The sequence below is a fragment of the Diplotaxodon limnothrissa genome, linkage group LG6 (genome assembly GCF_057381915.1).
Source record: "Diplotaxodon limnothrissa isolate DT_005_m linkage group LG6, D_limnothrissa_male_GT1.1, whole genome shotgun sequence".
Classification (NCBI taxonomy): domain Eukaryota; kingdom Metazoa; phylum Chordata; class Actinopteri; order Cichliformes; family Cichlidae; genus Diplotaxodon; species Diplotaxodon limnothrissa.
Window position 1 is genome coordinate 27364879 of NC_140601.1, and position 121327 is coordinate 27486205.

The following is a 121327-nucleotide window of genomic DNA, read 5'->3' on the forward strand; positions in this document are numbered from 1 at the left end:
AGCTTGAAAGTATACTGTACATATTGACTAATTATCAGTTATCTTCCAAAAGATTTCCATGTAACTAAAAGGTGTTTTTAGAAATAAGCTTAAGATTACACACTATGTAAAGATTTTTTTCAATCACAAACAAAACGTCAAATATGGATTGTCTCCTTATTCTTAGCTTTCTCCACATTGCTTTTTAGAAAGCTAATTACCCTGAACAAATAAAACTATTGAAGCCATTCACAGATAACTGAAAAAGCACGACTATACTGACAGTGAAAAACAAACATCATCTACACAAGCTCATTTTTTAGTGTCTGCAATTTTGGTTTTAGTTGCTTTCTCTCATCGTCTAGCTTCAGCAACACTACTTGAATGAACTCAAAAAAGCCAGTACACTTCTCAGGATAGCTCAGATGCAGAGCATAGATTAGCCCAAACAAACACACCAGGGCATCAGTCCATGAGTGATGAGTCATAACAACCTGATCTTCAAGTACTATGAACACTTGGCGTGGTGAGAAAGGAACTCCTCCAGGCACCTCCTCTTCATCGACATCAGCAACCAGAGCAATTGTGGCTTCATAGAACTCAATTTCCTCCTATAATACACAGTGCACAATTATTCATCTGTAATACCTCTGTTAAAAGTATAAATACAAATGGTCAGGCACCTTTCTTCAGTTTTTCAAATTCTATATATCATAACATGTTTTAAATTGACAGTGAAGGTTCATTTTTCATTCATCCAGTCAAATCAAGGATGAAAGAAGTTTATAAGTCATTCAACTTCACGTCTTCAACTTTCAACCCAAGTCCAGATGACTTATAAACTCCTTTCAACCTTTTTTAAATTCAAATGTGCAAATTATTGTAATACCCAAGTACCTTGCATGTTTTGAAAATCTCTGAAGAATCCTCCTTGAGGTACATTGGTAGGCCGGCCAGAGCTGCTGTTCTAGTTGCATAGATGTCGTTTTTGTCCTAAAAAATAAATAAAATAAAGATATATATATATATATATATATATATATATATATATATATATATATATATATATATAAACATAGCAATGGCAACTGCCAAGCAAGCAGAATAATAATTAGTATTTTTAAATACCTGTTTTCCATATGCCAACAAAAGCTGCTCCATCCTTTCACCGACCCGTCCAGTTTTCCTCTTTTTGTAAAGTCCAATCAGCTGAGGAGCATAATCATCCAGTGCAGCATAAAACACATGTGGCAGATTCTGATTGGTGATCCGATGAAATTCAAAGTAGAGCTGAGGAGAATTCCAAAAATATTATAAGCAAAACACAGCATACTATATGAACAGCAAATGTTATATATGTAGTTGTACTTACCTGTGTCTCATGAAAGAGTGCTGGCCATCTGTCCTTGAGCTCTGATACAGGAGGAGAAGTGGTGACAATCTCTTCACGCCGGAGGGCAAAAGTGGGCATCATATGCTGATGAATGAGAGGGATGTCTCTTTCTGCTGAGGTCTTCTTGAACTCCTCTACCATCTCAAGTCTTCTGGTTTCCAGAGACTCCCTTGTTTCTCCAGAAGGATAAGAAGGAAGGAAGTTGACCTCACCTCTCCTAGGTCTTTTAATATTGGCCCTTGGTGAAGCTCCATCTGGGTTTGTTCTGCTGCGCTTTCCAGCATTCACAGCAACATCCATGATGCCAGCTTTAGCCAACTTCTTTCTTTGGTTTCCCATTTTATATCTCAGGCTATTCTTCCACCCTTCCCACCCAGTGTCAGAATTCCTCTCTTTCAGACAGGGATGTTTTCTAACTAAAGCTTCTGCAGCCTTGCCAATTTGTGTTGTACTAGGGTATGCTTTTAGTTTGTAGATTTCTTCCCCCATTGTCTCAAGTATGTTGTGTTTTTGATCTCGTGTCAGCGTAATTACTTTCCCATTTTTATCAAATGCTGCATTACCCTCTCTTAACACATGTTCCACTTCATAAGAAAATGGCGGAACAATAAAAACTTCTGGCCATCTATTAATACGCTCTGGTGAATCTATGGTATCAGTGCTATCAGTCTGAAGGATTGTGTCATCAGTGCTCGTTGAAATCCGGTCAAGCTCAACTAACCTGACAACTTTAACAGATGCTATAGCTGGCAGGTCTTCTATTTTAACCAAATTACACAAGGCATTATCAAAATCTGGGTCATGAAACTGAAGCCGAAAGTCAAAAGTAAAATTTAGCCTAGATTTGATCGCATCTATGAGGGCTTGCACACTGTTTGGACGAGATGGCAAAATAAGTTTTTCAGCGTTATCCTTATCAAGGATGACCCTTAGCTTCAATATTCCTGTTGCCTCCATCTGAATTTGTTATTTCTGTAACAGACAGGTTTCACATATTATAGTGGCATTTTAATACATGTTTGTGTTTACAGTTATTTGCAAAATATTAATTGTGCAAAAATATAAAAACATTTATGTGAATACAAAAAAACTGAATAGATGAATTACCTTTGCATTGGTTCAGAAATTGGTGGAATCAGTTGATGTCTCAGTTCTGTTTCTTTAGTCAGACACTGGAATGAAATGGTTTGTTGTTAGAATGAGTTCATTTGCTATCTTGTAAGCAACATGCGGCATGTGGTCAGACAGTTGGCACAGAGATTTTACACTGTGACGGAGACCCCTCTGTTGATTCTCTGCTACTTCATATGAACGCAAGTGCTCAACGTAATAAGTGTCATAGTCTTTCAAGAGAAAATAAATGTTGTTTCTGATGAGCAGTACATTAAGAATCTCTTTGAACTCTGGCAATGCAGCATAAGCACCTGTGCATACAAACATGCCAATTGCAAAGTTTGTGCCATTAATTGTAACCTTTTTTGTTGCATATATTGTGTCACTGTCAGCAATACCTGAAATAAATAATTGTGTATCTGCAGGTAATGATGAAATGTACAAAGACTCCATTTTGGATGTTTGCACAGGTGGTTTGAAAAACGTTGATGAGGACAAATAAAATGCCATCATGCTTTGATGTCTCTCTGCCAAAGTTTTTAGTACATTTTTGTAGTTGTGAGTGTCATGAACTATTTTTTTGAAAACCTTATGCTTTCCCTCAAATCTCATTGTCCAAAGATGAACTAAGGGACCAAAGCACTTTATTAAGTGTGGGTAATGCTCGATGTAATGATGCTTTGGCCTGAATCGAACATTAGGAAACACTTCCTGAAAGAGTTGTCTGTGATCTAATATTTTACAGGCCATGTACTGAATGGTCTCGTCACTAAAAGTATGAGACATGGCAAGCTGAACTACGTCCTTTAAATCCATTAGCACTTCCCAAAAAGTGTCTCTTTCTGGAACTTTGGAGCCAATGAGAAGAGGCAACAGTCTAAGAAGGGCATGATTTTCATGCCCGTTCCCACCAATGGTCCCTCGCCTGGCAAAATTTGAGGGTATTGGATGAGGGCGATCAACTTTGTCAGAATGTTGGTAGGGAAAGCGCAGAATTGCTCTGTTTAAGTCTTCTAAGGTAAAATATCTCTTAGAAATCAAACCTTTTAAACAATGTGCCAACTCCACTGGAACGACACCTTCAAACAGGTCGTGTAGGAGGTCAGGTGGGAAGCCTGTGACAGGATGGAAGAAAGAGAGAGAGATGGTCAGAAAGAACACAGGGGTTTTTAACACCATAGTTTTCCTCAATGTCATCATTCTGAAGCTCTTGCACAAGATTATCATGAGCATCTTTTGTTCTCATTACATAATTCCCTGTAACAGCATTTTCAGTTTGCATTTCTGTTTGGGTGGCATGACAAAACCTACAGAAATATGTAGACCTGAAACTCTCATTGAAACCAGCAAGTCCATGGGCAGCAAGGTTGTCTGCCACAACAGAGTAGACAGTGCCTTTAAGACATTCACCAAGAGTCTCAATGTAGACACCTACTTCTTCAAGAGTTTTCAGATCATTTAAGAGTGGTGACAACATTTCCTTATACCCAAACTGGCGTACATCATTGGAATTGCACAGCAGAGCAAGCTGAGTGCAGTGTAGAGCAGAACGAGATTTAACTGGAAAGTTTGCCAGTGTCCAATAAACTGCAAAAACTTTATGTATTTTCTTTGAGGTACCAAGTGGGTTTGCGATTTCAAAATCATCCACGTAAAGTATTATTGACAATTTCTGTCCCTCTTGTGACAGTAGAACATTTTCCTGGTAGTAGGATCCATCACAAAATGACATGAAATGTCCAGGAATCTGTGTGGGTGCTTGTTTAATTTCTTCAAGCACATCATTTTTTTTCAACAACAATTGCAAAGATGTGAGAATAGGCACATACATATAAGTGTGCTTTGACGATTCAATTAAATACTCCACAGGTTTGACATATGGAAAATTTGCTTCGTAATATGATTTCCTCCTCTTTGCTGTAGATAGTGGTCCTTCAGATGTGACACATTTATGTAAAACATTACTATCAGAAACTGCCTGACAAATCTCATCCACCAGTTTGTCCGTATATGTACAGTTGTGCTTTTTCAGTATATCTACAACTGATTTTCTAACCAGAGGTACTGATAACAAAAACAACTGATCAATATGCTCAATAATCTCCTGTGTTGCTCTCTGGGACACATGGAGAATGGTCTGCATTTTCAAGAAAAATCCAGCCAGATTGTATTGCAACTGCTCTTCTAAACCCTCAATTCCACTGATTTCACTGGTGGATGCCACTTGATTGTCATCTGATGACTCTATTGAATCAAGTTGCATGTCATCTTTTTGTTCTACATTTATAACACTTTGCACAATGCCTTCATTGTAACTTGTTGAATTTTGGTGGTCTCTGCATTTGTGGGCATTGAAGGTTGAGTATACATTGGTTTTAAAATTGCAGTTCTTGAAAGGACATGGAACAGTTTCTTTTCGTTTTAAATGCCCCCTCAGATGGATAAACATTTGGCTTTCAATAAATGGCTGCTTAAAATTACACACAGGGCAACAAAATCCATATTTATTCAAATCTAGATAAGAACCGTCTTTTCTTTGTGTGGGAGTGTGCATTCTTGACATGTGTATCTTTAATGAATTAAATGTACTAAATGTACACATGCATGTGTTGTAGAGACAGGGTAAGGGTGAAATTGTGGAGTACTGACCATGGTTGAGCCGATAATGCTTCAACAACATGACTTTTATGGCAGTAGAAAAACTACACAACTTGCAATTCCACATTTTGATGCCAAATCGTTTTAAAATCACCTTTACTGGCTGTCTTTAGTGCAGTGCTGGATGATCTCTCGGCATGCTACTGCTCCTTCAATCGTCAGACTGTAATAACACATAGCCATGAGGACAGAAAGCTAGCAGAACAGTTTTTACTTTTAGACTTTTACTTCACTTAAAAACAGTCAACCTGGATAACACAAGCTTTGAAAACAGTAACTACAGTTCATTTTCAATTCAGGTTGGTCAACTACTCTAAATGTTATGAAATAATAAAGCAATTTTACATAAGTGAAGTACACAATAGGCTAACCCTTGGAAAGTACAGAGTCAGAAACGTTTAGGTTTGGTGCAGTGCAGCTTTGAAAAGGTAAATTATTTCACGACTAAAATGCCACTAAGCATCATATTTTAAATTTGTGAAGGTGAACTTGTCCAGTAAACTCTTAAAATGAACACTAAATAAATCTTCTACCATTTTCACTGTGTCAAAAGTAGGCTACATTTGAACTTGATAAAGTTCAGAGTCAGAAAAGCCTAAACACTGATTTTACCAAAGGTTTTGTGGCATGCAGTTTGCAAAAATTAGACTACTTACCAACTATTTGATTGAAACAAGCCACCAACCGTTAATTTTTTAAATTGTGAAGGCAGACTCCATACAGCGCTAGGCGGGAATTGTGTGCTGGCAAGCTAAGTTACGAGCTACTACAACAAAGTAGTCTGATAAATTACAACAAAGTACAACTAAAACAAAGCAGTCTGATAAATGTACGCTAGAAGTAAGCATTAACAAAAAAACATAAAAATAACGTTTATCTTGTACTTTCCACTCTTGCAAAATTTCTCTTGACGAGACTCGTGTCTCATGGCCGACAAGTCCAGGCAAAACGCTGGGGGCGGGGCCGTGGATGATGACTAATACAAATGAATTAACACTACTTAAACAGTTTAAAGCAACAGTACTTAAAACGTTACAAAAACATCATGTGTACTTATTACAATAAAGTTATTATAACATATGTATACTTTTGGGTCTACCTAACACACTTCATGAAAGTTACTTTAACTATTTTTCAGAACTGAGTAAGAACAACTTACTTCTTTTAGTAAGATGCACTGTTGGGTTTTACAGTGTACACAATAAGATCTTTCTTGGTGATCAGTCCAATCAAAGAAACCATGGTGATCAAATCAATGCAGGTCATGGTCAAAGTAAAAGGTTCACTATTAAAACACAGTAGGAAGTCCAGTGTGATGTCATTGAACAATTAAAACTGTCATGATAAACGATAACTGGTTTACTCGTGGAACATTTTTACGATAATATTTATGACTTTATTGATTTGTCGTGCTATTGATTAGTGAATGATTTCAACACTGCATGGAAACTTCTGGGAATGTTTTATTATTAACTTCATGGATCATTAGGAAGTACTTAATCTGATTCAGCACTGGTTCCTTCCCGGCTCCCTCAAAATGACATTTCTTTTGTATAATAGCTTTAAAATATCAGTGCGCAAAATTTACCCTTCATGCATTAAAAGCTACCTTTGAAGCACATACGCTATATTGCCAAAAGTATTTGATCATCTGCATATGAACTTGAGTGACATCCAATTCTTAATCCATAGGGCTTAATATAATTCCGTAAGGGTTAGTTAGTGTATCTATGGGAATTTTTGACCATTCTTCCAGAAGTGAACCCTGAGAAGGTCCGGCCCGGAGTCTGTGCTATGATTCAGCCCAAAGGTGTTCTGTCAGGTAGAGGTGTTTGTTCTAATACCATCCATCCATTCGCGCTCACATTCACACCTATGGGCAATTTGTTCTAATACCACCTAAGCAAAACTACACCAATTAAATGTCTATAACACAGTAACACAAAAGTGTGCCGGCCACTCACAGTGTTTTATCTCCTTTCTGATAATTCACTGGAGAAAACTGTCTTTCCAAGCAATGACTCATCCATTTAAAAACAAATTACAAAACTATACATGAAATGTTTTCATACAAATGAGGCCAACAGACATAACATACATATTCCTTTCTTTTAATTTCAACTTTATTTTAACTTTGGACTAACATTAATAATTAAATGTATAAAAAGAAAAAACAAATACATTACTTAAACACAACAGATGATTATATTCCTATAAAACATCCAACAAAAAATGTGGTTTATTAACTGGAACTCACGCAGGGCTATCAGGCGTGTGTGATCTCAGCTTTCAAATATGTTAGACTTTGTACTGTACCTTCTTGCTCATTTGGTTTACAACAGGCAATTTCAACAGAAGTCACAGTGATGCAGTTTTGTGCGACGCCCACTAGGGGGTAGCATGACACAAGTCAATCGGGGTGATTCCCCATGCAATTTCAGTCTGGCACATGGCTTTCTTTCACATCCTGACCTGCAACAGGTGCTGTTCACTGCACTGTGTGAACAGGAAACGATAAAGAGAAAAGGCTGCTCAGTGGAGCTCTTTGGCATCTTAGTGTAACAGTTACATTGGGATTACAAAGACGATCCTTGAATCACCACCGAGTCAAGAAAACCAGGAACAAAAAGAAATATAAAAAAAAAAGAAAGAAAGAAACTGAACGCCAGGCATCCATGATTGCACTGCAGTAACATTTGGTAAAGTACAATCACAATGAAAGATTTAGGGGCAATTCTGGTCATCTGTGTAAGTGTGGGCACCTATATTTAATTATTAAACCTGTTTTATCAGGTTTTACAATCAGTAATCAGCATGCACAGCCACCCCGACTGCTGTTGGGTGTGTCCTTCAGGCCATCTCCCTTGTGATTGGTTGCCGGATTGGCATCACCGTTGACGCTCTCGTTCATCTTCTCGCAGATGACGTCCACCAGCTTATCAAAGACCTGCTTCACGTTGATGTTATCTTTGGCACTGGCCTCGAAGAAATGGAAGCCTGGCGAGAGAGCAGAGAGAGATAAAGAGCTTATGAGTGATTATTAAATAATGTTTTGTTCACGTGTTTTCATGCTGATAAACACCAGCGCGTACTGACCGAGCTCTTTGGCCAGTCTTTTGCCATCTTCAGTCGGCACCTGCCTGTCATCTTCCAAATCCAGCTTATTGGCCACCAGCACCACCTGAGCGTTGTCCCACGAGTAAGTCTTGATTTGTGTTGCCCTGAGAAAAACCAAAAAATCCAAACCATGTTCACAACTCTACTGTATCACCTACAGAGACCCTCAGTCCATCACAACAATGAACCAAAGTTGAGTCTCTTCTGATTTCTAGCATTCAAGTTCACTTTAATGGCAATGAAAAGGTTATTAATCACTGAAGGAGATCACTGAAGATGCATGGCACAAAATGATAGCACACTGTATAGACAAATAAATAAGGAAGTTAAGACACCAAGTAGTGCAAGATGGCAATGATAACAATATCAACACACTGACAAATGAGACTAAACCTGTTTGAATGTCACATGATCTCGTCTTCTCATTGGTGTTGCTGTGAACACAATAGACTCTGCTGACAAAGGGAAGTGGCATTAAGAGATTTTTGCTAAAAGGATTTGATCATCAAATGAGAGCTTTCACTTGAGTCCAAAATTCAAACGTTTCCGGATGTGTATGTTATTAGGAGGACTGTTTATTGCGCCTATCGATTGGTTTCCTTTTCATTTCTACAGGTTATGCAGTGGAACATTGCATTTCTTTAATATAACACAGCAGAATGATAATGCTCCTTTGACATTATTTGTAGTATTATTGTCAACCTGTTGCTATATGTGTTGATTTTTTTGATCGTTTCCAGGTCAAAGACGGAACCCCCCCGCCCCCCCCCAAAAACAGTCTTTTAGAGAAAAGCCATAAGATGAACGTATCCATGGCGACACTGAGAAATTCCCTTTCTGAAGCGCACTGAATGTTTTCAACATCATAGCCTTTGTAAACTAAACATCATGGTCAAAAGACAGATCTAATTGCAAAACCTATGGACACACCTGCACATCTACACAGTGGATGCCCAAAGCATACTGTGCCTTTTTTGTCCTCGTGGACCTTAATGAGGGCCGTCATTAATATAATGAAATTCACTGAATTTATAAGGACTTGAAACCATACACTCCTAAGGGCAGAGGTTACTGAAGTTACAAAGCAAACCAAAGGGAACCAAGAGCCATTTTCGCACAGATTTTTCTGAGGATTCATTGGTCAAGAGTTGTCTGCAACCACTGGTTGCTAGGGAAAAATGTGTATTCCTTAACTGCTCGGCAGTGATTCATGGAAGCTACTGGCTGTTGCTGGATGAAATGAGATGCAAAGAAGGTGCAAAGAAGGTTCAGTAAGTTCACTTTAATTAGAATGAAAAGGTTATTAATCACTGAATAAAATCCCTAAGGATGCAAGTGGAAACATCACAAATGATGAAAGCAGTATTCAAAATGAAAGACTGAATAAACTGAAACTGTATGGCACAAAATGTCAGTGCAATATATAAATGAATAAATAAACAGAAATATCCATTAAAAACAGTGCACTGCTGTCATGTCAAGTCAGCTAAGAGCCCAAGTAGTGCAAGCTGGCAACCCGGATTAAGATAAATGAGACTTAACCTGTTTGAATGTCACATGATCTCATCCCCTGATTGGTGATGCTGCGAACACAATTAGCTTTGCTGACAAAGTGAAGCAGCATTTACAGATTTTTGCAAAAGAAGACCGTTGGAAGAAGCTCAGAGTGGGATTTAGAGAAGTCTGAAGCAAAAGCATCTGATTATTGAAAACAGACTGAGAGCTTTCACCTGATATCATTTTCTCACTTTTGATGAAAGTCGTGTTTCAAGTCTTCTGTATCTGAAGTCTTTGACTAGAGCACTGGTAATGATAACATAAAGTAACAGTAATTATAACACACACACACACACACACACACACACACACACACACACACACACACACACACACACACACACCTTCAGTTACCCCAGAATTCTAGAGGCAAATGTTGACTTTTTACTCCACCATATTAATTTAAAGGGCGTTGATTTTCAAATTGTACTTAGAAAACATACACTGATCAGTAACTGACGGATTAAATTAATATTTTAATGTTTCCCGTGGTGTCCATTTTCAGGAGGACTGTTGGTTGTGTCAATTGATATACTGTCCTTTTGTTTCTACAGGTTATACAGTGGAACATTATGTGTATTTTCTTTAATTAAACACATTGTTATATCCAATTTTTTAATGCAGCATCTATTCTTGTGAACAAGAGTGCTGCTTTTTTTAATTTTCTCCAAGTGATCCAAAAAAAACAACAAACAGTTGAAGAAAATGATAAGATGAATGTATCCATGGCGACATTGAAAAGTTCCCTTTCTGATGTTTTCACCATCACAGCCTTTTAAACTAAATGTCACGATCAAAAGACAGATCTAACTGCAGAGCCTATGGACACACCTGCACATCTACACAGTGGATGCCCTAAAGCATATTGTGTTTTTTTGTCCTTGTGGACCTTAATGAGGGCCGTCATTAATATAATGAAATTCACTAAATTCAAAAGGACTTAAAAGTAGTGACTGAGACCATACACTCCTCAGGAAAGAGCTTACTGAAGTCACAAAGTAAGGAAACCATGGGCCATTTGCCCACAAATTTCTATTGAGGTTTCTTTCGTGTCGTCATGCACACATTGCTCAAGAGTTGTCTGCAACCACTTGTTAGGGAAAAATGTGTATTCCTTAACTGCTTGGCAATGATTCATGGAATTTGCTGGCTGGAAGGAATCAGATACAAAGAAAGTGCTGCACCAAAAACCTCCTAGTTATCGCTGTTTTTTTTTTTTTCCTGTAGTTTTTCGTGTTTGTCTACCAGCCCAACGTCAAAGTAGAGGTTGTGTCTCTGCTCTGCAGCCAGCATGTTTCTAGAAGAACAAATCTTTTACTTTGAAGGCAAACGGGTCTTCAATTCTGGTTCATGTTGCACTTTTCAGTTTCCCTAGAGGATAGCTGGACAGGCTTTGTAGACAAATCTGCCACTTGCATTAAAACTAAGACTGCAGCAAAATTTCAGCAACCAAAGCAAGGAGATTTTACTAATTGAGGAATAAACATTTTCCCTAGCAACAGCTAGTTGCCATGGGGGTTACTGACCAGTCTGTAGCGCAGCATGAGTGGGATGAATTAACATTTTCCCTGTCACTGCCATCACATTCAGCAACCACTCACAACCAGGGAATATCCCATTTTTCTTCACCATTGCTGGTTGCCAGATGGTCGTGAACTGGTCCCTAGGCCTGTGTGACTGAGGCCTAGACGTGGCTGGTGTTCACGGGTCTGTAAAACCTCAACACAACCACAGCGTTTTTTTGCAACCAAAGTGTCACCTCTGCTAGCCATTAGAAAGAAAGCAAGTTTAAGGCACTTCTGTGCAGGTATCACTTTTTAGACCAGTGAAAACCCCCCCCCAAAAAACACATGCCTTGGAAAAATGCCTTCAGCCACTGGAAAACACACATGCCTATTCTGCATTAATTATATGCTTCATCTACCCACCAGTCCTGAACAGCACAGAACGACTCCTGGCTCGTGATATCGTACATGAGCAGAAATCCCATGGCTCCTCTGTAGTAAGCTGTGGTGATAGTCCGGTAGCGCTCCTGCCCAGCTGTGTCCTGTAAACACACATTGAATGGTGGATGAATTATTTTTACTGGCCCAACTCCAGAAATCACACAAAAAAATGAAGAAACAACAACCCTACTGAAATTCAATTTCACCACATGCAACAAATTTCTCAAAAGCAACATGAAAGCTTAAAAAAAAAAACACTTAAAACACTGAAAGTTGTTTGCAAAATGAAAACATGACAGGGGAGCAAAAGTAAACGAATGGTTAACTCTGCAGAAAATGTAGCTTGCCATCACCAGTGTGTGAATGGCTGGATGACTGAATGTAGTGTAAAGCACTTTGGGGGTCCATAGGGACTAAGTAAAGCGCTATACAACTACAGGCCATTTACCATTTACCAAAAGCAAAGGTCAATCATGAACTTTCTTAGAATAGAATAACCCCTCCCTTTTAAAATGTTGATGCTGCCACACCCTGGAAGCACACTAGGACACACTCTCAGGTCTTGCCTACATCTCCAGATGGTATTTTTCCTCTTCATGTTGCCTTGGGAAAAACCTTAAAGTAACAAATGTAACACTCCTGTGGATTCTTTGAAACTGCAGTAAGAAAACTAAGACTTTGAAACTAACTTCTTTAAACTTTCTCCCATGTAATGTGATGCCAGTAGCTGCTATGGACCTCATTAACACCACTGACTCTAATTGTACACATTCCTGGGCTTGTCAGCAACCTACAATTTATGTCACATGTAGCTGCGCTTATTTGAATGGTCCTAAGAAATCCCATTAAGTCCCTCAGCAGCCAATAACCCCGATTCTAAAGTGAAGGGCTCATAACAAAACATTTTCACAACCAATATACTGCGTGTCTTTCCTGAATATAAAACCTCAAGTCAACCAGCTGGGACGTTAAAAATCTGCTTGCTTGTTAATGCATCGGTAATAAAACTTTTACTGTTATTTATCTGAATTTTAATATGGTTATCTTTTATACTACTGGTTCATCATTTCACTTGGCACCTTCCTTGTGTGAAAGTGTGCAGCTGGATCATTGTAAAGCGCAGCCGAGAAGGCACGGCCCGCTGAATACATTAACTTCAAAAAAGATGCATTACTTTCATCTAACAGGAGTACTGTGGGTGAGTCCTCGCCTTCCGCTAACATTCAGTAATAGATCTGTCCTGGGTGTCAGTCTGCGCGGTAAGCACATTCGGCTCCTGCAGCTCAAACCCATGCATCTTTCATGAACCCCGCCGTCTGGGGACAATGTTAAACATCAACTGTTATTAACTCCAGAGAGTGAGAAATTAGTTCACATCCATGACAGGCTGCAGCATGTAAGAGGGCAAATCAGGGAATGGGAAGAGGATAAACACTCCATGTTGTGTAACAAGACTTTGAAAAGCTCTATTCATTTGGCCCCTCCTTTGGTTGAAGATGTATTTTAAAACCTCTTTGCCACAGGTAACGACCCCACATAAATTACCACTCCGACTTTAAAGAGACTGGAGCATTTTATAGTCAATTTTGTTGATATATTGTGTGTCAAAGCTGTTCTCTGTACAGTAGATTTTTACTCCGGTGTGGGGAGACCGGAGTAAAAATCTTCCTGAGCATTCAAGTGGAAATTATTAGGGACTTTTAAGATCTCAGTTATGTTCAAATGGAGCTACCTCTACATTAAGTGCCTCTAGGAGCATCCCAGACATCTATCACAGTCAGAGTAGTTAAAACAAGAACAACAAAAAACGGATAGGTTTTGTGTGACAGCTTGATTGAGATTACATTTGGTCAAACTGCAACACTGCCAGTGAGCTTTTAGTTCTTGGCTGCTGCAATGAATAAACATCTTTCAGTGAGTCAACAAACCTTGTTCTTGCCCTAATCATTATAACTATGTGCATGTGGTGACAAACAGTTTGAAAGCAGGAAGAAAAAACAGGTGTTTTTCTTTGGTTGGAAACCCCCCCGAAGTAAAATTAGTGTCTATTATTCCACGTCTTCAGATTAAAAAAAAAAACATCTTGGTTAGTACTTCAGCAAAACGCCACAAACTATTATTTTAATCATGAGGACTGAAGACATAATTACACTAGTGTATAAGCTGCTATTGTGCTCCCAGTGGCCTAAACCGCCTCTCCTCTTGCCCTGTTAATGGAGGTCAAATACCAGGTAAAGAAGTACAAAAGAAAGAAATAAAGAAAAAAAAAACCAGCGGATGAGAGAAAATAAATCCTTTGCTTAGAGGGTTTAGGGGGTTTTCGATCCTAAGGACTTCTTAAAAATACTACCTCGCAGTGCAGAGGCTCTATCTCATGCCCAATCTCACCCAGATCTGTAGCTTGACCCGCTTGTTGTTCCTGTAGATGGTCTTGACTTTGAAGTCGATGCCCACCGTGCTGACAAACGCTGAAGTGAATGAGTCATCTGCATATCGGAAGAGGAATGAGGTCTTTCCCACGCTGCTGTTGCCGATGATCAGCAGCTTGAACATGTAGTCAAAGTTTTGGTCGGCTGGATCTCTCTGCTCGTGAGCCGCTCCTGGATCTCTGGCTAAAGCCATCTATCAAATGACGACAGACAAAAAGGAGAGGCACATGTGTGATCACTGAGATGGGCTATAAAGCATCTTTCTTTTTTGTTGTTGTTGATAAATGTTGTCTTTTGTGCTTCTTGTATTAAATATTGTTTGCAGCAATTTGTAGTGGTTGTGTGTGTACATTTTGGTTTTCTGTAGTGTCTGTTGTTGATTGCTGTCCCTTAAAATGCCTAAAAAGGGACAAGTTCTGCCAGTTACCTGTGGCTGGTAATCCTACATATACTCACTGACCACTTTATTAGGTATGCCATGCCAACAATGGGTTGGACCAATTTTTGCCTTTAGAATTCCCTTAATTCTTTTTTGCACAGATTCAACAAGGTGCTGGAAATATTTCATCAGAAGATGGGTACACGATGGTCATAAAGGGATAGACGTGGTCGACAACAATACTGAGATGGGCTGTGGTCTTTAAACAATGCTCAGTTGTGACTAAGAGCTCAAAGTGTGCCAAGAAAATATCCCCCACACCATCACAGCACCACCAGCCTGAACTGCTATAAGGTAAGATGGATCCATGCTGATCTTGCAATCGATTTCTGCTGTGACTCATCAGGCCAGGCAACTTTTTTTTTTTTTTCCAATCTTCTACTTTCCAATTTTGGCAAACCCGGGTGAACTATACCCTCATTTTTCCTGTTCTTGGCTGACAGGAGTGGCCAATCTAAGTAAACCCTAGACATGGCTGTGCAGTCCCAGTAGATCAGCAGTTTCTGAGATGCTCAGACCAGCTCATCTGGCACCAGCAGTAATGCAACATTTAAAGTCACCTTTCTTCCCAATTGCAATGCATGCCATGCACCGCAGCAGCTCATCTTGATCACGTCTATATGCCTAAACGTACTGAGTTGCCATGCGATTGGTTGATTAGATATTTGCATTAATGAGCAATTGAACAGGTGTACCTTACACCTGTTCAACTGCCACACAAAAATAACACAAGTACATGAACAACACAGAATAGGTGTGACTGTAAGGCAGTTAAGGACAATTACATAATTGCAGGCTCAGGGTGCTGCACTGGGTCAACTGCTGGTAAATGCATACATGTACAGGAAGAAACAGGATAGTATCTACTAGTTCCTGTTTTTAATCAGTCACATAACTGCTTGGCTTTAATGCATACAAAAATAATCTAACAGAGTCTGACTTGCCAGTAATCTCAATATATTGCGCAATGATGTCTTATAGCAAAGACAGGAACATGTGACCATGGTAGGGAACGTCGATGCCGATGTCAGACACGTCATCTACACAATCAAATGCCCATTGCAAATAAATTTTAAATAAGGAATTTTTAGACAAAGGCAATGCAGATACATTCCTATAATTGAACATAGTCAAATGTACTGGTTAATCCTTTCAATGTTAGATGATTAGCTAATGTATGAGCTCATGTTAGTTTCTCTTAAATGTTAATATTGGAGGTTTAATGTTTGTTTGAATTAAAAAACAAAAGATGGCAACTGAAAACAAAAAAGGAGGGGGAATACTAAAGTTAAGAATAGCACTGGCTTTCGCAAAATCCAGGATTACCAGTATATCAGCTGTGGTGTCACAGTGATAAATATCAGCTATTTGAGAATTCAGGTTAACACTCAGACGTCTGAAATCCATCCACACTAAGAGCTGAGCAGATGCTGATGTTGGTAAATGGAAGTGTTATTTTAAAAATGGTCCGTCTTCCTCCCTGATTCCTCTTAGCGCTTATCACTGTGCTATGAATCACAGCCAGGGCGTGCTCCTTACTCTTTTTCTTCCCTGGACCGGTCACCTCCTGCTCTCTCCATCCATTTGTCACAAGAACACATGTTAAAAACGTATAGGATCGGTAGAGACTGAGCGGTGGGAAGGGGGCAATAGATTCTCCCCCGCTTGTGTATTTTATCTATCACCCATCTGGTCATTCATTCACCCAGTGACACTACTACTTACATGCACACACAAACACACTCCTTACTCTCATTTATCTTCCTTCTCTCCTCACATATTCATCCATCTATGCATCCCTCCTGTCATCATCCGGCCAGCCAGCTTCCCTCCCACTCTTAACTCTCTCCTTCCTCCATCACTCGGCATCAATCCATCTACATTCATCTATCTACCCCCCCTTCTCCCTCTCTTTCTCCTCCACCCCCACCCCCTCCTCTTCTCTCAGGGGTTGAGTCCTGCTCCTCCTTGGCTGCTGAGAAGTCTCTGGAGACCAGCTCAGCATTACAGCTTCCAAGATCATAAAAGAGGGGCTGAGCGGCATGCTGCTGTACACACTCAGCAGAACATCAATATCCGCGCATGCGCCTACATCAGCATGAAAGTACCTGGCACACACTGAAGTATGTGTGTGTGTGTGTGTAGGGTCGTGTATTTACTTTAGCTTGGGAAAACATGTCAACTCTCATTAATGCACATTCAATATTTGACTTCAGAGCATCTGACGCCTGGTTTGTAACTGCTTTAGTCAGTCAATGCAGTGCACGAGAGCAGCTGTTTCACGGGACACTTCATTGCCCCACTTGTTGACACCGAATCCAAATATCTGTGTACAAATTAGCCCGATTAACCACGAACAAAGTTCATATTCTGAAGCCACCGATGACACTTGTAGCCTTTAACTAACTAAGAGTCTAAGTTGCCTACACCGCCTTACCATACGGCAGCTCAGCTACAAACCTGATGACATTTAACAGCCCCCGTCTGCCTTTGCATACAACTGTGAGTGAATGCAAATTACCTCGGGTGTTGTTTATGGGTCTGTCTCCTCTCTCCCTCCCGAAGTGTTCACACGTCTACCTGAAAGTCGATGAGTGTGTGCTGGCTGCTGCAGCTGTTGCTGTCTGTCGGGCTCTCCTGCTCAGGTGTTCCTGTCCCGGATCTCCACACTATGCATGTGCATATCTATCACTGGGACGTCCAACACGCAACTTGTCAAGTCATGCCCAATATGAATCACGCACTTCCGGTATAAACTTTCAAAATAAACATTACAAAAGAAAGCTGACGTTTTAGGGTAACATACATCTGAGTGCAAATTTCTGGCAGTTGGGTGTATTTGTTTCCAGGAGTTTTCAGACAAAGTTGGCTCACCCTCTGCATTTCTATGTAAATTAATAAAGGATAACAATTTGTTCATCGCGGGGTTTTATATAGTAGGCAATCTGCACCCACTGATGGCAACCGAAGGAAACTAATAAATAAGTTGAGGGAGAGCTGAAGGTGTTGAGAAAATCTTCGAACTCCATTTCATAATGAGCTGAGCAGTGTAGCTAAGCAACAAGCCGTGCTCCTTGATACCGGTACTGTTTTCTCATTACTTGGCCATCTTGTGCAAAGAAAAAAAAGACGAAGAGATTTTTCAAACTCGGTAAACACGAAGGAATCATTTTGAGTCAAATGCAACTGAAACATTCAAAATCAAGCGAACATTTATTCAAATAATTAAAGAAATTAAGGAAATCATGAAGGAAAATGGGCTTGGTATACCATTCAAGTAAATTTCATTTAATCAGGTTCCATTAAACCTAAACTTTTACATTGCACTTATATAACGCATTACACGAAAAATTTACATGTAATTAAAATAGTTAAAAGCAGAATTTGGGGCACAATTATTTTACTTTTTCTTTTGAGTGTACGATCAGTTCTCGATGGTCAAAAAACGAGTTTATACTGGTTTATTTTGAAGGTTATTGCTAAATTTCCGGTATTCTGTTGCCTCACCTGCTGGTGGACGCACTTTCAATACTAAGCCTTCCGATAAAACAAACAGAAAGTAAAAAATAAAAAAACTAGAAAAACAAATAAACAAAATTCCCAGGGCAGCTAAATAATGTGTTGACTTGTGCAACAGTTAGGCATCCAAATCTCATGAGCTCCCAGGTTTACTGGACACCGACACGGTAAATAAAATTGTCTGATTTTGTGGAGCTACCAGCTGTGGCGAACCCTTGTGTGAATAAAGGAAAAGTAGCTTTTTCTCTTACCATTTACAAAACTGCACTTCAAAATATAACCTTCTAAAACACTTCAAGTGTTAGGTCACACAAACCAGCTGTGGTCTTTATTTACATGCATCAGCCTGACTATGAGCAAGTAGTCATGCACACCAGGGCACATTAATCATGTCCCGACCCGATTATCTTCACTCGTTGGGAAATCTCAAGTGATATTACTGCTACAAAACGCTTCAGGTGAAATGAAATGAAGTGAATCATGTCAGAAAGGAAGAACCCTACACCTACAGGATCATTTTTACAACAAACAAAGACTTTTATTCAGGTTTTATTGGCGTTTGCCTGCAATAACAAACTATAATAAACAACTCTTATTTACGCTATAAACAAAGAACTGTATGTAGATTTGACAAAGGACATTAAACACAATCTATATTATAGATTTTCTCTTTACTTCCATGGAATGAACCACCTATTAATATTATTGTTTAAATGAGAAACGACGTCAGCTTGATAATCTAAGATCCTAAAAAAGCTAATTTTATTAATAACTTTTGTCAACCTGTGACAAAACCTATAAAAACAACACTGAATATATAAAGTAGAATAACAAACGAAAAACAAGTATTCAGATCCTAAAACAGAGGAATACACACAAAGAAAAAACATTGTAGAACCTAAATGCGTTAATGTTGCAGGGTTGTGGAAAGCAGTGGAACAACAGCAGGCCAGTCAAGCAGTTAGCACCTCAAAGGCTTTGTTTTCATCTAAAACCACAAAACCTTTAACTTCACACTTAGCCAGCTAAATCACATAACAGTGTTATGAGTCATAAGCATAAAAAAATCTAACTTTTAATACTTCTGTTATCTACACACAGTAATGCTGTTACATTAACATGAATGAAGTCTCTCGAAACCTAAACATAGCCTCTGGAAAAAAAAGAAAAGGCCACTTTTTTTTTGAATCCTCACTCAGTATTCATCATAGCTAATCAGTCAATGAACTGAGGTACTGGGCCGAATCATTGAGCCCCCATAGCCTGCAGAACTCCTTGACGAAAGGCTGAACCAGGTCGGGCTCCTCGGTGATGATGATGTTCTCCATGTTGCTCTGCACTGCTGTCAGCGTCCAGTTGAGGGAGCCGGTGATGAGCGTGCGGCCATCCACCACTGCAAACTTGTGATGCATGTGGACGGCGCTCACATCGCACCGCACGCAGATCCCTAGGGAGCAGAGGGTGGATAGGCAGGAGGAAGGAAGGGAAACTCTTTAATGCCTTACAGTATACAGCGCTTGTTTCCCTTCATCTACTTACTGTGAAATTCTGCACAAAAATTCAATGCGCCTCAAAAGGGAAAATGGTGGTTTTTAAAAGTACAGTATGTATGTAACGATCTCTTTAGTGCTACACCTTTAAAGATTGAAAGACTGTTACATATGTGTTTCTAAATGGATGGTGTGGAAAACTGAGGACCCAGAGGACCTGTAAAATACAAAGGTATTGTAAGCAGACGAAATGTAACCGCATTAAAACCTGCGCGCTTTGACCACATATAGGATTACCTAACACCACATCAGCCTCTCATGAAATATTTAGGACACTCACTACTTATTTCCATTATGGTTACCTTTTCTTGGAATATAAAAAAATATATATATAACATGCAAAGACTGTATATCTGTATATTTTTTGTAAATGTGACTGTTATGTGCATCTGAAAGTCTAACATTAACTCATATGCACTGCAACACAGTGAACTTGTGGGTTTTAAACAGGCAATATAAAGTAAAAAATGTAAAACATTCTGATCTAAACTACAGCACTGAGACCGAGTTTTTTTAATGCATTAAGTGTTTCTCTGTTCTTCAGTTGTTTTGTACGGAAATGATCATAAGGAGGATGTTGGATCTCAGTATGCATTACCCGGCAGACTGCTAATTTTTAGATTGGCCTGCAGATTACTCTCACAGATTAGTCATGCAAATCTTCTCTTGAATTTGGCAAGTGCATGCCTCTTAAAAAAAACCACATTACCAGAAATGGCTTTTTAGCAAACCGAAGAAAGACAAGATCTTTTTCAGAATCTGTTTTATCATCCTTGTTAAAATGTTTAACAAATGAACTCTTGACTATCTTAAGTGATGATAACCTTTACCCCTGTGCTTTATTTATGTACAGCGGTTCAAGAAGCTCCACAAGATAATGATGAAATATAATAAGAAGAAAAGAGACGTTGACTGTTCTTTGTGCCAAAGTGGTTTTCGTGTGATTTGCAGTCAATACACACATGCACACAAAAACACACACACTTTCTCTCTGAAGAGACACACTTTGCTGTCTGGCTGCCAGTTTTGCACTTACTTAATTCTTACTTAAAGCTTCTGTCTTGCAAAAAAAATAAAATAAAATAAAAAGGGTTACATTGTATTAAAGTTGAGTGTCTCATTAAAGAACCACAAAGATCTCCAGTGCCCTGCAGTTGGAAAATAAAATACACTGGTGAAGATGGTGTCATTTTCACCGGTGGATGTACAGCTAATATAATAGTTCAAAGAGTATGAGCGAGAGTGCATAAGGGACAGAAACAGAAGAAAAGGGACAGACTCAATCAAATATAGGTGTGATATATAGTTAGTTAGCTAAGTGCAAAAAGCTGCAAAGACGGCTCAGACTTATTAGGGCAGACAAATCAAAAATGGAAAGGTTTTGCTGATTGGTTTTTGGAAATAATTGTGTGTGTGGGTGTGTGTGTGTGTGTGTGTGGGGGGGGGTTCTAGCTTACTGACGACAGGACCCAAAGTTCAGCAGTAAAAGGGATATTGTTGATATATGTTTCCAGAGGCTGATATATGGTTGGAGTAATCTATTAAATGCAGAGAGGGCTGCAGAGAAAGTGAGACAGCATGAGTCAGACACGTGACACAAAATCTTTCAGAGAATGATTAGTCTGACTCATAGGAGGGCTTGTAGCGGCAACCTCCATTCACACAGACAGCTCCTTTTATCTCTCTCTAATCACAACTAAGGAACCCAGTGATAGTAACAATGACACTTAAAGTCAAAGAACATAAACTGAGCAGCATTTCTTGAGCAGGACCTGAGTCATCCTTCTCGTATCTATAATAATGATCTCAGAGGTTAGTGTGACTGTTTTTTTTAACCAATAACACCACCCAAAGGACTACATACAGTATGTCTCAGTGGCCTGTGTGAGATTTATGAGACACTTTGCAACAATAGCACCCTGAGTCACACACTGACTCAAGTTACAATATATATGTATGCTTCCAAAACATTTCATATATATATATATATATAAAAAAAAAAATCTCCTCCCTTACCGGCTTTGCGGAGGACGCCGATCTGGGAGCCACTGATGGCCGAGTAGACCTTGTCAGTGAGGACTCGGATGGTTACGCCCCTGCTATGCAGCAGTAGTACAGCCCTACTCAGATCCATGTTGGAAAAAGAAAAAAGACACAAGTCCAGAGAAGAGCAAGCAGACAGGATGTAGCGGAGAAGACGAGAGAAAGAGGTGTCTACACCATGAGGCAATGAGCAGACATGGGAGCTGGAAGAGCAGAAAACAAAAGATCACCTGTCATAATTCATGACCACTTAAGTAAAGTTTAGCTTTCAGGGTTCATTTCATGTGAAAAAAATACTTAAGTAGATGAAAAATGATTTTAAAAAGAGGTGAAGTTAATAGACATTGTAACATCTTTGGCAGCGATATAGGAAAACAATAATTACTTCAAGTTTCACTGATGTTCCACTTACTGAGGTAACGTGGGAGAGAAGATGTGCTCCACACAAGCCACCTCTGAGGGGAAGAAGAGGACCTTATTGGTGATTCTTTCAGATCGGCGACGACTGAAGAGCCAAAAGAGCAGCTCCAGACTGAGGGAGAGGGCCACCACTCCCAGGCTGACCACCTTTACTGTCCACATTGCTACCATGTAAAGAAAATAACTTTAAGAATCAAATGTGTAGCATAATGAAAACATCCTTGTCCTCATGCATGATCATAACGTGTTTTAATGTAGATTCTTTAACAGATAGAAAACAGAAAACAAGCTGAATTGTGGAGGACTCCAGCTTATCAGTTCTGAGGATTCACGCCCTTATAAACAACCTTTTCTTATTTTCTCGTCTCACCCTTCATTAGATCAGTAGTGCAATGTTTGTAGCTCCACAATGTTTTTTTTTTGTTTTTTTTAAATACAGAACATCTTCAACTCTGTAGGAAACCTCTATGAACGCTGTTAAAATAACGCACCACAAATCATACATTTAACACATGTAGCTTGAACACAAAGGCTTGTTCATATTTGCCAAAGAGATCTTGATTATCTCAAAGACTTTTGGGAAAATGTTCTGTATGAGACAACAGTTTGGGTCCTGTTACATCTGATGTAAATATAACACAGCAGTTCATTAAAAATAACATCATACCTACAGTCAAACATGGTGGTGGTAGAGTGGTGGTTTGAGTTGCTTTGGTGCTTCAGGATTTAGATGACTTGCAGTAATTGATTGAACCATTAATTCTCCTCTTTACCAGAAAATCCTGAAGAAGAATGAACTGGCCATCAGTTCATGCCCTGAAGTTCAATTGCAATTAGGTTATGCAGGAAGACAATGATCTGAAACATATCAGCAAGTCAACCCCCAAAGTCCAGATTTAAAGGAAATCGAGAGGCTTTGACATGACCTTAGACTGTTTATGCTTTAAAACCCTTCAGTTTGGCTGAATTTAGAGCTGGCCAAAATTCCTCTACAGTAAAGTTAAAGTCTCACTGCCAGTTATCTCAAACGCCTCATTGCATTTCTTTGCCTTGTACTTGTGACATGTGCAATGACAATAAAGTTGAATTCGAATTCTAATTCTGATGCCAAGGGTGAAAAAAACAGTTATTAGACTTTGGGGCAATTGCTCTTTTCACACAGGGCCAGGTGGGGTTTAGATAACTACCCACTTTAATAAATTAAATTATAATTTAAAAATGTTATTTTACTATATGCTCTATTGGTTTTATTTGAAAATAAATGATGTACAATATTAACATAAATGTTGCCATTATGATACTTTATATCAGAGTTAGCATAAAGCTAATTTCCACCTCCAGTCACGTGCTAGGTTACATTACAAATAATTATAACAACAATAAAACAAACAATATCTCATACAGGGTCATTCACAAAACACACACCCACATGCCCATGAGCGCCAAATAAGAAACAACAGGAATTATCTCAGCCTGATTAGAGTACTGCAGTTCTTTTATACCCTTACTCTGGTTATCTTTGTCTAAGAAGTTTAAAAATGATCTGAAACATGTAAGTGTGACAAATATGCCAAACAAACTGTTGTTCACTGCACTTTGTTTTCGGCTTTAACCAGTAGAACGCAAATTAGCTCCCTGAATCGGTTAACCAAGCTGAACTGAGCGAATCAAACCAGCATCTTAACAGTGTTGAGCTACTGTTGCTGACTAGAAATCGAAGCACATTTGACCAATGTTAGCCTTGCGAGATGTGGAGCATGTCAAAACAGCAAAACTGAGGTTTTTATTTTATTTTATATTATTTTATTTCTTTAGAAAACAAAGGCAAACCTGAACAAGCTTCTGTCGCCACCACGTGGGAATAGGCAGCGCCAAGATCTTTGTCGTCACTATCAGGCAGTTAACAGACACGTCAGCTAGCCAATAGCAGGCCACGACGCTCACACTCTTCTCCAATTACGTAACGCGAAGAGTTACGGGTGCTGGAGCCAACGGAAGCCGTTTCCGCAAAACGGTAGCGTGTGTTTTCAACAAGAAAAGGTAAACTATCAATACATAACGTTTACCGGTCATTGTGTGTTTAATATGTGGGGATAGTTGAGGTATAATGAAATAGAATATAGCATTAAGTATTTTTTTCTATCGCGAGACGATTTGTATTGCACGAGAGAGCAACAACAAACATGCTAACGTTAGCCTGTTAACAACAGTGTGGGGCACCAGCAGCAACTAGCAGCTGGTGTTGTTCTTTTAGCAAGTATTCTCACATATATATGGTGCTGTTGGTCCAGTGTACGTGCCGTCTTTGTTGAAGCAGTGTGATTTTTGTTTCTTTCACTCAGACTCGATTCCCTTTGTGTAAAATGGGTCGTCGCAAATCCAAAAGAAAGCCTCCTCCAAAGAAGAAGATGACGGGGGATCTGGAAACTCAGTTCACATGTCCTTTCTGCAACCACGAGAAGTCATGTGATGTCAAAATGTATAGTGCCCACCTAAACACACCTGGTCTATGGTTCGTAGGTAGATTTCTTAGGTGATTGGTGGTCTCTGACGCTTCTTCTCGCTTTGTCTTTCAACAGGGAGAGAAGCAGAAACACTGGGATAATATCATGTACAGTCTGCTTGGAGGAGTTCCAGACCCCCATTACCTGTATCCTTATTTAGGTGGCAGCTCTCTTTCTCATATAGCAGCAAAGCAAATATAAGGCAGAGCAGTTTCTTGTTATTTTATTATCTTTGCACATTTAAATTAATTTTTTATATGAGGAAAAGTAGTTTGACAAAATAAAATATTAGCTCATACATTATTCAGGGGTTAAAGAAGTTCATAGGGATGTACTATAAAACCAGTTTAATGGCTTGTTGAGCTATGTTGCGCTTAAAGTCAGCGTTTTCTTTGTCACAAAAGTGATCTCGTTTTACCTTGATAAAAACCTATGCTGAACACACAACCTGGTTGAGAGTAGGTTATCTTTAGAGTTTTGGTGTAAAATTCAATTATTCTTAAAATTGATTTATTCTTCTGCAGGAAATCTACGTCCTAGCTTACGTTGTAACCAGAAACTCATTTTATCCCTGCACTGCAACCATGCACCCCGTCAAAGTAATCGTGGTATGCGTTGATCCGACATTTAGTTGCATTTCTCTGGAGGTGCACATCAAGTTACCTAGAAGGTTGTGGCTTAGTGTTAAAAAGGCACTGAGGCTCAAGCGGTTATTATGTAATTAACTTAATTTAAAGTGTTTGTTTTACCGCTCTGTGCGATTAATCCCAAGATTTGCCGCAGGAATAATCTCCTGACCTTTTCTTTTGTACCGGTCTTGTTCTTTACTATTATATGTTTTATGTTCTTGGTGGATTTTTAGACAGCATTGTATTGTCATTATCTGATAACATCTGTGAAGTGTAGGTGGCACTCACAGGTATCATTTCACGTGGAAGAAAATCCACATGATTTTATGTGAGCGCCCACAGAGCCTGAAGCAGAACACTCTTAATGGAGAAAGTTTATAACGTGCATCACAACAGTGGTTATCTAGGGTTATAGGTAGGGCTGAACGATTATGGAAAATAATCTAATTGCGATTTTTTGCCCCAATATTGCGATTGCGATGCGATATGCGATTATTTTTTAAGGTCTTTGTCTTCTGTATTATTAAACAAAGACAAGCAATACATCATATAGTATGGCCAATACTATATTACATTAATTTTAAACTGTTCTTTCCTGGAAGACAGACCTCTGTTATGATGACATGAGGTGATGCATGAATTGATGACTGACATTTTTATTTAACTTCTTCAATCACAACAGTATATTTGAACATACACAATAGTTTATTTTTAGCTTACAAACATCTGAGCATAAAGTGCTGACAAGGAACCCTGGTGTAAACATTAAAATGAAAGTCAGTACAATGTGCAGATTGCAGAAATATACATAAAAAAAAATCAGTGGCTTTACCACACTCAGTTTTTCGACATCTGTGAACTACTAGACAGTCATTCAATTAAAAAATAATATTAAATAAATAAAACTAATAAATAAAAAATACACACATCTTACTGATCTCTGCAGTCAGTAACATTACACATAAAGTGCAAACATAATAGCAATTGTATAAACACACACACAAACACGCCTTTAAAATTTAAAGGCGTGAAATTGGACGGTCTAGCCTTCTGATTAGCGTCACCGCTGTCTCGGTGGAGTTTAATAAACTCGGCCGTCTGCTTCTTGCTATCTAAAATATAACCAGACACTGGTGTAAATTCTCGACTGTCTCATACTTCTATTTAATAAGTTTTCTGTTTGACGTTTAGTCAGCTGTGTGAAAACCAAGGAGGAACCCACCCGGGGGATTAATAAAGTTTTATTTTATCTAATCTAATAACTTTAATCTCAGCCAAACCGATTTACTCACGAACAAACAAAACACTGAAAAAAGCCCAACAATAACATTTTTAGGTTGTCTAAGTGACTTATATATTACGTTTAACCCAAGCAGCGAAACTCCGCGGTGATCTGAAAATGATGTGCCGGGAGTTGTGCCGTTCTCGGCCGCATCAGTAACCCTCGAGCTCCCGGCTAGCTGTCGAGCTGGTGGGTAGCAGACGCCTCTGAAAACGTCGAAGCACTTTTGCAAATATGGGATATCTTGATAAACCGAGCAGATATTTGATGTTTACACAACTACTTTCTCGCCTGAAAATATGTTAAAAGTTTATTTTGTGACCCAGAAAGATTAGTATGAGTAATTTTAAAACTTAGTAGCGGCCGCCATTGCTGGAAACTGGAGTTTGGCTGGGCCGCGCTATGAATTCTGGGATATGGTAGTAATTTGGACAGCCTTCGGCGCGTCGCTGTGACGTAATCGGTCTACAAATGCAGCCTCAGGAGGATGCAGCCCATGAATTTGGACATGTCCAGAGTATAATCGCAGCCTTTGCGGTTAGAAAATTGCACTTGATCATGTCGCGATATTATCGCAAATGCGATATATCGTTCAGCCCTAGTTATAGGCTTTGACAAGCACATTAAAGCAAAGAAACTCTGGCTGTATTGAGCTTAATTCGTTGTATACTGCCTCTTTGAATAATATAGAGTGGCATTAGGCTAAAACCTTGGTCATACATATGCAGGTGGTCAGGTTGTTGGTCATTTCTTTCTTTCTTTCTTTGTGAGGCCCTATATGTTTTACTAATAGCTCGTCTTAGGAAACCTGCCTTAAATGTCAACATCAGCATTTGCCTTCATTGCCTCACCACATCACTGAAATGAGACAGTGTCTCTTTCATATACCGTGCATATGACCATAGCTTCTAACTTATCTCAGGTTGACTATGTAGTAAGTCCACCTAAAAACTAACTGGTGCATAACTAAATCAGTATTTGTTTTGGGAAAAAATAATACCGTTATCTTGTTTTCACTTGGCCACAGTAACCACATAGATTAAATCAGATATCTTGAGAGCTTAATTGTAGGTCATATGAGCAATTTAATGATATCAAATGACTGAAATACTTGGTTGTTGACAGCTGGGAGACAAGGTTAAATTATCAGGAAAAAAGAGGTGGTAGGCTGACTTTAAATAAAGGTTATATAATCAAACTATATTGTTATACTTTAAACGACAGCAGCTCACGTCATTTTTCCATCTCCGTGTAGTCTGAGACCAATATGAGGAACTGTTTAATTTTATCAGAGTAATAAAAATGTTGTGGTACAAGCTTAGAAAGGCAGGAGACCTTTGGAAAATGTTAATTCGTTTATTTTACTTCCAATAAATAACCTGGCTTCAGAATGCGATTTGCTCAAACACATTGTAATAACTGGAACTTTGTATTGATTTTTAAAGTTCACCTCATTCTCTGTCTGTGGATGTTTTTATTTTTAAGCAACAGCATCGTTTTTTTATCCTTAATCCATTCTTCCTCAGATCTGTCAGAGCCAGTTGATGTGTATAGTGATTGGATAGACGCCTGTGAAGCAGCCAATCAATAGAACTCATGAAAATGGTTAGAAACAGAGCGCAGTTAAGTTCTACCCACACTGAAGAGGAAAACCTTTTTTTTTCTTTTTCTTTTTGCATTGCTTGATGCATGCTTGTCATATGTTCCTGTTCACAAAAAGCTGTCAATTGCCCAATGGCCGCTTTGCAGGTTCTTGAACTCTTTATAAGCTGCCAAACAAAAAACTGAGCTTGAATCAGCAGCAGAAATGGGAGAAAATGTGCAACTACTGATAAATAAAATATCCAAATGTCAAATTTGTGGGTACTCTGTTGCCGACACATACCTAGCATTAACTTTCTAACAGCTAACTAGACATGGATGCTACAATAATTAAACTGATAGTAAAATCTAATCTATTTTAGCTAGCTACAGACATTTTGTTGCACATTGTGAGGCCGGCTGTTTTCCTTCTAGCAGGCCTGATTTCAGAGTATGACATGTTGCGCTTTGTCTCTACACCTGTCAGAAAGGTGGTGAAGAGTTCTCCCCTTTCTGTTTAAGGTTTCAGCTCACAACTCTAGTTTTGACTCTTGAGATTTATTACATAATTTGTTCTGTGCAGTGTACCCTGATTTATCTTTACACATTTAGCAGAGCTGTCTGTTTTAAAAATACAGCTTCTTTTTTGGGTGGGTGGTTGGTTGGGGGACCTTATTGGTGATCATCTAGGTCCATTCTTTTAAAATAAAGTATTTTGCATTGAAAAAATGCTTCCAGGTATTTAGTTTCTAACTGCTAGAGATATCTAAGAGATACAAAGATTATGCAAGCGAACATATTCACATCTTAGCATTTGAATATTTTAATATGAATATTTGTATCATGAAAGAAACTATGAATATGGTGAGTAGGTTGATTTTAAAATGGACAACTCTTGAGTATTATTCCTACAGTTTTTCAAAGTCTGACACAAGCAACTCGATCTAGTTGAAGAGTAAAAATTGTCTTGTTTTTTTAATGATTTATACAGTCTTGGTACAAGGAATCCTGAGCCGGATGTTTGTTCAGTCCAACTGCAGTGCTGGAAAATGTCACTGAAATAGCTAATCATGAGCTTTGTGTGTATGTGTGTGTGTGTGTAATCTATAATGATTACTCAGATTTAAGTATGATGTTACAGATTCTGGTCATAATGCAGTCACTCAGACATCTGTGTCACAGCATTAGGTCATTCCACTCTAGAGAGGAACAAGATGTTCAAGATTCATGCTGAGCTGCTGAGTTCATGAGTTTTGAAATGTTTTTAATCCATTCAGTTTCTGTTTCTGATGTCTTTAGGTTATATGTTCATGAAATAAAATAATTTTAAGATGCACAAATGTTCTTTTAATGGGCATGTATATGCAGTAATGTGCAGTATTTCGATGCCTTGAAGTCAGTAGTTTATGCTCTATGACACTCCTACTCAGCCATCTGTTTTGGGTATCATGAATCAGAGCTGTTTTGTTTAATGTTTACTTAATGGATATGTTTGATTTTGATCCTGTGGTAGAGACTTAAGGGTAACCCCATCATTATTACATTTTTTATTACGCTCCACAAATCTGATGAAAATTCCAAATCCAAGCAGTATGTTATGTTTTCTGACTTACCTGTCCTGTTGATCTCACGTCTGCCGTTTAATGGGAAGAAGCAGTTTCGTTTTGCAGAAATACTCTGTAAATTATAGAAACAGCATGCTACTGTAGCTTAGTAAATATTACAAAAACAAATTCTTGGATTTTCACCCACATGTTCATAAACACTTGGGGTGCTAATAAGTATTTATGGAAGCAAGAATGTGTGTGTGTGTGGGCTTGCCTCCAAATACACCACATTGTCCAGATCTTAATGAGAAAAAACACACAACCCTGTTAAAGTCTGGCTTATTAATGTGATTATTTTTTTGTAACATTTTTACGGCAATCGGTGGCTCTACAAAGAGACAGATGACTTAATTAGTTTTTTACTAAGAATTGTTAAAGTAATTAGGCTTGCCACCTTATATATTTTATGTGATATTAAAATATTCCAACAGAATAACAGAAATGTAAAATGATAACCGACATGACTGTGTGTGTGTGTGTGTACAAGCACAATTAGAAGAGATTTGCTTCCTTGAAAGGTTGAATGATTGAAAGATGTTTCCCCACATTGTTAAAAAACATTAAACTTATTTACAAGGCCATCTTATAATTTCAAATTATTATCTTTGAAATAATTTGAAAGGCAGTATTAATTAAAAATGGTACAAAGACAACAGAATGATGAAAATTAAAAATTTTATTTTTTTTGAATTGGACAGCAGCAACATGTTTTGTGTTTTGCACAGTTTCACAGTGGTCGTATACTCGCGTGTTTAATCCACACCGTACATACGGCAAACACTTGTATAAAGATGTAAATGCTGGAAAGGGCGTCGGCAACTTGCATATGCTACACCGTAGGCTTTACATAGAATCACTGCATAAATATTAATAACGCGCCAGTGCTCATGAGGTTAATTAGTAACATGAATGGTTACAATTAGCATCTCAGAAGCAAACATAGGGAGTTCACCACTGTCGCAGACTGCACAGGAGAAATCATTTTAGGATTTTTATAATTTATGGTACATGATATCATTAAGAGCATCCACAGAAAAGTGTATACACAATGGGCACCGCTAATTTTAGGAAACCATTATTAGAAAATATAGTTAATCACTCCACCCACAAATCGGGGTTAAAACTACCATGTGAAAAAAAAGGAGAAAAAAACATTTAAAAAATCATCTTGGATAAGAGGAGAGGGATGTGATCTGATTTGTGATTAGCATGCAATCCAAAGGGAAGGCGTTTCTGCGAATGACATCTGTTAAGGTGCCATTAATAGTGAGCAACATATGCTTCAATCCAGACAACATCTTTTCAGGGAAAGCCTTGTTTTATTTCAGCAAGACAATGCCAGACCACATTCAATATGTATTATAACTGCAATGCTGTGTGATAACGGAGTCCTGGTGCTAAAACTGCCGGCAGTCCAGAGCTGTCACCTACTATAAACATTTGGCACACTATGAAACAAAGAAAAATAAAAAGAAGCCTGTAACTGCTAAAATCTTAATGTAAGCAAGTAATGTAAAACACCCTGCTTTCAAAAATGGTCTCCTCGGTCCCAAATGTTTACAGAGAGGTGTTTAAAAAAATGCAACAGCAGCAAACAGCACCTTGTTGCAGCTTTTTTGAAAAGTGTTGGAACCATTATGATCGTCAAATAATTGCATTTCATTTTTAATTGGCCCTTTACACAACTTTACAGAGCCTTCATCAAACTGGGTTTGTATTGTACAGTATGCTTCGCGCTAAAAGCAAAACAGTTTGTTTTTTTTGGCGTTTGTGCAGTTTTGATCCTTTGATATCTTTAAACACAGAGTCAAAAATACGATTTCTGATATATAGGAAATTCCGCACAGCACAATGAAACCCTCCCTCAGCTAACAAAAGGGTAGATGGAGAAAACCAAAACGCTGATTTAATCAATTACAGTAATTTAAATGTTCCAAAGACAACGATGGCACCTATTTGGAATTAAACGTCTCTGTGTGCAGCTCCTTATCTACTGTCTTGTGGCATTTGTGACCGTGACGCATTTTAGGAGTCCAGTATCCATTCATCCCCACGGAGTGGAGGATGTAGCAGATCACAAATGAAAGAAGACACAGTGTAGCAAGGTTGTGCACCAGGCAGGGCTGAGTGATAATAGATGAGATGTGGAGTGCCTGCCTGGGCTCTCCACCCAGGAAGAGTGTGTCCATGCATGCGAGCACTGTACTGTGTATTGTGTTTGATGATGGACCCCAGCTGGAGAGGTATTGACGACGCCTTATGAAACATGCTGGAGGATGATTACAATGGAGAATGATTATCACTTAGTCTCTTCTCTGTCTCTGCACGTCCCCTCCCACTGCCTCCCCCTCTCTTCTATTTCTCGCTTCTTCTTTCTCCTCTCCCATTCAGCACGCGAGGTCAAGTGTCACTCCGTCTCCGTTGTCAAGGCTGCCAATCACCCACACAGTGAGTGCAAGGCAACTGTTGCCAAGGAAACAGCGATTTGGTTGCTAGGCACCTGGAGCTGTGCTCACAATAGTCATTTTGTTGCTTAGAAGCGCACACACAAATACACGCCAAACCGCAGAAATGGCTTTGCCCAATCAACAAGTTTATGCAACCACGGAGTGAAATTTGTATAAATTATAATTACACACTCTTAAGAGATTTGCTTACACAGTAGTAAGAAATCGTGTGAATGATAAGGGTGTAATTTATCACGGACATAACCAGATGCTAATGTATTGCTGAATTCGCAATGAAATGCTGATTTTCTAATTTATAATACTTAGCAAAATGCGCCCAAAATGTAAAATGTTTTATTCGAACACAGCTGCTACCTGATTAATCAGCACGCCCAAACGTCCGGGAATTTTTCAAACCCACACCTCAGCTTGATCAATAAAGAACATAAACATCCATCATTCTGACTAAAAATAGTTAACCATAAAATCAGTCAATCCCTTATTTCCTCACTGGCACGCGGACCCAGTGAACCTACTAGCTGCACCGTGAGTCATATATGTGAGATCTATCTATATGCCTATTTTTGTGAGATCCCTCAATCCCCGATTTTCCTACCAGCATCTAGATTATGTGAACATTCAGGCACTTGAGCGTATGTGCGAATGTGGGTCTGGATCTCCATCGTGACAGCCAGTCAGCTGAGCTGAACGCTGAAATGTCAGCCATGGGTGCAAGCCTTGACATGTCCTCATGTGGTACTGTCTACTGTTGCTGCTACGGGCATCAAACACACATTTTTAGCAAGATTCGAAAATAGGAATGCAACAGTGGTTGCAAGTGCAGCGGTACGATGCTTATGCACAGTTATAATATAATATATTATCCCCTTGCCTGGGGGATGTGAAGTCCAGGAACACACGGCTAGTTTTTTTCTTTTAACTTGAAATTTCTGCTCAGCTTCAGGAAAATGTTCAGTGCAGAGTGTGAAGGTCTGTGAAAGACACCCATCAACTGATAAGATTATAGGATCACTTGTGTGCACGACTGAATGACAAGGATATGCAATCAAGAATTTGGAATTAACGTCTAAGTCTGAAGACTTTTGTGTTAAGCTCCCTGAACTAATGCCTGGGGGTTTAGCTTAGTGGCATGGTACAAGTCTTTCCCACCAGCACCTCTGCAGGGGAGGCTGAATCTAGCCAATGACACAAACTCATTTCCTCCACAGGTGTAAAGGGTTGACATGGTTGATAAAACTGCGATGATAAAACCCTTTCATTGGCTGGATTGGATTTGGGCTCCTGCTAGCCTCGATTGGATTCTATTTAAAAATAAAAACCCTTTCTGATTAAACAAAATAAGCCTTTGCCATAAAAAGTCACCTCTGGGCGCTTAATTAAAAATCACCAAATGCCTCAGTTTGACTATACATTTAAATGTGTCTGCCTGGGCTCTGAGCAATGTTCTGTTTATGGTCCAGTGCTGATGATAAAGCTTCCGCTCGACTACGCGTATTCTCAAGCAATAACATCCACATCTGTATTATCAACCCAAGAATACCCGTGGTCGAGACAGGAGCAGAAATGCCCACCTCCTCCCCTCTATTACTTTCTTTCTCCTCTCGACTGTGGAGCTCACTTTCCTTTTCTGTGTGCTTCCCTTCAGCTTCTGCACTCTGAATAAGATTGCAGTGTTGAAGTAGGTCTGTGTGGAGGCACATCTTTAAGGACAGCACCTGGGATAAAAGAGACAAAAGAGATCATTTTTCTTTTTCATTTTTTATCCTTGAATGACAAGGGAGCGGCATTGCTCTGAGGTTATAATACGCATTTAACACACGCAGTCACATCTCGAGCACACTGTTAGACTGATAGCCCGACTGTAAGCAACAGCAACGCATACATCCACACACAGACACGCAGGCAGCCTGCTATGCGTCTGTACCTGAGCTGCACCAAGTAAACAGATTACACTGCCAACAGCTAGTCCCTGTGCTCTCCCCAGTATCAAGCAACCATTTAGCCAAGCGCTGAGGGAGAGGGCAGGCTCACCAATTATCAAAAAGGTGTCAGTATGTGTTACACTGCACTGAGGGGAGAGAGTGATTACCAAACAGATGTTTAGTCCTCACCTCCATCCTCCCCTCCTCACCCGCTGTCTTCCTTCATACTGTTTACGACTCCGTTTGACCATCTATTCCCTTCTTCCTTTGCTTTGTCTCCTCTCCCCTCAACTATTGTTGGACCACTTCCCTGGATACGTCCCCCATCTCCTCCCCACCTCAACACACACTCTCTTTCTCTCTTGCTTGGTCCGTCCCATGGAGAATAAGCTCTACTCTCCCCTATCCACACTTGCCAATTAGAGCCACAGTAGCTGTCAGTCAATAGCTGAGGAGGAGAGAATGAGGGAGAAGGAGATTTTATTGGGAAAAGAGGGGGTGGGAGTTGTCGGGGTTACATCAGCACCACAGACAGTTCCCCCCGGAAACAAACTAGTTTACAAACCTGACTTGATGCACTCTCTTTTCTTTTTCTCCTCTCATCTCTCACTTTTCCACTTAACCTTTCCTCTCTAATCATTGTGATCCCTCTGCTGCCTTTCCCTCTCTTTGCCACGCATTTACCCTTTTATCCCTTTGTTATCCTCGGATCAGCTTGTTTATCCATTTTCACACACACACACGAACCAATCACCTATCAGAGGTGCACTTCAGGGAACCTGACACCCCTCAAAAGTTCCCATTTGCCACTGACAAAACCCCTCACCTCTCAGACTCTGGTGATAGTCTACTTCCTATCCTGCTGTCATTCTGCGAGAAGTGCCAAAACTAGCTAGGGCCATCACATCGACAAGATCTTGACGCCTCCCTCATTACCTATACTTCTCTAGTCTTCTCGCCTCATCTCTCCCCTTCGCATCTTGCCTCTTCCTCCATCCCAACTGTCCATGTCTGGGCTGCTGATGATGACAACTCAAGTGGACGTGTCTTCTGTTCTCACCAAGAGCTGTGAAGAGATGTACGTAGGTGTCAGAGATCTGGTGTAAAAATACACCCTGCTGCTGCCCTCTTCACTACTCAGGACCGGTCTGTGTCTGCTCGGTGTCACTGGAATGTCTTCATGTAATTTGAAGACATGCTTCAGTGTGGTTTTAGCCATGTATGCGGGGGTTAAGCTATGATAGCAAGACACTCACATATGGGTGTGCCTGTGGCAGCAGTTTTGAGTGTACAGACAGGCAGGCCTTTTTTTCTCGCCTCCTTTTTACGTTCACAATCATATGAACTTGCCCTGCATGCACATTTTATAATTCTAATAATTTCTGCATAGACTTGGTAAGAACTTCATTTCGCAGCGAACGACATCTGGCTCGCATTTATAAGAAAATCCATTTCCTGAATTGACTTGATTGAAATTGAACTGGCTCCAGCTGGAGGGCCTAATGAAAGAAAATCGGTCTGTGTTTCATATTTATGTCTGATGCAATAGACTTAGCAATCATTTAATGTACCTGGTATTTCAGATAGGATGCAGAATCACAAGTGGCTGTGCCAGGGGCAAAGACAAGACAGTCTTGAGATGGAGACAGACTAAGCGGATGCTGAGCTGCTGCTTGCACATTACTGCTTAATTGCTTGGAACTAAAGGCACTGTTATGAGGATGTTTATGCTTATGCCTGCAACAGCAAATCTTTCCAGTCATTTTTTTTCTTTTTTGCTACACTGTGGGGTCTTATAGTCACCACACAGACAAAAACTAAACGACCCAGCGATGGCAGTTGCAAAAAATTCAGCCTATAGTGCAGAATAAGAATCCAACCCATCAGCCTTGGGCCAAACTTTTAGTGACAAACTTAAAAGAGACACTTTGGTTTCTTTAATCTTAATGCATAGGCTCCAGTTGGCCTACTAGCCCAGATAACCAGACAACCACACACACCACTGTAAAAATTGCAGATAGCCAGCACCTGTCCCCTACGTGACAGGCTTGGATATTAAGCTTTCTTTGTTTGTAAATACATCCGCTTCTACTGACAAGGAGAACCCAGTTCAGAGTGGCAGGCGTGGATTGAATCCTTAACCCTTTGCAGGGAGCGTGAAAGAGATTTTTAAGCATCTTTTCTTTTTTCTTTTTTTCGTTCTTCTTCCCCCCCAACCGGATACAAAGGAGGAAGACACGTTGGCATGCTGTTGTGGTTAAATATTAGCCTAAGCTGCATGCAGGTACAATTCGCATCAAGTAATCTGATAGGCATTTGGGAGTGAGGCTGCTGGGACCAACCTGTTTAGTTATCAAATCCTAAAGCGTGCCAGCGACAAATTGATAGGGCGTAATCTCATGCCATGCTGTGCTGCAAAGCGGCTAATGAAGCAGAAATCTACAAGTCTTGTTTTCTTCACTTCAGGGATTATCAACAAAATATCTTTAATAAACAGGACAGTGTAAAGTGACGGGACCCTGAGCAACAACGCCGTGCTGCGAACTATGCCCAAATCGCTTTTCGTGGTTAATGAAAGCGAAAAAAACAAAGACATTTAACTTACCGCCACGTCCACCTTTATGTCAGCTGAAAAAGCCGCTCCATATGCTGTACAACGTATCCATGCTCAAGTGTGGTGATAATAGACTGTGCTGTGCAGGGAAACGCCCCCCTCCCCGCTATTCCTTTTCTCCACTGTGCGCTCCTCACCCTGCATGTGGGGAATCACATAACCACTCCTTGTTTTTTCCATTCTCTCCGAGGGAGGGATGGAGCGATGGAGCCTATGCAGCAGCATCACTATCCCATGCCATGCAACTCATCTGCAACCTCTCACCTCTCTTTTCCCCCACCTCTGATTCTTATCCCCTCCTCCTCTTCTCTTTCTTTCTTTCTTTCTTGTCCATGCCTCCATAAAACCACGCCGACAAGGACCAATGCCCCCCGCCCATAGTGCAGCGGTCCCCAAGTCCAGGGCCATAATGGACCACTGGCAGGCCCTAGAGAAAGAAAATAGAAATATTGGCTTTACACATCGAATGCAACACTGGTTGATTAATTCGCCCGCTGGCTGTAGCACACGGTGCCTTTTTGTTGTTGTTGTTGTTGTTGTTTTTAATTTTCCTATGCAAAAAATATTATATGTGGGCGGCTTTCACACGAAATCTGTATTTATCACAGGTGTCACGTTTTGTAGTTCATTGTTCGTGGATTCGTGATGCTTTGAGCCCGCAGCAGTCTGACTAATATTCTAAATAATGTGAGTGAACAAACCTGGAAAACACAATGCAATCTGGAGCAACAGCCAGGTTTTAATCTTTCACGATATTGCTTCAACCCCATGGTCATTTTAGATTTTAGTTTGTGCTGTTATTGACTTAAAGGTCTGGGCTGTTGCAGTGCGTTACATTTGGCATTACATATACTTACCGTTGGCTCAGTTTGTTTTAAAATCTCATTTAGCTGCGTCTCTTTGGAGGGGAAACCGAATGTAGTACTTATTTGCCCACTTAAAAGAGGGTTCTGTTGTTTGTCATTGTTGTTGATGTTGATTTAATGGGACCATTTTAAAATTTACAGCCAGCAACACATTTTATGTTCACTCTGTGTTTCATTATTCTTCATCAAATAACACTCCTTTTGGGGGAGAACTGAGGATATCTGTAGTTGTGGAAGTGATATCTTTCCTCAGTCTTGCTCAACAGTTCAAGGCTTTTAGAATGCTGTATTTTTATTGCACAATGGGCCAGATGTTTTATATAGGTGACAGATATGATATGCAGCCAGCCCAGTTTTGCACCTGGACGCTCGTACTGTGTGCACAAGGTTTCTTGGCTTTACCTTGCTTAAATAAGAAAGGCCTACACTGGAAAAGATTTTGTCGTGATTGCAGCATATGTTAGTCCAAAACACACGTATCCTGTGCAGCATTGGCGCTGCCTTCACAGAAGTTTGAGTCATCCATGCCGTGCTAGGTGGTCCCCTTGGTCTTTGGGCTGCAGGGTGTGGCATCCACCGTTTCTCAAAAAGAATTTTAGCTTTTGATTGGTTACCTGATAGTACAACTTTTCTGCCCATCTAAAGTGAGCTTGGGAGTGGCATTTCTGGCTCTTGTTCATATTTGTTTTATCTTTGCGTGACAGAGATTTAACTTTCATTCATGGATGCAGAGACCAACTGTGTTCACTGACAGCGATTTTCGGATGTGTCGCTGAGCCCACTTTTCAGCGGTTTTCAGTAGAATCCTCACTGCAACCCAAACGGATAAAAGATTTCGACCACTTAGTGTAGATTTACAGATTTCTCACTACAGAGAATGAATCTGGATTCTCAGAGTGTTTTAATGACAATGTATACCACAGACTACATATTCTTCCAATTATCGTGTGTGTATTTATAGTTGCACTTGATTAAGGGCGTTTGCTGCAGAGTCTCAAAAAGATTTCTACTGTATATTCCCCCGGTGGAGTGTCTGTGTTCCTTTTAACAATCTTTCTCTTATATATTCAGCGGATGGTCTTCCTTATTAGACATGCTGGATAGGATTGGTGGTAAAGACATTTTTGCTCATCTCCTCATTTGGTGGTGTGTAAAAGGGCTGACCGCTCAAAACCATTAGAGTGTGTGCATGTGTATGATTGCCAAGTGCTCAGTAATGGCTGACACACGAGATAGTCTGTATACACCCTTTTCTAGTAACTTTTGTGTATGATTTGTTTTTTAATCCATTTCTTTCTTTGTGCCTTACTGTCTCTGATTTGGTCAGAGGCATCAGTAACAATAGCAGAAAGGCAGCAAACATGTAAATTTAATGTTTGAGAGCCCAGAAGGCTGATGCTGTAAGGCACTGGAGCCTCCAGGGCCATAAAATAAATGAAAGCATATTTCTTCAAATCAGCAGCCATAGCGTCTCTGTATCTCTCTCCTTTCTCTTTTGGACACACACACATATATATATACACACACACACACAAACGTGTATATATGTGCACTCACACTCGCAGTGTTAATGGCTTCATAATTGTCAGAGGCAGACCACTGAGGATAATCAGGAGACTGCAGCAAGGCAACAACCACTATTTGGAATTTACTATGACAGATAGTGCCTTTTTATTACTCAGAGGCCTCTGGTTTGTTTTGGGATGCGATAAACCACACTCATTTGACTACCCCCCCCCCCCCCCCCCCCCCCCCTTGATACTTCTCTTTCTCTTTCTCTCTCTCATCCTCAGTCTCTGCTTCTTTTTCTCTGTCTCTCTCTCAAACACACATGCATAGCGGTTCAGTCCCAGACAGCGTGTGACTCAGGGATCAAGGCCATTACTACCAAACACTTAGTCAGGGAGTAAAGTTCAGCTTATCACAGGAAGTCACAGACACGCACACACACAAAGGCGCACACAGACAAGCATGAACGTACTCAAGGAAACGCACACATAGAAGCGCAGTCAGTCATACATGACCCTTTAATACATAAATTGAATGCCTATGAGCAGTTTGGTCTCGGGTGAGAGCCAGATATGTTTTACATTTTTCATTTTTTTTCCTCAGAAGGTTTAATGGTGTAATTACATTTGCACTTCTTTAAAACTGTCTCACTCACGATGAACAGGTAAAAAAAAAAAAATCCAGATCAAAATCCATGCATCAGGTCCAGATATTTAGCTGAAGCCTCAGCACAATACAACGCAATAGCTCTGCACCAAATTCTACTTTTACAACCCTTCCTCATTTTCATTTTTTTTTATAGTTGATTGCTCTGCTATATAACTGAGTGGATGGTCATGGCATTCTGATAAATTGCATCACTACATTTATAAAAATGCTAATTTTCTTTTGTCCTTTTGTGTGTGTATGTGCTGAAAGTAGTAGGCTATATGTAGAAGAGCTGCTGTACTAGCCAGTATTAGATTTCACACATGTATTTTGATGTTAATGTAACATCAGTCTGCTCTCCCAGCCTGGCTAGCTCATTCTTTCTAACTCCACCTCAGATTTGTTCCATTTTCAAGCTTGTTGTCTTCAGATCCAAGTGCTTTGAGGCAATTTATAAAACTTCACACGGCTCCCTCTGGAACCACAAAAGGCTTTATACTACTTTTTTTTAAGTTTTTTACACTTGTAGTACTCCTCCCCAAGACATTTAATAACATTTTGATGTTTAAAATCAGTGGAATCCTTTCTCTTTCACACAGGTATCTTAACAGATATGTGTGCTTCTCGTGTTCGCGTGTTTACGTCTTGCGCATTATGTTCTGTCATAACCGCTGATCTATCTCTGACTGCACTTAAAGTGATATTAACACATTCTAATCACCCAAATCAAGTTCATCATTCATCTCAGATGGCCTATATCAGCTCTAGTGGCTTGACATGTTACAAAATATCCATCCTGTTTTCTCAGTGTCTAGCTTTGAGAGAGAATTACTCATGTCCAAAACACTAATTTAACGGTCACAAGTCATTAGAATAGCACACGTAAATTATTAAATTGAGTGGTTTTGCACTCTGAGGCAGAACTTCAAGATGTAAGTGATTCATACTCTAATTGGAGTGGATGTGTGCTTTTGCTCAGTAGCCAGTTCGTACGATTGGGAATGGGGATGCTGGCAATCAGGATGTAGAAAATGTGTGTGTGTCTGTTAGTGTGTGTATGCGTGTGTCAGTGTTAACAAGAGAGACAAATAGGAACAGAGAGAGAAGCAGGTGCATCACTAATGGCTTTTTAAAAAGGTTACAGCGTAGCGCTCTTCTTTTCTAATGGGGCTCTGGCTGTGCTTGAGAAGCAATTTCCGGAAAAGATAATGTTGTCGAGAGAGTGCAGAGAGTTCTCTGTTTGCGTGTGTGTGCGTGCGTGCGTGCGTGCGTGCGTGTGTGCATGTGTGTATTTGTGTTGCTATTAACAAGACTGACAAACACAAACTCAAAGGAACACAAAGAGGGGCGGGAAGAGATTGGGGCAATTGAGAGAGAAAAGAGAGGGAGAGAAATTGCCTTTGTCTTTATTGCAAAGTAATTGTGCCATATTGCATTGCATTTATTAGTTGACGAATAATGCCTGCTCCCGGGCCAGCAGAGGTCTCAAGCCACAATAAATAAATAAATAAAATTTTCTCTTTTAGCATATTTTTACATTCATAATGTGGGGTTTGATTTCATAAACATTAAAGCTGGTGAGTCCTGAAAGCTCCTCTCTTGCGCTTCCCTTTCCCAGTAACCATGGTAAACAGTGCCACCCTGTGTCCACAGTTATCTGCTTCAACGTTTTGAGCCACGTTTCTGCAGATTCACAAGGAATAAAGCTGCAATCCCGAAATGCTGCAGATTTTAATAGTATATTGATAAAGACAGATTTAGACAAATGTACTTCCAAGTGCGCGTTAGATAATTAAATGCAAGTGCATATGTAAATACATTTCATGTGTTGATTGGTACATCTTAAACAAGAAGTTCAATTAAGACCACTAAGGGGCAGTACTTTCCCATTACTGCCTGCATGCTTTACAACAAACCCTGTAGTGTTTACACTGTGAAATTGACAAAATTAGTAAGAGTCGGCTTTTCAGAATATGATGTTGATGAGAATTTTATTATTTTATATTTATTTATTATTTTCCTAAAAAGGAAATGAGTGAAGCAATCACAGATGCAGACTAATTGTGGTTGTTGTGGTATCTCCAGGAACACTTCACATAAGAGAAACCCTTTTTGTGAAGTGTAGTGAGAATCTAAGATCACAGTTTGAGTCAAGCCCTAATTTCTAATATAAAGTCTTTTTGTGTAGAAATAGCAAAACGGTGTGCTGTACAATACACTGAGTACTTGTAGTATGTATTGTGCAGATGTGTGAAACTGGATCATGACTCCAGAACCTGAGCACAGACAGATCTTTCCCACAGATCATCGCATGTCATGACATACAGCAGCAGGAAAAATGGAAATTGAATTCCATCTAGTGGCGTGCTGGGTCACAGTCACACTGTCCCGGCTAGAATTCTTGTAATCAGTCACGCCGGTGTTTCATTTAAAATGTCTAACACCAATCAGCTGCAATGTTAAAATCACCAGCCTTATATTCTGTCCGTCTAGTTCTGACTCTAGACACCTCTAGCAGTGCCCTGTGGTTGGATAACCACTGTGGATCTGGTTCATTTCAGTCAGAGACATTATAATAGAGAGACATGGCACTCATATTCAAATCTATGGCACAATTACACAATGGCAAAAATGGTGATATTAGTATAATTTCCAGGGGGAAAAAAGGAGTTTTTAGAAATTCTTTTAGGGGCAAAGTCAGCACACCACTGCAGCTGTTTTTATTGAATTTGTCCCATGATGGGTTGAGATGATTTGGACATGTAAAGAGGAGGGATAGTAGATTCATTTATTTCAGCCTGTACTACTTGATTATTCCAGCATCGCCCATCATAACATACACTGGCATCAAAAGACTTTCCTTGTAGACCTTCACTGGCTTAAAATAGTTTAAAAAATATTATTGCTGGTTTTTAAATCGCTGCATAGTCGGTTTGTGGATGCGCTCTGCATCCATAAACTGCTGACTCCATATAATATTGCCTGAGATCTTCCAACATGACCTTTATAAGTAATGCCAAAGACTTGTCAGGACACTAAAGATGATCAAGCCCGTGCACTCTCAGCAGCACGACTGTGTAATTCCCTGCACGAAGAACTCTGTGAGATAAGTGTGATTTATTTGTATTGTTTTGCTTCTTTAAACCATGTGTACTTGTTTTCAATTGTTTCCACTGAATTTGAAATTGCTTTAAGTTCCAGTGAAGTTATTTTTGCATTTTTCAAATTTGTACATTCTTATTCTTTAGCACTTTGTATGTTTACTTTGTTCTCTAAAAATCCAAAAAAGTAAAAGCAAAATAAAGGGTGCTGTCAGGGAAGAGGAAAAGAGGAAGACCACAGAGACGCTTCATGGATGTAGTGAAGGAGGAGATTGATTTTTCTGGTCACTGTTGTCAAGATTAACAGAAACCATTTGTCCATTTTCTTCAGCTATCTAATTCAGGGTCACAGGGAGGCTAAAATAGGGCAAGTAAAGGGTACACCTGGGACAGGTGATTCAGCGCTAACACAGAGAGAGACCTATGGCTGGTTTAGTATTGCTAATAAACCTAACCCTGTGTATGTCATTAGACTGTGGGTGGAATTACACAGAAAAGCCTCAGCCGCCTGTGGATTTGAACCCAGGACTCAGGGGTGGCTGTAGCTGGGGGTAGTTGGGTTTGGCTAGAATGGGTCATCTACTAATTGGTGGTTGGTTGGTGGTTTGATCCAGACTGCATGCAGAATTCTTGTAATGGGGCAAGATACTAACCCCAAGTTGCTCTTTGACACAGAGTATGAATGTATGTTAAAGTTATATAAAAAGCACCAAAGCATAGTGAATATTTGTGTGAATGGCAAGTTATATAAAGTGCTTTGAGTGCTCAGCCAGAGTAGTAAAGTGCTATATAAGAACCGGTCCATTTACCATTCTTGCTAGCTGCCCAACTGAAACAAATTGTCCAAAAACCGTCACTTGCATGTGCAGCATGCACCACTACTGAATGTCCGGTATTTCAAATAAGACCATGCAACAAAAAAAGAGTAACACATAAAATCCATATCCTCATTAACGGTAGCAAACAAAGTGAAAATTAGAAAATGTAATTCACCAAGCGGTGTGTTATAATTGTGATTTATTTTGGTAAATAAATACAAAACAGTGACATTTCAACATGAAAATAACATTATTTAGACAGTTATGGTATTCTCTATCTCTTCAGTTATTTACAAAGTTTCACCGTAGGTAATCACAGAGCTATAATGAGCACCTGCTATAACAGGCATTGTTAAGAAGCCTTGGCAGGGGTCCTTCGAAGGCCTGCAGTTACACACATGTACAAGTGTGTAATTATAGCAGCTACTTTTGACAGTTTAACTTAAGAAAACAGATTGCCAAATTAACAGTTATGCTGCCATACAATGTGCTCATTATAAACATACACACAAATATGCACACGCACGCACACACACGCTTAATAAAACCTTAACAACGTCTTCTTTATATAACCCAGTGTGTAGAGTAGTATACCCTCCCTGGAGTGTCCTTTTGAACTGAGCAGAAGCAAGCAAGTTGTGAGCCAAACACCCCAATTTTATGCTTTTAGATTTCACACACTTCTCCGCTGTGCTACATTCCTGCTTTAGATCAGGCTACTACTCATGTTCATACAAGACAGCTTCAGGTAGCTTCACATTTTTCACACAATAAAACATAATGTGGTATATACTGTGTAAAAAAAAACCTATATTCTGTACAAAAGTATACACAGCTCAGAGGGCTTACCTCTGTCTTACACACTGGTCTGTGCCATCACTGTTAGAGAATCGGTGAGAGGAAACACTGATGGAGCTAGGAACAACTAGACAGGACAGATGCATGAACTGCAGCAAACTGATGTCATAACCACTCTTATTACAGACTAGTTTTGGAAACACCAGCTGATATAAATGTAGGAAACATCATACAGGTGTCCAGTATTTAGATGAATGTACTCTGGAATAAAAGACGATGCATGGAAGTGTTAAAAAAGGGGACGAGGGAAACAGACAAAAGGGATTTTGTTTTTACAGACTTTCACATTGGAACAGGCAGTATGTCAAATCACAGAGCTCTCCATAATGTTTCACAGGATGGAGATTAATCCTACAGTACATTTAGAACACACACCTGAATAGAAAGGAATAAGGATATTTGGAAAGTTGGTGAAAATCAAATGCTGTTCACTTCGAGGATGAATTAAATGATGCCACAAAACACGTGGCATCACGAGCACAGCTGTGGTGTGTATAAATCTCTCTTCTATCACGTCACACAATATAAAATAAAAGAAAATAGGATACAACACAGTTTCGTGAACACTGAGTCGGTTCATCTGTGCTATAATTTACAAAAGTGCTTTCTCTTTGACAGCATCTCTTATTGACTTTGAGGACAAAAGAAAATGTTAATACTCTCGATGGTACGTGTATTCTTATTATAAAGGTCTTTGTTCTTATTCCTGTCCTCTGCTTGTTTCTATTTAATCATCCTGAGTGTTACAAAATGGTCTTGAGGGCAATTCACTTGTGCCCGGGATTTTCTTCGATCCCCAAACCCTCAGCGCTGCTGAGTTGTTTTTTTAATTGTTTTTGTTGTTGTTGTTGTTGTTTTTAAAATATCAAGTCATCACCAGCCAACAGTCTTTATAGTCTTTGTGGAAAAACTGGACAAGAAAGCAGGAAACAGTATTGCTTTAACAGCTCTGGCTTTGGCGAGTCATGAAATGGGTCTTTTTCACCCAAAGGAGAAGGTAGGCCACCGTGGATGACAAACAGGACAGTGCAAGGTAAGGAGGGCAGGTCTCTGTCTCCGTCTGGTCCTTAGCAGATGGCGAATTTTGGCCAGGCTCGCCGTGTGTGATTTTTGCTGGTGGACCTTCAGACCTGGGTGGATTTGACTCGTCTGAGAGGCTTTCGTCCTTCAGGGTGGGCGTGGCAGGGCGGGGGGCACTCAGTGGGCAGGTCTAGACTGCGCTGGTGAGGCAACGTCGTGAGGGGAGGAGCACATCGGGAGGGGCGGGGGACGGGATTGGCTGATGGTCATGTGATCTCAGAATACGGTAGCCCTGGAGCCTAATGGGAGGACACAGGAAAGGGAGGGGAAGACGAGAGAGAAAATTCATATCAGAACACATTGTAAAATATTTGGGAAGTTCAATTTGAGCGAAAAGGGCAAATGAACTTGACTAGACTGAGATAATAACAGTAAAAAAAAAATGCCCAGTGATGATGTCTAGACAAGAGAATGGACACACAAAGCTGGGATATCAGACAGAGATCAGAGCATCTGGTACACATTAAGACATAATGAGTCAAACAAGACAGGAAGATCATTCCATAAAAGATCCATAAAATCTGACCCCTCAAATCAGCTGACTTTTTTTTAGTATATAAAAACAAAGCCTTACAAAGTTGCTCCTTCATACTGATGTATGAAAATTTTCTCTAATAGGTTGTCTTGTTGCACATATGCTTTATGAAAATATCAATTCCACAGGTCTCTGGGTGCGTGTTGTTTTGTCACTATGGTTTTTGTATATTCACGTCAAATTGCAATCCAACCTTTGCACATACAATCACTGGCAGTCACTGGTACATCTGTTCAATTGTTTAATAATGCAAATATTTAATCACATAGCAATAATTGGGTCCATTTAGATCCATGTACACATGGTCACGCTGACATCCTGAAGTATAGTCAGACTGCTTCGAGGTAATAGAAAGTAAAGAGTAACTTTAATAACCATTAATCACATCCAAGCTATGCAGGAGAGCATATCTGAACACATGTTAAACCTCAAAGCAGATCAGCCACAGCAGCAGAAGATCACCTGGTGTGTGCAACTCCTATAAATTGCACAGGAAACAGAAGATTGGAAAAATGCTGCCCAGTCTTATCAGTCTTGATTCCTGCTGCGACATTCAGACGGAATCAGAATAAAATATCAACAACATGAAAGCACTGATCCATCCTGCCTTTGATCAACAGTTCAGACTGCTGGTGTAATGGTTTGGGGAGTATTTTCTTGGCAGTCTTTGGCTCCCTTAGAACCAATTGAGCATTGTTTCACTACCACAGCCTGCCTGAGTATTGTTGCTGACCACGTCTATTCCTTTGTGAGCCGAGCAGCTATGTTCTGATGGGTTGAACATGACAATGACATCACCGTACTCCAATGGTCTCCATAGTTACCAGATCTCAATCCAATAAAGCACCTTAGGGATGTGGGGAATGGGAGATTCAGGATGTGGATGTGCAGCCAAGTAAAAATCTGCAGCAACTGTGTTTCCAGCACTTTGTTGAATCTATGCGATGAAGCATTAAGGCTATTCTGAAGGAAATGGATGTTCAATTTAAAAAAAATGGTTAGTTGTTAGTAATGATTAGTAAAGGATTTCAACACAAAGGAATCAGAGCTGGAAAATGAACCTGGCATCAAAACAAAAGACCTTTTATATTCTACTTGTTGTGACCAGCCACCTCGATCACTTGTGGATATGACCCTTAAAAGTAAATGCTTTTTTTTCTGTTCTTCTACATTACAGACTACATCCCATGATATTGACGCTCAAAGCTGGTTATAGAAATAAGAGAAAACATGCATAGCAATAGATAAGATCTGGGTTTAGACTGTAGCACTCAAAGTGGGTGTAAAATTGATCTGAAGCTCAAAAAAAGATCACAAACACTGGAAAATATGTAATATGATGGCCTGTAATATGTCAAGTTTTTTTTTCTATAATGTTAAAAATTTATATAGTTTTTCTAAAGACACTACAGCTGATTCTGAGGAGGTCAGGTTGGATGTACTCACTGATTTGTCATGGAATGAAAATGCCCAAACATTTCGATAAAAAAACAAGTACATGCACATTTAAAACATTGTTTTGATTGCTTTGGTACATTTCGTTTCCCCCACCCCTTACCTGGAGGCCACTTAACTTTTCAAGTGGACTCTCCACGCGGGGCAGGCTGAGAAGAGGCAGCCCAACGGGGGGCTCTGAGCGCTGAGGAGGTGGAGGAGTCGACGCTGCTATCTGGGTTGGCCTGAAATTGTTGATCACACATGACACCTGGTAGAGAGCAGACAAAAAAGGTGTAAAGGGAAAAGGAAGGGAGAAATTCTCTCTACTCCACTATAGAGATGGATGATTTTCTGCTGCATGAAATGCTGAAGTGTGCATGGAAACAGATAGTGAAGTGGGAGAGACTGAGATAAAAGAAAGAGGGATAGGCAATGAATTTTGCGGGGAGGCATGGAAAGAAATTTATATTCTTAGGGACACACACCAGAAATGACTTTGATCTTTGAAGTTAATACTGATACTTTGGGTCAAGAGGTCCAACACTAAATGACATTATTTGAATTATCAATATAAAAGACTCTGTTTAGTCCACGCTTTTTTTTCTTTTACAGTCATGTATGGAAGTGCATCCTTTTTGTAGCCTTAATCATCAGTAAATCCTCCCACCATCATTCCTGTAACCGTATTTTACCACATTTCTCCCTTCAACATGTCCCACACACAGAAAATGGAGTGGAACAGATCACAGTTTGAGTTTTTATGATGGTGAAGGCTCAGAAAGTACGACATCCACAAAAACAGCATGTAAACTCGAGAATGACAAGAAAATGAAACTAAAATGCAAACAGACAAAGGACAGTGACATACGAAAAGCACGCTGGTTATGTTATTCATTTATTTTTGCAACGGTTGTTCTCTGTAACTGTAAAATGGAAATACAATAAATGTGAATTAAAATTCTACCTTTAAATCACACATTTAAATACAAGAATACAAATATTAACAGAACATTCAGTCAGTTTAGTCAGAGAAGATTGTGATGTCCATTGACAGTAATTTATATTTGACAGCAAGGCCTGATGGCTACAGAACAGAGCAGGCACGATGGCAGCAGACGTGGCATTGATTAAGTCAGGCACAGAATGAAAATAAGGAGGGTGGAGGATGTAGGCGGGTTGCTGAGCAGCTTGCAGAGATAGAAGCAGCTGTAGGCAGCTTATAGCAACTGACAGCATATAAGGTGACTGTGTTCCTATCTGGAGGTGTATAAATAGGCTATGATCTATCGCCTCTTTCACCCTACTTTCTTTTACTACCCCTCTCAGTGTTTCCTCCCTCCCTTTCTCCTTCTTACCAGAAAGGCAGCAATGGCACCACCCGTTACGAATCCAGCCAGAACATCGTTCCAGTGGTTCCTGTGTTCAGTCACCCTCACCACCCCAACCAGCACAGCCAGAGACAGCAGCACCAAGCATAATGTGGGCTTCATCAGGCGGGTCCCTTTTGTCCTGAACACCAGAGTCACATACATCTGGAAAGCAGTAATATACTGAATTAGGTACATTTTTAAAATGCTATGTTATCTTAACAAAGCAAAGAGTTGAACAATGTGTTGAAAGCTCAAGCAGCAAGCTGAGATAATGCAAAATATTCTAGACACTGACTAGCTTAATAGTTCAAACAGCTTGAGTAAACCACAAGAGGCCGCACTCTGCAGGGATTTTTGAACAGCTGAGTGGTTTATCCGCAGGGAAAGCAGCATAATAAAACCACCGCAGCTGGTTTAAAGGTTCTAAAATGACAGGAGCAAGTTAATGTAATTCCAGAGAAAAGAGGCAGAAGGGTGTGCGTTCTTTTTGTCCAACTTAGTTAAGTGAACGTTTTTTACTTTATAATCTCTTACATGAACATATTTTAATTCTGAATATTCAAAACTTTGAAAGTCAGGTATAAAACTTGCCAGTTTGCAGAGGGATTGTTTTAAGAAAAGATGATTTTCGGTTTGCTATGCTCTATAAAATATATAATATTAATATAAAGACTGTGTTCAAGCTGTTTATTTCAGTATGTTCATAAAATGTAGATTTCTCTAGGGATAATCGGGAATTTTACTTCTGTTTTTTATTTGTGCACATACCTTAAAATGTGGTTGAAAGAACTACCAGGCTTAACCTTATATTTGTCATAACTGATGTAAAGTGGTAGCATTGGCTAGTGTTTGAATCCCGACACATATGATTCTGTACCCCAGGATCTCCAACGTGGAGATGGAAATGGACGGCTGCCTCGTGTTTGAGGAGCAAGTGACTCTGGGATGGTGTATAGAGCCACATGGCCATGACGAAAAGGAAGATGCACACAAATGCCAATTTAAATACAGTTTATTTTAAAGAAGAAAAGAACTTTAACTAACTATAATGGATGTAGTCAGTACAATCAGCGGTGTAAGTTAGAGCATGGGTAAAGAAATGGTTCATGCAGTGTTGTTTAGTGTAAAAATCCAAACCACAGAGCCACCCAGCAACTGAGCTCAGAGGCATTTCATAGAACGCTGGTGTGCTCAAAACATCACTTCTAGATGCAATAAATCAGAAAACTGGAGTTCTGCAGCATGTGAACCTTTCATTCTTTTCAGTGTCACTGATGGGAAACAAGCCACACCAGCCCTCCAGTGCCTGTGGTTAAGACCAGCCACACAAACAGGTTGAAAGGAAGGAAGGGTGGAGGTGGTTGTCACGGGATGAAGATCAGTTCATAGAGGTACATAGGGCCAAGACTGTGGAGGGACTTGTAGAAGATCTCATATTTATATCAGTGCACTCTATTGGGAGCCAGTGTAGGCGGAGAGTAGGGTTGATGTGCTGCCAGGATTTAGTGTGTGTCAGATCCAAGCAGCTGAAAAATACTTAACAGTGGAAAAAATAACCATGTTTTCAACCTGGTACAAAAACCTGTTTGGACATCTATACATATACAAATATATGGGGGTAGTCTATTCTATTATTAGTTTTTTAAATTACAGACTGTTGAATTACAGGTGGCTGAGGGCTCCAGCTGCGTGCTAGTGTTTACGTCAGCTATCTGAAACCAGCCATGTTTTCATTTCACTTCCTTTTGAAGCATTTTTACTGTAATTATTTGACAGATATGTATGATTAATTGCACAGCCAGTCCAAGTAACCTATACTCCAAATTTGATGAGTAAAATTATAGTATTTCATTTATATTTCTTCTGGCACAAATTGGGAGGTGTATGTGTCTGTGCAATTCACCTGTACAGTCTGTGGATGCACCTTGCTTGCCAAGCTCAGCAGCTGATAACTCAGCTCTCAGCATTAGCTAGACTTGAATAATAGTAAAAATGTTAAACAATATAAACAATATTAGTCTACTTTAAGCCACTTATCAGAAACTTTTCTGGTGCTTTGTTGTGTGTTACAGCTCTTCTAAAGACTCTTCATAAAGTAAAACCAGATCATCAGTCATCTCATCCGGTGCATCTCCCTTCACCCAGACTCAAAAAAGAAAGTCTCCTACCACCGTGTAGATGGCTGAGTAGAAGCTGAGCGCTGCATCTTTGGAGGGGAAGGATTTGCGGGCGGACACCACCAGATACGGGTTTCCTGTGCAGGCTCGGTGCTCTGCGATGTACTGCAGTGGAGACTGGCAGCCCAGAGCTGTGTAGTTTGGCTTACAGGCAGATAGGAAATGAGGCGTCTGGTTTCCTGTCACCACCTGACCGGCATTGGCAAAGATGGTGGTGGTAAAGAGGCCGAAAGAGTACACACCTGAGCGAAAGACAGACAGAGTGAAAGTGAGGGAGTGTGTACAAGAAAACAAGCACTCTCCTGGGATTTCAGCTGTTATTGTTGATTTTATGTGTTTCGCACCAAATGTGTAAGGACAAGAAAGACATTGTGGACAAAACAAGACACCCCCCATAATCTTTAGTGACAATATTGTAGTTAGTTAAATGGTCTGATTGTTCAAATCTGTATTTTCTTTGATTGTGGTAAAATAATGTGTGCCCCAGTCTCCAAAAATGACATAGTGCAGGAAGCGTAGTTATTCCTCCGTTACACCACAAGAGGGAGTATCCCCTAAAATGAGCAGCTCTAGCGGGAGTAAAGAAGCCAGCCACTACCCATAAGGCAGTGCGCCTATAAGCGTTATGTGAGACTGCAAAAGTGTGGAACGCTGTGCTATGTCCATGTATATATTTGCAGGTAAGCAGATACAAGATGGTAAATAACTTAAAATGTATCTACAGATGAGTCCACGGGGTTGCAGAGAATGTGGGAAAGTTGGCCGTTAATCCCCACTATGTGTCATTAGTATATAAGTTATTGGTAGCGATGTGAATTAGCCGTGATGCTAACGATTAGCAGCTAGATCTAATTCATTAGTTTGTGCGGAAACCTCGTGGCACTTTTGTGGATTTATACCTGTACCGGGCTGTAATCACAGCAGATATAGACTGGTGGATCACACTATCTTTTGTTTATGTTTATTTCATTGTTCCACTGTAAGAAATATTAGTGGTTTGAGTTTAAACACTACCCATAAGGCAGTGCGCCTATAAGCGTTATGTGAGACTGCAAAAGTGTGGAACGCTGTGCTATGTCCATGTATATATTTGCAGATGCAGTAAAGGCGAACTCACAAAGCCACACTGGTTTCAATTCATTTTAATTCAAGTGTGCAACAAATGACTAGACAGAAGCAGTCTTTGCTTTTATGCTTCAGAACCTCAGTCTGTCATACAGATGTGGTGAAAAAGATCACAGAGCATCAACAGAATGGGACATAAAAATAAGGCTAACGAAAATGCGTCCACAGGAGACTCATGTTAAGGACAAGGGCTTTTTGTGTTTAGTCTACATACTGTAAGATAGAGATGTAGTGGTGTGAGCCTTAATGAGGCTGCACCCCAGAGAAGAGAGGATTTATTAGTTAAAGCAGAAGAAGCTCTGATCTTTAAGACTGTGACTGACCCAGAAAACGTACGATCCTACGGAGGAGAGGGTTGAAGTAACAGCAGTCAGCCGTCACTATGGTCTTCTCCTGAGCGCCTTCTGTCTTCACAAAAAAACTGGTCACCTCCCCGATAAGAATCTGGGACACACACACACACACACACACACACACACACACACACACACACACACACACACACACACACACACACCAAGAGAGAGAGACCACAAACATTTTCATGGTGCAAAGCCAAAATTATTCATGACTGTTTCTCCCACAGCCTTGATTAAAATTTCCCCTCATCATTTGGCTGATTTTATGCTGCTAGTAAATCCCGACACCAACACCTCCCATTCCTTGTCATCAGCGAAAGTTTGTTTGCCAGCGTCTATCCGGTTTTTCCGCTCAGATTTTACTGCAACTCCATAAAATCATGGATGGACTGGTTATGTCACACAAGTTAACAAGCTCGGTCTGAAAGATAAGATCAATCAAACCCATTTTATATGACTTTCTTGAAATGCTTAAAATCTATGAGCAAACGCTTTAGCTCACACTGATCGCACCCTATCACCCATCACTGTATATATCAGTATTTTTACATTCCAAAACTCATTTGAAGAGCGCACACCCAGAGCATCTGGCAGCTGTTTGAAAAGCACTTTTAAGTCAAAGCAGCAGGACCTTGATCTCTTTTGACAGGAGAATAAATTGACTAAACACTATAATACACACTCCAGGACACCATTAAACTCTGCACACTGAACCTGTCTTATCAGGGGACCTCCGCTGACAGAAGCATGGGTATATGTAGGTTGCCTGCTCATACAATATGCGTGGCCCAGGGCCAAAATGGCATCCCCGGGCGTGTTCTCAGAGCGTGTTCTGGGGAGCTTGCAGGAGTGCTCACAGACATATTCAATCTGTCCTTGGCCCACGCTGTGGTACCGGCCTGCTTCAAATCCACCTCCATCGTCCCGATACCCAAAAACTCCAACCCATCTTGCCTCAATGATTACCGCCCAGTAGCACTCACCCCCATCATCACTAAGTGCTTAGAGCGACTGGTCCTAGCACACTTCAAATCCTGTCTCCCCCCCACCCTGGACCCCCACCAAATCGCATACCGCCGGAACAGGAGCACAGAGGATGCAGTCTCCATCGCACTGCACTCTGTCCTCTCACACCTGGACAACAACAACAACACCTACGCCAGAATGCTGTTTATAGACTTCAGTTCAGCATTCAATACAATCCACCCCTCACAACTCATCAGGAAACTGACAGACCTGGGTATCAGTTCCCTCATCTGCAAATGGTTACTGGACTTCCTGACCAACCGCCCCCAACATGTCCGGCTGGATAACCGCTGCTCATCTACCATCACAATGAACACCGGTGTACCACAAGGCTGTGTGATGAGCCCTTTCCTCTACTCCCTCTTCACCCACGACTGCAGACCTGCTGATGGTTCCAACACCATCATTAAGTTTGCAGATGACACCACGGTGATTGGCCTCATCAGTGACAACGATGAGGCCGCCTACAGGGAGGAGGTGGATCGTCTGGCTGAGTGGTGCGACAGAAACAACCTGCTGCTTAACACCGAGAAGACCAAGGAGCTCATCGTGGACTACAGGAGGAATGCTGACCCACATCCACCCATCCACATTAAGGGGACGGCTGTGGAGCGTGTGAGCAGCTTCAAGTTCCTGGGAGTCCACATCTCCGAGGATCTCACCTGGACGACCAACTGCTCCAAGCTGGTCAAGAAGGCTCACCAGCGCCTCTTCTTCTTGAGGACTCTGAGGAAGAACCACCTGTCCTCAGACATCCTGGTGAACTTCTATCACTGCACCATCGAGAGCATCCTGACCAACTGTATAACAGTCTGGTACGGGAACTGCTCTGCCTCGGACCGGAAGGCGTTGCAGAGGGTCGTGAAAACTGCCCAGCGCATCGCCGGAGCACCACTTCCTGCCATAAAAGACATCTACAGGAAGCGGTGTCTGAAAAGGGCTGGGAAAATCATCAAAGACCCCAGTCACCCATCACATGGACTCTTCACCCTCCTGCCCTCTGGGAGGCGCCACAGGAGCCTCCGGACTAAGACCACCAGGTACCGGAACAGCTTCTTCCCCACAGCTGTCAGACTCCTGAACTCTGCCTCCTGACATCTGACCCACGTTAAACTCATGGACTGAACATACACACACCCACAATGGACAACTGTACCCTCAAACACAATAATAACATGGACTGAACCACCACTCACAACCACTAGCACTTTATATAGCCTCTGTAGGAATTATATCTCACTTATCTTAACTGCACTACTGTATAGCTCTGTGTAAATAATCATTCTGTACATTCGATAATCTTTAATCCTACAACTGTTTACAACTTGCATAGTTCACATTTCTGTATAGCTGTATATCCCAGATTCTGTAAAGTTATTTATTTCATATTCTGTATAGTTTTTCATATTTATATCCTGTTCATATCCTGTACATAGCTTGTACTCACTACAGCCTGTACATACTTATAGTTATAGAATATTCACAACATACTTCATACCGTGTACATTATAACATACCATAATAGACCCATTTCTGTAATATACTCACATATCTATATTATTGCTAATATATATTGTAATATATCTATATCACTAAAGCACTTCTGGATGGATGCAAACTGCATTTCGTTGCCCTGTACCTGTGCATGTGCAATGACAATAAAGTTGAATTCTATTCTATTCTATTCTAAAAGCGTGGGACGATGCTAATGCACTAAAGCTCATTGCCCTTAGTGTGGCAGATGAAGGCTGGGGTTTGTGTTACGGAGTAAGAATTACCAATAGAGGACTCGGTGTGACATGTAGTAGCGTGTGTGCCACCATAAATTATCTGTTTGCAGCATAATGTCACCTGAGTGCCGCAAAGCTATGCAGCAGGGGTGTGCAGGTTGAGAGTGTTGCTCCTGCATCCCTGCGATCACCTTCAAAGTTTAGCATGAAAATGAAGACGATCTACTACAGAGTTCTAACTATTTATCGAGATTAATTCAGCAAAAAGTGTAAATTCATTTTGCCTGAAGAGAGTTCTAGTCCCAGGAATTTTTCTTCTTAGTGGAAATTTTTCCCTTTCAAAGCAGTCCTAATGTTTGCCATCCCGTCCCTCTGAGCTATCGAGGAAATCCATTTAATGATAGTATATTGTATAGTGCTAAGTGCAAGTGATCCTGGATCTACATCAGAAGAGCTGGCGTGTGACTGAATAATAGATGAATAATAGATAAGGAATTAAAAAAATCTTTTAAAACAAGTATCGTAAGATAAATCTGTCTCAGGATGGACGATAAAGTTTTGATTTTTCAGAACTGAGTACTGGTACTGATGCTAGAGTGAGTGACAGGTGTGGGTAGGTAGAGCTATGTGTCAGAATGGAGCTGCTGTCAGTTACTGACCTTATGTGCACATCATTTCTGTGGACGTGATGGCTGTATGACACATTTATTCAGTATTTATTTATTTATAAAGTTTTGTTATGTATGTAAGTGTGTTACGGTCATTCTTTGGGTCCGGATTTTCTCTAGCTGCTCTTGTGCACTGACTTGACATGTATGCGTGCACATGGCAGATTTCACCCTGTTGTGTTGCTTTCAGGCAGAGACTTGTACTCATTCATCCTATCCTGCGATGTCTCCTGCAGAGATTTAGGTGACACCCACCTGTCTCATAGTGCAAGCTTCTTGTCATTTTACTGAGGCAGAGATGTTGACTTGATATATAAAACTCTTTTTTTCCACATGAAGAAATACAATATAACAGGTAAAGCAGTTACATGTAAATTTCAGCCTGATGCCCAAACTTAAAAAGCTCTATCAAGCCTCTGTTGGTGGTCGTAAAACTTGGATCACAGTGAGTTTCACTGAGAAAGCAACACTACAAAGGAAAGGCTTTCTTGTATTTGGTTTAAAACATATGGTCAGAATCCACAGAGGCCGTGGCAGAGCTTTAGAGAGGAGGAAATGAAAGCAGTCTTTCTTTGATTCTCTGAACTGAACTTGGGCGTTGCTATAAAACTGAAAGAGAGCATCTGTCTGACAGGAACATGTGTAGTGAGGTAATTATTTAGGTTGCAAGGCAATACAAAGATTTAAGCCATCACAAGGAACTACCTTTGTAGTGTTTCTACAGTAGGATCATGATAAAACTCTTCTAATGTATTCCTGTGACTTGGCTGTGTGAAGTGAGTGTGGGGAGAATATGTAGAAGACCGGAGGAGACAGCACCACTGATGATAGATACAGTAGCTAGCAGCCAACAAGGCAGGAGGCAAAGAGACTTGCAAATGGTGCTGGCAAATAATCATTGTGAAGCTGAGATTACAGATTAAAGAGGTCTATAACAACATAATTAAAACTATCAAGAGGCTCAATCTACAATTCTCAAATTAGTTTTAGCAGCTTTCTTTCTAGTGTGGAGTGCAAAAAAGATTTTCTTTTGTTTGCTTTTGTTTTTATAACAAATCAAGGAAGCATGCCACGTGTGTGGTTTACGAGTGCTCTGGCTGCCACTAGCACGACCACAAAAAGGAAGACATCTCTGCAGGGCAGCAGGATGTGTAAGCAGCGTCACACAGACCTTATAAAGAACAGCATGCGCTAATTGGGTGCAGCGCGTTATTTGGCTATTTTTAAACTTCAGCAAAACCCACAGAAGACAGCTGCATCCCTATTTGTACATATTACACACACACTGTGTCTCGAATCTCATAATTCCATACTTATGCTCACACCATTAAGTGCCTACGCGCATTTGCGCTGACAATTATATGGCTACATTAAGTTCTCTATGAGAACGCAAATGGTGGAGTGGTGCAGTATACATTTCTAATCTTTAATGGTTGCCATCTTGACAATGTTGCAAAAACTTTCAGCGTGTAGAAGCAGGACACAGCAGCTGTTACGGCCATCAACTTATCTCCATGACCAAAAAACTTCTTTTATTTAAATGGAGAGAGAAAGAGCGTAAAAAAGAAAAAAAAAAACAAGGTGAAATGGGTTTGGGCCAGAGAAACAATGGGGTCTTGGACCCAGAAACTCCTGCCCTGAAGAAAGAAAACGAAACTAACAAGTACAGCTGCAGAAAAACAGACTTCCAGGACCGCCATCCCAGCCATCAATCATGCCATGAGAAAGAAAGAAGAGATAAGTAAGGGAGAGGAACAGAAAAGAGGAAAAGTGGATAGAGGAAACAAATACAAAGGAAAGAGCATGTAACACTGAGCTAACTGTAAAAAACAACAGTGAAGGTGGTTGTGCTGGCTCACAGAACATCACATGTGTTGTGCACATTCAGACCTCCAGAAACCTGTTCTAAAAGGTGTGTTTGTGACATTCAGTAATAAGCTGGTAAACCTAAGGGATGGATGTTTTTTTTTTAATATATAAATAAGGACAAGTAGTTACAATTAAAGATCAAATCAAATCACGGTGCTATCAAGTCACTGAAAGGATTAAATAAATTAGAATACCATCATCTTAATCACTAATACATCCACAATTATAGCATCTTCGTTGTCTTTAAAGGTCACCAAGCTGGAATCTAGTGTAACACAATAAATATCCATCCACGCCTCCAGCTGGCATTTTCTGTTTAGCCACTGATGTTACGCATGTTTTTTTTCTTATTCATTAATGTTAAATTGTCATCTTCATTTCAGAAGAATCCAGTTCTAACTTCACAAATGCTCACAAACTGCAGAAACTAGCACAACCATCATTTCTGGTAAGAGGACAACTAAATCTGTTCAAGACAATCCACCTCACAACTGAATACTTAGTGAAGATGCACAAACAAATATCCTAATTAAGACTATACAAATTTCCACTCAAACAACCACCTGGTTTAATTCTTTCTTATTTCTAACAGCAAATGACATTTTGTGTAATTACTGAGGGAATATTAATCGTGCACAGCTTCCTCAGACAGCATACCGAGGTTACACAAACAGTGTTACTTAATGAATACTGATTTGTCAGTATATGCCTCAGAAAATCTTTGTTACAGACCCACCTCTATATTTTTTTTAAAACATTACATAGCTTTTCAGATTGCACAGGAACAAAAACAATTCAGGAATTTATGTGTCTGCTATCTTATTTATATTCCACAGCATTGAACTCAAGTTTCTTGATGATCCCTTGAAGGCAACATCAAACTGAAGGAAAATAAAATACAGTTAGGCTGAAGGGCATGTGGGAAGACAGAGTGGAGGACACTTGTTGAAGCATGTATTTGAACGTTTACGTTTAAATAAAATATTCATTTCTGATGTGATAGCAGTGCAATGTTCAGTGCTTTAGGAAGTGTGGTGTTTCATACAAAGCTGCAGCTACAGCTAACAACTGAATGGGCTTGTTACCCCTTCCTCTGCCATGTTTTTCCTCCCCCTAATTCTCACTGTGAGAAAATCAAGACTGCACACCAATTAGGGAAGTGGTTGCCATATCCACTCCATTATCATTATTTTTTCCCGCTACTCCAAAGCTGTGTTCACACTGACATTCACAGGAAGGGTTCCAACTGAATTGTTATCCCCTACATGTCTCCTGCTGTCATCAGAATTATGTGGTTTCAATCCTTTTCCCCCACACCGACCTCACTAAAAGTAACTTCCTGCTGCTCCACAAAACCCCGACTTTAATCACAGTGAAACTTCTGAACGGAAATTTTAAAAAGTAGTCTTGGTTTTCCCCAGCTTTTAACAAAGAAGTCTCTTCATAGTAATCAGTAGGTAGTCCAGCTCCACCAGGACTGTACATCAATATGTGGCATTGCAAGAAGGTTTGCTACTGTTGCAGCACAGTCTCAAGAGTGTGGCAGTTTTATCAGGACACATGCTGTAACACAAGGACAGAGCACCACAGCAGACTTACCAGTGTTGGGATTTTCTGGCGAATGCTGATTGAGCTGCGAAGTGTGAGCACAGGACCCACTAAGGATGTTAGCACTTGTTAGCCACCCTCATAAAGACTATTTCTCAGAGTCTGATTAGGAACATGCACATTAGTAACCTGCTGGAAGCAATTTTGTGCCTCCTCTTCTTCCTCGCACAAAGGAGCAGAAACTGGTCCTACTACCACTCTGTCACCCCAGCTCTACTCATGTAATGGCACATCTCCTGCTAAACCACTTCCTTTTTGGTTGTCTTGTTGCTTGTCCAGTCACTTTCATTTGCACTGGGAGGAAATAAAATGGATTCACAATGGTTTCTGCTTCCTAACTGAACAGACTGACATCCATGAAGTTTTGTGTAACACTGTGATGATCAAGTATTAACTTAATTTTGTTGAACAAGGTATGTTTGAAACATAGTAATATACAGTACCTTATTATCACAGCACATATATCAAAGCTACACTTATAAATACTTTATAATAAAAAGACATGGGGATTGTTTGCAGTTTGAGAGGGCTCCCCTCAGTGATACAGAGTTAATTTGTATTTGTCTCATTGTCATAGCTTTCCAACATTTCCAACGATACAAAATAAAATTCCCCATATTCAGCCTGTTCAGCTACAAACAGCAGGCACACAGTTAGCAGCTATGGGCTCAGGAGAGACAGCAAGGTGTTGACTAATCAGTAAATCTGTGGTTTGATCCCCAGCTCATCCAGTATGTATTCTGTAGAGTCCCCAGGCAAGATACTGCACACGAAACTGCCTCAGATACATCCATGAGTTTGATGTTCGTGCATGTGTGCGTGATAGATAAAGTGCTTAAAGTCTGCAGAATAAAGTGCTGTGTGACTTTTTTTTTTTTTTTTTGGATTGCAAAAGCGTTAAAAAGGTCACTCAGTTTACATAGTCCAGCATTTAACAGAGTCACATATTTCTCTTAGTAGTTAATGGATGCTTTCAGATTAAACAGTTATAAAAGAGAATGAATAATGGAATTAATATTGCCAAGTATATTACCTCAAATGAATGCTAATGTTGTTTTTTTAATGGTAGTTGCTAGCTGTGTAAATAGGCACCTGTTGTTGGTTGTTGATAATATACTAGTACTGTGCTTTTACTGAATGAAGAGAGACCTGGCATCATGGCAGCAAAAATTCAAAAACACATGCACCACATAACAATTAAAACAAATACAATATTCTGTACCAGTATGTGAGAAATATACAATAACAGATCATTAAGAGCGACGTTAAAAACAATCACTGAAAGAGTGATGCCAGGTCTCTCTTGGAAATGAGATTTTTAAATAATAAATAAAGGATTAATAATATTATCACAGGTTTAAATGTGTGGTGTGCAACACATGTGCATGTTTTTGCTTATCCTTGCAGTCGATCACTTTCTCTCTTAGACTGTAATTCTCACTCACAAATATCTTTTTTTTACTTGTTGTATCAGTAAAAAGTCCTATTTTTTTTTTCCACAATAGGCTCTAAAAATCTGGTAGTGCCGTACCCTAATCCTTCTCCACCAATAGGATTCCTTTCCTCTTCAGCTCAGGTAAACCAGTCTTTGCTTGCTAACAAAAGATGCACTGGGTGGGTCATTGCACTGTGTTCTGAGGATGGTTTTGCCCAGGTGTGACCGGTCACCTTGCCCAGCTTTCACATTGCAAACAGGAGTTCAGAGCTCTTTCAGAACCCACACATTGCACACGACTATGTCAGCACGAATCTCTTGCTGCATAGTCAATTGAGAGAGTGAGCAAACACTAAAGATGGACATGGATGGACAAACCAACTGTCTGCCTGCTTCTCTTCCGCAGGAACACTGAAGCATTAATTCAGCAATATGCCTCCATCCCAGGCTGCTCATGCAAACGAGCAGACCGCTTATTTTGCAGCACTACTTGTTGATGTAAAGGGTGCCAGACTATGAATGTGGCCATGAAATGGACAGTCGGGCCACTTACAAATATCCTGATGGGCTCTTGCATTTGTTCTATATCAGCAATGAAAAAAAGAAAAGGCTCTTAAACCAGACAAAGCTAAACGCTGCAAGGTAGGAACATTTAGGGCGAAAAAATACACGCTACCGTAAAGCATACACACACAGACACGGATGAACATATCACTGATATTTATAACTAGTCTGTCACTTATTACATCAACCAGTGGAGCTAAGCTACAGAATGAGCGGTCTGGTGCTTTGTATGAACAGGATGGCCCATCATGGAGAAAAATCCTTGGTTGAATTGTTGCTCAGTATTCGGCAGGTGCGCCACATCGGAAATGCAACTGCAGACACAAAATTTAAAACTGCACACTATTAAAAAAATAAATAAATACAGAGAGATTTATCTGATGCTGATAGACTTACTCAACATTGTGTGCAAGGATTGGCACATACCCAATGCTTATTTACATACATACAATACCACACTCTAGATTTAACTTTTGTCACACAGAAGTATTTCCAGGCTTCCAGTGTATCAGTGATAGCAGCCAGTACTGAGTGTGTAAAATGCAATTGAACAGTTGCAATGTAAAAAAAACAGCTGAAACAAAGTTAATGTATGGAAAAGTATACTGAAAACACACAGTTTGCTGTCAGTATAAATGACATTAATACATAGAGAAAGCTTGAAAATGCTTTATAATCAAGCAGCAAGATCTTCTGTCAGCATGATTTGATTCTGACAACAACTTCATGTCAGCAGAATTTCTGTGAAACTTCAAAACTCTGCTAAAGCAGCAACAGTATATTCCTCTCGCATTTACAGCAATGCAAATTAAACCCATAGAAGATATCGCAATCGTAATCTCTGCTTTTTAGCAATAGCAAATACTCAACCACAACCACACACATATGGTCAACCAAGCCAAAAGAGAGAGAGAGAAAAAGAAGGTTGGTGCAAATATGAAAAGGGTGAAATATTAGGCTACGTTCACACTGCAGGCGAAAGCGCATCAAATCCGATTTTTTTGACCCTATGCGACCCATATCCGATCATGCTATGACAGTGTGAACGGCGCAAATCCGATATTTTCAAATCCGATCTGGGTCACTTTCGTATGTGGTACTGAATCCGATACATATCCGATGTTTTAGAAAGCGACTGCTGTTTGAACGGTCAAGTCGCATTAAATCCACCTTTTACGTCACCGACACAAGACTGAAGCCAATTATCAGCGCCAGAGAAGCGCCCGAGAAGACATCGCGAACGCTTCCTGGCCATCCAGTGTAGATGTTAGTGAAACTGTTGGGAAGACAATGTGAACATTTTATTTGTACTGTAATCTGCAGATTCTGACAGAAATCTGCAGCTATCATTTGAAGCACCGCTCCTCTCTTAAACAGCAATAAGGATAATTATTAGGTTATTTACATTATTATGTAAATAACAAAAGAACTTAAAGCAAAAATTGGGAAACGAAGTCCGAAGTCTGCATATTAAGGGCCATCAGTCAAACAATACTGTTGCTCTGGGTCTAAACAGAGCTCGTTGTGTGTGACAGCTTCTTTTGCGCATGCGGGCCGCTTTGAGCGTTCACACTAGAGCGCGTTTGCTGTCGCATTTTATTTGTAGTGTGAACGAGCAGACAAAAAAATCGGATTTGATCAAAAAATCGGAATTGAGCATTAAGACCTGCAGTGTGAACGTAGCCTTATTATCCGACAAACAGATAGTAAAGCAGGTGACAAGCTTTGTGAGGAGGTTCCAGTTTAGAGGAAGGTAATGAGGTGAAACAGCATTCAGAAATACAAAGCAACTGATTCCAAGCTAATAATCTGACTCTAATGGTGCTAAGCATCGTTGGGTAATTTGAAAGTATTTGTGAGGTTCAATGAATTTGTTAAGATCAGAACAATGTGGATGGGAGCTGCCAGACTGCCAGCATGCAGCCCAAAGCAAAATATAACCTGCTTTCCATGCTTTAGGTGTCTGGTGCCATTATGTTGATTGAAAATCAATCTGATTGTTTATGGGTTGCTTTCAAAGCCATCATGAGGTCTATCTGAAAGGTATTTTTGAGGCAACACATACCATATGTATTCATGCAAAAGTGGGATATAGTATAACAAATTCCGACATGCACTGATTTGATTTGATTTAGGAGACTCCAAATGAGCAAGGCTAGGCTGTAACAGTATGAAAACACAAGTACACGAGACAGGTGTCTGAGTCCTGCCAACATTAACTTTAATTCGCACAGTCTTGGTGGACTGAAAATCCACTGAAGCAATGTGAAAATCTGACTTGGCAGTCAGTTAGTTTTGAGCAGATGTTGGCTGTTTTCTGGAGGCAGTTGCTGTGTTTTTTAGGCCATATTTATTTTTTTGTAGGACTATTCAGGGAGGGATAAAAGAGTTCTCAGGTAGTGAGAGGAGATGGCAGGATACAGGCAGGCATTTGTGTGAAAAATACCTGAAGAGAGATAACGCAACAGGGTGTGGGAATGAGACGACACGGAGATAGTGGAGGGCAGAACATGGGGTAGCAGAGAGGGGCACTAAAAAGAGAAATGATGAATGAGTGTCACAAATTGCCCTCTCCTGTCACAGAGACCAAACAACCTTCTTTGTTGAGAAAATAGGCACATTTATTCATGTGTTGTGCACAAATGTGTAGGTGTCTGTGTACAGCAAAACCCGTTAGTGTGACTTTGCGAGTCAGGGAGTAGCTGTGGAGTCTTTGATGTGCAGCCCTGACAACTAGAGGTTGAAAAAGTTATAAGGACATCCAGGGAAACAGAGGTGGCACAGGAATGAGAACATGAATGTGTTCGCTCAAAGTGAGGGAACAAAATCAAGAGGCTGAGTTGATCTTAATTGGCGTTTTGGGCTCTCTGTGACCAGTTTTGGGTGTAACGTAAATGGTAAATGGTCTGTATTTGTATAGCGCTTTACTTGGTCCTAAGGACCCCAAAGCGCTTTACACTATACACAATCATCCACCCATTCACACACACATTCACACACTGGTGATGGTAAGCTACAGTGTAGCCACAGCCGCCCTGGGGCGCACTGACAGAGGCGAGGCTGCCGGACACTGGCGCCACCAGGCCCTCTGACCACCACCAGTGGGCAACTGGTGAAGTGCCTTGCCCAAGGACACAACGACCGAGACTGTCTGAGAAAATGCGGTCCGTTACTGTTTTTCAACAAACAGAAGGTTGAAGCTGTGTTCAGCTTACCGCATCTTATATACATACAATCACATGAGTGCTGCTGTTTGAGTGAGGAAGAGTAAAGTAGTTGTGGTAAGCCAGTCACATGACCACTTAAAGACAAAGCAACAAGGTGATATATACCAGCTTTCAAATTGTGTAGATAGAGTCAAAACCAGAGTCATGATACAAATGACTCTGGTTTTTCCCTCAAAGCTTAGTCGCGTTTACTGTCTAAGGACAGCGCTAGCAAGCACTCTGTGCTTATGAGAGAGAAAAAAACACAACAGGGGACGTTTTAGGAGTGACGGAGAGAGAGAGAGAGAGAGAGAGGGAGAGACAGCAGAAAAAGAGAGAGAGCGAGTTTTGAGATGTGAGAGATTTGTGTTTAGCGTGTTTGGAGTGTGTAGTTAATGCGTTGTCTTGTGTAGTTAGTGTGTAGTGTTGTGGATAGTTTTGTGTTGTGTGTCAGAACAATGAGGCAACTGCTGTCTCCAGGTAGAAACAGGAGTGATACGCCTGCTGCTGTCAGACCTGCAGATATCAGGCTGTGATGTTCTCCTTCATAGTGGACAGAAATGATTTTTTTGGAGTGGCACAAATAATTTGTGTGGCATCTTATTTAATGCAGAACAGCTGATTTGTTCTGTAAATAGTTTGAAATGGTTATTTAAAAAATTGAGGTAAAAGGTAAATGGATGCAAATAACTTTGTTTGCAAAACTTGTGCATAGGATTTTAAAATTGAAGATTTACATTTGCATTTAAAGTTATGAAATATGATTCACTAAACATGTTTGTGGTTGTTACAGTAAAAAAAAGAAAACTTTTTCTACTCTGATTTTACGATTTTTGTCTGATTTTATTGTGGTAATACAGTATATCAAAATGAAAACACAACTGTAAATTCAGACATGTGAGGTTGTGCTGAAAAGAATGATACCAAACAAGGCAAAGTAAATTCCTTTTTAAAGGTAAAATGTGGAGGGAAAATCAAAAGTAGTTAAAAATGGCCAATTATACCCTGGACCCCAGAGGGTTAAACGTTTTTTTAAAGTAACGCAATAGTTACTTTTCAAGTAATTAATTACTTTTAGAATATTGTAACTCAGTTACTAACTCAGTTACTTTTTTGAAGAAGTAACTAGTAACTATAATTAATTACTTTTTCAAAGTAACTTGCCCAGCTAGAGCCTGAACTTCAACAGGTAACTAAAGCAGTGACGAGCAGTCAGGCTTGAAGCCTCCATTTCTGCTTGTTCATGCTTCTAAAGAATCACTGTGGAATTTGCTTTGTAGGAAGTGTCTTTGTGCTGGTGTTCATATGTAAAAACTGAAGAAAAGATGGTACGTGTATCCTCATTAGGATAGGAATTTGTGTTGGTGTGTGAGCCTGTAGCCTGAGATTTCTATTGTTAGCTGGTTATTATGTACGTGTTTCAGGTCATTTTAAAGAGAAACAAAAACGTAACGAGTACTCGTGGCTTTCTCTGCTTTTAATTATGCTACGTACTTCATTACTTTTCTTGAGTAACAACCAAAACACTGCCTGGGTCTGAGTGACAGCTGATTGTGGGATGTGCTTTTGCCTGCTTTTGTAAGCATGACTCTGCACACTCATTCTTGCTTCACAAGCGAGCGAACATCAAAAAGGATGAAAGGGTGATCGTTATTATTTTAACATCAGAGAAAAACAGCCTGTTGAAAACCTAATTTTTCAGAAATGTATTGTAAGACAACGGAGCCGTTAACAGGCATCTAATCGTCAGCTTTGTCTGTAAAGGCAGGACCTGCAAACTCATGTTTTTCTGTAACATCAGATGTATCCAGGGTGTTCAGTCAAGCGTCACTTTCAATTTCTCAGCCCCTCCGCAAAGAAATATACGAGAGCTCCTTCAAAAACAGACATCATATCACACACAGACACACAATATACGTAGAAAACAGACACACACACTCGTTCGCAGGATGCACTGTGAGTAACAACAATCAGGAATCAGTGATGCAGCATTAAATGTTGGTTTGACGTCACGACGTATAAAAAGCATGTAAAGCTTGAGGCAGAGTGTGAAAATGTAAACCGATGCATCCATTCCTTCCCTTTTTTTTGTTCCAGATTTGCGAGGACTTTTCTTCGCTAACACCTCGGGCACATTGTGAGAAAACAGTAAATTTAGCTATCCATTTACACCGTGAAATGCTCAGAGTGACTCACATTTGATGCAGTGCTACATTCCTGCTCTATGTATTTACGGTTTGTGTCTATAACGCGTGTCTTGATAGATGTCCTTTACAATTATCCACAGTTTAAAAATGATATAATGCTGAAAACGGCTCTTCGTTGGTTAATGTGGAAAGAAGCAAATTGAAAGAAAAAAGCCTTCATAAGGATTACACTCAATCTACATAAGCCTTCTGCAAATATCACATGACATCTGTTGACACTGCAAGCCCAGTGCTCTACTTTAAACACACACGCACGCAGATACACGGCCAGCCTTCGCACAGACTAGCAATGGTAACCATGACAATTTAGCTTCATCATCACCCACACTCTCTCCATCCTTCTCTGTATCTCTAGCTCTGTTTTTACTGTTTTTATTTTTATAGGCCGGCTTTCTCAGGTCTTTGTGGAGGAGAAAGTAGGCTACCAGAAGCATCTCTCTTTTTCACTGTTTTTCTTTGATATAAATAAAAAAAAAAGTCCTTTCTTGCCTTCTCTCAATCCTCTAAGATTTTAACTATGACCCCAATATTCTTCCTTTCCCATTTTCTCTATTGTTTCTTTTGCATTTTCATCTCTCTCGTTCTTTGAGTCTCCCCCTCCCTGTCCTCTTCCTGCTTTGTCTCTGTTTTTTCTATTTATTTCTCTTTCCATATACTCATAATCTTCTCCCCATATAAGTTTCCTTCCATCTGTGTCCTCTTAAGAAGAAACTGAGGGATCCTGGCTCAGTGTGGGAAGAGACCTTGCAGCTAATCTACCAGAGTGCGAGTATATTGGGGGATTAGGGTTCTCATCTGCGGGTTAGACCATGTCTTACAGGCTATCACAATGGGAGCAGATAGCTGGTCAGGCGTATCAGCATGGGCCCTTCTGTCTTCATTTTTCAGACCTCAACCAAGTATGACTGGCAGTGACAGGATAAAGCTGTGATTATCCCTTATTATCCCTGCCCTTTTTTCCACTGCTCCACCTCATACACATGATGACGCAATGATCTCGCCAATGATCTCGAGACACTGTGATTTGATGGTCACTGGTCAAACAGCTTACAACTTTTTTTTTTTACCAGTGCAAACCCCTTTAGATTATGAAAAGTAGCTTATAATTCTAATAATTCATCAGTGACAGTCAGATAACTGATGCACAGGAAGTAGAATGGATTATCTATAAATTGGAAGACTTCTCTATCATTTCAATCCACACGTATAAGTGTCCTTGAGACCCTACTGCAGTTTAAAGGTTTTAAGGATCAGGACACAATACAAAACATCAGGTCCATTGCATGTCTTAAAATTAGGTAAATACATCCTCAGGTGAACAACATCACATCACATATTAAATTGTTATTATCTGTTAAACAAAAAAACTAAACCAAACGCAGAAACAGTGTTTGCCCAACTGATACAGGATTTTAAAGACATATAAAATTTGATTTATGGGCAGATATTTTTTTCCCAGACAAATAAAACATAAACTGATTTCCCCAATATTTGTGTAGTTATGTGTAGTTTTATGAGTGCCTACTAAGATAAACAGTAATGCCATTTAATTATGTTTGCAGATTTGAAAAATGAAGGTATGTGTTAATACAATAGTAAAGGAGGAAAGACATCTGAGACAGGGCCATTTCAAAATAATTGTATACCTATCATTTAGAGTGAAAAAGATTATTTGCAAGTGGAAAAAGTTCACCCCCAATGTCTGACCATGCAATGCTCAAAGAAACTGCAAAGATATAAACAAAAACAAAACAAGAGCTGCTTCTCAGACGAGCCTCAGTTAGTTAGATGTTAAAATTCTTGACAACTGGAGAAAAATGTGAAAAAAAAAAATCTGTTGTTTGGAAGTGCTGGCAGGAGACGCTGTTCTCTCGAAAAAGAACATGGCAGCAGCTGCAGAGCTGCATCTGAGAAAACCACAAGACTTCAGAAACAATGTCCTTTGGACAGACGAGACCAAAGTGGAGATGCTTGGCCATAATGCACCGCACCATGTTTGGCAAAAGTCCAATTACACAATATCAGCACAAACACCTCACACCAACTGTTAACTACAGTGATGGAGGGAGGATGATCTGAGATTGTTTCACAGCCACAGGACCTGAGAACTTTGCAGTCGACGGGTCAACCATGATGTCAAAGGGTTCTAAAGTAAAATGTGGGTCCGCTGTCCGACAGCTAAAGCTTGGCCAAAACTGTGTCATGGAACAGGATGATCCCGAGCACAGCAGTAAATCTACATCAAGGTTTTGCAATGGCCGACTTAAACCTCAATGAAATGCTATGTTGGGGCTTTGAGAGCGCTGTGCATAAATAAATGTCCCTGAAAGTGATTACTTTAGTTTAGGTTGTACTGCTAAAGCTGCTTCTGCAAGCTACAGGCTCTGTAGTTTTTTCCTCATTGCTTCTGCATTTTTTGTTAAATAAATAATGACATCGTGATTTGTTGCTGTTCATCTGAGGCTGTACTTACCCAATTTTAAGATCTGGTGAGAACCAGGTGAATTTTTTATGTGCTGATATGTAGAAGGTTGTGTTTCCTTTTTCACAATTGTTAATGCCAGTCTAATTATAGTCACCTTTTGACAGTTTAATACCTTCTCTAATGCTGATCTATGACAAGGAGAAAGTACTAGGCTAATATTTTGTGATTTTACTTACTTCTTGTCCTTCTGGTAGTTCCAGACCATGCCATTTCCTCACCCTCAAGCAGCTGTCCTGAGTTTTTCCCAATGTTCCCCAGCCCCCTCATCTACTCATGCCAACAGTACACATTTGCCCATCATTTCCCTAATCAGTGTACAGTCACTTTCACTCTGTTCCCTGCAAGAATGTCTTCTGTGATTTTGCCTTCACATTCTCTGCTTATCTCTGTGGAGTAATTTTAACCAGAAAAATATTTATACTGGACTGCGTGCAGGAAAGTTTGTTTCACTTTAACCTGGTTCTAGCATTGATAAGCACACAGACACTGCTATGTGTGCTTTGTGTGACTATTAAGTCACACCAGAAACACTGCTGCCTCTCAGGGCCCCCAGAAATATTTAAGGTCCCGCTCACAAATGAAGCTACTAAGGCATACATTACACTGATCAAAGCATTTTGTTAACCTCTGGGGCTGAAAAATGAAGCCAAGACAGAAATGCCAAAAACTACATTATTTGAATGGCCACTTGAGGCTGACTCTAAACGCAATCCCCATAGATTCCCACGTTAAAATAAATAAACAGGTTTATAGCCTGTTTTAGGAAAAAATGGTTTGGTGGAACCTTAATTTAAATGCATCTGTTTAAACTAAGGCTTAAAGTTATGGATTATCTGGGTCTGACTGCTTTGACTGACAGGTGGATGCTGACACAGGCCCCTGATAGTTGTCAGCTAGGCTTCACCTCCAGTAATTCAAGTCTGGGCCTCTCTGCAGTGTTTGTAGTGTTGGTTCATTTTGGAGCATGTTTATTACACTCATCTGACACACTCTTCCAGTCTGCGGATGGAAAGCACTAACCAAGTTTGCTGAAAACTTCACATGCACTCTGTCAGCAAAACGTGGTGACTTCTAGCTCTGAAAAATCAACAACCACAGGCTTCAAAAGTTAACAAACAAAATATAGGTGACATCATAGTGTCCACATCTATGTGTTATATACAGTTTAAAGCTCTCATGCACTGCAATTCAGCAAACCATGGCAACAGACACAGAAGGTAGCACTGAAACACACAGGATTAATCAAACATAATCAAGTAAACTAGAGAGTGCAAACAATAAGCACTGAAAATACAGTGACGGCAGCATTACAAGCACCTTTTCACAGCAACTACAACATCCATGGTTTTGGAACGAAAATACTGGAAGAGTTTCAGTGTCACACTCAAATCTGTCCTCTCACCCAGTGGCTCTGCTCAGTCTTCTTCTGTCTTTCATATGTGACTCCATTATTCATGAGGGATTGTGCCCAGGCTTAGCAGTATGCAAACTTCTGGTCAATTTGTATATGATTATTTTGTTATGTTAGGCTTATGTGTGCACGAGTGTCCAAAAAATACAGAAGGTAACTGCAATCAATCCGAAATGTCTGTACAAAAGTATGAGTTCAGAGCCGTCGTGATCCACGAAAGACGCTCGTTTCAGCTTTCCTTTACAGTTTATGAGTATGTAGTTGTATGTTTCTGTGCATTGTTGTGCATGTGTGCGAGCAGATTCCTTTTGGGCTGCTTGTCAAAGATGACAAGTCTGATTAGAATAACAATAGGAGGTAAATATAGAATAGAGAAAGGCAATAAATGGGAACAGGAAAAGCCCGGATTTTCTGAACATCATAATTTTCGAAACATTAGCATAACAAAGGCTCTGTCAAGGAGTATGATGGGGACCATTTTCATACATGAGAACTCCACTGTTGCTGGGCTCACCCACACCCTTCCACCAATTTAATCTGCAAGTCTACACCTGAGCTGGGAGTAAAGAGGGAAACCAATTTCCCTATCCACAAGTGTTTACGATGGAGAAACAGAGGACTAGTTGTTGCCGGCTGCAGTTACAGCTGACATTTCCATCTCTTTTCTGACATCTAATTGAGCAGATTGGCTGTTGTGAAGTAGCCGCATGTTACCACAGGAGGAAGTGTAACTGCTCCTGAAGGTTTTTCATGTTCGAAGTAGAATAAAGGGCCATGCTCCAACTGATGTTCAGCCAGTATTTTAATCTTCTTTTCACCAGCAAACACCGTGAAAAACTATGGTGAAATGATCAATGAAAAACACGGATATTACATCAGCAGAACAAAAATTACAACTCAAATAAAACATACACACAAAGTAAATGCACCAACATACCGTGTGCGCCTTTCTACTGAACATTCATGAGCAATTGTAGTCCATATCTTCTATATTTCCACCCTTTACACATGCCAGCATTCTCTTTCTAGTTCGAGCCTTCAGTCTCTGGTGACACGTGCGCTTAATTGAGCATCACCCCAAAGCATGTGCACTACAAAGCGCCACACTCAGGCCCACCAGTAGGTGGCGACAACACAACATGAATCCAGATTAAACACCAAATTTTGAACATTGCAATCACATAATAATTACATTTCAATGCGACGGCTACACTGCCACCAAAATTACAAAGGATTTCTATTTACATGTGTTAAACAAAATTAAATCCTGTAATTTTTAATAAATTGACAATCAAACATCAACTTATGTTACAAAAATGTTATGTTTGTGTTCTTAACCCTTGTACTACTTCACTGTAGTTTAGACCCTTTAACTAGTACCACTAGTTTCTGAACTGGTCTCTCAAGAAAAGAGACTTGTTTCAAACGTTCACCTTTCTTTCCCAGATCCTTTTGCCCTATTTGGATCTTAACCTTCCGCACTAAACCATCATCATCTTCATTGGCTTCAACCACCCTTGCCAATTTCCACTCATTTCTTGGAATATTGTCCTCTTTTAAAATCACTACATCTCCAACCTGTACATTTTGTTTAGGAGTATGCCATCGTTGTCTTAAACTAATGCTGGTTAGGTATTCCTTGCGCCACCTGCTCCAGAACAACTCTGTTAAATATTGCACCCTCCGCCACCTCTTCCTGGCGTACAAATCTTCTCTTACAAATCTACCAGGAGGCGGAAGTGGCACAGACTCTTTCATTGTGAGCAAATGATTAGACGTCAAAGGCTCAGCACTGTTGGTGTCGTTGATTGTATCAGTAGTGAGTGGACGATGGTTCAAAATTGACATGGCCTCGTAGAAGAAAGTTCTCAATGAGGTGTCATCTAACCTCCCTGTGGCTTGGGCTAGGACAGAACTCATGACATTCCTAACAGTGCGGATCTGTCGTTCCCAAATGCCTCCTCTGTGACTAGCTTCAGGAACATTCATTTGAAAGTCACACTGGTTTTTAGCTAGATAAGTAGAAATCATCTCCTTGTCTAATTCCAACAGACCCTTCTTGAACTCGTTCTTAGCTCCGACAAAATTTGTCCCTTGGTCAGATTGAATCTGTCTGACTGTGCCTCTGATTGCTATGAAGCATCTTAAAGCGTTTATAAATGCGTCAGTGGAGAGATCCTCCAACATCTCAATGTGTGCGGCTCTCGAGCTCAAACACGTAAACAATAGGCCATACCTCTTCCATTCCTTTCGACCTTGTTTCGTATAGAAGAGGCCAAAAACATCAACTCCAGTGTAGGTGAATGGGGGCAAAGGATCCACTCTGTCAAATGGCAAGTCAGCCATGCGTTGTTCTTCAGCTGGCCCACACACTTTTCTACAATTGACACACCCTTCAATGTATTTGGCCACTACCTTACTGCCACCTATGATCCAATAGCCACTTTCCCTGAGTTTGTTCAGAGTTTGGCCTCGGCCTTGGTGTTGCGTTTTGTTGTGACAGTGGTCAAGAACGAGTTGTGTGACAATGCCTTCCTTTGGAAGGATTACTGGATGCTTCAATGCAAATGATGCTGAGGATTTTCTCAACCTTCCTCCAACCCTAAGCAAGTTGTCTACCAAAATAGGATCAAGTTGATACATTTTATGAGTTTTTGGTAGTCCAGCTGAGTTTTGACTGAACCATTTGAGCTCTTCTTTAAAGGCTTCCCTCTGTGCTGCCTGGAGGAGTACAAAAGCAGCCATTTGTCTTTCTTTTACACTAATGGGTCCTGAGTTATCTCTCCTTGCAAGTCTTTTAATTCTTGCCACAACGTTAAGAGCTGTATCCCAATTGGAAAATCTTGAGAACCTCTCAAGAAAGCTGTTTTCTTCAAGGGCATTTGTCTTCAGGACCTTTACTTCTGGGTCCCCAACAAGAAGATCAGGGGAATGTTGGTTTGTGACAATTTCCCTTTCCCATAGGAATTTAGGTCCAGTGAGCCAATTCGAGCTTAGCAGATCTGCCACCTTGAGGCCCCTAGACGCGTGATCAGCTGGATTTTGATCAGATTCAATGTAAAACCATTGCTTCGGATCAGTAGAGTCTCTTATTTTCTGAACTCGATTTGCCACAAAGACATGAAAGCCACGAGCATCATTTTTTATGTATCCAAGCGTCACTTTAGAATCGTTCCAGAAAAACTCCTCGTCAATTTTCCGCTTGAGCTCTGACCTGAGGAAGTTACTTACAGCTGCAGAAACTGCAGCTGCAGTGAGCTCAAGGCGTGGGATAGTGATTATTCTTGTGGGTGCCACTCTGGCTTTACCCATGACCAGTGCGCAATGCACGTTCTTATCAGCAACAATCCTGATGTATGAACATTGTCCATAGCCACTTCTGCTGGCATCCGAAAAATGATGCAGCTCAATTTTTTTGACCTTGCCGAAGTTCTCAGGAACAAGGCATCTTGGTATTTCAATCCTTTTTAGATTCTCCAAGTCACCGAACCATGCTTTCCATTTGGTCTCTAGTACCGGGGGAATAGGATCATCCCATCCCACTCCGCGTTTGCACATTTCCTGGCCTTTCTTTGAGGGCTACACTGAATGAGAACACGTCAGCGTCTATGTTCCACTTTACTCCCAGCACACTTTGCATTTGAATTACAGAGTAGTTCAGGTTTACATCTTTGGTCTTGCTGGCTCGTTCTGTTTCTGGGATAATGCTCATGACCTCCTTGTTGTTGCATGCAAATTTGTGCAAGCGCAGTTTCCCTTTTGCACAGACCTCTTGTGCTTCACAGACCAGCTGCTTGGCTTCCCTTACTGAATCAATGCTGATTAGCCCGTCATCCACATAAAAGTTTTTGTGAATGAATCTGGCTGCCAGTGGGTAGTCCTTTTTTTGTTCCCTGGCGAGATACTTCATGCCATAGTTAGCACATCCCGGTGATGATGCCGCTCCAAAAATGTGGACTCGCATGCGATACTCCTTAGGCTCAGTATCTGTATTCCCGTCCTTCCACCACAGAAACCTTAAGAGGTCTCGATCCTCTGGGCTGACATGGAAGCGATGAAACATTTTTTCCACATCACACATAATTGCTATTTGATGCTCTCGAAATCTGCACAAAACCCCTGCCTGAGCATTAATCAAGTCTGGGCCTGTGAGTAGGTGGTCATTTAAAGAGATGCCTTCGTGTTTAGCAGAGCAGTCGAAAACAACTCGAATTTTCTCTGGCTTCCTGGGATGATACACGCCATGGTGCGGAATGTACCATGTGTTACTACCTGATGTGCCATCTGCTTCCTCTGCATCACCATCTTTAAAGACACTATTCATGAACTTGATGTAGTCTTCCTTGTACTTTGGGTTCTTATCCATTTTTCCTTTTAAACGTTTCAAGAAAAACATTGCAAGCTGCTTGTTATTTGGAAGCTGTGGGCGTTCTCTAAAAGGCAGAGGCATTTCTAAATGGCCTTCCTCATTGTAGTGAATGCTCTCATTCAGCATCTCTAGAAACTGAATGTCCTCTTGAGATACACTCCCTTCTTTATGGTTTGTGTCCAGAAAGTCATTTTCAAGTGCTTTAATCACAGAAGCAGGTGTGACAGATGGCAGCACCTTTACTGTGACACGATGACAGATCCCTGCTGCTTCCATCGAACTTTTCCATGGCTTAATGGCTCCCACGATACTCCACCCTAAGTCTGTTTTTATTGCATAGGGATCATAATCATTTCCTGGTATGACTTCCCTTGGCTTTAGCGCTCTTGCACAGTCGTAACCGATGAGAAGAGCTATAGGACAGTCCAAGAGATCTGGCATTTCATTTGCAATGCTAAGTAGATGGGGCCACTTTTTTGCTGTCTCTCGAGTTGGAATAGTGTGTTTCTCCAATGGAATGTACTCTTGAGTGTAAGTTGGTGGCAAGTCAATGAACTTTTCTGAGTTGTACCCTCTTACCCTCAGTCCATCCACTCTTTGACTAGGTACAATCGAACACCTGTCAGTCATTGTTGTCAGCTTTAGCTTCACTGGTTCCCTGCTTGCCTGTATCTTTTCACAAATATCTTGGTCAATAAATGTGTTGCTGCTTTGGGTGTCTAGCAGAGTATAAACCAATGTCTCTTGATTCTTCACTGATGAAGAAAGCCACACTGGAACAATCATTGAAGTGCAATCATTGTTGCCCACTCTCACACTGCACGATACGGTGGCTGCATTCTCCTCTTCTGATGGTGGTTCAGGTTCATCTCCCAGTGGAGGATCTTCATGGAGAGGAGAAGGGTGGCTTCGTCTGCAGACATTACATGTTGCTCTCTGTCGACAGTTTTTGGAAATGTGGCCGACTCGCAGACAAGCAAAGCACATATTGTTGTCCCTAATAAACTGTTTCTTTTCTTCAAGCGGCATTGCTGTAAACTTTGCACATTTATAGATAAAATGATTTTGCTTGCAGCAGATACATTCAAGTTGCCGTTTGTTCTGAGTTGAGGAAGGGTTGGGTTTTGATTTTCTGTTGCTCTTAACTGTAGTTGTGTTCTTCACATCTTTAGAGCCATTTGCTGATGTCACCAGGACACTGGCCTTCAGACGTTTTTGTTCTTTCTCAGGTTTTTCAAATGTGTTTTTTAAGGCAAACAGAGAAGAAACTGGATTACATGCTATACGCGCCTCTTCAGCCACAAAGTCTGCAAATTCTGCAAACCCTGGATATGCCTTTTCTTCATCCAGTAATTTTGTGACATAACGATTCCAGCAGGTTGTGGCCCAGTCAGGAAGTTTCAGCAATATTTTTTGATTTTCTTCACAATCATCTAAAACCTTGAGGCCTTGGATGTGAGGCATAGCATTCTTAAAAGAAATGAGGAAATCACTAAACTCTCTCAATTTAAGTGACTCCTCTGGACCAATCTTTGGCCAACTGCTTAGTTTTCCCCTAAAGTCTCTTTGAACTACAAATGGGTATCCATAGCGTTTGTTCAGAGCACCCCAAGCTTGTTTGTAAGCTTCCTCGTCACTTCGATAAAATGTCCCTTCTAAAACACAGAGAGCTTCTCCACCAATGGACTTCTTCAAGTAGAACAGCTTATGGGCTGAATCTGTGCAGCTAGTCTCGATAAGCGCCTTAAAGCAAGTGCTCCACTCAACAAATTTAAGTGGGTCTCCTGTAAATGTAAACGGCTCTGGCACTGGGAGTCTAGACATTACTAAGGACTCTTTTAATGCCTGCACCAGAGACGGCTCACTTTCTTTTGGCACCACTTGAGTATCATAGTGAGGGGCGTGAACACTTTGTGAGGTCAGGATGAATTTACCTTCAGAGTGAGGAGGTGCAGTGCTCTGAGGAACTTGGGTGCATGGGGGACTGCTAAGTGGTTTAGGAAGCTGACTGAAAGACAAAGTACTCCTTACTTCACAATTTCTTATTTCAGCATTCATTTTTGATTCCTCTTCAGCATATACATTGTATTCTGCCGGAATGACCTCAAGATCTCTTTGATTTTCCAACATTTTCAGTTGCTCTTGTTGAGCTAATATCTCCTTTCTCCGGGCAGATATTTCCATTTCTCTGTTTATTTCAGCTTGCTTCGATGCCAGTCGTGCTGCTGCCTCTGCTTTCCTTGCAGATACATGACTTCCTTGCTGACTATGGCTGTGCTGGCTATTTCTTCCAGCTCTAGACACAGTTGAGCCATAAATTGATTCTGCACCTTCTCTTTGGAGTAACTGAAGTAGTGATTCTTTTACAGCTCCTGCATCAAACTCTTTGTCAGCATCTGCGTAACGTAGGGCTGCTCAATTAATCGAATTTTAATCACGATTACGATCTGGGTTTTCAACGATCATTAAAAATGACTGAGCCGATTATTAGCCCCTCCCTCATGCTTTACTCTCGCGCTGCTCCGTGTGGCAAATTGAGTGCACCGCTCTGCATTTCGAACACGCGTCACAACAATTAAGAGGACCCGAGGGAAGCTCGGAAAGCTAAGCAGAAGTTATTTGGAGAGAAGAGTGACTGCCGTTGGTTGAAAAGAGGTAAAAAAAAAAAACTTCAGTGGTGTGGAAACATTATGGGTTCGCGGAGTCAGACGTGGATCAAGTAGACATAGTATGTAAACTTTGCTAAACACTAAACATAGATGTTTAAATTTTTCATTTATTTCTTATATTGCAAACATTTGCACTGTTATCAGTATTTGCACACTATTTTATATTATTTTTTAAAGTCATTATTCAACACATTGTTATTGTTAACCCTTTAACCCCTACCATAGAACCAAGTCCGCCAGAGCTTATATCATATTTTTACATGCTGTGGAGCCATTTTTGGGAGCATTTCAAGTTGCTATACATCAATACAACCATTATAGCCCAGATTTTAATAATATGTATTCATTAAGTGCATAGTAATTACATAAATTGCAAAAAAGTGCAATAAACTACAAAAAAATTGAAAATCGTTTTTGATTTTTTGACATATATTTGTAGTTAGAGAAATTTAAGAGTCTTATCCCTCAAAACTGTAAATACAAAAAAGTTGCACAAAATAGTTTCCCACCACAGGAAAATTATTTTGAGTGTCTTCATAGTTTTATTTTTGAAATACATCAATTTTTATACACTGCAGGAAAAACGAAAATAAATATTATACTGCAAATTTGCAAAAAAGCAGCATATGCATCAAAATAAACTATTTCCAGCAGTGCAATATGAGTCCTAAGCATCCCAGAAACGACACAGAAAGTCATAAAGTCAAAGATAACTTTTAAAAAGAGCAGTATAGGCCCTGAGGCCCTGATCGCAAAAAAGACTACATTTCCGCGAAAATGACGTCACTTCCGGTTTCGGGCAGGTAATGGCGGAAATGCAAAAGTTCGCGCTGACGTCTATTCCAACGTAGGAAGTGTTTTGAACAGCTGATCAGATCGGTAAAGCGTGTTTCTGGAATATTATGTTTTTGTTCCTGCAAGCGCTTTTTATGCAGTTTTTGCAAAGCTTTATGTGGAAGGAAACCGTGACCTAGGACAAGCTGATGGCATCAGATGTAAGTACAACTCCTCCGGTTTCATATGCAAAAAAATTTTTTGCGCTAGCTTACGTGGTTGCAGTGCTACTGGGATTTAAAAATAGTTACGCATAACAGAGCGTTCCCGCTCCGATCGGCTCTAAAGGGTTAAAGCCGGTCAGAGCAGCAAGCTCCATTTTGTGTAACTATTTTTAAATCCCGCTAAGCTAGCGCAATAAATTTTTTTCCATATGAAACCAGAGGAGTTGTACTTACATCTTATGCCATCAGCTTGTCCTAGGTCACGGTTTCCTTCCACATAAAGCTTTGCAAAAATTGCATAAAAAGCGCTTGCAGGAACAAAAACATAATATTCCAGAAACACGCTTTGCCGATCCGATCAGCTGTTCGTAACACTACCCACATTGAAAAAGACGTCAACGCGAACTATCGCATGTCCGCCATTTCCTGCCCGAAACCGGAAGTGACGTCATTTTCGCGGAAAATGTAGTTTTTTACTTGTAGGCCTTAAAAGCCTATACTGGTGTTTTTATAAGTCATGTTTGACTTTTCTGAATAGTTTCTGGGATGCTTAGAACTCGAATTGCACTGCTGGAAATAGTTTAAGATAAGATAAGATAAGATAACCTTTATTAGTCCCACACGTGGGAAATTTGTTTTGTCACAGCAGGAAGTGGACAGTGCAAAAGTTATGAGGCAAAAATTAGAATACAATAAGAATAAATACAGTACACAACTGTACAGAATAGAATAAAATAAAATACTATATACAGTAGAATAAAATAAAATAAATATACCATAAGATAAAAATAGAATACAAATACAAATACTATATACAACTGAGTAAAAATACAACGATGACAGAAAGGATTATTGCACTTAGTATTATTGCATATGTATGGATGTGTGTGCTTGATCAGTTAAAGTCTTTGTTGTGGAGTCTGACAGCAGTGGGGAGGAAAGACCTGCGAAATCTCTCCGTCCCACACCGTGGGTGCCGCAGTCTCCCACTGAAGGAGCTGCTCAGTGCTGTCACAGTCTGCTGCATGGGGTGGGAGATGTTGTCCATCAGGGATGACAGCTTAGCCGCCGTTCTCCTGTCACTCACCACCTCCACTGGGTCCAGAGGGCATCCTAGAACAGAGCTGGCCCTTCGGATCACCCTGTTCAGTCTCTTCCTGTCCCCAGCAGAGATGCTGCCGCCCCAGCAGACCACGCCATAAAAGATAGCAGAAGCCACAACAGAGTCATAGAATTTCTTCAGGAGTGGGCCCTCCACTCCAAACGACCTGAGTCTCCGCAGCAGGTACAGCCTGCTCTGCCCTTTCCTGTAGAGGGCGTCTGAGTTATGAGTCCAGTCCAGTCTATTGTTCAGATGAACACCAAGGTACCTGTAGCTGTCCACAGCCTCAATGTCCATACCTTGGATGTTCAGTGGTTGCAGTGGAGAATGCTTGTGCCTTATTTTGATGCACCTGCTGTTTTCTTTGCAAATTTGCATCATAGGATTGTTTTTTTTTGTTTTTCCTGCAGTATATAAAAATTGCTGTATCTCCAAAATAAAACTATGAAGACACTCAAAATAAATTTCCTGTTGTTGTAAACTATTTTTTGCAACTTTTTTGTATTTAAAGATTTGAGGGATAAGCCTCTTAAATTTCTCCAAGTAGAAATATATGTAAAAAACAAAACAAAAACGATTTTCAATTTTTTTCTAGTTTATTGCACTTTTTTGCAATTAATGTAGTTACTATGGACTTAATACATACATATTATTAAAATATGGGCCATAACAGTTGTATTGATGTATAGCAACTTGAAATGCTCCCACAAATGGCACTACAGCATGTAAAATAAATAATATAAGCTCTGGCCGACTTGGTTCTATGGTAGGTCTTAAAGGGTTAAATAAATATCATCAAATAATCGTGATCTCAATTTCAGTGAAAATAATCGTGATTATCATTTTTGCCATAATCGAGCAGCCCTAGCGTAACGCCTTTTCAGAAGTATCATCATCTCAGCAGAAACTGAAGTACAGCTATCCATCTTTCTTCTCATATCTTGAGATGGTGTAGTCAGTGCACGTAAAGCCACATAATCTTGCTGTAGGTCTAACTCACATTTTTCTACTGACTTGATCATTTCAGCTAATTCTGCTTTAGAACATTCTTCTTTAAGTTTGGACCTAGTGAGCTGAATTTCTGCCTTAAAGTTTAAATATGTTGACATAAACTTTCTTTCTTTGCTTGTTATCTCTGTCTGTTTAAAATCACGCATTTTTTCTGTTAGTTGCCTTTGACGGTCTGTCCGCCTCACCTCTGCGTCAGGTTTAGATGATGGCTGAGGCAGCCCTATTTTGTGTATTTCAAGGTCTCAATGAATTTCTCCTATGCGTGCTTCAACTTCTTCTCTTTCTGCATCTTCAAGTTCAGTTTCTAATTTCTTTTCTAACTGTGCCTTTTCATCTTCTAAGGCTAGAAGTATTTGCTCAAGGATATGAGTTTCTTGTGTACTCTGCTCCATTACAATGTTTTGAACCAACAACTTAGAACAATAAAAGGAAACTTACCCAGAGTACACTACCTTAAATATCAAACAGCACAGTAATAAACTTTCAATAAATGAACAAATGTACAATATCTACACCATACAATTTTCTTTTTGGCTTTTTCTTAGATCTCTTTATGCCGTTCAAACGTTTCGCTGATGTAAGAACTCACAGTCTACTCTTCCATGTGGGCTGCCGTCTTGGAAGAACGGCGTGCAGGGCTCTGGCTGCTCGCTCCATAACAGGCCACGTTTTTCACTGTAACTGCTCCTGAAGGTTTTTCATGTTCGAAGTAGAATAAAGGGCCATGCTCCAACTGATGTTCAGCCAGTATTTTAATCTTCTTTTCACCAGCAAACACCGTGAAAAACTATGGTGAAATGATCAATGAAAAACACGGATATTACATCAGCAGAACAAAAATTACAACTCAAATAAAACATACACACAAAGTAAATGCACCAACATACCGTGTGCGCCTTTCTACTGAACATTCATGAGCAATTGTAGTCCATATCTTCTATATTTCCACCCTTTACACAGGCCAGCATTCTCTTTCTGGCTCGAGCCTTCAGTCTCTGGTGACACGTGCGCTTAATTGAGCATCACCCCAAAGCATGCGCACTACAAAGCGCCACACTCAGGCCCACCAGTAGGTGGCGACAACACAACATGAATCCAGATTAAACACCAAATTTTGAACATTGCAATCACATAATAATTACATTTCAATGCGACGGCTACAGGAAGAGTTTGGTTTGTGGTTACAGAGAGCAAACGTCTTCTAAAGAGTTCACAGGTTAGAGCACATTTAATGACTTTGAGCCCAAAAAGATCAGCAGGGAAGGAGTTCAGCTTTTGTGTTCGACACCTTTGACAGAAATAACTCTAAAAAGATAGTTTCCTGAGGGAGAAGCTAGCTTATTAGAGGTGTGAGAACATTACATTTGACAAAATCATGTTCTCTGAAATGATAAGCAGCAGGGTTTTTTGTTTTTATAGCCACCTTGTCATTGAGAATACTAACCAGTAGTCACGATGTCATCTGTCAAATGTCCTAATCTGATACGTCCCAGCACACAGACTGGAAATATAAGCACTGGCGATTTGTTGTTTTCTGTACAATCCAGGTTTAATTTTGTGAACAATTTCCTGTTTTTATTGCAAACAGTGGCAAAAACAAAAGAGTTGACACTAAAAGACTTGAAAGGCATTTAATTTTTATGCCATTTCTTCATTTTATGGTGTTAAGCTCCACTGATGGAGCTCTTTTAATATCTCAAAATAACTCATTGTGACAAAAAGATAATTATCAAACAGCAAAAGAAAGGAAATTGACAATTAAAAAATAAAGCACTGTATCCTGTCTCTCCAGCTTCATCACGCTGATCTGCAAACACCCAGACATCTGACAAGCAGGACCATCTCCTTCCCCCGAATGCTGCATTTATTCAAAGCTACTTTGCTTTCGCCAGTCCTCTTCCACTCCCACTATTGTTCCCCTTCATCACTTCAGACCCTGTGATGGCAAAAACAGCACCATACAGATTTTCATGCATCAAGAGCTCTCCCTTGATAAACTCTGGCATGACTGGATAATGTGGTCTGTATCCCTGGTTTGCCCCAATCCCCATCTTTCTGTCACATGGAATTGCATAATGCATGAAGGTTTTTTCCCAAGCTTTAACAGACAGCAGAAAACAAACTTGGAATAGAGCCTCTTGTTTCTTCTTTCCTTCTTTTTTGGCTGCCCTAACATTTCTTTTTCATTTTCTTTTCTTTCATTTCGCCATTTCTCTGCCTCGATGTTGTAGTTTGTATTTGCTGCGTTTTGAACTCGTTCTGTCTCTGCGTCTCTCCTCTCAAAGAGCGCCCTCGCTGTGCCTTCTCACACAGTTTGAGAGGCTTATATTTAGCAGCATTAGAACGGAGCTCTCAAGGGCAAAGGTATTTAGCATTATGCCTCTGACCCACATAAAAAAGGTGGAGAAATAAACCTCTGCATTCAAAACTTCATTCATTTGCCGCACCCTTGTGTGTGAGTGTGAGTGTGCGTGTGTGTGTGTCCACGTGCTGTGAAAGCTCACACCAAGCCTGCAATTACCACTGGGTGGATTGCAGTGTGATATCAACATGTGCACATAAGGTCTCCATTCACTCAAATACACTCAAATACACACACACACATGCACGTAATTAGCAAATGGTTCAAATAGCACTTCACCTTGCTCTTTCAGCTTTGAGTGATGATTAAAATGAGTGCTGAAATGTCACCTGTAATGCATTTGCTACATGTATTGCACACGCGGGATGCTACATGCTCTGCACTGAATACTGTGTCTGTAAAAACAGAATTATCTGCAGTTGTGGAAAGTCATAGAGATCGCCTGAGGCTACTCTGACTAGTACTTAGATCCGAGCACTACTGCGTGCGCACACACACACACACGCCGTTTTCTATCTTCACACACAAAAATGATTTTCAGTGGCCGCGGAGGAGATGTGTGCCGTCATCCTCCCACACACTTACCTTCACTGATGCACTGAAACCTACAGCATTTTTGCCAAGTACCACACAAGTGCCTTTATTTCACTCACCCTCTCACTTCCTCTCTGTGTGTCCCTTTAGCATTGTGCAGCATTCACGTACTGCACACACTCACACACAATCTGGTGTGTGTGCTATTCAGTTCTTACAGGTTGTTTGAGATTAACAAGATTTGCACTGCTTTTCAGCACAGTCAGCTTCAGAACAGACTTTTGGGTCAGAGAGATGGAGTGGACTCTGTTTTAACCAGTGCAAATCAAATTTTCACCAAGGCTAATGTGTGCTACTAGCTATTGCTTACCATTTTTTCTAACAAAAATATGTGAAGGACTTGATGGAAAAACAAATGGAAAATAAATAATTATATTATGAAAAAAAAAACCCTCATGGAGCTTTTGATTGTAGTCCAGTGCCTTAGTCATTCAATCACCCTTGCTTGGGTGCGATTGCAGAAAACCATAATGGAAGCCAAAATTTATTCCAGGGTGAAAAAACAAGCTTAAATAAACAGATAAAAAGAAAAAGCAAGGCTTAATTTTAAAAAAAGTAAATGGATCCTGAAACTGAAATGCACCCAAAAAAACAAATTCATGGTCCCACACCAGTGCAGAGGTCTGACAGATGTGTTGAATAGACCTGCTTAATCTTAAAACAGCCGAAAACTTGAAATATTTTATTTGTCTTAATTCCTCGCAGCATAGTCTGAACAAAGCGCTGGAGACATTCCTCAGAGACTTTGGTTCATAATGACACAATAGCATCACACAGTTGCAGAGCTGAGGCCAGTGAACTCGCTGTCGTGTTCAAGAAATCAGTTTGAGATGATGTGAACTTTGTGACATGCTGTGTAATCCTGCTGGTTAACATGGCAGTTACTGTTGCCTTTCTATCAGCTCAAATTAATCTGGCCATTCACCTCTCATAGCAACATGGCATTTTCACTCATAGAACTTTTTTTCAGACCATTCCCCATAAACCTCAAGAAATATTTGTGTGGGAAAATCCCAGTAGATCATCAATTTCTGAAATATTCAGACCAACCAGTCTGGCACCAATAACCATCACCCGCTTGTAGTCGCCCTTTTCCCCCCAGTTCTGATGCTCTATTTGAACTTCAGCAGGTCGTCTCGACCATGTCCACACGTCTAAATGCATTGAGTTTCTACTATATGATTGGCTGATTAGGTAACAGTCAGTTGAAGAGGTGTACCTAATAAAGTACTGGGTGAGTGTATGTTGCTCCAGTAGATCAGTAGAAAAGTACAGAGCCATTTCCAGGAACGTGTACTGAAGGGTAGGAAACACATTCTGTAAAATGTTAATGGTGAGATGAATTATATAATGTTCAGCATATTGCCAGTAAGAGGAGATTTAAATGAAATTTGAATTCCTGAGTCATGCCTCTGACGCTGTCTGACCTCACATATCTGTGTAGATGAAGACAAATGTATTCCGCTGAGCAGGTCCTCACCTCACTTCAGCTGAGTTGTTTAGTTAAAGTGCATTATATTAAGCATGTAGCACTTAGAAATGTGATGTGCACATCATTTCAGAACTTTATATCACTTTGAATGGTGATGTCCTCGTCTGAACAGAATTTGGCTTTATATGTGATACAAAATACAATACAATATATATAAAACATCACTTTTTAATTTGTAAAAGACATGTAAGGTATGACTTTACTAATCGTATAGAAAATATCTTTTAATGCTCATTAACTTATTTAGCATAGCTCTGCAACCTCGCCTGAAATCCATTATTACATAATTGCCATCCTTACATATCAATGCATATGCTTTCCTGAAAACAAAGACATACCAAAGAGCTTTGCACTTTGCCATCACATTCTTGAGAGAGCCTTTTCACGCACGTTGATGCATCTCATGATGTTTTCTTTCTCTCTTTTCTTTCTCTTTCTTATCTCCTCATTATGCAGATAATTGAAGAAGTTATGCAACACAAGTGGCATAATTTTTGGATTAGAAAGTAGGATGAAAACTCTGAATCTAAGAAGACTAATGCATTTCTTTGTTACATTACAGACATATTTAATCTCATTACAGTAGTGCACTATTTTGTTTTGCTGCTTAAATGCTGTGTCAGCCAGAGGAGCACCTGCCCTGAGTGTCAGTGCAACACATGCCTATCTTACAGAGAACTAAACTAAACACATTCCTGCATGTGACAGATTCATTGAAAGGTTGTGCAAAGTTATGCAAAGACATTTCTAGGGGCACTCAAATTTCACTGTTTATCAAAGGGAGTATCTCTCGTCTCACAAAAACTGCAGTAAAATGTCTTCAGTGGCTCTGGAAGGGGGGTTGTGTAGTCAGAAAATTTAAATCTGGGGCTTTCACTTGGGTTATTCTAATAAATAAATGGACTCTAATGGAACAAAAAAAACTTCCTATATTCATTATAGAAAGTGTAGGTGTCAGCATTTCTGGAGATTCAGTCACACTAAGGGCTAGATGTCAGAACATCTCAGTCCTCATTTAATGGAGAGACTAAACGTAAATCTCCAGAGTTCTGTTATAAATATTTTAACTTGGGCAAGACAATGCAGCAAGTGTACGTGAAAAGAGAGAGCAGCACAATTTCTGGTGAATTTGAAAATAATCTTGAGCTATCAAAGATAGAATCCGCACACACGAGATATGGATACTTTGTTAAAACAAGTGTTTGCACGGTCACTTGAAAGAGCTAGAGTTGTGTTTGTAGCTAAAAGTCTGAGTGAAATTTGAGGGAAAAGTTTGCAAAATGTCTGCCTTTTTCATTGTTACTAAAGAAAGACTTGTGGGATGGAGCGTTATCTTCCAGAAAAAGAGAACACAGATGCTCTGACTTTTAAAAAAGCCGCTTCCCTTCTCCAGGCAAAATCACACCACTCTGCTCCCACTCTGTACCCCGACGCTTGGAGCCTGCAAGCATTAGAGCACACGCTAGGCTCCACCTGTGCATCTGTGATATGCATGTCAACTTTGGATGATTCCTAAACTGGTGGTAAAGTCTCACACAACCTAAATATCAGTTACACACAATAATGTGCAAGTGATACATAAGTAAAACAGGCCAACTAATGATATATGTAAGTTTATAAAGTATGTGTGGAGGATTTTTTTTTATGTGTGCACTGCCCTAATATGTGTTTCCGAGGCAGACATGTCCTACTGCCAATTAATTGTAGGGCATCAAAGAAGTAGTCCCTAAGAGACAGAAGTCATGGATGCACAGCTTTGATGAGGATGTGAATGTTTCATTATTAATGATATTCAAATCTACTGATGAGAAACTGTGCATGCTGTGATTAACTTGGGGTAATTACATGAATTATAGCCACTATAAACTGATTGAGTGCCAATGAAAATTGATAAATTCCTAAAGATAATTACTAAAAGAAAGCACTTTAACACTGATTGGTCTGATCTGCTGTATTATGACTGACAGTATTCAATTCTACTCAGCTACTGAAGATGCTTCTATATGCATATTGAAGTAACAGGTGAAAATAATGAAACTGTGCCTTGCAGACCTAAATAAGTCAGACCACTCAGAGGTGATGTTTTATTCTGTTTTAATGCAATGTGGAAATAAGGACAGACTTTCTGCACACTGTAGCTATCTCTGACTGCTCTGTGGAGGACAAATATAGTGCCCGTTGCCATGGTTATTACAGAGAACGCAACCACACAAACAGAGCTGCGAGTCCACGAGGATGCACACCTACGCATCGCTACCCTGTTTTAATCCATAAACACCACGTGTAGATGAGGAGGTACTGTCCATGTGCATGTGCGTGTTTATTTCACATGCTGTGGGTCAATGTTGTGTGCATGACTGTCACGTATATTCATGTAAGATATGTGTGCATGTGTGCAGGATGATCACATGTGGAAGTATCTTTTTTTTAATTTAAGTTGAAAACAGACTCACCGTCACAGTGGGTATGGCGGTGACGAGAGAGTAGACGAGGACAGGTGAAGCCTTGCTGTTTTCTTCTGGTCCTGGGTACGGCTTGGAGTAAGCTTTGTCAAAGCAGAAGAAGCCCTGGATGTGCACGGGGAACGTGTCTGTGTACTCAAAGTAGTACGCCAACAGAACGGTCCCTGCCATGATGACCAGCTGAAAATAAAACATATTGGTTCCAGCTTTAGGATTGGATCCACAGGAGAGTGTAGGAGTTGGGAAAGAGAAGACAGCCGTAAAGAAGAGAAGTGGAAAATACTGTTGCGGGTTTTTTTTTTTTTTTTTTAAAAGAAAAGGGGGAAAAAAGAAGAGATTTTTCCTCCACAGAGCAAAATGATGGATGCTTCCGTAATGTGTAAAATGAATCAAGTGTGCATGGAGAGATAGCGAGGGAGGAGGATGACAGGGAGGGAGGAAAGGAGGGAGAGTGAGGGAGGGAGGTAAAGATAGAGACGGAGGGAGGCAAATAAGGAGAAAGACAGATAGAGAGAAGAATGAGAGCAATGAGGGAGACAGAGTGTGAGAGAGAGAGATCCCTTCAGCTGTGTCAGTATGCTGAGTGGGAGGGTAAAGAAACAAATGGAGAGCGATCAAAGAAAAAAAAAGCTGTATGGAGGAACAGAAGAAGAGCTGAAGAAGGGCAGGAGAGAGAGTGGAGGGTGAGACACAGAGAGGTGAAAAAGAGCAGAATAGTGAGGAAGGAGCAGGCAACAGGGAAAGGAAGAACCCGGGCAAGAGCAGAGAGTATGAGAACAAGCAGAATCAGGGTACATGAGTCTGCATAACTTTGTGCTACTCTGACATTTATAAAATATCAGATTTATGCAAAGCAGGAGCTGTGAAGCATAAAATATGACCTTCATTGCTGTTAAAACATAAATAATAAATAAGCATTTCAAAGCAGATTGTATGTATGTGAGGGAGAAGACAGGAAGAGGCGATGATAAACATAGAACACATCAAAAAATGCGAGATATTCTCCCAAGATGAGACAGATGCACAAGTTCTAATTATTCATTTATACTCCAGTAAACAGCACACAGACGCTCTTTGCAGGAAAAAAAAAGTGACTGCAGTGCGAGCTCCTGTAAATTTGCAACTGAAAACTGGAGGTTTGTGCAATATTAGCTTGCCCTCGCAGATCGGCCCGAAACAAAAAAAACTGCAAATGAAAAAGGAAAATGTGAGTTTAAATATAGAGAGCTGCTGATTAGTTTCCTCTTAAGCTGCAGCCTAAATGCTTGCTAGATGGACTTGCATTGTATGCGAAGGACAAATTTATCAGCAGCAAAACATGAGGAGCCTCTGCTGGCAGGCTGAGCTGGTTTGCAGCTTCAGGGACAGTGAGACAAGGAGCAAATTGTAGCGGTTTTTGTGGCTGTCGCTAACAATTTCTTATTTTACTTGAAGAAAGTTTTACTATTTAGCATTTGCACATTAACAAAATATAAATGAACAAATTAATCATGTGATGAGATCCTTGGTTTTCAACCACAACAACAGAGTACTACATCATAAGTCAAAGCAGATCTTAAGAAAGGACCCCAGCTGAGAGTTAATAATTATTACAGCTTATTAATGATTTCCTAGGTTTGTTTGTTTTTGATTATGTGCTGGACTTCAGAGTTTTCCGGTTGGTTACATTTCAGTTATGCTGCCTCATCTATGTCTTGTTAAGTCTCTATGTGTGCTTGGTGTTTAGTTACTTCCTGTTTTTTTTGTCTGTTTGGTTTTGTGGGACGTTATCACTTTTTCTTCCCCTTGTGTTTTTTTTTTCTATTCAATTAACCCATGTCTTGTTTCCCCCCGCTGTGTCCTCTATCCCTGTTACCTTGTCTGTATTTGTTTTGGGGTAGGAGTAGTTTTAATGTTTTATTCTGTGTTTTTTAGTGGTTTAGTTTATACCATGTTTTTTGTATACATTTTGCATGCATGCTTTTATTCTGAAGTTTTTCTTTTACTTCCTACCCACACCTTAATCAAAAAAAATTATCTGCACCTGCTAGTGCTGCATAAAAGATGGGAGGTGAGGGCAGTCAGACAGAGGTGGCACAGAGCATATGCAGAGGTGGCACAAGCATGAAGATGGCAGAGCTTCACAAGAGCAACAGGATGGATTGGCCAGATGGATGCCAATGAGATTGGCCCTGGAATTGTCTGTGGAACTGGTGCTGGATGTAGTGGAGGAGTTGGAACTAGTAAGAAGGCCTTTCCCAGTGTGATACGACTGGTGAAGAGTGACTTCTGTGATGTTTGGTGCTAGAGCATGTGTTTCAAGACTTCTGCATGTCGTCTGTATAAAAGGGACATCTAGCTCGCCGTTAGTTTTTCCATTTTTTGAAATGCTCTACTCTTGTGTTATTGTAAATAAATGACGTTAACCGCTACGCTTGAGTTTTGTACTCCTTGGCTAACACTGCCCTCATATTTTTAGCTGCTCTCCACCTGATGGAAAAGGACCTCCCCTCATTACATATTTAAGCTTTCAGTTTTCCCATGTTCCTTGTTGTGTCGAACTGGTGAGTTTCACTGTGTTTCTTCATTACATCTCTGTTTGGATTACTGGACTTTTCTCTTTTCTCGCAGCATAAAACATGTTACAAAGCTCAGTTTTCTAGCTTACCATGAGATCTACTACCAGAGGTTTTAAATGCACGTAAGTGATCAAAGTTGGTGTGCTTAAAAGAAAAATGGCACGCCTTCTTTCATTCATCTATCAGGTGGTGTTAATGAACAAAATGGGGTCTGGGTACATTCTTACGCAATACCTCATGTTGCCGTAAAAGTAAACTGCTGAACTGCTGTCATATTAGTGATATCAATAGTGTAGGTTTAAAAGAAAATCAGGCAGGAAGCCCAAATCTCAAATATATTTATTGATTATGGAGATAGTCCATAATAAATGGGGTTTTATGGAGCTCCAGTAAATGTAGTCTTCCCTGAAGTTGAAATGCAGCCAAATTTGGTGCAATGGGATTACTAAGTGAACAGGCTCTCTGCCATTTCAAGAAAAGCAGTTTTATTAAAACTTATACTTCATGTAGTTCATATATATTTCATCTTCACGATCCTTGCAACTCAGAGAAAAGGAAAAACTCACATTAAGTGTGACTTTCACACAAGTGTAACATGTAGACAGGATGCTGTGGTGGACAGATGGGTTGACAAAATACTGGATTTTACACAAAGTCCTTTATTTTTACTTTCTGATTCACTTATTTAGTTTTACTTCACATAAACATAAACCCTAAAAGCTACTACTCACTGCATTTCAGTGAAGCATCATGAAATCCTCAACAAAGTTGGAAGTGCAACGTGCTTCACTGTGTATATAACCCCATGCATCGTGCCATAGACACTGATGGGCACCTTGCACATGTCTTTGAGAAGTTAGTCACTTGTAAATGTGCTGGCTGTAGCAACATCTTGGAGACCAGTTAATGAGTGCTGTGGATTCCCGCAGTCTCAGCTGACTGTTGAGCAAACTCGCTGTTGTGTAAAGACTTCAGGGAGTCACCTGGCAAGGCAAACATGCCATCTACAAAACTCTTGCTTTAACTTCCTGCATATAATGTAACTTCAACTACACACAGAGCAAAAGATGCTTAACATGTTGAGTGCTTTTAACCGAAAGCTTCTAAAATGCTATTTCAGTTTATGCGACAATGTCAAGCAGACTTGCATTTATTCATTTGAAATGAAGAGATGTGCTGAAGGAGCTTCATCTTCTTTTACAGCACCAAAAGAGAAAGGTTTCACAGTGGCAGATGGCTGGAAAAGTGACATAACACTGAGAAACGTCCTCCAACACGTTTATGCTCTTCAGAAAACAGAGAGCCCACACGGATTAATGCTATGGGAAGGGGAGGCTTGTTATGTCTTAGATACTATTCTGCTTTATTACACAGAAAGGAGCACTGAAGATGGGATGGAGAGGGTGACCTAATTTAAACATTCATTACACACCCAGCTCTGCTGTCTGATCTGCAAGTCTACACGTTTCTCTTCAGTGTTTTTGTAAACAGTTATTGAATTTCAATGAATGGATTCCCTTCATGAGCAACAAGATCAAATAATTGATCTGTTCCTGTTGGCAATATGCAGACGTAATCTACATAACTCTGTTTATGGGAGACGTTTCACTGAGGGTCCCAAATGAAGAGAGCATCATCACGTAGGCCATTCGAGCGAAATCTTTAAAAAACACACACAGCCTGTAGTTTAGATATAGACCAATAATATCAAGCAACTTATTCCTCCATGGTTTTTTCGTTTCCCTTTACATGAGCTTTGTGTGTGTGTGTGTTTGTGTTTCAGTATGTGGGTGTGTTTCCGTGAGTGTCTGTGGGCATGTGGGTGCATTCCCATGTCTGAGCAGGAACTCTGACACAGATACGCTGTGTTGAACATTTCTTTCCATCATCCATTTCTCTCTTCTGCCCGAGCAACAGAAGGCTTGAGGCAGGGAGGTGTAGATAGTGGGAGAAAGAGAGCGAGGGAGGTCTGCGAACAACCATCAAAGTTTAAAAAACGTTTGAAAACAACCGCAGAAAACCTCCCTGGGAGATTACGCGCCATTTTGGTATCTACTTTTGCTCTACGCAACCGTCAGTGTTTGTGTACTATATGTCCCATCAGACTTATACATCGTGTACTATAAGAATTAAGCATCATGTTTGCTTGTAGTCAGAACATTCAAATGGGGGGTAATTTTCACGAGAAAGTCAAAGTAGATCATTGCAAGCCTTACGGGATTTCAACACTTCAACGGCTCTGGACCTACCTATCCCCTTACTTTCCTGGCTTTGTGTGTGTGTGTGTGTGTGTGCGTGCGTGCGTGCGTGCGTGCGTGCGTGCGTGTGTGTGTATGTATGAAGGGGGTATATCAAGGTGTTCACAAGCCAGTCTCTCCAGTGTCCTTGGTCCTGAATATGACTGAAGCCTGAAGCATCTCACCTAGGGGGCATGATGTAAGGGGGGTTTGAAGCCCAAGTAATCCCAGCAGCTATACTGTCTAAGGCAACTTGCCCCTGGTAAGATTTCCCAAAACAAAATGTATTCTGATTGAGAGGCCAGACTAAGTGCAATTCAAAAGACTCCTGTGACAATGATACCTAATACCCACCCGGGGTATTAGGGAGGAGCTCACTCACGACCACCAGGTGTCCAAACCTTAGTCCATGGGGCCCTTTAAGGACTAAGCCAGAGCAACCTGCATAGGCCCATCCTCCTCTGGGCCATTCAGCAGCAAGAGCAGCCAAAGAGGTCGTGTGCTTTGTGGACTGGGTTGGGGTCAAAAGCTCTTGGTCTCTGCTAAACCACTCCCCAGTTTCTAAAACTGGCTAAAAGTTCTGCATTTGGACAGATTGAAATTCTTGAGTAATTAAAGTTCGTTAACTTGGTAAAAACAGGAAATATACATAGTATTCCTACTGATTACAAATTCAGAGGTGATATATAACATTTAATCCATCTTTATTACACACAAACAAGAAACCAAATCCCTGCATATTCCGCAGGCACTGCCAGTTTGCCGTAATATCTGTAAAGGTCAAAGCAACTTCAAGTTGATGGTTTCTAATTAGCATCGAGGAACATCCTGCACAAGTTACCTTGGAATATTAATTTGCATAAAATTATTTCTAAAGCATCATGAACAGCACTGATGAATTAAAGTTGGTAGTAAGGGTGGTAATGAAGGGCTATGGCAAGCCAAATGTCATTCTGTCACAAGTCATCTTCACACATGCTCTTTAACCAGGATACTGCCGTTGTAAATTCATTAACATCTTTGCTACAATAGTAACCAGTAGAAGTGCTTAAATTTTGATTTTTTACACAGTAAGTCTTCCTTGCAGCCACTGAAAATAAATGTCTTCTTTATTGCCCCAATACGTCGCGACTCTGGCACCCTTTAAATCCAGTCGGTCCACCTGTTTGTCCCACTTAAAGGAGTGCTCACCAGATGGTCCACACCTTCCCCTTTCAATTCTGTCCTCATTTTTGTTCAGGGTGTACACACATAAGACCTCCGCCTAATTCTCACATACAAAATAAAACAAAATGTTTTATTTCCTTTTTTTAAAATTTTTAAAGTAGCATACTTAAATTTTTTGTTAAAATGTATCTTGCACTAGATTTATATCTGCTACTTGTAAATGTTCAATGTTTCTCTTAGTAATTTATCAGCTCTTTGTTAAATTCTTTAGAGGCTATTTGGGAAACTCGCCTGGAAATAGAAATAAAGCATGGTGAAATTGTAATGAAACACAGACAGAACCAGGCTTAAGAGCTGCATTCACACAAAAGTCCTCCTAATCAAACAATAAAATATGTAATTTTTGCACGCCTTCAAGAACAACAACTATCATGTGGAGGATAAGACAAAAATTCAAATTAATTCACTTTCATTTTAAGAAATGTGACGGTAGAGTGCAGAATGGGTGAGCGACAACAACTCACTGCTGTAAACATGAAATGTCTCCAAAAAACTGCAAATACATGACAACACAAAGCCAGTAATGATAGACCTCAAAGTCCAAAGAGATGCTCAAATGTGTGCCAGCCCCAACCAAGCAGCCAGAGCCTGAATTTTCAACAGGTCACCGAAGCAGAGATGAACAGGCTCGCGGAATTGAAAATAGTACAGTAAATGTTGCCCTTCTCTTTAATATGAGCACTGTTGACACAGCATTTTGAAGTGCTCTTTGTGTTTGCTTTTATCAGGTCTGCTGGTGGCTCAGTAGAACAACACTAAAAGGATGACCTTGTGTATCCTCGTCTTATTTTCAGAGTATTTGTGCACAAGCATTTGTGCGGATATTTAGCAATACGTAAGGTTTAATGTTAATATTATGAATTGCTAAGCAAACCAACATCACTCAGGTGGTAAATAAGAGTGATGCATAAGTAGAATGATTTACTTTCTGAAGGGGATAAAGTAAAGTAATGTGTAAGCACCTGTAGCGCTTCCCTGAGGGAAGCGCTACAGGTGCATCAGCACAAAAACCCACAGACTCAAAAACAGTTTCTTCCCCAAAGCCATAACTGACCTGAACTCACACATGCACCGATAACACAGCCCCCCCCCCCCCCCCCCCCCCAAAATTTCTTTATTCCCACTTCCTCTATGGACCACCACTGTGCAATACCAATTCTATGTGCAATAACTCAACTGTATATACACAACACTATTTATTACATATTACTTTTTTTTTTTAAACAGCTTGCATATTTGTACATTATATGTATATATATATATATCTTTTTCTCTATGTTAATACTGTCCATATGTATATAGCGCTGCAGAACTGTACCCCCCCCCCCAGCATGTTTACACTGAGTAGGAGATGCTCTGTATCTCATTGTACAACTGTATAGTGACAATAAAGGCATTTTATTCTATTCTATTCTATTCTATTCTAATGATAGTGTGCCAAGAGTAGAGTGACAAGTTGCTGGTTTACTGTGTATTATATATATTCTATAAGAAATGAATCCACATAATCATAGTGTCAAGAGGGCAGAGAAAGTCTGTGGCTATCACATATGTTATCACAAAAAAGGGTCTAAATAAATTTGCTTGTTATCTTCTCTGAATGTGAAAATTAGCAGTTGGTTTTATGCCACAAAGCGTGTTCCTTTCACTGCTCTGTCAGTCTGTTTCAAGAGATGTGAAATTAATCTTTCAAAGACTATAAAGGATAAAACACTAAAGCCTCGAAACATTGAATGCCAGTTCAACGACAGGAAATAAGACAATGGCTTCTGTTCACATATTTTAAAAAAAAATTCAAATATGACGAAACTAAATATTTCATGCATTTTTTAAGTCTTGGTGGACACTGAGGTTTGAAAGGCTTACTGTCATGCAAACACAACTATATGCTTGTAAATCTTTGAAATAAGAACGTACAGCCGTACTGTACTGCACAGTAAATATCATAGCACAGCCAGGAATTGGCATCCCTGTTTATGAATCACATAGATTTGTTATTTCTAGCCTGCTGCTTCAGAATCTGGAACAATGTTGCCAGCAGAAATGATGATGAAAAAAAGGGATTGCACTGTTATGCAATAAAACCCAATTTGATTTAGATACTAAAATCTGTCAGGATAAATTTAGCCATGGGATTAAATCAGATTTGTAAATTGCAAAAGATTCAAGAGCTTGACCAATTTCCATCTGACCCAGTAAACTGAAATCACTTATCAGACCATGTAATTAAGACTTAATGCTTACACCTCTGCACTTCAAAGGGAGAAAAAGCAAGAAATCAAAGAGACTAATATGGGACTCGTGACAGAAAATGAGGAAAATCTCCTTCCCCTAAAAGCCCTTTAACTGGAAAGGGGGAAATGAAATGTGACAATAATGGTGCATTATGGGTAGGGAAACTAGAGGTGAAAATAGAGTGGGCATCACTAATGTCTCCTGGGGCCAAACTGTGAGTTCGCACATAACTGCTGCATGTCTACCGTCGGCCTGTGTGGAGCAGCCAGATGGCAGAAAAGTCAACTGCTAAAGTCAAACATGTTTACAGGAGGTGAGAATGTGTGGATGGAGGCTGGTGACGAGATGACAGCGTCCTGCTGCAAGAAGACAAATGTCACAGGGCTCAGGATGAACTGGAGGCATGCTGCTGCTTTTTGCTAACAGCAGGTCTGCAGTGTTTTTAAATGAATATACACTCAATACTATAACTGAGTCATAATGAGCACGGGTGAGGCTGGGTAAGCCTACATTTAAGAGATAATTTTCTATATTTAAGTATGGTTTTGCACATTTGAAACTTCATTTATATAAATTAGTTATGTTGTTTTTAATTTTTTTGAGTCATGCGTATTAGTTGCACCTGATGTAAATGTTCTGCAATAAAATCTACTTTGGAAAAGTCTAATTCCTTTGCTTCCAAGGAGCCAGACTTTATTGTAATTTTTTTAATGTGCTCTTAGTTCTCCAGGCTTTCTAACTGAATGCTTTTTCCCCACTAATTTTCAGTCCAGGCTGTAGTTTTTATGTCATTTATCACTGACCCATGAATCATTCAAGCATGAAAAAGCCCCCTAACTGGAAGGATGAAGTAGTATTGGATCTCCAAATAACAGAAAACTTAGCAGCCTGTTGCAAAAACACAGCATTTGTTCCCAATTATTTAAACGAATCTACAAAAAATGCCAAACATAACACAGTTTGACAGGCATATAATAGTATTTTTGCACTAACAAGGTGATTCCCAAATAGCTATTAGCTGCAAACTTGGCAAATCTCAGCACATTGTGCAGTGTGTCCTTGGCAGGCCTAAAAAGCTATCTGCAGCAGATAAACAGCATCTGGAAGTCATGTCCTTAAGAAATAGGAAAAGAAATCCAGCAAAGACCTGACACAGGACCTGAAATATTTATCTCTACTGTTGACTGAAGCCTCATCAGAAATGGTTTTAGTGGAAGGGTGGGCATCCCTTGTTAAGGAAGGGAAGCAGGGAGAAAATGCTGAGGTATGGCAAATTACTCAAGAAAAAAAATCAGCAGTCACAGATCTTTTAAAGCTGAAAATTGTCGTCATCAACATATCCATATATACAGAAGACGGCAGAAGTGAGTGTCTATCTGTAAAACACAGTGGAGGCTCTGTCATAGTTTCTGGCTGCTTCTCAGGCAGTGGTGTTGGAGACGTTAAAAACTGATGAATTATGAATGCAGAAAAGTACAAGCAGATCTTGATCCATCATGCAATATCACCTGAAAAGCATCTGACTGTCAACAGCTTCATTTGTTAGCATGACAATGATCCAAAACACACAATGAAACACTATCAATCATGGATTGGCCTTCCCAGAGCCCAGACCTCAACATTACTGAAGCAGTGTGATCTTGACAGAGAACAGAACAGCAGCCAACATCCAAAGAAGAGCTTTGAATCACCTCCAAGAAACGTGGAGAATTATTCCTGAAGACTATTTAAAGAAATAAGAAGAAAGCTTTCCCAATAGAGTTAAGGCTGTGTTGGAGAAAAAAGACATCAAATATTTAATTTCAAGCTTGTTAAAACGATAAAAAATCTGTTTTTGTCTTATATAAAGTATGCATCTAAGCACCTGTTTCACTAACTTGCTACATACATTTTCTATTTTCCTAGCTTCATATAAATAAATGAGGGGTAGTGCAAGAGTTTTACATCACAATGTATGCTTTTAAAGGGAAAGTTTAACCCATAATCAAATTTACTTACATTTGTCCTCTGACTGCCTCCCTCAGCTGACTGGTAATATTGGCTTCTTTTAACTGGCGGATGCAGACAGATAACTGTTTCTAAATGAAACATATCACGGTACAATTATCATTTAGTTCTATTATATTAAAGAGAAAGCAAACATTTTTGCAGCAGATACCTGCAAAACCAGACAACCCACACCAAAGCAGTCTGTGTGAATGAACATCACAACAGGGCAGAAGAAAAATATGTAAATTTAGTTAATAAGGAAATTATTATCTTGATTCTTTGTTGTGCTGTTCCTTTAATCTTTCATTGAATTGTTAAATACATTAGGTCCTCAATAATACCTCCTTTAACCTCGACCACAGTTATATACATAATATAACTGAATGAACATATTTTAATAATGTCACCAAAAACAAATGATTATGATCTCTGGCACACATTAGCCTGTGAAGGTGTTTCTCATAAAGTGGCTGCAAAATGTTTAACCTTCTTCTTATTATATGTTACTAAACAGCTAAATGTTCTGTTTTTTTTAATGTGCCAACATTAATCAGCCACAATTAAAAACACATCCACACAAATTAACCTCTAAACCAAAAGCTGGCATCTTCAGCTGAAACGCTTTTTATATTTGCATGGCTTCAGTTGACTTCAGAGTTACAACACACATCACAGAGCCTCACTGAAAACATTTCACCTAAATTAGAGTGAGACGAGGCAGCAACACCTCTCCTGTTTTCCTGATGAGCCACATGATTACTCGCTCACGTGATCGGAGCCACTAAATATTTTACAGCGGCTGAGATCTCGATCTGTGCGTCTCTATGAGATTCAGCAGATTTCCAGATAAAAAAAAAAGCAAAGGTGTTGGGCGCATGCAGCCTCTGGGACAGAAACAGCTCAAGTAGAGCACCAATACGATGCATCGCAGGGACACTGCCCCTTAAAAACATATTTGTTAAATAGATGAGTGTGATTATATGAGATAACAAAGTAAAAAAAAAAAAAAAAACTCACTAAAGGAAATCATAATCAGCATGGATAACAAGCAAATAAATGGCCTTGACTGCCGCCTGGTGTCACTGGGTTGTATTACAACACACTGAGCAAGAGGACTACAAGATGGATTAGATGGAAAACCTTGGTCAAGCCAGAGGGATAGAGCCTTTAAGAGAGCACTGGGAGAAGCAGCAGAGGGTTAGGGTTAGTGGAAGTGGAAGAAGATAAACAGACAGATAAAAGAGATAATGAGACATTAGTACATCACAGAGTGCGGCCGGGCAAAGCCGCTGGGAAATAAAACTAGGAGTGGAAGCGGGGAGGAGGGGAAAACAGGGGAGAGGAGGTGCAAGAGAGTAAATGAGGATATATGAGAGAGTGAAAGAGGGTGAAGTGGAGAGTGAGGTAAAATACAAAAAGGGAACAAGGGAAATGAAGAGGATCAAAGCAGGCGTTCAGTTTTTTGTGGCGAGGTGGGGGGGGGGGGGCACCCACATGTCCTCCACTCTTTTCCCTGTCTCTCTCTCTCTCTCTCTCTCTTTTCTCCCAGTGCTTTTGTTTCTCTTATGGGTTTATTTATCTTAAAATCGCCCCCCCCCCCCTTCCCCGTCATCTGTCAAAAACATCTTTCCTCAATAATTTTCAAACCCACGCTTTCTGTGTCTCCCCTTCTCGCTGCATTTCCTTTTATGTCTCTCAATCATCCTCACTGTCAAAACATCTTTGTCTCTCTGTGTCCACAGTCTCTCACTGGCTCCCTCACCCCCGTCTCTCTCTTTCTCTCCCCATAGCAAACAAATGCATTTAGAGCTTCCTCGTGCCAGTGGACTACATATCCATGAATAGTGCGTTTAAATGTTCACTGCTACACACCAAAGAACAATCACATAATTCTATGAAATCCCCAGTCCTCAAGCACACATGCCCCCGCATCTTACAAACAGGGAGGAATAAAAGGAAGAGGCTCACTCGCACAAACACGCTGCCAGAATAAAAGCCTACAGTGCAGTTAAAGGTTTTTATGCCAACGCTATCTTGCTTATGAATATACACATGTATTTGCTTTTTTTTTTTTTTAAAAATAAACAGTTATTTGACATGCATCCCCCTTTTCTATTGTTACTTCAGCCTTTAAAAAAACAGCACTTTTGCAGAATAATTTAAATCTAACTTGATTTTAACGTGTTCTGGAAAAAGTGTGTACAATTTAGAATTTAAGCCGAATCTATTTAGAGCTACATGGATAACCAGCACTGAGAGCCAACCTCTATATCTGACTCCTGTAATTACATGTAACATGAATAGAAGGAAGAGTTTGTAAAGACTATATCTTAGATACAGATTTTATTGAAAGTCTCATTCCAGCATCTTGTTGTTCTATTTCTAAAACAGTTAGCTCTGATGCCGCTGGCCAGATATTCAGCTACTCTACTGATTACCTGCAGATGACAGGGACCTACAGTATATTGTGATATTCATACAGTACAGGATCTCTATCACCCCACCCCACCCCCCCCCCCCCCACATCCCTTTCTTCCTCCCTCCCTAAAGGGATAAAAGGTGGGAAGCAGCGCAGCTAACAAGTGTTTCAAACATCCACCCAGAATATTGAGAAATCCCAGAGCAGCAGACAGGTGGGCAGGTGCTATTCATGGAGTCAGAGAGATAATGAGGAGAGAACTAGGGAGAGAATGATGTGCCAATGAACTGTTACAGTGTCTTCATGGGAGTATGTGTGTGTCTTGAGGAGGGAGGGGACATAAAAAAAAAATTAATCTGTGCAGGCACTTTTTCATCACCCAAAAATTACCAGGAAACTATGACGCTCTAGTGTAAAGGTAATGTGCTCAGAGATGTTATGAAACTGAATTAATTTTTTTCTTATCTTTCCTTTGTGGCATGAGGAAATGTTGATTGTGAATAAATGGATCATAACAAAGTTAAAAAGAAGTTAATGGCAATCATTAGCACTATTACAAAACGACTTACGGGGATGTACAGTACTTTAGCAATAACGTTTAATCTACCGGAGCGTTTTAATTTAAGTAAAGCTGGACTGAAAGCACATATGAAAAGGAACACTAATGGAAAAGGTAATGGGGACCCTCTATGCTCTTTTTAATTTCTGTCATATATAAACTGACAGCAATAGATGAGATGGCCATCTCAAGCACACAGCTCTGACTCGTAAACCAACCAATCAGAAGAAAACTGGGTTATTCTACAGTCATAAGGAAAACTGTGGTTGGACCAAAAGAATTGTGACTTGTGATCTGGCGATATTGTTACCTTTGAAATGCGGTCTTCAAAGCAGCTTTGGTGATGACAGCGATAACACAGAGACAGTCTGATGTCAGTTTACAATTAAATGGGTCAAGGTGGCAATTACTTGCTATCTGTTTTTAAAATACAGTGAATAACTATGAGAAATGGTTGAAAATTGCAAATTTGTTGCTGTCTGTTCCAAATCTGTTTCCGTCTACATACACAAAGAGATTCAGACAGAACCTCATATAGCTGAAAACTTCAGAAATTCCTCCACAAATAGTTTAACTGCAAAATGACATAGGCGAACGACATGGTTTGACATAGGAGCAAAACCAGTGGGCAACAAATTGAGTCAGGTCCCCTTTTACGCAGATGCCTGTCACAGATGATTTGCACTCAGTGGTGCAGACTGGATTAGGTCAGTTGCAAAGGCTGGGCAATCTGTCTGCATTTATAAATTAGAAGGCAATTATTTGCCAACCTTTGCCAATCTAAGAGGGACTGATCAACCAATCGTTGATGGAGACCTTAAAAGACGAGAAGCTAAAGTGGCTTGTTTCAGGCAAGACTTCAGTACAGGTTAAACAGGGATTGTTTTGAACTGGGAATCATGCAAAGCTGCTGCAATAGAGCCTAGTCATGTTTATTACTTTGTATCTGAGAAAATATTGTGTTTCTTCTTCCTAGCACAAATGAACCAAAAAGAAATATTTAGAAAAAAGCAAACGATATATCAAGCACGTTGCCTGAAGGTAGAAGATGTACTGAGATGATATCATACCCAGCAGGGACTGTGGATGAAGTGAGCGCATGTAAGGAGAAGGCTTTGGTGGAGGCAAGTGTTGGTCTGATGTATTAGCAACACTGTTTATTATTAAAGCAAACTAGGCTAGGCTAGAGAACTTGTTTTTAAAACCTGAAACGATAAAAAGATGCTAGATTTGTGTCTGTCCTGAATAACATAACATATTAAGAAGCAAACTGATGCCGGGGCTGAATCCAACAAGATGGACAAAACAAAACAGAAGTTTGCTCTGTCTTTGTCAGGATCAGTACTGCCCCCAGAAATTATGGTGATATTTATGCTCTGTGTTTCTAAAAGGGATGAAACCATGTATTTGGAATGTGTTCAGTGTCTCTATTTTTCTGAATACTGAAAATATCAGAAGGAGCAAGTCTTTTTGAGACCAGAGATCTAAATTATGATTAGGCGAGCACTCCACTGTTTTAGCACTGCATTGTAACACTGTCAGAGATGGACAAAGGATCAAAACAGATGCAGCAGATTCAGAGATTTAAATTTTTCATTCTTGTCGCACTCAAACAACAACCGGCTCAGTGACATCACTTCAGACAAGTCATTTCACGCAGCTCCCTCTGAGACACAAAAAGGCTTTGCACAACTTTTTTACATATGCACGAACACTCCCCAATGCATGTAAACAAACCGAAGCGTAAAAACAGCAGTGCTTAACCAACCAAGAGCCTAAATATTAAAACTTTTGTCTTGCTTTGGATGCTAGAAGTGAAAACTGTTTCGCTAGAAAGGAAAAGCAAAGACATCTGTGAATGTTTTGAACTTTCAGTATCAAGAAAATTTGTGACTTGCAAGATATCCTCAGTATGTTTTAGGATTGAGGATGTAAATTATTACAGTTGCATATAAATGCACCTATTTATTAAAACTTCAGAGTTTTAATAAATAGCCTCACTGACCTCTTTAAATTTGACTTTGGATTTGGCAAGATTGTTGTTGCCTAATGGGCGGTGGTTTAATGAGAATGGTCCAAAAAAGAGAAATCAGTTCTCTGGGCACAGATGCTTTGATTATGCCAGAGGAGAATTAGCAGACTCCTTTGAGTTGACAAGAACGCAACGGTAACTTGTTACAAACTCGGCGTCCAGAAGAGAATCAACACAGAATGTCAAACCTCGAAGAAGATGGGCTACAGCAGTGCACCCCAGGGCAGCTGTTGCTACAATGTAGCTTGCCATCACCAGTGTGTGAATGTGTGTGTGAATGGGTGAATGACTGAATGTAGTGTAAAGCACTTCAGGGTCCTTAGGGACTAAGTAAAGCGCTACACAAATACAGGCCATTTTCCATTTACAGCAGCGGAAGACCACACCGCATGTCACTCCTATGAGCTAAGAACAGAAAGCTGATGCTACAATTCACATGAGGTCACCAAAATTGGAAAATAGAAGGCTGGAAAAATGTTGCCCTGTCCAGACCAAATTTCTGATGGAACAATTAAATCGTTGGGTCAGAATTTGATGTAAACCACATTAAAACATGTCTTGTATCAGTGGTTCAGGATGGTGATGGTGTAATTGTGCGGGAGAATTCTTTTCTTGCCACACCAACTGAGCATTGTTTAAACCAGGGGTGCCCAATCCCGGTCCTCGAGAGCTACCGTCCTGCAGCTTTTAGATGCATCCCTACTCCAACACAGCTGAATCAAATGGTTTAATTACCTCTTCAGCATGCCATCGTGTTTGGCAAAGGCCTGATAACAAGCCATTCATTTGATTCAGCTGTGTTGGAGTAGGGATGCATCTAAAAGCTGCAGGATAGTAGCTCTCGAGGACTGGGATTGGGCAGCCCTGGTTTAAACACCACACCCGACCTGAGTATTGATGCCCACCATGTCCAACACATCAAACTATGTCCATCTAGTGATGGACTGAGCTTCTCAAACTGGTTTCTTGAACACAACAATAATTTCCCTGGACTCAAAAGACCTCCACAGTCACCAGATCTCAATCAAACAGAAGACCTTGGGATGTGGTAGAACAGGAGATCATCGTGGGTGTGCAGCCAACTATGATGTTGCCATGTGGACATGGACCAAAATCTCTGAGGACTGTTTTCAGCACCATGTTGAATCTATTCCATGAAGAATTAAGGCAAATTTGAAAGCAATAGAGTTTCAATTGGCTATTAGCAAGATGTATATAAATAGATGGCCTTTGAATGTATTACTGACCTTCCAAAAGTTGATTCTGTTCATCTGGACGTAGCGTTTTGTGGGAGAAACGTTTCGTCACTCATCCAAGTGACTTCTTCAGTCTCAACTGACTGCAGGTTTCCCCAATCTTATAAACAGTACATTGCATAATGACTGAAATCAGCCAAGTGAAGGAACAATGGGCTGGGAGGTCAACAACCACTGATCAAAGCCCACTGATCAATGGCCACGAGTATTACTGTATTATGAATATTACTGACTATTAAAAAATTACTAAGCAAACACGTACTGGTGTATGTACAGAAAAGCTCAGCTAAGAGAGCTGCAAGCTGACATGAACTAACACCTCAGAGTATCATCAGACAGCATAAGCTGCAGACCTGAAATATTATGTGGTCTGATGCTGAGCAGTCTGTTTATTTTACAGAAGTTGCTATGCCACAGGAGGACGCAGCCAACGAGGCGTGAGGAAGGAGCGAAGAGGAGGAAGCTTAGCGAGCCCGAGCTGGCCGAAAAGTAAAGCTGGAAAGCCCGCGCGCACGCTTCACAAGCTGTGTGCCATGAATTAATAACCACAGCACATTAACAGTTGACAGTAATAATTATCATATTTTACTATTGTTGCAGCTGATACAACACTACTATTTGACGGCTGCAGTGAGAACAGTCAATTTATAGTCACTCCTACTTCGATACTATGTAACTCGACTTCAGTACAGATTTTCACAGTAGGCCCGCCTGGCCTAGATCACACCAAAGAACAGCCCTCCTCCCACCCACCAGTGTCTAAAGCAAGTCAGGAGCCAGTCGTATCAAAATGACTTTTTAAAGAGGATCCTTTGAAGCCGTGCCTCTGTTAGGCCCCAGACCAGCCTCTTGTGTGGCTTCACAGCTGCAGAAGCAGCATGAAGCAAAAACAAAAGAGAGCAGCGGCGAAGGAGGACGACTAATCTGCTGTCCATTATGTTGTTTTCATCACATGCAGTTTAAAGGAAAATGGTGTAAACGCTTTCTTGTTTTAACAGGAAAGTGATAGGGCCAGTTCTCACATTTTAATCAAGCAGAGGGAGAGAGAGAGGGAAAAAACAATCACTAAAGGGGGGACGACACAAGCACGATCACAGGGGAAGAGAAATACAGACAAGCGCGGTGAGATGTGGTAGACAGGCCTTTATAAAAAAAAAGGAGTGACGAACTGACAGAGACTGACTGAGTAAGAGGAAAAGGGCCATCGCCATAAATAAAATTATAAGGAAGGAATAAAAGAGATAGAGCGGCAGACAGTGATAGATAGACAGTTAGATTGTGCGGGAAATGAGAGAGGGAATCGGCAACACGATCACAAGAGCAGAAGGGAAATAAGACTGGGCGTTTGGATTGAAAAGAAATGGGTAATGAGATGCTAATGTAACAACAAAGGAGAGTGTGCCCTCCGGGGGGAGCTATGCTACAGCAAGCTGCTTTAGTCTGAATGCAGCAGAGGGGGGAATTTAATTTTAAAACGCTCTTTATTAAACTACTGTAATGCACGCAGATTCATTCAGGTGCACATACAGTCATTAAAGTCAGACCAAATCTCCATCTCCAAATCCATCTCTAAGCTGAAAAAAAGAGGGGTCCTCAGAAATGGGGTAATAAGGTGGCAAAAATGGGAAGAAGCGCTCACACCCTGGTACGTAATGCCCTCCTGTCTCCATTCTGATATGAGGTAAGGTTGGGGACAAGGTCTACCGAGGACAAAATCTATCCTGAGGAGGAGCAAATGAACAAAACCAAGAGGAGCGACACAAAGAAATACCAAGAAACGATGGACACTCACGGGAAAACACGGATAGAGTGTTGGTGAAAAATGAGGAGAATAGAGACTTTGTGATAGCAGACTGGCTTTTGAGTGGGAGGAGGAGACGAAGCTTTACAATCAAAGGGGAATAATGGAGAAATCTATGGTACAAACAACGTACGGTAATTACTCAAGGGACCGAGTGCTGAATAGGAGTGATGCAGAGAGGTAAAGAATGACTGGGCAGTACTCAGGAGACCATCAAAGAGAATATAGGAGGTGAAGAGCACCTGTGACAGATTCAAGCCTAGAGATATTACAAACGCACTATGAACAATTTTTTTAAAAAGGTGGAAAATCATTATAACATGTCCTCAAGAGGATCCCGAGAATGAGCGAATGCTAAATCGCAATGAATGAAAAATAAAAGCAAGCTTAAGGCCGCGTGTAAACCTGGAGGGATCGTGAGATATTTGAGCTATAAAGAGATGGAGAGGTAACTGAGGTGTGTGCGTGGAAACAGTGCAGGCTCCGTGTGTTGGCTGAGGCACAAAGAGCAGATAAAAAAAAAGTTATAGTCACATCTCAAGAGGTTGTTGTGTTTTTGAACATATAGAGAGATGAAACACAAGGCTGAGGAAAATCCCTTTGGAGTTTCAGGTGAAGAGGTTGGGTCGTGTAGAAAAGAAAGAGTCAGCTTAATTTTTTTTAAAACTGCAAATCCACAGCACTGAAATAGACTGGCGACCTGTCTAAGGTATACCCCACCTCTCAACCGATGGCAGCTGGCTAACTGGAAGAAAAAGGATGGATGGATACCACAAAGAGACCAGCTTTTCACAATATCAGTGATAGTCAGTTTAAGTTTGTCTCAGTTGGTAAATCAGAAAAATGGCCATATACATCATCAGCTCTTTGCTTGACTGAACAGCCAAGCAGTCTCCAAAAAAAATACAAATAAAAATACGTTCCCATATAACTAGATTGCTTTCTCAGTGATGTTTCAAGAGAAACCAATTTTCTCTCCGGCAAAACACCTTATAATTTAAAAGATCAATAAAGACTGCATGAGGGGGCGGATAAGCAGAATGGTGGCAACATAATCCGTGAGACTAGGGTTCATTTAAAGGCACTGTCATTATTTCACCTACTTTAGTGTCTGTTTTAATTTGCTGTTTACTTTCATTTTCACTCGCCCTTTGATTACGTTTAGGCACAAAAAGCTGTAAGTAAGTACCCATCAGTTGGATCAGACATTAAACAGCTTTTGCTTTTGCTCCAGGCGCTACCCCTTGCCAAATCCAAATTGAGTATTTCCAGTAGTGAGAGCACATCTGACACAGCGAAGCGCCTACTGTGTGATGCATATGAGAGAGGGAACCTGTGGACAATGTCTGGGCCTGATTTTCCCAACACTGTCCCGATTTCGTGTTAGCTTCCTGAAAAGGGGAGACACTATGAAAGCAAGAACACAAAGATCAAAGATATGTTGGTGACACACACGCACACAAAAAAATGCTTTCCTCAATTTAAAAATGTACATTACTTGTTTAGGAATATCATTTTAGGGTACAGGGCCCTACTGGAGGCACTATTGTCAATTGCAAAACCTCTATTTCTAGTCAGCTCTCTATGGCACTACTTGACTAAACAGCTTTCATCAACATTAAACATTAACATTTGATCTCATGTAAGAGTAAGAAATTATATTTCTAGGCTGAATTTAAATACAAAGACCCTTATTTTAATGCTAAAAAGTGCTAATTTTGCATATTTTGCTATTTCTGCTGTAACTCTGAGGATCCTCAGGCTTGTAGCATGTTAACAGTAGCACAGGCTAATTGGGTTTCCGTTCTTAATCAGGCCAATTAATTAGGAAATGCAGCTTGATCCATGAGAGCTTCACCGGGTCATTTAGGGATTACAGGGAAAGAAGAAGAGTTGTGGGAAGAGCAGGAACATATGAGGGAAAAGGTCTTTGTGACAGATCCCTTCACCCTTGTGCTGAATGTTATCACTAAACGGACTCATGGACGAGGGGGTAATTACCCATTTGTGACAGTTAATCAAAATCAATCACTTCCTTCGAGAGTCACTGAATTGAAAAGTGGTTCAGCCAATTCATGCATTTTTTCCCCAAGGGACACATTTTGCTCTTCATCCACCATGAGAAACACAGGAAGAGATTGCAGAAAGCGATGCAGGAGTGAGGGAATAGAAAGCGAAGAGAACATCCACCAGCAGACGGCTGTAAAATGTGCTTTTATGTCTCCATCCGTTTGCTCTGTGTGACTCCAACTTACAGAGGTTTCTAAAATTTCCAACAAGACCTAAATACACAGCTGAATTTAAAGCATTTTTTTTTTTTTATTTCTGCTGTGCTTGCTACACAGCACATCATTTTGTTCCACAGCACAAAACACATTAAACCTTTAGATTGCAGTAGATTTCTTTCAGTTATAGCTTCCAAATGATGTTCGGGCCAAATCAAGCTGAAATGTCCTGTTGTGAGTTAAGCCTGATGAGCACAGCAGGGACCAAAGCGCTGAAATGTTGAAGAAAATGTGCCTTAACAGTCACACTCACCTCCACAAGGAGGAAGCAGGGCACGATGTAGGTGCTGGTTTTCTGAAAGCCTCTGTCTGCAGGAAGGTTCCTCATTGTCCTCTCCTGTGCTGACAGGCGACTGTCCATCATCTGTTGGGGAAAAGAAAAAGTCTCTGTAAAGCTTCAGTCTACTGGATTTATAGTGTTGAACTAATCCTTATACTGAGCCTTTGTGTCTACTCGCTTCACCCACTGTCTGAAAGAAGCTGCTTTAGCTCCTCACCTCACTGCTTTCCACTGACTGGCTGCCCCCTGCAAACAAATAGGTTTGAACAGCAGGTAGATGAGGGTCCAGTGCTTTATAGCCAGGACTGTGGCTCTTACCACTGTGGCAATATTGCCTCTCACTGTCATCATACAGAACCAAGAGTAGAGAAAATGATCTGAAACTGAGTGTTTAGAGCAGTTTGAAGCCTGAATGTTTGGCTTACGCTGACTATTTGTATACACACTGACCTCACGTTGTCTCACGTGTATTGAGGAGATTTTGGACAGAATCAGAGTCAATATTAAGCTTTGGCAGTGGTTAATAATTGATTTGAAATGTTGTATTTGCAAAAAAGAAACCCATCAAAGAGACTGACACTTCAGTTTGGTCACTTTCTTCAACTTTGTACCTAATATGAGTCACTAAATAGTTCTGGGCGATAAAAAGTGGTAGTTAATATAGTGCCAATCATAGAGTGGACTGTGTGTGAGTGGAAAAGCCTGTATAGCGGATTCTTGTGCAGTTTTTTGTGTATCACTACATCCTGTGATGGTTTCAAATATATTTGTTTTAAAATATGCTAGAGAAAACCTCTGCAAGGCCTTACTCATAGAGAAAGAGGTCAGCATGCTAGAAAAATCGTTTTTATGCTGTTTTTGTTCGGAGAATGCTGAACAATCAGACTGCAATAAACTTTACAATGAAGCAATGTTCAAACACAGCAAAATACATTTAAAAAGCACTGCATGCTGCTGAAGTTCAGTTCAGATCTAGTGTTGTGCAAACCTTTTGAGCTACCTCTCATTTCTCCTTACTTTGCCTCTAATAACAATAGTTCTCGTGCATTTTATAACTTTGCCACTGACCCTTTTTTGCTAAGCTACATACACTCACCTATGAATCATTCAAGCTTAAAAAAGGCACCTAACTCAGAGGGTGAACCTGTGTTGTGTCTACAGACAACTTTGCAAAGAAACAAATGTGCATTTTACTGTTTGACACTTTAATTTGTTTCTTTAATTGAGTCTATAAAAATACCTGGGATAACACAGCCATAAACAGTATTTTTGCACCAACAAGGTGATTTTGAAATAGCTATTAGCTGAAAACCTGGCATATCTTGAGAAAAGGTCTTAGTGGTGAGATGGCTGTCAAGAAGCCATTCTTAAGAAAGTGAAACAAGGAGAATGGATGAGGAATGCCAAATAAACACAAACTGGATTGAAAATCAGTGGCATCCTATGAAGTGATGGATCCAAATTTTTGTTTTAAATCACTGTTGTATGGAGGAGGTTAGGAGAACGATACAGCAGTGACTGTCTATAGCCATCTGCAAAACATGGTGGAGACTGTTAAGGTTTGGGGCTGCATTTAAGCCAGTGGTGTTTGTCTTTAAGTACTCCTAATTTAAGTACTGTCAGATTGTGATCTACCATGAAATACCATCTGAAAAGTGCCCGATTGACATCATCTTTCATCACATCAATGATAGCGAACACATACTGGATAGAAAACCAAACACTGGACCACTATCAGTCATAGACTGGCCTCCCCAGAGCCCGGACCTCAACATTATTGAATCAGTGTGGGATCGCCTTGACAGAGAGCAGAACAAAAGGCAGCCAGCATCCAAAGAAGAGCTTTGAATCTCCTTAAAGAAGCCTCAAGAACTTTCTTCTTATTTCTTTAAATAGTCTCAGGGAAAGCTTGTTTAAGACAGTTCAGGCTGTTTTCATATTAAATATTGACTTTCAAGCTCATTAGAATTGTAGAAACTCTGTTTTGTACCATTTACTGTATTTCATTTATATTTCTACATTTGAATAAATGCACCATTTTCCTGGCAAAATATAAAGAAATGACAAGCGACACAAGACTTTTATACAGTGGTGTATTTGCATGATCAATTTATGCTGCTTTATAGTTCTATGAGATAGGATGTTTAGTTGTTTTTAAATTTCTTTCATTTACTAGTATGATGATTAAACTGTTATCTCACAGCGAGAAAGGTCAAATCCAGTCTGGAGCTTTTCTGTGTGGGGTTTCTGTGTTCGCCCCATGTCTCTGTGGGTTATCTCTGGCTACTGCCACGGTCTAAAGACATGCATGTGGTTAGGTTAACAGGTGTTTCTAACTTGGCCATGGATGTAAATGTGAGTGGGAATGGTTATCTGTCTCTATGTGTTAGCCTTGTGATAGACTGGTGATCCTGTGTCTCACCCTGGGATAGGCTCCCAGGTTGTTGCCCCCATGCAACCCTGAATTGGATAAACAGATAAAAATGGATAGGTGGACACTTACTTGCCTAAAAGTGAGTATTTATTTTGTAGAATATATAACTAAGAAATTAAGATATAAAATTGTTGATTAACTCTGTGGTATATAAAGTAGATTGAACCTACCTTTACAAAGTCAATATCAAAGTGTTTTTTACACACATCTTCTTCTGCAGCAGTCTGAGTCTTCACTGCTTACAGTCAAGGCTGAAAATGCCTCTGCACCATGCATGAATTGAGACCCTGGGTGCAGAAGGATATTTGGACTGTGATAAGAGTATGACGTTTTCTTGAAGACATACAAGAAAGTGTATTCTAATTTATCTTATTTAATTATGATATTTATTTGAGAAAATATACATCACATGCAAATATATAAGCTGCCCTGTCTCGTAAAGATAATAAATCATTAATCAACTCCAGAAATCACTTTGTTGTCGATCCCAGCCCCGCCTCTTCTAAAATTTTCATGCAGTTTTGAATAATCTTGATTACAAACTGGCAAACAACCACCAATCATCTCCTTGGCAGACTAGTAATTTTTCATTTGACCTAAAACACAACCCCCCTGACATTTCCCATGGTGAGTTTTTAGGGGGGATTTTTTCAAAGTATATTCTTCTTCATTTAATAATGAAAAAAATGGACCTGAGAACTCCTAAATATAATTGAGGAAAGGTTTTCTCACAACTCATCTTGTTAGAGCACCGCTTCTCCTAGCATAAGAGAAAGCTTCACTCGCTATCACTTCATCAGCTCGGTGATGTGTTTCTTTAAAGATATGGTAATGCTTTTCTGGGACTAAATCTTCACGGTGAACAATAGAGGCACCAAGTGTTGTACTACTTAAGATCATTAACTATAATGAGGACACTTTTTGCCTGATGCTCACAATGTGCCATCCATCCATTAATAAATTGGCCCCTTTGAAACAGCTGATAACCCCTGTGCTTCATATTTTCATAGATAATCATGTCTGAGCACAAAGAGAGAAACCATTTATTATCTATCATCGGTAAGAATACAAAAAGATTATTCCAAAGCAAACACACAACCACAGTTGTATACATCCACACCAGCTCACTCACCAAATTGTCGGGATGCCTGTAAAGACACTCTGCATGGCACATCAAAAATGCACACAGGTACACACACGCACACAAACCAGTATGGGTAGGCAATCAAAAGAATTGGAGGGGAAATGAGGTTGAAAGGAGGAGAAGTAGAGTGGAAACAGAGGAGCGATGATCAAAAACAAAAGCCTGACAGTAAGAGATAAGAGCGAGACAAAGTCCTGATGCAGACGTTCGGAAACTCTTCAGAAATCAAGCGGGTGGGGTGAAAGCCAGCAGACTCAGCAATGGGAAATTATAGTGACTGAGGGATAACAGGTACACGCTGAAGAAAAACAGATCCAGTCCCCAAACTGAGAAGAGGTGGTAAGGGGGGGGGGGGGGGGGGATGATGATAAAAGTCAGAGTAAGAAGAGTAGCTTATGAGTTGCTCAGGGGTTTGTGACATGCAAATGACTGCGCTCATGCTAAATAATGACAGCTACTACTCTTTTAAGTTTAGGAGAGCCTCAAAAGGCTTTCCAATATATCCTCTGATTAACACAGTAAATGCATTTTTCAAGAACTGTGAAATCCTGATATTATCAATCATAAAGCAAAAGGCTTCAGCAATCTTCAATATAATTTTACTCACTCGCAAACCAATTGGTTTTCCTCTCAGATATCGAGCTTAGCCCCCTCCCCGATCTCCCTGACAACAATTATCTTGCTGACTTTATGGCTTAGTGAGAGTCTCTGCTGCCTTGTCAGCCCTTTCCCCAATCAATGGTCATTATGGGTGAGAGGAGAAGGAAGGCACTTCACAAGTTTGGAGTGTGTCCATGCATTCGTTGTGCACTTGACCCCCTATCAGTCACATCCTAAAATGATAGAAGCCAGATTAAAAATAAAATAAGAGTAAAAACAAGGTAAATGATTCATTCCTGTTTACACAAACACTAAAAATACACCATCTTGTTATTCGTGACGGCGATTCAAAGTGCACATTTGCATGACGAACAGGAGCACGGCAGTTAAACGCTGTCATAGTATGCATAGTAGAGATACAATATATGCATTAATAAAGAAAGAATTAAAGATGTAATACTCTGACAACCCGGAATTCATTTAGATCTTCTCTCATCTTTAACAGCTTTTTTTCCCCTAGCAGATAATTTAAGCTCATACATATATGCTATCAAAGCTTTTTCTGACTTCTGAGGCAGCAACAAGATAAGATTTAAAGAACTTATTTTTTTTATATAATCATCTTATGCTGTGAAAGGAGTGAAAAAATTATATTTTTGTCACTTTAAACATGGAAGATTTCTAAATTAAAAATCCCAATTTGGGCAAAAATCACCCTCAGGTGACATTGTGCACAAACTTAAAGAATCAGTGGTTCCTCTGCAGTTATCAAACATCATGTCCCGCTATTTATAGACCTGAATGAGGCTTGTTAATGACCAAAAATTCTTATAATATTCAAGAATTTCCTTCAGACATGTACGCTTAATGAAGAAACGGACACAAGTATTCATGCTGTGGTTCATATAAATGTATTTGATTCTTTAATTTCAAGGCCACCTGTCTGCTTCATTAATTAAACACTATTCCACTGTAAGGTTCTGCTTCAGAGCATGAAAGACAAGATTGTTTAGGTTATGGCAGGAGATCAAAAGACTGTGTATTGTATATGCATACATTCCCACACAGGGGGCTGCATGCTGTAAATACTGTATTTGGGTCTTCTTTTATGTTCCCATCTTCCAAAGCAGTGAGAAGCAATCAGGCATAAGACAGCTGTGTCTGATTGTCTTTTGTGTTGCTGTCCATGTTGCTCACAATGATTTTTTTCACCCTTAAGCCTTGCATTGGTAGCACAGCACAAAAAGAGTTAGTCACTATCTCACACATGCACAGGTGCATTCACACATTCACTGATATTCATGCAAATGTGTGCACGCATACAACTGACCAGTATTTCAATATTCATAGCATGTCAGTTTGGATGTCAGTCCAACAAGTGGTGTCACACAGCTGCGTGCGAGTCTGTGTGTGTGTGTGTGTGAGAGAGAGAGAGAGAAGGAGAGGAGAAGAGAGATAAGAGGAGAGAGAAGGAGAGAGAGGGGAGAGAGACATCCTACAGAGAATTCCTGCTGTGCTGCTCCTCAGGTTCAACAATGTGGGTCACACTGATGCACATCTGCACTCACACTTTTTCCTTTTCGCTCTCTCTTGCACACACACACCCACACTCACGCAAATTTAGGAACAAAATGTTTCCCAAAAGAGCCAGAAGAAAAAAACACAGCAGTAACTGGTTTGAAAAAGTCTCACCTTCTATGTCTTTTTGTTGGAAGCAGTGCTGCTGCAAAGTAACGGCTGCCACCTCACAGTTTCTGTCTCTAGGAGGTTGTGCTCCTGCAGCGGACTTCCATTCTGAGGTTTTGTTGTGGTCTCAGCTCCGCTTCTTTCTCTTTTCCCCTTCTCGTCTCTTTCAAAGCAAAAACGCCCCTCACTTCCGCCGCTCCGCCACTGAGAAGCCCTCGGCGGTGAGTGTGAATAGAGAGAGATAGAGAGCTTGCCCGCTGCCAGGCACTCTGCCTCCAGCCAGCCAAGTCTATATCTGTCTGCACTCTGCCGCTAGGTCACTAAGCTAAATATGATGATCTTCAACAGCACTTCAAGGCTAATTAGTCAAGTGAAGGGATCCACGGGCTTGGTGAGGGAGCCTGCTCAGTTGCCGGTGGATATGAGGAGAGGGAGAGAAAGAAAGCGAGAGAGAAAATGTGTGTGTGCATCTGTATGCGTGTGTGGAAGAGGAAGAGGAGGAGGAGGAGAAGCAAAGAGGAGAAGAAGAAAAAACAGAGTTGGAAGAGGGAACAAGAGAATGAGAAGGCAGGAGTGGAGACTGAGAGTAGAAAGCAGCCAGAATGTGTATGAGAGAGAGAGAGAGAGCAAGAGAGAGAGAGAGAGAGAGCATTAGATAAAGAGAGAAGGAGGGACTGTATGTGTGTCAAGCAACACAGTGGCTAAAATGGTAGATGCTGTGCACTTTAGTACCCTAGGAAACCACTTTGACACAGGAAGACATCATGTACTCTGTGAGAGCGAGTGTACCGTTGTGTGTTGTGTAATTATGGTAAAGTGGAAAGCCAAAGCAATGGAGAAAAAAAATAAACTAATGGTATGGTGCCATTTCGTATGTGTGCGTGTGTGTGTGCTTTTGTATCTAAATTCAACGGTGGGTTCAGGTGAGCTGCAGGGACTTGGCTTTGGACAGTCAGAAGTAGGTTAATGATGCATCGTCAAGCGGAAAAGTGGGATGCATCCCCCACACGCTTCAATGTAGGTCACGGGCCTTCAGGTGAAAGTTCACGGGCAGCTTTCTGGGCTATTGTATGTACGTAAGAGCACACTGCATAATTTTTAATAAATTCTGCCTCCCTCAGGGCTAAAACGAAACCTTGTGCATTTCTGTGGCCGCGCATGCATATACATGTTGATGTGCTGGTAACCTTTGGTAAATATTTAGACATGCTGCAGAGGCTGAACTGTTGGACCACTGTGAAATAACCAGGCAGCACTGTTGCACAGGTCTGTACTTCTTTGTCTCATATAGGCATCGCAATTACATTCATCAATGGGTGGACGTAGCCTGCACAGATTATATTGTGAGCTTATACTTTACTTCTTTATGCTGTAGTGTCTTGTCTTGGCTGGCTGTTCACACTGACAGAGGACGTGGCGTCCACTGAAGATGCATTCGGACTACTGGCACATCATACAGCTGCGGCTTCACATTGACTGCAAAAAAAAAAATGACAAAGACAAGAAAAAAATTTGTTGTTGCATTCACAGACACACAGGGTTCTGAAACAGAAGGAACTCCGATAATTCATATTTCAATCATACATACTAGCACAAACACACACATGCACATACAAAACCAAACAACAAAAAAAACACCTAAAATCATAACCTTTTCTAAATGCACTGTAACAAAATTTGTGTTCTAAGTTTCGTTTTGTTGTTGACAGAATTTGCTGATTTTGTTGTGGCTATGTGGGCTTCCTCTGGGGCTCCAACCCACTCTAACTTGGATAAGAAACAAAACAAAACAGTGATAGATATATTTAAGTGTTTTTAGTCCTTGTCAGGGACACACACACACACACACACACACACACACACACACACACACACACACACACACACACAACAACAACAACAACAACAACAACAAAAACAAAAACATAATCTCAGAGAGATTGAGAGAGCTTTTGATCTGAAATTACCAATCCATTTTTCAAACCTCTTCCTTTTAAATTTCCACCCACTACTTCCAAAACCACACCCTTAGATGACAAGCTGAAACCAACCTTGTTTACGATATCTGCATCCCTCTTAAATATATAAAAGCGAGGCAATAATAGCAAATTGCATCTTGAGACTATAGCATTATGATGAATGAAATCTAAAGAGAATAAAAGAATAAGTAAAGGTGTTTGGCATCCCTATTGCTAACACAGTTTTTTGAATACATCTCCGTCGTTAACAGGAAGCCACCCACCTTTCTAATGCACTCAAACGAATCATTCACAGCTGGAGAGGGACAACGGACCACATGTGGTAAAGTGTGTTTCTTTTTTTCTGAAAATCAGAGATAATATCACGTGGTGTCACAGATGTCATGGTTCCCATGGTAACTTAATACATTCATTGAATGGTATATCAAGGAAAGGAATGTGAATACGCAGAAACGTGTATGCTATTACAGCACAAACGCAATGTAGATTCAACAAGTGCCACTTAATAATGACCTTGCCTTAATGACACCACTTGTAAAACACACACAGGAAAAAAAAAAACACTTTAGCAACTAGCCTAACTCACTGCTCTCGGAAGCAACAAAAAAGTGTTGGGCATGAAAAAAAATAAATAAAAGAAAATCATATCAATAACTGCACAGCTAATAAATCTGAATAAAAAAAATAAGGATAAGTGGATTTTTTTTGCACAGATACAAATTTCCTGTCACCACAGCACCTGCTTCCTGCGAGGACATCATAAGAACTGCAGTATTTTTTTGTGACTACATTAATATCTGTCTTTTATAATCTCCCAAAGGAGAGCTACTTTCATCCATCCCATCACTTTAGCCCAAACACTGCAGGTGTACATTTTTCTGTAATATCTCTTCTATGACAGCTGATGCTTTTAGATATGCCCGTCTGGTCTGATACCACGATGTATGTCTGACTAACTTAGATTGCATCACGCTTTCTAAGAACAGAAAAAGCACGAAAAGTTGACAAAGTCAAGGGCAAAACAAGCAAGGTAAGACACTGCAGAGCTCTTTAAATAGAGCAAGCACACAGAGGTGGGCGTGTGTAGCCTGCAAACACTGAGACACACAAGTGCAGTGGACATGCACACAAACAGAAACACATGCAGTACACTTATCATCTTTACAGTCATTTTGAACACACTCCTTATAGCCCCATCTATAGGAACTACAGCTTTGTGTTTACAATAGACTTCACAAATCTTTATTAAGTTTGCAGCTAATGTTTTATTAGAGAGTGGCAGAATCTAAATCTTCACAGGTCATAGGTTTGCACTAGAAAGGACTTTTCAGGCATGGAAGTAATGTAAAAACAGTCATGTGATGCTGATAGCCTAATCAGCATTTACATCACAAGTGGATCACATGACTGTTTGAATACAGGTGATGGTGAATAAAGGTGAAGCTTAACATTACTTAAATGCCTGAAAACACACACATAAACACACACACAATTGTTTGCAAGCACCAGATGAAGTCCAAAGATTTACTCCTTCACTGTCACATCTTATGTCAGCACTGTTTTCAGCCCCAGGTTATACCTTTGTGCTGACAAGCGTCTGCCCTGTTAATGTTTGCCTTAACAACTGTGCTCACACTGGTTTGTTAGAAGACACAAGGTGTTTTCACCAATGAACCGCAACCCCAATGTTTTCTAGATACAGAGCATCTGATGACCAGGGTACATGTAAAAACAAAGTTTCCTACTCAGTCAAATGGAAACTAGCCAGTCTTTATCCTGTCAGTTGTTTGTGTGATGCTGGATTGCCAAAAATGTATGAATGAAGTGTATTATTTCGTGCTGTTTGCTACAACTGTGGAAAGTACCTGTTTACCTGATTATGTGTGAGAACACCTACACGGCAAACAACCTGGCTGAACCTCACTGAGATAATTCTGTCTCTTAAAAACCACAAAACCCTGTCAGTAAACCGCCCATTAGAAACCAGTGTTCCCACTTCCTCTTTACATTTGTATTGTGTTTACATAAGCACGCAGACAAGAACAGCGCTTTTTTCAAACTATGCCATTAAAACAGATGCAGGCAAACAAAGAGCCGTGCTGGTACTTCTACACGTGAACACAAAGGTACAAAAAGCCTGTGCATGCAGTATTGTTAAAGAAACGCTGCTACCCTGCCAAATGCCTCCCCTACAAACACAGACAAAGGACTAGTTGCTGTATTGTTATCTATATGATTTTAGCCTGCGTGCTCCCTCTCTCTCTCTCTGGTGTGGTGTGAAGACTGTATCTTGGGGAATTAGAAGTAGGACGAGTCAGTGGATGCACTCATTTCATATAATATCACTGTAGGGGATCACAGCCAAGGACATTCTTACTTCAAATTGCCATGGTAGGGACTTTCAGATATAAAGAATTAATCAGATTTTAAGCAAAATGGGATTATAAAGAAGAGACAGCACAGGTCAGCTAAGCTGTGATTCATGAGGCTAAAATACATCTCTAAAGAACTTGTTACGCTTGGACATCAGGGGTTCATACCCTACATTTGGGAAAATTAAAAAAGCAATTAATGGCGGGAAAATGAGGATGAAGTATATGTAGTATAAATGAAATATGACTAAGCTGTAATGATACGTAAAAATAGCTTGGCCTAGTTTTATTTCATGGGTCTATAGAGTAGCTGAATAGCGCCTTTGGTCTGTCCTTTCTGTCACTCATAAAATTATTTTATCACTGATATAAAGTGCCCTGAGACTTTTTCACACGTGAACCATAGATAATGTCATGTGAATCAGGTCAAGACACTGTCTGAAGCTGTCCTTCCTCACATGTGACAAAGAGCTGGAGCTAGATTGCGTCAGCTAATGGGAATACATCGTTGAGTTGCAATGAGCAATGGGAGTACAGGAGGCCAGACAACTACTCAGTAGCTGTAAATTTACTGGACTAAAGGCACTATCGGCCCAACTTTGCACAACTGGACTCACATGTATTTTGTACTAGGGAACTGGCAGGTTAAAGACTGATTAATGGGCAGTCTCCCTGAGTCAGACATTAGTATTTTCCCGTGCACTTCCTCTTAATAATGTCTAGAAAAATCTGCTGCAGGGCACATGTGAAAACAACTTTAGTAAGGATTTTGGGCCCAGTGCCTACCAGCTCACCAAAAGTGCACCTTGAAATAGATTCTGTCCAAATTAACACACAGATCTGGTGACTGTGAAGATGATAGTGCATTAGATTTTTGGAGGTTAAACGAAATTAGTCTTAATGGAGCTTTTAGGATGATGACCTTGGCTTTCTTGTGGTGCCTGGTGTTTTGGCTCCTTGGTAGACACAAGGACAGCCTAGCTGCTTGCCGACAGTGCAGAGACATACTGAGCTTCTTTATCTGGAAAGCTGATATATAAGAAGGGGTATGTGACACTGTCTGAGATTAGGACTTCAGAATGGTATAACCGTGCCTGCTTTTCACCCTTTTTCCTTGATATGAGGCAATATATCATAACACAAGCATATATATTCTCTACTATTCATCTGCATCTCAACATTGATTTTTCTGCACAAGAGCCTGAATGATTACCAGTAGCAATGAGGCTTTGTTTGTGGGGCACTGTTCAAAACAGTGTGGTTGCAAAGTGCTGTACAGAAAGCAGGACAATAGATCACAATCCAAACTCAAAAAGAAAAGCAAACACAGTTAAAATAACAATATATGAAAGCACGGCATAAAACCTGGACAGACAGACTATGAGAGGTAGGCTAAGTAATGAATTAATTAACGATAAGAAGAAATGGATGATAAAGAAATAATATTGTATTATTTATTTAAAAACAACTTTTGGTTAAAGTAAGCTTTGAAGAGTAATTTAAAAGTAGATGCAGAGTTTGTTAGGCTTTAATATGTTCACAAAACAAGCAAAATTACTACCAAAGGCAACAAGAAATTCTTCTTTGTGTCTAAGCTTTTTAAAATATTGCAAACAGAAAAATAAAGGTTAGGGACATGACACATTAGCTATTCCAAATAAATGTGCAACCCACTCCTACATTACCCTTGTCTCATTTGCTTATTAATATTCCAAACAGCCTCTCGTGTTTCCATCAAGCAACCAGAATGCAGCTGAATTAGTTGATTTCAGGCACCTGTTTACATCAGACACTCAGGAGCATTTAGGCAGATGACCCACAGGTCACACTTTATAATCTAATCCCTGGCTCCCATCCTATATAAATAATAAATACACGCATAGCTTAATGCAGCCCTGAGCAGTTACAGTCTATTAATTTTACAGCTACATATTGGGCAATCCAATATATACCACCCACTCACCTCACAGCTAGAGGTGTGATTAATATAAAGACTGGTCAAAATAATATAAACACCTGTCAGCATAACACAAAGGAGCTGAACAGCATCACAAATAATCATAAAGCTGGATCACAATATATAGGCTACCTAATTACATGCAATTAGCTGCACTTTTACTGCGCAGTCCTCTTAAGTGTTATAATTGCTCTGAGTTCGGTTATTTTTAATAAGCTTCTTTTCCTTTGAAAACAGACAGGAAGCTGGGCTAGCTGTGTTAGATGGGGCTGCCACTGGGTAAATGTATTGCAGATCTAACAGCGGGTTCAAATCAGATAGCATCCACCTCTGCACACATACGAAAGAGAGAGAGA

The 121327-nt window shown here is 40.2% G+C and overlaps 5 protein-coding genes across 5 annotated transcripts; 1 reads left to right on the forward strand and 4 right to left on the reverse strand.

Moving 5' to 3' along the window:
• Nucleotides 1-281: 281 nt before the first annotated feature.
• LOC146630724 (uncharacterized) lies at nucleotides 282-1911 on the reverse strand. Its single transcript, XM_085356056.1, has 4 exons — nucleotides 1352-1911; nucleotides 1108-1269; nucleotides 877-972; nucleotides 282-590 (listed from the first exon to the last, which is right to left on the reverse strand). The coding sequence occupies exons 1-4, from the start codon at nucleotides 1859-1861 to the stop codon at nucleotides 282-284; spliced, it is 1077 nt and encodes a 358-aa protein (XP_085212182.1). The 5' UTR covers nucleotides 1862-1911.
• A 6041-nt stretch (nucleotides 1912-7952) lies between these two features.
• Nucleotides 7953-17205, reverse strand: LOC146630725 (ras-related protein Rab-3D-like). Its single transcript, XM_085356058.1, has 5 exons — nucleotides 17153-17205; nucleotides 14152-14385; nucleotides 11746-11864; nucleotides 8240-8364; nucleotides 7953-8140 (listed from the first exon to the last, which is right to left on the reverse strand). Exons 2-5 carry the CDS (start codon nucleotides 14383-14385, stop codon nucleotides 7953-7955), a joined length of 666 nt encoding a protein of 221 aa, XP_085212184.1. The 5' UTR covers nucleotides 17153-17205.
• Nucleotides 17206-19361: 2156 nt separating this feature from the next.
• Nucleotides 19362-22844, reverse strand: pld6 (phospholipase D family, member 6). Its single transcript, XM_085356059.1, has 4 exons — nucleotides 22835-22844; nucleotides 22156-22327; nucleotides 21717-21946; nucleotides 19362-19597 (listed from the first exon to the last, which is right to left on the reverse strand). The coding sequence occupies exons 1-4, from the start codon at nucleotides 22842-22844 to the stop codon at nucleotides 19362-19364; spliced, it is 648 nt and encodes a 215-aa protein (XP_085212185.1).
• Nucleotides 22845-24152: 1308 nt separating this feature from the next.
• LOC146630727 (transcription elongation factor 1 homolog) lies at nucleotides 24153-29795 on the forward strand. Its single transcript, XM_085356060.1, has 4 exons — nucleotides 24153-24203; nucleotides 24506-24642; nucleotides 24743-24813; nucleotides 28105-29795. The coding sequence occupies exons 2-4, from the start codon at nucleotides 24527-24529 to the stop codon at nucleotides 28167-28169; spliced, it is 252 nt and encodes an 83-aa protein (XP_085212186.1). The 5' UTR covers nucleotides 24153-24203; nucleotides 24506-24526; the 3' UTR covers nucleotides 28170-29795.
• Nucleotides 29796-45691: 15896 nt separating this feature from the next.
• On the reverse strand, nucleotides 45692-109143 carry LOC146630728 (phospholipid phosphatase-related protein type 5-like). The gene is made up of 8 exons (XM_085356062.1): nucleotides 109017-109143; nucleotides 108773-108883; nucleotides 87913-88101; nucleotides 52618-52738; nucleotides 51161-51411; nucleotides 48978-49154; nucleotides 47760-47890; nucleotides 45692-45889 (listed from the first exon to the last, which is right to left on the reverse strand). Exons 2-8 carry the CDS (start codon nucleotides 108881-108883, stop codon nucleotides 45781-45783), a joined length of 1089 nt encoding a protein of 362 aa, XP_085212188.1. The 5' UTR covers nucleotides 109017-109143; the 3' UTR covers nucleotides 45692-45780.
• Nucleotides 109144-121327: the final 12184 nt, after the last annotated feature.

Bases quoted from the DNA above. Each gene is read 5' to 3' on its own strand.
- LOC146630724 (XM_085356056.1), bottom strand. From the start codon at position 1,861: ATGGGGGAAGAAATCTACAAACTAAAAGCATACCCTAGTACAACACAA. The intron at 973-1,107 runs GTATTTAAAAAT...TTTATTTTTTAG, and splicing joins TGTTGGCATATGGAAAACAG to GACAAAAACGACATCTATGC. The intron at 591-876 runs GTACTTGGGTAT...TGTGTATTATAG, and splicing joins AGATTTTCAAAACATGCAAG to GAGGAAATTGAGTTCTATGA.
- LOC146630725 (XM_085356058.1), bottom strand. From the start codon at position 14,385: ATGGCTTTAGCCAGAGATCCAGGAGCGGCTCACGAGCAGAGAGATCCA. The intron at 11,865-14,151 runs GTGAGATTGGGC...GTGTGTTTACAG, and splicing joins GGGTCAAGCTACAGATCTGG to GACACAGCTGGGCAGGAGCG. The intron at 8,141-8,239 runs GTCAGTACGCGC...CTCTCTCGCCAG, and splicing joins AAGACTGGCCAAAGAGCTCG to GCTTCCATTTCTTCGAGGCC.
- pld6 (XM_085356059.1), bottom strand. The intron at 21,947-22,155 runs GTAAGTGGAACA...CTGCTCTTCCAG, and splicing joins TTCTCTCCCACGTTACCTCA to CTCCCATGTCTGCTCATTGC. The intron at 19,598-21,716 runs GTAAGGGAGGAG...TCTGCTCCCTAG, and splicing joins CGGCGTCCTCCGCAAAGCCG to GGATCTGCGTGCGGTGCGAT.
- LOC146630727 (XM_085356060.1), top strand. From the start codon at position 24,527: ATGGGTCGTCGCAAATCCAAAAGAAAGCCTCCTCCAAAGAAGAAGATG. The intron at 24,643-24,742 runs GTATAGTGCCCA...GTCTTTCAACAG, and splicing joins AAGTCATGTGATGTCAAAAT to GGAGAGAAGCAGAAACACTG. The intron at 24,814-28,104 runs GTATCCTTATTT...ATTCTTCCTCAG, and splicing joins GTTCCAGACCCCCATTACCT to ATCTGTCAGAGCCAGTTGAT.
- LOC146630728 (XM_085356062.1), bottom strand. From the start codon at position 108,883: ATGATGGACAGTCGCCTGTCAGCACAGGAGAGGACAATGAGGAACCTT. The intron at 51,412-52,617 runs GTCAGTCACAGT...TCTTTCGCTCAG, and splicing joins TAGGATCGTACGTTTTCTGG to GTGTGTACTCTTTCGGCCTC. The intron at 47,891-48,977 runs GTAAGAAGGAGA...GCTCTCTACCAG, and splicing joins GTGCCATTGCTGCCTTTCTG to GTGTCATGTGTGATCAACAA.